Consider the following 105,010-nt stretch of genomic DNA (forward strand, 5'->3'; position numbering starts at 1 on the left):
GTGCTATACACACATTTGTCAAATAAAATGATTGTTAATATCTGATTCCATACATCAGGCTGGCAACACAGGTATGAATACATTTCCTACAGCAAGAAACAGAGGCTAAGATGAGTGACATCACCTGCCTAAGGTCACTAAGCAATGTCTGACCTGGATTTGAATCTAGGTGACACCAACACTAGAGCTTTAAGCCCAGAAACTTCCAACACCGACAACCCCTTCTGTTGCTTCTCTTCATCCTAGAATACCTCGCCAGGTCCCCTCCTCTCTTCAGACTACACACCTCCAGTTCTGACCTCATTCCTGCTGGAAGCCTCAAGGGGTCCAGCTGAGGTAACAGTTCTGGCCCTAGACTCATGGAGGCCACACCCTGTCTGGGGCCTTTGCGCTCTCCTCACCCCTTTGCCTGTGTTCCTGCCTTCCAAGGCTTTCAGCCCTCTCTGCTTGTTGCCTCCCAGGGCCTAGACTTCAATAACGTCACAGTTCTTCCCTCCTCCCACTTTCTCTGCCGGGCATTGAAAGCTTGGTAAAGTTAGTTGTAACAGGCGACATTGCCGGCTTTGTTCAGATGAAGACTCAGAAGTTGAATGGCTTACCTAGGTCACCCAGCCAGAAAAGGAACAGAATTCCAGACCTACCTCTTCCAGAAAACCATCCTAATAGCATGGCCCCAAGTCCGGAAGAGAGGGCTGTTTAGTCTGAGCACCGCATGGGCATGTATAAGACTGTGAGTCCCTTAGGTTGAGCACTGGGTTGGGTTTATTGTGGCCCACCTGTGCCGGACATAATAGGCACTCAATAAATACTTGTTCAATGAATGGTTACATAAGTAAAATGATGAATGATGGAGCATTGATCATGATCATGATGTCTCTTTTCCCCTCTGGAGTTATGAGAGGTTGGGGGGAGTTAGGCAGACCCAGTTGAATCTTTCCTCTGCCACTTCCTGGCTGTGTGACCTTGGCTCAGTTACCTAACCCCTCTGAGCCTCCATTTCCCTCTCTGTAAAATAGGGTTACAGTCTGTGGGGAGGGGTAGAGATGACTTACAATGACTGTACAGAGTAGGTGTTCAGCAAACAGCACCACAGAGAGGTGATTCAGGCCCTGAGTCAGGCTGCAAGGGTTCCCAGTGTGAGATCCAACACCGACTATCTGTGTGGCCCCAGTGGCCTTAGTCATTTTCCTTCTCTGGATCTCATTTTCCAGATCTGTCACTTGGGGATCATAACAGCACGGATCACTCAAGGTGGTGAGGATTAAAGGGGAGTCCACTTGGTAAGTCCCCGAAAACATGGGCTTCTGTGATTTGGGGTGACTTCTCCCACTCTTCTACCCAACCCAAGGCCCTTGCTCCATGCCAGGCACACAATAGGGGCTCAGATTGCTGGAGGAACTGAAAATCATTTCTGTGGCCCTTTGGCTGTGGACCCAGAGAACCAAAGCAGCTCCCAGAACACCCTCCCCACCTGGGCAGGCTCTGGGGTGTTTTTCCATCAGACCTGGTGACTTGGTGGAGAGGGAACCTTGGCCTTGTCACTACCTTTGTGCTGAGTTCAGTGGAGCTGGGATGGCAGCGGCTCCTTCGGGAGAGCCCCTCCCCACAGATGCTAGAAGTGAGGTGGGGAAGGCTGGAGTGGGAATAGAAGCCCCTCCAGAGTTGGCCTTGCACCCCAAGGGGAGCAAGTTACTTGTACAGGCGAGAGGCCTCAAGCTAGCACCACTGCTCCCTGCTGTGTGCCTGTGGACTTGTCCCTCCACCTCTCTGAGCCTCACTTCCTGGACAATGGGCTGTCGATGACATGGGTGGCCCCTAGAATTATTGAGAAGTCAGTGAAGAGTGAAACATACAGTAAGTGCTCCATAAATGTACAGGCACTGCTGTCTCAGCTTTTCCTATAGAACTCCTGACTTCCACAGATGGGGAAACTGAGGCCCAGAGAGGGCCAGTGACTTGTCCAAGGTCACAGAGTCTGTATCTTGCTGGTTCCAGCTGTGGCTTTAACCATTCTCCCTGCTCAGTCCCAAAACAGCCAGCAGGGTTGGGTTTCTGGGTCGACCAGGCAGGGGTCTCCCTAGAGCAGAGGGGTTGGGTGGGAGGGGGTGGTGGAGAGCAATAGGAACAGTCACCTTTACCCAGGGCCTTGTTCTCTCATGAAATCCTACAAACTCTATAAAAGTGCTATTGTCATCCCCATTTTACAAATGAGGAAACAGAGGCTCAGAGAGGTGACTGTCCCTTGCCTGAGCATACAGTGGAGTAGGAGGCTCTTGACCCCAGCCCCAGATCTGTTTGTTGAACGAAGCAAGTGACAGCCACCAGTCCAAGGACACACAGTGAGTTACGTGGTTTCAGGAGTTAGTTGGCCTCCCACACCCAGGAAAGGGAAGTGAGAGGAACACACAAGGTCAGGCGCCTCTGGACTTAGTGTGTTATTAGCAGCTCCCCAAGGGCAGGTGGGAAGGGGCCCTATCACCCATTCCCCTTCCTCCCCCTGAGGGTCCAGTAGCCTCTCAGGGGTGCCCAAAGGGTGTCGGGATGGCTTCTGCAGCCCCAGGGGGCGGGGGAAGCCAGATGGGTAGACTAGGGGCAGCCCTGTCTTCTACCTGCCCCCCCCCCAGGATGCTCCCCTGCCAGCCGGCTCCACCTCCTCACAGACCGCTACACACCGACCCCAGGCACCACACCCCTTCTCCCTGCCTGGCCCTAGTATATAGTCTGGAGGAGAGTGGGCATGGCACACACCTCCTGAGCCCTCCAGCCTCCAGGGCAAGCGTCCTAGCTGCAGGCCGTACGAGCCTACCTGCCTCCAGGGGCACCATCTGTGGTAGGGTGGGGGGCATGGCCAAAGGCCAAGGCAAAGAGCAGGTGCACTTAATACAGGCAGGTTCAACAGGCAGGGTCTGAGACCTGCTCGATAGTCTACACCAGATCCACCAACTGGTCTCAGCATCTCAGTGGCACAGGCATGTCTTATGTATGCATCCGCACTTGAGAGAAGAGAAGCCTGAGGTCAGCATCTCCGAATTTCACAGAGGCTCCATCTAGGCCAGAAGGGCTTGCTCTGGCAGCCAGTCTTGTGAATTTGCAATAGTATGATCCTGACGAGTATTTATTTATTTATTTATTTATTTATTTATTTATTTATTATTTTTAATTTACTTGACAGAGATCACGAGTAGGCAGAGAGGCAGGCAGAGAGAGGGGAAGGAAAGCAGGCTCCCTGCTGAGCAGAGAGCCTGATGTGGGGCTCGATTCCACAACCCTGGGATCATGACCTGAGCCGAAAGCAGAGGCTTTAACCCACTGAGCCACCCAGGTGCCCCGTGACGACCATTTATTATGCTCTTATTGCATACCCTACACTTTGCTAAGCATTTAAATATGATCTCCTTAAACCTCACGGCAGCCATGAGACAGACTAACGCCATTACTCTCCTTTTACTTTTTGTTTTTTTGTTTTGGTTTGGTTTTAAGATTTATTTACTAATGGGCGCCAGGGTGGCTCAGTGGATTAAGCCACTGCCTTCGGCTCAGGTCATGATCTCAGGGTCCTGGGATCGAGTCCCGCATCGGGCTCTCTGCTCGGCAGGGAACCTGCTTCTCTCTCTCTCTCTGCCTGCCTCTCTGTCTACCTGCGATCTCTCTCTGTCAAATAAATAAATAAAATCTTTTAAAAAAAAAGATTTATTTACTAATTTGTGAGAGAGAGATAGAGAGAGCACGGGTGAGGGTGAGCAGCAGAGGGAAAAGGGAGAAGACTCCCCAGGGTCCTGGGATCAGGACTGAGCCGAAGGCAGATGCTTCACCCACTGAGCACTCAGACGTCCGTAATCTCTCCATTTTTTTTTTAAAGTTTTATTTATTTATTTGACAGAGAAAGACACAGTGAGAGAGGGAACACAAGCAGGGGAAATGGGAGAAGGAGAAGCAGGCTTCCTGCGGCAGAGAGCCCAATGCCAGCCCAATCCCAGGACCCTGGGATCATGACCTGAGCCAAAGGCAGATGCCCAACGACTGAGCCACCCAGGCACCCCTAGTCTCTCCTTTTAAAGGTGAGGAACTGGAGGCACAGAGAGGCAGAGTGACTTGCCCAAGGCCACACAACATCTCTTTGGCAGAGAAGGAAATCAAAACGGGGTCTGCTCATTTCCCAAAGCCTGTGCTCATTGCCAAACTGCTCGAACGGTGCTAAAATGACAGCAGAAAGTCTTGTTCTTTTTCTTAGTCACCTCTGGCTCCCCGACCAAGGAGGAGGAAGAGCTGGCATTCAGTTCTCTCACCCCATCAGCCTCTTCTCCTGGAGGGATGTCACTGTTCCAGGCCCTGGGAAAGTTCTCAGTTTACAGCTGCAAGAAGGCAGCCCTAAGCTGGGGACAAGGAAACTGTATTTGCATTCTTTTTATTTTATTTTATTTATTTATTTGACAGACAGAGATCACAAGTAGGCAGAGAGGCAGGCAGAGACAGGAGAGAGGACGAAGCAGGCTCCCTGATGAGCAGAGAGCCCGATGCGGGGCTCGATCCCAGGACCCTAGGATCATGACCTGAGCTGAAGGCAGAGGCTTTAACCCACCGAGCCACCCAGGTGCCCCTGTATTTTCATCCTTTAAAAGTTGTTTGAGTCCTGGGAGCTTCAGGGAAGTAGGGACAGAGGGGGCCATAGATTTCTTCCAGAAATGGTCTCCTTTTCTTTGCACTCCCTGGGTAATTAGTGTTGAGGGTCAAGAAAAATGACCGGTCTTTTCTAACTGAACTGGTTAGAGGGGAGGGGAGGGAAGGGGGACAAACATCTGTTCCTAATTCATGGGACAAGGTAGTATCTCTGTGGCCCTTGCTTGCCCTGGGTGCTCCAGAAGCCTCTCGGTGTCCTGATCGGAGTAGGGGACAGAGAAGCAATCGCTTGCCCCTCGCTGGGCCGTCGGCTACTTGGAACCAAACCCTAGAGGTAGCTGCTCAGCCTCTAGTTGGAAGACCACTGGGTTAAAGGGCTATTTCAGAAACCAAAACGCTCAACTTCTGTTTTCTGGGAGTGTCAAGGAGCAGGCCGGCAGGATGAATTTATTTATTTATTTATTTATTTATTTATTTTTTTTTTTTTTTTAAAGATTTTATTTATTTATTTGACAGAGAGAGATCACAAGTAGACAGAGAGGCAGGCAGAGAGAGAGAGAGGGAAGCAGGCTCCCCGCTGAGCAGAGAGCCCGATGCGGGACTCGATCCCCGGACCCTGAGATCATGACCTGAGCTGAAGGCAGCGGCTTAACCCACTGAGCCACCCAGGCGCCCCCGGCAGGATGAATTTATAAATGAAGAGCCAGCTTCCTTCCCTCAGTGGTCCTACATGCGGGCGTCCTGAGCCTCAATTTGCTACCTAGTCTGCTCCATCACATGCCCACCTGCAGGAATAGCCAGAGCAGAGCGCAAAGCAGGGTGGTGTCTTGACGATGTCTTCCTGGTTCTTTCTCTGGGCATAAACATGCAGATATTCATTATTCCATTGTGTGGTTTCTCATATAGGAGGACACATAGAGGGCCCCTGGGGGGCTCAGTCAGGGAAGTGTCCACCTTTGGCTTGGGTCATGACCCCAGGGTCCTGGGATTGTGTCCCATATCAGGCTCCCTGATCAGCGGGAAGTCTGCTTCTGCCTCTCCTGCCGCTCCCCTGCTCATGTGCGCGCTCGCTCTCTCTCAAATAAATACATAAAATCCTTTAAAAAGAAGAAGAAAAACGACGTGTGCATGGGTTGTTTCCAATTTCCTACTATTGTAAACAATGCTGCAGGGAACACCTTTCTGCCTAACGCCTCTGTGGCACCTGCCATCCTTCCCTTAGACCTGATTCTCAGAAATGGTAGCCTCCCTCCAACGGGGCCCCACACTGCCTCATAGTCCCATCTTCAGGAAGTTGCCTGCCCTGTGGAATCGGGGCTGGCCTGCACAGCATGTGACTCTCAAAGCTAAATCGTAAACAGCATCGCAGTCTCTGCCTTGGGCTCTTGAATCTCACCATCTGGGGAAGTCAGCTGCTGTGCCATGAGGATACTCCAGCAGCCTGAGGAGGTGCACATGTGATGGGAAACTGAGGCACCTCGCATCAGCAGCCACACCAGCTAACCAGCCATGTGGGTGAAGCAACTTGGAAGAGGTGTGGGATCTCAGTGAAGCCTTCCGCAGAGTGCTGTCCTGGTTTCAGCAGACTGTAATCTTTTTTTTTCTTTTAAGATTTATTTATTTGAGAGAGAGAGAGCAGGGGCAGAGGAAGAGAATCTCAAGCAGACTCCCCATTGAGCACAGAACCCAACACAGGACTCAATCTCACGACCCTGAGATCATGACTTGAGCCAAAACCCAGAGTCGGGTGCTTAACCGCCTGAGCCACCCAGGCGCCTCCGCCTCCAACCTTCTAAGAAGCCCTGACCCAGAACCACATAGCTATGCGGCCCCCAAATTCTCAACCTGCAAGAGCTGATAAATGATTTTGTTTTAAGCCAGGACACTATTGGGTGATGGATTTTGCAGCCAGAGGTAACTAAGGGGCAAAGAATTGAAGACCAGAGCACTTTTAAGAATCATGACAAAGAATGCCATTTCTCCTTTCCTCTTCATTCTGCTGGACTGTCAGCTCTGGCTCTGACGTGGAACTGGTCTGATGATCTAGAGTGACCTCCCCATATGAGTTCCCATCAGCTCTGGGAACATGGAGTATATTTGGGAAGCCCTAAACGTGACCAACAGTCATCTCCACGCTGTTCCCTCATGAAGACTGATCTTTGATTAGTGGCTGTGGGCATTTCTAGGGAGAGATGGTCACAGCCCGTTAATGTGCCAGTGAATGCATCAAATAGCCCAAGCCGGCAGCAGAGAAAACCCAGCCTATTATCAGTTACTTGCCCCTTTCTTTCTTTGGATTCTCAGAAACCTTTTAAGGAGGGTCAGCAAAACCATCTGGCTCATGAAAGAATATTTAATCAGAGGCCATGCAGCCAGAATGAGGATTATGGTGAGGAAGTTGGCTTCCATTCCTCAGGCTCACGTGCTCTAAAGCTTTCCCCCGTGACGCACAGATCCAGGGAACCTGCTTAGGTACTTGGAGAAACGTTGAGGGTTCCATTCATTTAATCACTAGTATGTTTGGTTAATATTTATTTAGCATCGCAGACACTCAACAACACTATGTTGAGAACATTCAAAGGCGTGAAAGTCATGGTCTTTGTGCCTGACGTTGTTCACAAAGGCAGCAAATGAAGTAAAAAGTCCATAGATGGTGGTGTTCATACCATGTTCCAGTCCCAGCTATAACCACCTACAAGCTGTGTGACCCTGGACAGGTTTCTATACCTCTCTGAGCCTCTGTTTTCTCTTCTAAAAAGGAGAAGATAATAATAGTATCTGTTCACATGATTTGAGGATTAAAGGAGATAGGCATGTGAAAGGATCATTATGGGCCCTAGAGCTTGGCATGGGTTTAACCACTGTGGAGAGTGTAATTGTTAATAGTAAAAGGTCCCACAGCACCACGGATAAGCCCACATTACAAATAAGTCAGACCCTGGGGCACCTGGGTGGCCCAGCCAGTTAAGCGTCCAGTTTTTTATTTCTGCTCAGGTCGTGATCTCAGGGTCCTGAGATGGAGCCCTGCATTGGGCACCCTGCTCAGCGGGGAATGTCCTTGAGATTCTTTCCCTCTTCCTCTGACCCTCTGCCCCTCTGCTTGCATTCTCTCTCTCTCTCAAATAAATAAATAAACCTAAAAAAAAAAAACCCAAAACCCAAATTTAAATCCCAAATGTGTGCCATGGATCAAATGCCTTCACCCCTCTGAGTTTTGGTTTTTGTTTTCTTTTTTAAGATTTTATCTATTTATTTGAGAGGCAGAGAGTGAGCAAGTGAGGGAGAGAGCACAAGCTGAAGTAGGGGCAGAGGGAGAGGGAGAACCAGGCTCCCCACTGAGCAGGAAGCCGGAAGCGGGGCTTGATCCCAGGATCCTGGGACCATGACCTGAGACAAAGGAAGTCGCCTAACTGACTGAGCCACCCAGGTGCCCCTCAGCCTTGGTTTCTTGATCCATGCAAAAGGTCTAATCGATGCTCCTCACAGGGCTGTTGTGCAGATTAAGGAAAGCAACGCGTGCGTCTAGGTGTTCAACACACAGGAGGCCCACAATACATGGCAGCTATTTCTATTAGCAGGGAAGATGGTCAGAAAAGAAAATCGTTGCAATATAGTATGACAAATGCTATAGAAAAGGCCTTTCGGTGGGTTTTGAGGCATGGGTGTGGATTTCTGAGGAAGCAACTAGGAGTCCATTTGTGTACTAGCACCTTAAAGAACAAGTCCTCCTTTGAATTTGGGGCAGGAACTCTGGCTTCAGGGGTAGGACCCTGTGTGGCGAGCCTGTGCTCCTGGAAGCCCGGAGCAATTGGGTTGTTATTTAGAGTCTGTCAGATCAGGGCACCTGGGTGGCTCAATTGGTCAGGCATCTGCCTTTGGGTAGGGTCATGATCTCGAGGACCCAGGATGGATCCCCATGTTGGGCTCCCTGCTCAGGGGGGAGTCTGCTTCTCCCTCTGCCCCAACCCCCCAGCCTGGCTCATTCTTTCTCTCTCACTCAGAAAAAAAAAAAAAAGGCTGTCAGACCAGGGGAGCCTAGGTGGTACAGTCAGTTAAGCATGTGATTCTTGGTTTCTACTCAGGTCACAATCTCAGGTGAGATCGAGTCCCACTCAGCACCTGCTGAGGTTTTGTTGTTGTTGTTGTTGTTTTTATTTTATTTGTTGGGGTACCTGGGTGGTTCAGTGGGTTAAGCATCTGCCTTCAGCTTGGGTCATGATCTTGGGGTCCTGAGATCAAGCCCCGGGTCAGGCTCTCGGCTCAGTGGGGAGCCTGATTCTCCCACCCCCTCTGTCTGCCACTCTGCCTATTTGTGCTCTCCCTTTCTCTGTCAAATGAATAAAAATTTAGAAAAAGATTTTATTTATTTATTGGGGGGGGGGGGAGAGAGAGCTAGAGAGAGAGAGAGAGAACACGTGAGTGAGCATATGAGTGAGCCCATGAGTGAGCATGGGCAGGGGGAGAGGCCGAGGGAGAAGCAGACTCCCCACCGAGCAGGGAGCCTGACTGGGGCTCAATCCCAGGACCCCGAGATCATGACCTGAGCTGAAGGCAGATGCTTAACCGAATGAGCCACCCAAGTGCCCCTGCTGAGATTCTTTCCCTTCCTCCGTCACTCCCTTCACTAGTGCTCTCTCAAATAAATAATTTTTAAAAAGAAAAAAAAAAGAGTCTGTCAGACCAAGGTCCAAAATTCAGCTCCACCCCTGACTTAGCCAAGTGAAATTAATCAGTGCAGTTAAATCCATTTGCTTCTCAGTGTCTTCATCTGTAAAATGCTGCTAGTGATGGCGGTGGTATGTGCTGAGCGCCGGCCGTGTCAGACCTTGTTTTAAGTACTTTGCATTCACGAATGCACTGAGTCTTCATGACAACTCTGCGAAGAAGGTGCTATTATCATCTCCCCATTTTACAGATGGGCAAGTTGTGGCACAGGGAAGTTAAGTCACTTACCAGTAAGCGGCTAAGACTGATTTTAAACCCAGGTCCTCAGGGTCCTCAGCCAGTGCTCTGAACATTTTAACTCTGCAGCTTTCCATCCGCATGACATGGTCTGGGAGAGGATAAAATCAGATGATACGCACATAAACTGCTAAACGCAGAGTCTACAATATATTTGTGGTGTTCCCTGGGAAGGGAGCTCCTGGCATTTTCCACCATTCTTTGCAAGCCTATCTTTTCCAAGGAAGGTATTTTTCCATCCCTACATATTTTAGAAAGGTCGTACACACCCCCTGCCCTTGCTGGCCGTCAGATATACAGAGCAGGACGCAGAGAGGATGGGTGAACATTTGAGAGCTCCCCAACTCAGTGAATCGTGAGTTCTCAAAGAGCCTGCATCCCCTAGCTTCCTGGGTGGGTCTTCCTGCCATGCTCCAGGCTGGACATATTTCCATGGAGCTTCTGAGCAGTCGATTATATATGTCCACCAAGCTAATGACGCCAAGGGCATGGCCAGGGTCTCCTAGCAGACCACTGAACACAGGCCTTGAATACAGCCTCATCAGCTGTCTTATTACTTATTGTTTCTGCTTTAAGGACTAGAGAAGGCAGAGGGAGCTTCACTGCATGGTGTAGGAAAAAGAGATCAAGCCTTGACATCATGGCCTTGGGCAAGCTTCTCCACACACTCCTTGTATGTAGAGTGGGAGGATAAGGGCTATGTATCAGTTAACTACTGCTGTGTAACAAACCACCCCAAAGTGTTAGCGGCTTAAAGCAACATATATTATTTAGCTTGGTGGTGGGCTTGCTCTTGTGTCTGTGGTCAGTTGGACAGTCAGTCATGGCTGGATGGTCTAGGGTGTCCTCTCTCAAATGTCTGCTGATTGGTGGCTGCTGGCTGGGGGGGACAGGATGTGTCTGGGTCATAAGACTGTTATCATCCAGCAGGCTAGCTGCTTCTTCCTGGGTTTTTTCACAGGGTGGCTGGGATCCAAGTACAGCAAGAGAGGGTAAGCTCCACACACAAATAATTTGCAAGTCATTGCATATGTCATATTTGCTCGTGTCCCATTGGCCAAAGCCAGTCCCATGGTCAAGACCTGAGTCAGAGTGGAGAGCAACTGCAGGGACAGGGATGGGGCTGGATGGAAGAGAATAATTTGTAGCCATTTTTGCAATCTTACCTCAGTGACCCTGCCAGGGATATCAGGAAGAACAAACGAAAAAGGATACAGTTCTCAGTAGTAACTAAGTTAATAGAAATCACTATTGGCTTGGAGTAGCAGCTCAAAACAGATTGAATGAATAATCCTCACTTTCCAAGGGGAGGGAACTGCTGTTCACAGAAGTTGATCATTTAACCAGAGTCACACAGCTAATTCTTTGTTTTTTGTTTTTTGTTTTTTTAAGATTTTATTTATGTATTTGACAGAGAGAGATCACAAGTAGGCAGAGAGGCAGGCAGAGAGAGAGGAAGGGAAGCAGGCCCCCTGCTGAGCAGAGAGCCCAATGTAGGACTCGATCCCAGGACCCTGAGATCATGACCTAAGGCAGCGGCTTAACCCACTGAGCCACCCAGGCGGCCCACACAGCTAATTCTTGAAAACAACTGCACTCAGAACCCAGGGCTGTCTGATTCCAAAGGTCATAGCCGTCCCCGTGGCTGTTTTCCCCAGCACGTGCAATTCAGTTCAAACATTAATAGGAGCTAAGAGAAGCCTCTATCTGGGTTACAAACCCGGTCTCTCCTGTCCGACCATGAAGGTCTGGCCTCATTATTTGAAAGAAGCCAGCTGACTCCTGCTTGCTGTCTGTAGTCCAAAACTGGAGTACAGCTGAGCCTGGCACAAAGCAGAAACCAGGGAGCATTTGCTTAAATCCAAGAGAGTGACGCTTCTTCCCATAAGAAGCGGTGTTTGCATGCAGATACCAAGGGAGAGCTCTCTGGCTCCCACGGGGCAAATAATGCCTTCCTGCGACTGACAGTTCTGGGGGCAGGAATCTCTCTGTTTCAGAGGGCTGTTCCCCCTTTTCAGCTTTCCTTTGGGAGAAATCATTTCCTCACCTCTCAGAAAGGGACTTGGCACTTCCTTGGGGAGAAAACAGACGATCCTCTCTCTTGCTCTTCGGCTTGGGAAAGACAACAGCTGTCAGGGGAGCTGTGATCAAAACCTGTAAAAGAAAAGGGAATATATTCCAAACCACCTGAAATATATTCCAACCACCTGTGCTCCCCCCTCCCACCCCCCTCGAGGGCTCCAAGCCTACTGTGATTTACCCTGGTGTGTTCAGGGATTCTCCACCCTGTAGGATAGCGTCTGTGGGAGAGCATCCCATCCTGCAGGTCCCAAGTGTAGCTCTGACGCTGGAGAGTGTGAACACGTGGGCACGTTCGACTGGTTTCTTTGCTTTTGTTTCTATCTGGAAGTTTCCATAATTAAACAACAACAACAGCAACAAAACCAAAAAAACAGCAGTAACTCAGCAATTTGGAAGCAGAGGCTGCAGAGGGGACAAGGCAGGCGCTGAAGTCAGAAACATGCAAGACAGAGCTGTATAATCTCAGTTCCTTCCCCTTCTAAAGCCTCAGTTTCCCCTTCTGTAAAACAGGCATGATTGTAGGCCCTATCTGCTAGGATTGCCGTGAGGATCTCCCGAGATTTTTCTTGCAAAACCCCAAGCCCAGTAAGACAGTAAAGCTGCCCATGTCTGTGCTAGGGTCTCTCTGCCTTGCTGTTGTTGGCATCTGGGGCCTCATACTTTCTCGTTGTGCGGTGGGATGGAGGCTGTCCTGTACTTTGCTGACACTTGGCATCATTCCTGGCCATCTCATAGTTGTGGCGGCCAAAAATGTGTCCAGATACCGTCTGATGTACCCTGGGGGCAGGGGTGGGGTGTGTAATTGCCCCAGCTGAGAACCAAGGTCTAAGCCTTTATCTTTGTTGCTAATTAACAGCAATCCCCTTACCAAGCGGAGGAACATCGGCCAAGGTAGACTCTGGCGTGTGTTGCTAATACCCCAGTAAATGACACAGGTAATTGCCCCCACAACAGGATTTACATGGGCAAGCGTGTGGGTTTTTTGGGTACCCAGAGTCATATCTGAATTTTGAAAAATCTTCAAGGAGCTTGGGGACCTTGACAGAACACCTTGAATATACAGAATTCTTTCACCCTCTTTGAGAAGGTAACATTTTAAAAATTTCAAACCATTGAATGCCCTTCACAGAGATGTGAGAAAATATGGAACAGGAAATAGAAACAGGAAACTCACTCATAACTTGAATGCTGTTGCTCAGAGAGAATTTCTATTACTGTGGGGGTGTGTCCGTCCATAGAAATGGGACATAAATGCTTTCTGACCTGCTTTTTTCATTTAACAGCACATCTGGGGCAGCCTTCCATACGGCCAAGCAACCAATCATCTTCTACAAAATTCTTTTCTAGTTCCTGCATAATCACCCATGGCTCCCCGTGGGCTGAGGGATAGTCAGGCTTCACAGGGGAAAAGGTTGAGGTCATATTTGCAGCAAACCAGTCCTTTGTTGATGTTATCTGTGCAGGTGGGGGCCAGGGACCACAGACCTCATACAGGAGGAAGGCAAAGGTTGGATTCTGGGAAGTCTTATTTGCCTCTAGTATGAGGAACAGACATTTTTGGCTGCTGTTCATTCTTTCCAGGGCCTGACCTCAGCCTGTCTTTCTGGTCATACCCCCCATTTATTGCATTCTGTCCCATTACTGCACTGGAATGTATTTACCTATCCTCTGGTTTCCATCAAGGGTTGTTTCCTGAGCAAAGAACAATGAATGTCCTGACCCATATATGCTCAATCCTCATTATTGGCGGACTCCATATTTGCAAATTCGACTACTTCTCAAAAATTTCTTTGCAGCCCCAAAAGCACACCTGGAGTGCTGTTGGAGTCATTCATGGGCACGTGCATGTGCAGAGTGGAAGAAATGTTAGTCATCCAGCATGCCTGCCACTGGCTGAGGTCCAGCAAGGCAACAATGTTCGGCCCTCTTATTTCAGCTCTCTTATGTTAGCATGTGTCCTTTCACTGTATACTTAGTATTTGTGTGCATTTTTGGCATGGGTGTGCATTTAGGGCATGATCTGCTATTTAATATGGCCCCCAAGTGAAGGGCTCAAGTGTAGTCTAGGATTCCTATGTGGCAAGGAGGCTGCAGTGTGCCTTAGGGAGAAAATGTTTGCGTTAGATAAGCTTTGTTCAGACATGAGTTACAGGGCTATTGGCTGTGAGTTCAATGTTAGTGAATCAACTATATAAATATATATTAATGAACAATGTATCTATTAAATAAGGTGCCTTCAAACAGAAACACACATAAAACAAGGTTATATATATATATAAAATATACTATTATATATTATATTATATTTTATTATATATTTTAATTAATTTAATAATACATTAATAAATCATTAATTATAAATTGTATCATATTTTTATATATTTAAAATATATAAATATATAACATAATATATAAATATATAACATAGAATATATAATAAATAATTATATATAATATAATAATATGAAAAATTATATTGTTTGATATATTTGATTTTATTAAATTTAATTAAAAATCTATTATTCAGGGGCATCTGGGTGGCTCAGTGGGTTAAAGCCTCTGCCTTTGGCTCAGGTCATGGTCCTGGGGTCCTGGGATCAAGCCCTCCATCGGGCTCTCTGCGCAGCAGGGAGCCTGCTTCCCCCTCTCTCTCTGCCTGCCTCTCTGCCTACTTGTGATCTCTGTCTGTCAAATAAATAAATAAAATCTTTTTTAAAAATCTATTATTCAATATTTAATATAATATATTAGTATATTTACTATATAAAACATAATAAATTTAAAAGGTCAATAAATTGTAATGATACATATTTTATTTTAATTATATAAGTATTATATTATATATAATATTTGTATATAATACAATTATATATAAGTTTTTTTATATATCGTGTTTTTAAAAATTTTATTTATTTATTTGTCAGAGAGAGAGAACACAAGCAGGCAGAGTGGCAGGCAGAGGCAGAGGGTGAAGCTGGCTCCCCGCTGAGAAAGGGGCCCAATGTAGGACTTGATCCCAGGCCCCTGGGATCACAACCTGAGTGGAAGGCAGCCACTTAACTGGCTAAGCCACCCAGGTGTCCCAAAACTAGGTTATATATTGATTGGTTGATGAAATGCCATGACCGTGGCCTGCAGGAACCTAGCCCTGTATGTCCCCTAGGAGCAAGGATTCAATATTCAGTAATGAAGTATTTGTGGTGACTTTATTATAGAGTATGACAATAGTAAATAATGGGAATTGAGTGTATCATTGCATCCAACCATGATTATGGCCTTAGGATAAATTTCTGAGAATGGAGTTACTGAGCTTAAGTAGAATAGCCTACTGAGAGGTCTTTTGAGTTTGTATCAGTTAGCTCTGATTATGCAACAAACCTCAGTTTCCCCTGTAAAATGGAGATAAGAAAAACCATATTAACTTTCATCTGCTTAGGATGAACAGTCCTGGAGCAAGAGCCTGGCAAGTTGGTAACACTGGGCCTGGTGAGAAGTAAGTACATGCTTAATAAGTATCAATTCCTTTAGAGTATTTATTTGTATTCAGTATCTGGGGCAGGTGCTCTCACAAACATAATTTCAGGTTAGCATCACATTTTCTTGCCCAGTGAAAAGATAATGAAACTGAGGCCCCAGGAAGTGATGTGATTCACCTAAGATCCCAGGGTCAGGAGGACCTGTAGCAAGGCCGGTCATTACACCAAGGCTTCTACCATTAGCTCAGTCCATCCTGGGGATCTTGCATGGACTCAGTCCTAGCATAGGCTGGGCCCTGTCCCAAGTGTGCAAACCATTTTCTCATGGATGCTCCCACGTCATGAGGTGGTGTCAGAGGAAGCTGAGTAGGGAGTGGGGATGTTCATCCCTGCTGGGTGGTCATGAGGCCATCCCCCCATTGGCATCGGTGGAGACCCCAGGAGGAGTCTAGATTTCTACCCCGACCTGATGAGATGATGTGCATGTCTCTCTCCACTAGGGTGGCCTCAGAGGAGTCATAATAGAGAGGCAGGAGTTTTGCCACTATCTGATATAAGTCCTCAATGTATGTAGAGAAAATCTTTAAGACAGTCGTATAACAAACAGAGCTGACATAAAGGGAAATACATTTGCTATACTTCACTTGTACTGGTAAAATGACACTGATAGATGGTGAACACATCTATAGATATATAGAGATAGATACATAGATACAGGCTCATCCTATCTATCATGTAATACTTAGAACAACCTCTAAAAAAAAGCCTCACACAGAAATAAACTAAAAAATACTAGGGATAGATCAAAATGGAATTTTTTAAAAAAGTTAAAGTAACCCACAAGAAAGCAGAAAAAAGAAAATAAGACAAATATAAAGTAGAACAATCACAAAACAAAATGTCAGATTAAGCTGTAATGTATCATTGCCTTAAATGTAAATGGCCTAAATACACTAATTAAGAGATGGAGATTGGATAAAAAAATATGAACCAACAATATGCAACCTATAAGAAACTCACTTCAAATATATCAGTATAGGCAGGTTGAAAGTAAAAGGAAGGAAAAAAGATATACTATGGAAACAGTAATCAAAGAAATTCAGGGTGACCATGTTAATATCAGATAAAGTATATTTCAGAGCAAAGAAAACTACCAGGCAGAGAGGGACACTCTATAATGATAAAAGGGCCATCCCCCAAGAAGACCTAACAATCTTAAATGAGTATACATACACCAAACAACAGGACTGCAGGACATGTGAAGCAAAAACTGATAGAATTGAAAGGAGAAATAGACAAATCCATCCTTATAGTTTAAGATTTCAACACGCCTCTCTCAACAATCAAAAGAACAACTTAACAAAAAAATCATCAAGGACATTATCAACTGACAGGCTCTGATTGGCATTTGTAGAACACTCTGTTGAAGCACAACAGGACACACATTCTTTTCATGTACCCACAGAACACATACCAACACAGACTAGATCCTGTACCATTAAAAAGAAACTCAGGAGATGCCAAGTGGAGTGTGTGCATTTTTGATAACTATGTACATCTGTTGACTGTACAGTTTGAAATACTAGTTTTTTTTTCCCATTAGGTTTTATAAAAATGCAAAAACAAAACAAATCTTTGGGGCACTTGGCTGGCTCATTGGGTAAAAGCATGCGACTCTTGATGTCAGGGTCGTGAGTTCAAGCCCCATGTTGGGTGTGAAGCCTACTTAATTAAGATTGAAAAAATTCTAAGAAAAGAAGCTTCAACAAATTTAAAAAGAATTAAATATACTGTACAGTGTGTCCTCTGATCATGATGCAACCAAATTAGAAGTAGTACCAGAAAGATAACAGGATAATTTCCAAACACTACAAAACAAAATAACACACTTATAAATAATTCATGAGTCAAAGAGGAAGGCTTCAGGGCAATTTAAAAATACATTGAACTGAATGAAAATGACGATACAACATCAAAATGTACAGCACACAGCTAAAGCAGTACTGAGAAGGAATCCTATAGTACTAAATGCATATATCACAAATGAAGTACTAAATACATATAGTAGATAAAGTCTCATATCAATAATCTAAGCTCCTACTTCAAAAACCTAGAACAAGAGGAGCAAAATAAACCCAAAGTGAGCAGAAGGAAGGAAATAATAAAGAGCACCAATCAATGAGATGGAAAATAAAAAACAATAAGAAAATCAGTGAAATGAAGAGCAGTTCCTTGGAAGGATCAGTAAAATTGACAAATCTCTAAGACTAACTAAGAAAACAAGAAAAAAAGAAGACATGACTTACCAATATCAGGAATGAAATAGGAGCTATTACTACAGACCCTCTAGGCATCAAAAGATAATAAGAACGCTCTACAAACAACTCTATGCACATAAATTTAGCAATTTAAGTGCAGTGGGCCAATACCTTAAAAAAACACAAACTACCATAAGTTACCCAATATGGAACAGATAATTTGAATAGCAAAAAAACTATTAAGGAAATTGAATTTGTAATTTAACTGCTCCCCCTCAAAAAAAAAAAAAAGTCTAGATCCATATGGTTTCACTGGAAAAGCCTACCCAACATTTAAAGAATTAACAGCAATCTACACAATCTCTTCCAGAAAATAGAAGAGAAGATAAACACACCCCACCTCATTTTATTAAGGCAGTGTTACTCTGCCTTATCAAAACCAGGCAAAGAGTACAAAAAAGGGAAACTATAGATCAATATCCCTCATTAGTTTAAAAACAAACAGGCTTAAAAACACATTAGCAAATAGAATTCAGCGACATGTAAAAAGAATTAAGCACCATGACCAAGTGGAATTTATTACAGGGATACAAGGCCAGGTCAGTATTTAAAAATCAGTCAGTGTAACCTGCCATGGTAATAGGCTAGAACAGAAAAATCATATCATCATATCATTTGATGTAAAGAAAACATTTGGCAATATTCAAACCTATTCATCATAAGAACTCTTTCAAAAAGTAAGAATAAAGGGGGAACTTTATTATTATCGAAAATAAAAATTTATTATTAAAATCCTAAACTAAACTTTCACAACTTGATGAAGACTCTGTACAAAGAAAATCTATAGCTAATATCACAGTTCATGAAGGAAGACTAAAGGCTTCTGCCCTGAAGTCAGGAATAAGGCAAGGATGTTTGCTCTTACTATTTAGTCAACATAGTACTAGAAGTTCTAGCCAGTGCAATAAGGCAAGAAAGGGGAATAAAGGCATAAAGATCAGAGAAGAAAAAATAAAACTATCCCTCTTCATAGATGACATGATGGTCTGCATAGAAAATCCCAAGGAATCTACAAAACACTTCCTGGAACTAATAAGTGAGTTCAACAAAATTGCAGGATACAAGTTAAACATACAAAAAAAAAAAGAGTTGTATTTCAATACCCTACTAAGGAACTCATAGACACTGAAATTTAAAAATACAATGCTATTTATAATCATAAAAAATAACTTAGGTGTAAATCTCACAAAACATGTACAGGGTTTATATACTAAAACCACACAACACAATAAAAGAAATCATATGATATTATGGATTGAAAAATAGTATAGTAAAGCTGCTGTCACTTCTTCCCAAACTGATATATGGGTTTAACAATTCCTATAAAATCTCAGATTTTTTGTGCAGATGTAAACAAGATTATTCTAAAATCTATATGGAAAAGCAGTGAAATTAGAATAACTAAAACATTTCTTAAAAAGAATAAAGCGGGGGGCATCTGAGTGACTCAGTCAGTTAGGCATCTGCCTGTGGCTCAGGTCATGATCCTGGGGTTCTAGGATCAAGTCCCACATTGGGCTCCCTGCTCGGTGGGGAGCCTGCTTCTCCCTTTCCCTCTGCTGCTCCCCCTGCTTGTGGTCTCTCACTCTCTCTGTCAAATAAATAAATAAAGTCTTAAAAAAATTTTTTTATTCAACAAAATTATACTTGGCTGGCTCAGTGAGAAGGGCATGTGACTCTTGATCTCTGGGTGGTGAGTTTGAGCCCTGCATTAGGTATAAGGATTACTAAAAATAACTAAATAAACTTAAAAAAAGAATAATTTGACATGGAACATGGAATTCTTAGATTTAATACCAAAAATATGATCCAAAAAAGGAAAATCAACAAACTGAATAACAAAATTAAAAATATTTTCTCCATAAAAGACTATTTTAAGGGGATGAAAAAAATACTACCTACTGGGAAAAAATTTTGGAAACCACATATTCAAAAGAGGATTAGTATGTAGAACATAAAAAGAACTCTCAAACTTAACAGTCAAAACACAGAAGTCTCAGTAAAAAAAATGGGCAAAAGAGAAGAAGAGAGAAATGGATGGTAACTAAGCATATGAAAAGATTTCAGGGGTGCCTGGGTGGCTCAGTCAGCTAAGCATCCAACTCGGTTTTGGCTCAGGTCATGATCTCAGAGTCGTGAGATCAAACCCCACATCTGGCTCCATGCTCAGCAAGGAGTCTGTTTCTCTCCTTCTACTACTTGCCCCCCCTCCTCTTTGCTTGCTCTTTCTCTTTCTCTCAAAATAAATAAAATAAAATCTCTTGTGTGTGTGTGTGTGTGTGTTTAAGAGATTATTTATTTATTTGACAGAGAGAGACACAGAGAGGGAGGGAACACAAACAGGGGAAGTGGGAGAAGGAGAAGCAGGCTCCCCACTGAGCCGAGAGCCCAATGTGGGGCTCAATCCCAGGACGCTGAGGTCAGGACCCAAGCTGAAGGCAGATGCAGTCACCCAGGGACCCCTCTTTTTTTTTTTTTAATAAATGAAAGATTTCAACATTGTTACCCACCGGAGAAATGCAAATTAAAACCACAATGAGATACCACTATATATCCATAACAATGGCTAAAATAAATAATAATGACAACACCAAATGCTGGTGAAGATGAGAGAAACTGGATCGTGTATGGATTTCTGTTTTGTTTTTTTTTTAAGATTTTATTTATTTACTTGACAGAGATCACAAGTAGGCAGAGAGAAAGAAAGACAGAGAGGGAAGCAGGCTCCCTGCTGAGCAGAGAGCCTGATGTGGGGCTTGATCCCAGGACACTGGGATTATGACCTGAGCCAAAGGCAGAGGCTTTAACCCACTGAGCCATCCAGGCACCCCTGGATTTCTGTTTGATAGGGGTATAAAACTGTTCAGCCACTCTGGGGAATAGTCTGGCAGTTTCTTAAAATACTAAACATACAATTATCATACGACCCAACCATGGTACTATGTGGCAAATATTTTTTCATAGAGAAATAAAAATTTATGTTTACACAAAAACCTGAACAAGTGTCTATAGTGTTTATAGCAGCTTTTTGGGTAAGAATCTGCTCCAAAGTGGAAACAACCCAGGTATCCTTCACGTAACAAACAGTTAAACGGGGAAATAGCCATACCATGGAATACCACTGGGAAGGAATAACGAACAAAGTACTCATATGTGTAACAACCTAGGTACATCCCCAGGAATTTATACTGATTGATAACAACAACAACAGTCCCCAAAGATTGCATACTATATCATTTCATTTGTCATTCTTGAAATGATGGAATTAGAGAAATTGGGAACAGAGGAGTGGTTGCTTGCCAGGAGTTAAGGAGGAGGCGGTTAGGCAGGAAGTGGGTGTGGCCATGAAACGTGGGTGTGGCCATGAAACAGGGCTGTGATTTTGTGATTTTGGTGATGTTCTGTCTCTTGACTGTATCAGTGTAGACGTCCGGGTTATACTGTACTATCATTTTATAAGATGTTACCACTGGGGGGAACTGGGTAAAGGATCTCTTTGTATTATTTCTTATGCTTGCATGTGAATCTACAGTTATTTCAAAATAAAAAAATTAATTAAAAAAAAAGGCAATCCAGGGGCACCTGGGTGGCTCAGTTCGCTGCACGTCTGCCTTTAGCTCTGGTTATGGTCCCGGTGTCCTAGGATCGAGCCCCAAGCTGGGCTCCTAGGATCGAGCCCCAAGCTGGGCTCCTTGCTCAGTGGGGAGCATGCTTTTCTCTCTCCCTCTGCCTACTGCTCCCCTTGCTGTGCTTGCTCTCTCTCTCTCTGTCAAATAAATAAAATCTTTTCTAAAATCTTAAAAAATAAAATAAAATAAAAAAGGCAATCCATCTGTAGACACTCATTTCCAGCTCCTAGTCTGCAGAAAGATACTCAAAGCAGGGACAATGGAGATTTATTTTTTTTAATTTTTTTCTTTTTTAAAGATTTTATTTATTTATTTGAGAGAGAGAGACAGTAAGAGAGAGCATGAGCGAGGAGAAGGTCAGAGGGAGAAGCAGACTCCCCATGGAGCTGGGAACCTGATGTGGGATTCGATCCTGGGACTCCGGGATCATGACCTGAGCCGAAGGCAGTTGTCCAACCAACTGAGCCACCCAGGCATCCCGAGAATGGAGATTTATTGATGTAGCATGAATTTTAATATTCTCTGAGCTTTGCCCTCTTCTGTCTTGCTGAGATTACTCTAGAGGTTTCTAGCCTCTCATGTATTTAATATTATTATTTGTTAATGCTTCCACTGGGCTAATTCACTCAGCTTCCAGGTTGCCTGGGCAACCCAAGACTAATGTCCCCATTTGGTACAAAGAGAAACCAGAAACATGAAGTGCTGAGGAGCTCCAAATGCAGGCTTCCTAATCCTTTATTCTGCATACATGAGCGGGCGCACCTGTGGTGTGTAGCATTCGGAATCACTCTTATTTTTGCTGATCATTCAATTCCCCTTCATCTAGCACATGTCTTAGGTCATTTCAATAACTACTGCAAAAGACTCTAAAACCCAGCATCTCACCTTGGACTGGAGTCCCTTCATTTAAGGGCCAGCTCAGGCAGAGCCAAGATTACCTTCAGACTCACAGTGACTTTGCTGTGAATTCAAGAACAGTGAGATGCTGGGTTTTCTCCGGGCAAAGGGTTGCACAATCTTCCTGCTCTTTCTGGGAGTAGCAGCTCTCAGCTGACCACATCCAGGGCAGGTGTGGGCTGGGGTGGTGAGATGGCCTTGTTTCTTGTGTAAGAATCACCACTCCCAACCCAGGGATAAAACTAGGAATTGAAACAGGCACCCGGAAGGCAAAGGCCTCGGGAACTTTCTTTCTCAGTGTAGTCCAGTCCTCTCTGGTACTGTCATCTGGGGGAAATTGGTGTCATGGAAAATTTTTCTTCTGATTTCATCATTGAGAAAACTGGGCTAAGTGAATCAACAAGTTTTAAACAGCTGCGTGTGACAGGCACTGTGCAGGACGCTTTGCTGTGCCTTAATTCACTGAATCTAGATCTTTGATCTTTAAAACCCCACCCCGAAGTAAGCATTTGGATGAACCCCACCATATAGAAAAAGAGAGTAAGGCCAGAGAGGGGAAAATGACTTGCCCAAGGTCACAAGGTGGGTACGTAGAGGAGCTTGAAGCTAAGGCCAAGGCCACCAGGATCCAAAGTCACTGTTTTTTCTATTCTTTCTTGCTGCCATAGAGGCAGTTTAATGGACTAAACCACAGAGGGTCCAGAGTTCTGCCATTAGAGGGATACGGCTTTTATCTTTAGCTCTGCCTGGCTCAAGTTGTGTGACCTTGAGCAATTAATTTCTTATTTTCTTCATCTTTATAGATGGGAATTAAGAATCATTTCTGCAGGGACACCTTGGTGGCTCAGTCGGTTAGGCATCTGCCTTTGCCTCAGGTCCTGATTTGGGGGTCCCAGGGATCGAGCCCCGAATCGTCTACATGCTTAGTGGGGAGTCTGCTCAAATTAATAAATGAGTTCTTAAGAAAAAAGAATTGTTTTTGTAGCCATTGGATTGTTGGAGGAACTTCAGGAGATTTTGTGTTCAAAGCACTCATATAGTGCCTGACAAATGTAAGTGATGTTCAATGTAAGCAATGATCTGTTCCCAAAGAGTAAGTTAGTTTGGTTCCCGCTTCCTTCGCAAAGCACTTGCATCAACCTTCATTTCCCCCCAAACCACTCAGAGCTCTGCTGCTAACAATGCCCTTGTTTCACTAAAAATAGGAATCGTGATAACAGCCAATGGTTTCTGTGCATGGCCAAATGCCTGGGTGCTTCCCCAACTTCATCTCATTTAAATGACGTGAGCAGCTATGTCTTGCTGTGGAAGGGGTGCTCCTGTGAGTGGCTGCTTGAAGGCAAAAGGAAACTCGCCCCCCCCCCAACTTGGCCGAGGTGGGGCAGTGGTAGCATCATTTGCTGAGGGCTCATTACAAGTTAGTCAGCCTCCTAAGTGCATTACTTAGCTAATGGAATCCTTCCAGAAGTGGCCGCCACAATCCCTATGTTACTGATGAAGAAACTGAGGCCTAGAGAGGATCAGTAAGTTGCTGTTATACTTCTTTTGGTTTAGGTGGACCATAATTTACCTAACACATATTTCTGAGGCTAATGCTTAGGATGAAAAATGCGAAGATGCTTGCTTTGGGAAGCAGCCATCCCTCGGCAGGCCTGCTTTGTTCATTCAGTTCCAAATTTCGGTAGTTCCGAATCTGGTTATTTCTGAAAGGGGCTCTGGCGAATAACAGGACAAGTTTTCTCTAAAGATCAGGAAATTCTGGACTGAAGAGGTGAGGGGAACTGACCCAGGACACAGTCTGATAGCAGCAAAGTTTGGGACTTGAATCAGCTGCACTTTGGCCTGGGCGGCCCAGTTACTGAGCAAACGGGTTAGGGACTTTGGCCGGCAAAAGAAGGGAAGAACCTGTTCCTCACCTGCGAAATAGGGTCAAGACGGGACCTCCTTGGGGAGTGGTGTGGCCCAGCCCAGGGACAGCCACCCTGTGCTAGGAATGCGACAATAGAAAGTGAAGGGACGGGTGGAACGCTAGCATTCCCCAGAGGTGGTGGTGGGAGGGTGTGATGGGAACGGGGGCGGAACTTTGGCTCGCAAAGGCGGGAGTTGGAGAATTCGGGGCGGGGCTTGGAGAGTCAAGGCTTAGATAGGCAGTGGGCGGGGCTTGTGATGCCGAGAATGGGGTTGGGTCCGTGGGTGGGGCTTCTAGCAGCGGGGCGGGGTTTTGTGGCGCCCTTGGGCCAGTTCGGACGCAGTGGGAGGGGAGGCAGGATTAGAGAGCCAGGAGGCCTACTAAGGGTTTGGATGGGGCAGTGGGCGGGCTTAGGGGAACTGATGTTCCGGTTTTGAGGGGGTCTGGAAGAATCTTTGAGGATCCGGGGGATGTGGCCCTACAGAGCCAAGGCGGGCCAGTGGGCGGAGCTCCCGGTGCTGAGGAGCAGAGGGCGTGGCTAGGGAGCGCCCATGGGCGTGGCCCTCTGGCTTGTTGACTAGTAGGCGGTGCGTGTGCTTGGGTACCGCCTTCCTCCGCAGCCCACCGGCATCCCTCGGCGCGACCACAGGGGGCGCTAACGAGAGTGGGGCGTGGAACCAGGGGTGGGAAGTGGGCTTTCCCTCCCGGAAGTGGGCGTGACGGGCCGAGCCCTAGGGCCTTTTGGTTGGGCGCGGCGCGGGGCGGGGGCGGGGTCTGCGTGCGGCGGCGGTGGCGGCGGCGGCTGCCCGCGCCCCTCCCCCGCGCGGCGCTCAGTGCCAGGCGGGAGACGGCAGCGGTTAGAGGCTTCGCCGGGCTTTGCAGCGGGGACTTCGGCGGCGGCGGCGCCTCAGGCATCTCGGCCCTGGTGAGCAGCGCGCGCCTTGCGGGGCCGCTCGGGAGCGAGCTGGCGGGCCGACCGGTCCTCTCCGCATGTGCCGGCGCCGGCTGACAGGACCCGGCAGGGCGTGGAGCAGGGCCCAGTGGAGGGGAGTGGGCTCTAGTGGGCGCGCGGGGCGCAGACCCTTGGGCCGCCTCCCCCTCCACGGCCGGTGTGCCGCGGGTTGGAGCAGGGGCTGCTGCCGGAGGTTCGGGACGGAACCGCTTGGCCTTGGGAGGGTGAACCGGGATCCCTGTGAGGAGGAGGCTGCCCAGGGGCGGCTTTCGGAGGTCCAGACGCCTCCCGCCGGGGTGAACAACCCCGGGTCGGGTGGGGAGGAGCTGTCTGAGGAAGGGTTTTAGGGATTGGGGACCCGCCTGGCTGGGTGGGGTCTGGGGTGGGGAGGGGCTGTTCGGGGTTAGGGCGCCGAGTCGGGGGGCGCCGGGCCTGGGGGCGGGGTTTGAGTCACCCCAGGGAGCGAGTGGGTGGGGGGCCAGGGGACTGGCTCACGTGGGGCCGGGGCGAGGGCGGCGGTCTAGCCTGAGGGTGGCTGGCTGTGGGTGCGAGGCCGGCTCCGGGTCCTAAAGATCTAGCTCTGGGGTCGGGAAGGGCAGGGCTCGGCTAGAACTGGAGTAATGTGGTCAGGGGCGGCTTGGGAGAGCGAGGAGCCGAGCGGTGGGGAGTGGCGGGCTGGGAGGGCCAGGGCTGGCGTCGGGGCGGGGGGCGGTTGTTGGGAGAGGAAGAGCGGAGCCGGAAAGCTGCAGGGTCGGGGGACTGGAGCGTCGGAGTGAACCGGGTCATTCAGAGATGTGCTCCCCTAATAGCGGAGCAGCTGGAGAGGGACGCAGTCAAAAGGAGCGAGGTGCAGGTGGGGCTCCGTTGCGCCTAAATGACTGGGGATGAGGTCAGATGTAGAGGGTGGAAATGCAGGAACCCAGCTCTCCCGCCCGTCCACACCGGCGCGCACACACCAGCTCTCGGTCTCTCAAATGATTTGAATGTGTTGGGGGAAGTGGCAGGCTGCTGGGGAGAGCCGAGAAGAAAGGGGCTTCCTCTTGGAGGGAGGCGCTGGCCCTGCCGTCCTTTTTTGGGAGTGTTCAAAGGGTTTTGATCGCTGGAAAAGGAAACGTAGGCTTTACTGCATCGTGGTTTAGAATCACATCCTATATTTGGCCTTAATGTAGGCTGCCCTTGTTTTGTGGCGTCTGAAGTACTTGCTCTACATGTTGCTAACGTGGAATTCTGGGTGAGAAGCAAATTGCAAGTTGTTCATCTCCCCCAGGATAGGAAGATACAAAGGCCTTTCTTTCCTATAAGACATTTAAACAGAATTGGATGTAGTGAGTGTTTTTAAACTGGTACTGAATGGCCAATATCTTTACTTTTGGTAATAGTTATTACAAAATATTAGTCCCTTTTATCGCAACCATTCTGCCTGGGATTACATTCTAAAACAGTACTTGTAGGGCTCTTAGTCACTCTATATAATAATGCATTTCATTGTCCTTATCTGGCAGAATTCTCTCCAAACACCAGGGCCTGGTAGAATAGACAAAAACATGATTAAGTATAAGCAGTTGCTTTGTACCGTCTGTTCATTTGTGAAGGCAAGTAGATATCTGTTTATATATCTTCACTTTCTGCATTCCCTGTAAAACTGAAGAAATGGGAAAAATCTGTTTTGGCCTTGATTTTGTATATTTCAGAAAACTAACTTAAGGGAAGTCATTTTTTATATTTTATTTTTATTTTTTTGAGTGGAAATACACTTCAGAGACAGTGTTTGGTTGTGAAGTCTAGTTAGTAACCCTTGGGTCTGAGAGGTTGCATAACTACTTGGGGGGAAGTAAAATAAAACTGGGAATTCTGTTCAATGTTAGGCCTCCATGACATGCACTGTTTTGTGGTAGGTGATAGTCATGTGTACTGAGGATTGAACAAAGATTGGTATAAAGGTCGGGTACACACCTTTTTGACAAATGCAGAATGTGCTTTGTCCATATTTATTTTTGATTATTTGTGGAAGGTACATTGAAGCCTGTTGAATTTTAATAGACACATAGCAGTGAGCTATCACACTGCACACAGTATTGAATTTTTCATGTTCACTTATTACTTTGCTTGCAGATTGTGCTAATTACCATTTATGTCTATTACTTTACATAGTTCAGGATTAGGTTCAGGGTGGCACATAGTACTTTTTAAAAACTCTTGGATTTTTTGATTTACATTTTATGTTTAATGCACCTGTCACTTTTGGGACCTACTCCAACCATGAGGAAGAGAGTCACTCCAGTGTGTGAAATGGAATGTTCAAAAGGATGAATTATCAGCTCTCAGTTAGGTAACTGGAATGGCAAATTATTTAATACTTTGATTTGTCACAAACTGGTGCTTTAGAAACTTTTTTTTTTTTTTTTTAAGATTGTATTTATTTGTCAGAGAGAAAAAAGAGGGAGAGAGCGCACATGCAGGGGAAGCAGCAGGCAGAGGGTAAAGCAGGCTCCCCACGAAGCAGGAAACCAGACTTGGGGCTCAATCCCTGGATCCCCGGATCATGATCTGAGCCAAACACAGACTTTCAACTGATTAAGCCACTGAGGCGCCCCTAGAAACAGATATTATTAACTGGGCTGTTTTGCCTTTGACTTTCTCAGAGGTGGAACAGTAATAAATTTGGATGCCTCTTTCCTATGCAGGATACAAATCCATGTTTGTTTTCCATTTGGTGACTTCCCTGTGTTACTCTGTTTCTGAGTTATAAAAACTCTTTTTCGTACTTCTCTGTCTTTTTCAACTTAAGATGTCTTTTCTGTATTAAAACATGGAAATCCTCATGAATATTTCAGTATGACCTAGTACCTAGAATCTTAAGTAATAGAATCTCTCTGGGTTTTCTTTGCCCTAGTTTGGATCCTTTAAAATGAGTGAACAAAGTTCTTTATAATTCCTTTTTGAGAGCTTATTTGTATTTCAGTAATACATAATGGAATCTTTTTTTGTTTTGTAAGTTCTTTTTGAGCTATAATTCACATACCATACAGTTCACCTGTCTAAAGTGGTTTTTATTATAGTCACAGAATTGTGCAGTCATCATCGTAGTGTTAGAGCATGTTCATTAGTCCAAAAAGAAACCCATACCTATTAGTGGTCCTCCAGCCCTGCTGTTCTCTCTCCTCCCTCCCCTGCCCTAGGCGGCCACTAATCTATTTTCTGTCCCTGGATTTGCGTATTTTGGACATTTCATATAAATGGGATAATTCAGTATGGGGTCTTTTGTGTCTCTTATTAAGTATAAGGGTTTTCAAGGTTTATTTATGTTGTAGCATGTATCAGTACTATATATATATATATATATACATATATATGTATATATATATATATATTTTGAAGATTTTATTTATTTATTTGACAGAGAGAGAGATCACAAGTAGGCAGAGAGGCATGCAGAGAGAGAGAGGGAAGCAGGTTCCCCGCTGAGCAGAGAGCCTGATGCGGGACTCGATCCCCGGACCCTGAGATCATGACCCGAGCTGAAGGCAGCGGCCCAAACCACTGACCCACCCAGGTGCCCCAGTACTATATATATATATTTTTAACGGTTGAATAATACTCCACTGTGTGGATATGCCATATTTTGTTTATCCATTCATTGGTTGTTGGTTGTTTGGGTCTTTACCCCTTTTGGCTGTTATGCATAATGCTGCTATGAACATTCCTGTACAAGTTTCTATGTGGACTTGTTTTCATTTCTCTTGGGACTTGCTGGGTCATATTGGTTACTCTGTGTTTAACTGTTAGAGGAACTGCCAGACTGTTTTCCAAAGCAACTGCATCATTTTACAATTCCGCCAGCATTGTATAAAGGTTTCGGTTTCTCCTCATCCTTGTCAACAATGTTACTCTCTTACTTTTTGATTCTAGCCATCCTAGTGGGTGTGAAGCAGTATATCATTGTGATTTTGATTTGCATTTCCCTGATGGCTAATGATGTCCTGCATCTTCTGAAGTAATTAGCAGACAATTGAATATTTTCTCTGGAGGAATCTTTATTTAGATGCTTTTCTTATTTTTAAATTGGATTATCCTCTTATTACGAGTTATTTATATATTCCAGTTACATAATATCTTATCAGATGTATGATTTGCAGAATTTCTCTCTGATTCTGTGAGGTGCTGTTTTGCTTTCTTGAGGGTGCCCTTTGAAGCACAGAAGTTTTTAATTTTGGTAAAGTCCCAATTTATGCGCAATGGAGGCAGTTGATAATGGAGTTAGAAGTTACTTAAACCTTGGGCCCCTGGGTGGCTCATTTGGTTAAGTATTTGCCTTTGACTCAGGTCCTGATCTCAGGGTCCTGGGATTGAGCCCCTCATCAGGCTCAGTGGGGAACCTGCTTCTCTACCCCCACCCCCATCTCTCCCTCTGTGCTCTCTTGCTGTCTCTCAAATAAATCTGTTTTCTTTTCTTTTCTTTTTTTTTTTTTTTTTAAGTTACTTGACCTTAAGTCACATCCCCATCAGTATTTTGGTTCTATAAATTAAAAACCAAATGTGAAAGTGTTAGGAAACGATTTAAATTAGTTCTGTATCATAAAGGGTTCATCAGGAACATGTCATTCCCCTCTTTAAATCCTCTGGTGGCCTTCCACCTCCTGTCTGTGGTTAAACTTCAAGGCTTCTTCCTGTGGCTGTGGATCAGGGTGTCTCTGATTTCGGCCTGCCTCCCCTCTTGCTATTCTCCTTCCTATGTTTTCATCTCTGTTGGCCGCTTCCTGAAACTTCTCAGGCTTCAGACCATCTTGTGATGAACTTAACCACTCCGCCCAATCTTCTGAATCCCAGTTGTCCTTTGGGATCCTTCATGAAACTTTCCTCAACCCTGTGGGCAGACATTGTCCCTGTCTTCACACATCAGACATTCATCACTACTGTCTGCTGCAGGGAACTGGACCTGAACTTGAGTTTACTGTCTGAAAGCACCTTCCATAGAAGCCAGAATATGAGAGAGAGGTACCTGACAAGTTATACCAAGATTCCCTTGCTCACAGCGTGATCTCAGGTGCTTTTGGATTATTTGCTGAATGAAGGATTATTGAAGTTAATTGGAAATATCTTGAGGTCAGTGGGTTTCTCTTTTGATTATTACATCTCTGTTGCCTGTGTAAAGTAACAAAGTACAGGGGTATTCCCCCCTGTCTTTCTGGCACCCAAATCCACCTCTTGCCAAAAAATTGCTCAGATGTAAAACCAAGCATTTGAAACATTTTCCCGAGGGCAGAACCTTCTCATCCAGGGTCTTTCCCCCTAATGAAAAGTGATGACTGGTGCATAGCCTTCTTAGTAGGACAGATGGCCGAGGAACATTTTTAGTTTAGAATAACTTAGCCACACCAAAGGCAGCAGGCCAGCCCTGATGGTACTGAGTCAGTCAGTACTGAAACCACCCCTGTGTACACCTGATGATGGGTATAAACTAGGTTTTCAGGGCACAAGCCTTCTTGCCTTTCATTCTTTTGTTCATGCTCTCTTGCTTCTCTCAGAGAAGAGAAAAAAAATGTTTTGTGCTCCTATGTTCACTCTTAATAGTATCATTGAAAATACTCCACTTAGTATCTCTCTTTTTTAAAAGATGTATTTATTTTAGAGAGAGAGAGCGAGCGAGAGTGTGTGTGTGTGTGCGCGCTGGGGTAGGAGGGAGAGGGAGAGAGAGAACCTCAAGCAGACAACATGCTGAGTGTGGATCCTGATGTGGGGCTCCATCTCACGACTTCAAGATCATGACCTGAGCTGAAATCAAGAATTGGATGCTCAACTGACTGAGCTACTGAGGCTCCCTGGCTAGTATCTTGAGAATTAGGAGAAACCAACTGGCCATTTGGGAACATTTCTGCTGCTGCTGCTTTTTTTTTTTTTTTTTTTAAAGATTATTTATTTATTTACTGGACAGACAGAGATCACAAGCAGGCAGAGAGAGAGTGGGAGGGGGAAGCAGACTCACTGCCGCGCAGAGAGCCTGATGCGGGGCTCGATCCCAGGACCCCGAGATCACAACCTGAGCAGAAGACAGAGGCTTTAACCCACTCAGCCAACCAGGCGCCCCTGGCTCCACTTCTTAATAGCTGTGACTGCCCAGTTATCCCACCTCCCTGAGCCTGCTTTCTCTTCTGTGGTGAGGGATGCTAATGGTTCCTTGCTGGACTAGCAAGTAGACCATGAATAAATTTGTATTCCCTCTGTCATCACTCTTAATGTCTGTTAATGAATGGAACTGGGGAGAGTAAGTCTAATACATTTTACTTCTGAAATTAAGCCATTAATGTATGGATTCCCACTCCCCCTCGGAATTTTAGACTTTGAATCAAACTTGAATTACTGAAGAGGGGAAGACTGACTAATTTTAGGTTAGGAAGGTAATTTTATTTTATTTTATTATTATTTTTTTAAAATTGTACACTTTATTTTTTTTTTTTTAAAGATTTTATTTATTTATTTGAGAGAGAGACAGTGAGAGAGAGCATGAGCGAGGAGAAGGTCAGAGAGAGAAGCAGACTTACGTGGAGCTGGGAGCCCGATGTGGGACTCTATCCCGGGACTCCAGGATCATGACCTGAGCCGAAGGCAGTCGTCCAACCAACTGAGCCACCCAGGCGTCCCAGGAAGGTAATTTTAAAGATGAGGCAAGGTTTTGTTTTCTTTTTGCCTCTGTCTGTATTAGAAATGTCTATTTAGACAAGGTTTTCTTATTCAGGCCTCCTTTGTATTCAGTCATTTTAAGGAAAAATGTTTAGTTCCTGGGAAAGATTGATATCTTTTTAGGGTTTGGAAGGAGATTGCGCTTCAGTGCCTAAGACTCTTATCTGGTTATAATGTTAATGGCAGTGTTGTGATAAACTAACATTCTGTTTGGGAAAGAGCCTCAGTAGCTACGTGGGATGTTAAATTGGGCCTGTCACATGAATTTCACATTAGTAACAAAATAGACCCTCCTGTTTGCCACAATAAAGAGAAATTACGTCCAATTAATGCAAAGGTCAGAGTGAGAGAAAGTAGAATACAGACGCGTATATTTTGTATGACTGAAAGGCAATAATTTCACAATACATATCCTCCCCCTTTGGTCATGAAATTGCCTATATTAATTTTTTAAAAATTATGAACATGGATCATACAAAGCACCAGTATCTTACTACCTTTTTTTTTAATTTTTAAAAAGATTTTATTTATTTGACACAAAGAGGTCACAAGTAGGCAGAGAGAGAGGGGGTAAGCAGGCTCCCTGCTGAGCAGAGAGCCCAATGCAGGGCTCAATTCCAGGACCCTGAGATCATGACCTGAGCTGAAGGCAGAGGCTTAACCCATTGAGCCACCCAGATGCCCCTCTTCCTGCCTTTCTAAGAATATATCATTTTAAGGTGTTTGGGAGATTATTTCTCAAGTCCAGAGGTCCCCATGCTTTTTTTCCCTTTTTTTTTTTTTTTTTTTTTTAAGATTTCATTTGTGGGATGTCTGGATGGCTCAGGTGGTTAAATGTCTTTCTTCAGCTCAGGTCATGATCCCAGGGTCCTGGGATAGAGTCCTGCATCGGGCTCCCTAATCAGTGGGGAGCCTGCTTCTCCCCTTGCCTCTGCTGTTCCCTTTGCCTCTGCTGTTCCCCCTGCTTGTGCTCTCTCTCTTTCTAACAAATAAAATCTTTGAAAAAGAAAAAGATTGTAGTTATTTGTCAGTGAGTGAGCAGAAGCGGGGGAAGCAGCAGGCAGAGGGAGAGGGAGAAGCAGGCTCACCACTAAGCCTCATGTGATGTGGGGCTTGATCCCAGGGTCCTGGGGTTGTGACCTGAGCCAAAGTCAGCCACTTAACTGACTGAGCCACCCAGGTGCCCCCAGAGGTCCTCATCCTTGGCTATCCATGAGGATCATCTGTAGACCTTTATAAATACATCTGCCTGGGCTTGTGCTCCCTGGTGATTCTGAATCACAGCCAGAGTGGAAAGTACCTTGTTGGTCAATTCCTCCTCCTAAGGTGGAAGGTACTATTGTCATAGGAGCGTGAGAGACTTGCCCAATATCAGGAACTTAACTGTTCCATCCCTCTTCCCCCAGCTGCCTTCCACCTCCTTCCATGTGTCTTGTGAAATTCATTTTTAGAGTTGGTTGTGTCGAATTATAGTGTCTTGTCATTTCTTTTTTTTTTAAACAGTGTGAACCTGATGTACTTTCTCTTCTTAGTCCTTGACCGAATGCACCAGTTCCCTCTTAACCTTACACCACGGTCTTTTGCCAGACCTACTCAACAGAGTTTGCCTCTTCAGTTTATCATCGCTATCAGTAGTTTGTACCAATGTTTGTGTCTTTTCTCACATCTTTAGCATGTGCATGTATTTTATTTACCCTATCAGATTTGTCCAGATATTCAGGTCTTTTAAGATGCATTTTTGGGGAACTTAAGTGGAATCTCTTGGATAAGCCTTTGGTAGATTTGATTTCTTAGTTTTAATGTAAAAAAAAAAATCCGTTTTTATTTCCTCAGTCTTATAATGTGACCGTTAGTAAACAGTGGTTGTAGGTATTTATCTCAAAAGTTTCAAAGACCAATTAATATTGCAAAAGTGGCTTTGCATTGCGTCTTGCCAGAATAATCTGTACCATTAGGCCATATGCATATGGAGACACTAATTTTGATAAGAGCAACACGCGGGTACTGGAACTACACAGATTGTAACAGGCATGGTGAAAATGAAAACCCTTTAGGATCAGCAGAAGTTGATCACAGCTTCACAGTGTGGTTTTTCTGGCTCCATGGAGCCAAAACAGCCTGGGAATCTGGGCACAGGGCTGTTTGGTGCAAGGGCCTTTTTTGCCCCATTGTGGAGTCAGATGTGTGTCCCTATATTCTGAGAACTGCTGAGGTCTTCATGCTGCATGAACAGAGATGTAATTTTTCAGTTTTGTGAAAGGCTGTAAACACATGTGGGAAAGGAAGTGTGGGGAGAGTGCTCCCTTTGGAGGGGGTGTTTTCCACTCTTGATATTGTAGGGGTTCTTGTCAGAGTTCACAAGCACCTACCTACTCCTCAGGACAAATGTTTAATCACCCTTGTTTGCTTACTTCACATGAAAGATAATTAAATTCCTTTTTGCAATGGTCAAGCATTCTTTTCTAGTTAAAGATTGTAATTCCTTTCATTCTTAGGAACTTAAAGAATTGAGCCTGACTTACAAATGCAAAAACTCAAATGCTGCGTGAGTGCGACCGAGAAACACATGTAAACTTGAGCTGTCCTCTCCCTTAAGCAGAAGAATTTATTGGAAGACCCATCACTTTACAAGCTAGACGGTGAATTAGTTTTGTGGTTAGTAGTGTCTTTAGCTAAACATTGTCATCCTGGTTTTTCTTGGCAAGCAAAAGAGGGGCCCCGGCCAGCGAGGGCTGGCCATAGCTCCTGGGGGTGGTATTCAGTAAGATGCATGTTGTCTGTTATAGAAATAGAGTAACCTTGGACTTGCTCTCTTATCCAAGCTGTTGGTTGCTTTATACTGCTACTTAGAAGTTTTTGATTCTTTAGTACCCTGAGAGTTTCATTTTGTTCTTACACCACATAGAGATACCTTGAATGCTCTGGGCTGAAATTGTCACGTGGAACAAATAATGGGCATCACCTGCAAAGGATGATTGTGAACCATGTGGTTTTCTAAGGCTGAATGGTTGAGAGCACAGATGCAGTTTCTGTTTTGCAGGCACTGTGTACATTCAGTCCTCAACCCAGAACTGGATTGTGTTCCAAAGTTGATCTCAGTTATTTGGAACTCAGATGGCATTTATGGTATAGATTTAGAATTATAAGTGGTGGGCAAGTTCCCAGCCTAGACTGAAGAAATGTGTTTAATTCACAGCCACAGGTTTTTCACCTTTTCATGGTGATAGTGGAGTCCTGTAAAACAGAGGGGAGGAACCGTGTTCTATACCGACCAGCCTGTGCTGGCATCTGGTAGCCTCCTGCCCTGGCAGCCCTCCACAGGCTTCATCCTCCTTTCTTCATTTGAAGCTTCTGCTCCCCTGTTAAGCTGTAAAGCATATGGTTCGAATTCGTTTCTACTCATGTGTTCCTGGATTGCCACAGTCACTTCTAGGCTACCACTGTTTATCAGTGTTAGGATGACTGTGGGCTTTAATTAGATTATTTTCCTCACATCTCTTTACCCTTTCAGAGGTACAGTATTAATATTTTTATTGTTGTTAATTTCTTTCTTTTTTTTTTTTTAAGAGGAAATGCAGAGTGGGGAGAGGGAGAGAGATTATGCAGGTTCCACACTGAGTGCAGAGCCAGACTCGGGCTTGATCTCACAACCCTGAGATCATGACCTTAGCTGAAATCAAGAGTCAGATACTTAACCAGCTGAACCATCCAGGTGCCCCAATATTAATACTTTTAAAAAGGAATATTCCTGTTATAGACCATCTCTCTAAAATTTTGGCCTTCAGTCAGTGCAACAAGGTTTCAGGGGAAAAGTTGAGTTAAGGTGTGTGGATCAGGGAGAGCCTATATAGAGAGGCTAGCTCTCATACCTGGAATCAGGAAGAAGCCCTGCCTGCTTTTGAAAGGTTCTTCCTGTTACCTCTAAAACAGTTCGTCTGCTTTTTTTTTTTTCCTGAAATATTCATGATCCTTTTTTTCCATCCCTTTCCTTTTGGAAACCACTCTGGAAAGGGTGTTAAGTTTTAGCAGTGACTTGGTTTCTGTGATCTTTGACAAGTGGATCAGGGCAGGGTATTGGCTGTAAATTGGGTCGGCCTGTACTGGCCAGAGCTAGGCACCGATCTCTGTATTTCTGTTCCCTTATAAACTCTTAACCAAAAAGCCTCTTCAAACAATAAGAAATAATTCACCTCTCTTTTCGTTGTTGCCTTTTTGAGGGGTTTGGATTGTCTGGTTTCCAAGAACTCATTCAAACATTTTTATGTATTAAGTATTTTACTTACTTTTAAAATGTGTAATAGTTTAAAAAATATGTTACAGACTTCCTCTAGCCCTCAAATGTATAATTCCTTTTATTTTTTTAAAGTAATATCTATGCCTAATGTGGGGTTCAAACTTACAACCTTGAGATCAAGAGTCATGTCTCTACCGGCAGAGCCAGCCAGGTGCCCCTCAAGTATATATTTTTCAATACTGAATTCCATGTGGGACTGAGCTCCATGGGGGTTGCAAGGTAGGTGTTGGAGAGTCAGCATCTATGGGACATGGAGTTGAGGCCCTAAGGGTGTATAAAATAGCACTTGGCTGATTTGGAACAGGTGTAATAGTGAGGAGGAATAGTGTAAGATGGATAGAGGAAATGGCCCAGATTATGGAAGTCATGATAATAGACTATATATTCTATATATGTAAAATATAAATATAGCTTTGATGTGGAGTTACAAAGGTAGATGAAAATGTAATTTGTGGATGTCACTAGTGTTAAGGATTCCTCTGAATTATATTTTGCGTTAAATGATTAGAAATTTAAAAATAAATACCTGTATGGAATTATTTTTCAGTTTGTGAAAGTGAGACCTAATACCACTATCTTTCACATTCCTTGAAGGCAGAGAGTACTCTACATTTTCTGTGTCTCCTTTCCCAGCATGCTGCCTGGCACACAGTAGGTGTCCAATAAATGTTAGTTGAATAATTGAATTTCAGTTTTAATGTGATATGCTTGTGATAGAGATGGTCAGTCTTCCCATTTTACTAGACGATGAATGTATTAAAGGGGGCATTTTCTGTGGTGTGGAAGGATTACTAATTGTACACATTTACTTATTAAATTATTTAATGGTAATCCAACCCCATAATTTACATTATAGATATGTAACCAAAGTGTGTGTGTGTATGTACATGTTTGTTTATTGGAACATGTTTTATTTATAAAGCACATTTTGGAGCTCTAATCACAGCATGAATTCTGATGAAAAACAGGGTGACATTACATATTGGTGCTCCATTGCAAATTTACCGACTTCTTGAATAAATTGAAAATACTGGTAGTTTGGGGTTTTTAGGTCTTTTGTTTTTTGGTTTAGTTAGCAGCTTTTATTTTAGAAGCAATTGAAGTAACATCCCTGTGGAAGCATGCTTTCATCTGGTGAGTTTTTCTTAAAATAGCTATGAAAAGAACAGTAATTTGTATAAAGATGAGGATTTGAAGTTAAGGTAGACATGGAGAAAATTGAGCTCTCTTTCCTTTCTCCTCTCGAGTTTCTTATTCTTTAATGCATTGACTGGCTGTTCAGTGTCCCCAGTGGGTCCTGAGGGCCCTCCAGGCCAGCCCGAGGGGAATCACAGAGAGCTATCAGCCCTTTTTAGAGGCTCCTGGGCTCCAAGGTTTTAATGTGTTTGCATTCATCTGACTTGAGAAATTGACAAAAACTGGGTAGGGCAAACTATGTAGTATTCCAACTGTTGAATCATTTGGGGGTTCATTTGTGCGTTTTTTTTTTTTTAAAGATTTTTATTTATTTGACAGAGCGAGAGAGAGCGCATAAGCAGGGGGAGCATCAGAGGGAGAGGGAGAAGCAGGCTTACTGCTGAGCAGGGAACCTGATGTGGGACTCCATCCTAGGACCCTGGGATCATGACCTGAGTCGAAGGCAGATTCTTCACTGACTGAACCACCCAGGTGCCCTCATTTGTGCATTATTAAAGTTTGAAAAACCATAGGCCTTCATTTATATTGTATTAGTGATAGGTGATCACAAAGAAAGAATTGTTTTGTAGTTGTAATAAGTGATCCTAAAAATTGTAGGGGCACCTGGGTGGCTCAGTTAGTAGAGCATATGACACACACTCTCTCTCTCTCTTTTTTTTTTAAGTAGAGCGAGAGAGGGCATTGCCCGCACAGGGAGGTGGGGAGGGAGAGAGAGAATCTTAAGCAGCTCCACGCCCAGCATGGAGCCGGCTGTGGTGGCTCAGTCTCACAACCCCCTGAGATCACGACCTGAACAGAAAGAGAGTCAGATGCTTAACTGATTGAGCCACCCAGGCGTCCAGAGCAGTTGACTCTTGTTCTCATGGTCATGAGTTCAAGCAGCATGTTGGGCATTGAGCCTACCTTAAAAAGAATCGTTTTGCAATTTCGTGCATTTGTGTGTATGTGTATGCGTGTATTTCTGGCAATTTTTAGAGATTACTACTAATTTTAAATTAGGTTTTTTTTTTTTTTTTTTTTTTTGCTTGTCTGTTATAAATACAGTCTTTTAAAAGAGTATTAGGGATGGGAAGCCCCCTTATCTTTATGCTAGTCTTCTACTCAAAATGCTTTAAAGAGGATTCTCTTTTGAGGCATATAGCAATTCTTTTTTAGTTCTGTTATGCAGTCCGATTAATTTAACATAAAGAATTGGCTGATTTTCTTTTCAAATCTTCATTCAGTTTGGAAGGAAAGTAGAATTGGGGGTTGTGTTACAGTTTTGCCAACTAAGGCTACTAGAAACTGCTTATAATAGAATATTCACTCCCAAAATACTTAGCCCAACTGTTTTCTCCTCAGAGAGGGCTTTATTTGTTTGTCTCACTTCGAGGTATTTTCATTTTATTGGTAAAATGAAATGTATGATTTTTCTTTTAAGAACTGAGGTCTTTGGAAGGTAGTGGGTGGTGGGAAAGTATTTATTTGCTAGTAACTGCATTTTCCTCAGTGAAGTTACATTCTTCCCATTTCTTATACTTTGTTGTAGAGACTGATACTCTGTGGGGGTTTTTGTCCTCTACTCCTTTTGATAAGAGGTGTGCAGATAACAAAATAATTTGTATTTTTACAAAAAGGATCAGACAAAATGATTTGCCCAAGGTGGTAAGATTTTAAGAGTTATACTTTCCTATTTCTATAGGGTATCTGAAAATTCTGGAGACCTAGATTTATATTTAAACAGTATTAATTCATTTTGAAATCACAAGCTCAGTATGTTTACCTTCAAGCTCTGGATATGTCTGTGGGCAGAGTACCTTAATTTTAAGCCATGACTCGTTATTAATCTGAAAAGGAATGATACATAATTTGAATTTTTTCCCTATTTTTTTCTTTTTTCAAACACCCTACTCATAGGGAGAAGCCTTTTTTATTTGGGGGGGGGGTCAGAGAGAGAGAGAACACAAGCGGGGAAGAGGCAGGCAGAGGCAGAAGCAGACTCCCCGCTGAGCAGGAAGCCTGATGTGAGACTCAATCCTGGGACCCTGGGATCATGACCTGAGCCAAAGGCAGAAGCTTAACTGACTTGAGCCACCTAGGCATCCTGAGAGAAGGCTCTTTGAAGTTACTACTAAGACGTGGTTCTTTGCCCTGGCTATCGACTCCCTCTGTGTGTGCTTCTCCATCCCAGCATTTGTCATAGCAGCACATTAATGTTAGTGTGAATGTTTGGTTATAATGCATGTCTTTGAGCAGATTGTAAGCTGCGTGAGAGCTAGAGCCGGGTCTCCTTGCTCAGCATTGTGTCTGCCATGTCTAGCATGATCCCAAGCACATGACCAAAGGTCAATAAATATTTGAATAAATGATTGATGACGAGTAAAGACCTATTCAGCATTCACAGTTGTGTGTTTGTGTTGTTTGTATAACCCTGTGAGTGCTAGTAACTAATTGAGTTCTCAGTGAATTTTGTGTCTTTTATTGGAGGATTGTGGGCTGGCTCCCAATGAAAGAAGCATTTCGTATTGATTTGTAGGCTTCAGATTACAGTAGGCGCCCTAGAATAATATGCTAGTCGTCTGTTTTGTAGATGAAGAAACCAACAACCATAGGACAAAAATGATTTAATGGTTAAGTGACTTCCTACTCTATCTGGCTGTTCCCTTAAAGCATTGTCAAAAGTATATGTTTTGTCACTGCCCAGGGTATAGGGTATTAAAAAGGGAAGACAGATTTTTCCGTGAAAGGTGATTACTTTGTTTTTTTGACATTGCTCGTTTTGTCTGTGCCTACGCTTACGAAAATCTTCATAAAAATGTCTTTTAAAAAAACTCCCAAAGACCTGGGAATCCAGTAATTTTGTTTCCTGGTACAAGTATAGTGATAAAGAATTACTAAAATTTTATCCCAAGAGTAACTCCATCTGACTAAGTGCGAGAAACAGACTTAGCAAGTTTGAACAGTCATACAGTGTGCTTTTCACCAGTTGTTGATAAGAGAAGTAGGTCATCGGTACAGAAAGAGTATTTTGAAACACATTCATCATTAATTTTTAAGTGAGATTGCTGGGTCAGTCATGTCTGTAAAAGTTCTGCAGTTGATAGGAGAACTCTTGGGACTAATTTGGCTCTTTGATGAGAAGAGGTTCAGCTTCTGAGACTAGTCTCCTGTGGTACGCTTGAGGGAGATGGTATAGGCTCTGATTCCGATCTGCAGTGTTCTCTGGGCAGCGTTCTCTGCATGCCTCTCTGTCTCTGTGAGGGAGGTTTCTTATGCAATTCTTTTTTCAAAGCTCCAGGGATAGGGAGAGGTGGTTGTGTTTATGGAGATGCTGGTGATAAGCAGCAAATTGAGAAAATATGAGGGATAGTAAACATGTCATCCTTGCACATGACCGTAGGAAAAAAATCTGCTCTTATTTTGGTAGTGCAGTAACAAAAATATACTTCTGTTGTTGAAGAGCTGGAGATGACCCCTAATACCTTAAAATCTCATGTTTTAGCACCTGTAAAATTTCTGTAATGTCATTATTTATTATATTTTAAGTGAGTTAGAGGTCCTATTAGGGCATCATTTAGTTGATAAAGGGTCTCTCTTTAATTCAAGTGCGAGAGTTAATTTGAAGATTTTTATTTATTTTTATTTTTATTTTTTATTTTTAAAGATTTTATTTATTTAGATTTTTATTTTTTGTATTTAGGATCTTTATATGTTGCTATTTTGCTGTTCATATGCTGATTTTATTTTTAAAGTTTTGGCTTTATTGAGGTATAGTTGACATGAGATTGTGAGATGTTTGAAGTGTACCTTGTGGTGATTTGATTTATGTTCTGTAGCTCATTCCACTTCTTGTCAGACCTCATTTTTAGCAGTCATTTTCATAGCTTCCCATTCTACTCCAGATCATCAGTCAGTGAGTGTTTATGTCACCATCAGGGGTCCTTCGCTTCTTTCTCTAACAGCTTCATAAAATGACTACAGAATTGCAAAAGGTAAAAGTAGGAGTTCTTAGAAAGCTTTAGGAAGTATAAACCTGTTCACTATACCTTGCCTTTTAGAAATTGCCCTTGATATATAGATTTCTAGCTTTTTATGCGTGTCCTTTTGTGCATTTTTCTTAGACAAAAAAGTGCATAGTCCTCTGGCATTAAGCCTAAGGGTTTTCAGTTGGAAGTAAAGATTTGCTTCTTTTGGCCTATTTAAAGCTGTTTGTCTCTCAGTCTTTGAATGTTTACAGCCAGTTTCTATATTTTTATAAAATGTGAGCAAAATGCGATTTCATATTTAAAAATCGCACAAGCAGGCCAAGTGGAACTGTGAACTGTTGAGGCAGTGCCGCCACAGAAGAGCCCTGAGTGGCATATTGGCTGACGTGGGAAAGCCAAATTGTATGTGTGATGGGGAGTTTATCATTGAAAAAGTATGAAACTTCAGGGGGCAGAAAGTTGAACTGCTTTGTATTTTGTGGTTCAGGGTCATTGTGTCTCTCTAGAAGTCTTTTATCTTTGGGCAAGTCGCATAATGTATCTGTGCCGAAAATGAAGGGCCTGGAATTGATGAGCTTTGGAACATTTTCCACTCCAGGCTTCTGTGAGGACTGAGCCTGGATGCTTCTTGGTGGATCTTGTGTTTTCTTATTGTTCTTTCCTGGAAAGGTTTAAAAACTAAAATGATAATGGGTTACTGAATTGAAACAAAGTACATTTGTAATTGATGCCTCCTTCTTGGTATTTTGCCTATTATCTGTATGAATAATGGTAATGGGAGGAAACTACTTGGAAGGCAGGAATGAGGGTGAATTTCCCCCTTTGTTCTTGATGTCATAATAAATTTGAACCAACATCAAGGCTGTTGCTTACTTGGAGTCCGTTGTCTTAAGTGGTCAGCTGTTTTTCTAGGGGGGGGGAAACGGTGGTTTTTTTTTTTCCCCAGCACCTCAGTGTCGTCAGTGGAGTCCACATCTCTTTCAGCCATAGCTGCCGTGTATGAGTTCTGTTGTGTATCTGACTTTCTTTTGTGCTTTGTAGGAAATGTTGCATGTGGTCTTTTTCCTTCTTTTTTAAAACAACTTCTGTTCAAGTAGGTAAATTTTGGCATATTTTTTTCTTGGAATGTGTCATTTATGAATCTGTTAAGAATTGGCTGCAGTTAAAATGATTTGTTAGATGCATTCAGGTGTCACTGGTAGATTTTATTTAAGAAAATTCAAAACACCTTGGTCATCTCATATCCACAATTGGTGAATGTTGAATTTTTGTATTTAATCGGAGCATCTCCCATATTTGCTTTGCGTCTCTGCTCTTTTGTGAATGTCTGTTCTACATAGGCTTACATATTCCATTTCCAGCTCCCTAAAAGCAATTTTAACTATTTGTATTGCCATTTAAATAGCTGTTTTTAGGACATTTGTTTCCTCATCTGCGATCTTACTTGTCATTTTCTTTTAAATAATGCATTCGATCTCTCCCACATTGAAAAGTGCCTGCCATTAAAGCAACAACTTAGAGGGAACATGTTCTTTCCCTTTTGGGACATTCTGGAGTCTTCTGTGGTTGCTGCTGGCAAAGGAACACTCTGTGAGCACTGGGGTAATTGATGCTCTGGAAGAGTCTCAGCAAATGTGCGGGGCAGGATTTTGCTACTAGTAGGGGTTTTCCTGTATGTGTTCCTAGCAGGATGTGTTTCCTTTCATATGAACCATAGAAATACATCTGCTGGAATCTTTAAACAGATAACTTCTCAATAAACAGGAAAATGTCAAAATTGTGATCATTTTTTATGAGATGGATGGAAGTAGACAGAATAGAGAAAATATAGTAATATTTACTCAGGTGTTTTGAGTGTATTTCATTTGGTACCATTACAGTATAAACACCCTGTCTTGTCTACATTTTTTCATCTAACACCCAACACATTTTATTTTTATTTATTTATTTATTATTTATTTGACAGACAGAAATCACAAGTAGGCAAGAGAGGCAGGCAGAGAGAGAGACAGGGAAGCAGGCTCGCCGCTGAGCAGAGATCCTGATGTGGGGCTCGACCCCAGGACCCTGGGATCACGACCTGAGCTGAAGGCAGAGACTTTAACCCACTGAGCCACCCAGGTGCCCCACCCAACACATTTCTTATATGGCCTATGAAAAAATTTTCTAGGTATAACTTGGCAGTACCTTAATTGAGACTTTACACTCCCCTAGAGGTTAAGGATTAATCACTGACTGTAAGATGGCAAGTTTTATTCTGAGTATGACTTTTTGCAAACTTTCCTCTGACACTTAAAAAGTAAGTTTGGGACACCTGCTGGCTCAATACATACAGCATGCAACTCTTGATCATAAGAGTTGTGAGTTCAAGCCCCATGTTGGGTATGGAGATTCCTTTTAAAAATAAAATCTTTAAAAGATAAAATAAGTCCCTAAGCCACAGAGATAGACTTCATTTTTTTTTTAAAGATTTTATTTATTTATTTATTTGACAGACAGAGATCACAAGTAGGCAGAGAAGCAGGCAGAGAGAGAGGAAGGGAAGCAGGCCCCCTGCTGAGCAGAGAGCCCGATGTGGGACTCGATCCCAGGACCCTGAGATCATGACCTGAGCTGAAAGCAGCGGCTTAACCCACTGAGCCACCCAGGCGCCCTAGACTTCATTTTTAACAGCTTGTTCTTGGTTAAGATGATCACCCAACATGTAAAGAAAAATTTTTTTTGTTTTCTTAGATGAGCTGTTAAATATTGTGAATATCTGTAGTTAGCTTTTAGATTTTTTTTTTTGAAGCAAAAACAGTATATTATCAACTCATCAGAAATCTTTGTGGCACCCTGTCAGCTGAGATTTTGATAGGGATTGCATTAAATCTATTGATCAGTTGGGGGAGTGTTACTTTTTTTTTTTTCCTTTTAGTAGGCTCCATGCCTACTGTGGGGGCTTGAACTCATAATCCTTCGCTCTATCAACTGAGCCAGCCAGGCTTCCCGGGAGTATTGTTATGTTAATGTTAAGTATTCTGACCCATCAATACTGGATTGGATGTCTTTCCATTTAATTGTGGTCTTCCTAATTTATTTCAGCAGTGTCTTGGAGTTTTTCACGTACTTCCTAAGTATTTTATTCTTTTATTCTTTCTGATACTGTTGTGAATGGAATTGTTTCCTTAATTTCATTTTCAGATTGCTAAGAGTGTATAAAAATACAATTGATTCTTATGTATTGATCTCTTATCCTGCAACCTTGCTGAACTTACTCAAATAGTTTTTTAGTAGATTTAGTATTTTCTGTATGTAAGATCATGTCATCTTTGTTCAGAGATAGTTTCATTTCTTCCTTTTCAATCTGAATGCCTTTATTTCTTTTTCTTTTCTTATTACCCTGGCTAGAACCTTTAGCACATCACTGCATAGAAATGGCAAAAGTAGACATCCTTGTCTGGTTTTCCATTTTGGAGAGAAGGCATCTTTCATCATTGAATATTGTGTTACCTCTGGGTTTTGTCTTGTTTTTGTTTGTTTGTTTGTTTGTTTTAATAAGTTTGAGGAAATTTCTTTATATTCCTACTTTGTTAAGTGTTTTTATCAGGAAAGTGTTGGATTTTGTCCAATGCTTTTTCTGTGTGAGATGATTGTACAGTGTTTGTTTTTATTTGATTGATATGTTACATTATTTGATTTTCAGATGTTGACCCTACCTTGCATTTCTAGGGCAAGTCCCACTTGGTCATGGTATATAATCCTTTTTATAGGTTGCTAGATTAGGTCTGCTGTATTTTGCTGTATTCTGCAGTATTTTGCTGAGGGTTTTGCATCTGTGTTTATGAGACTTTTTTTTTTTTTTTAAGGATTTTATTCATTTATTTGACAGAGAGCGATCACAAGTAGGCATAGAGACAGGCAGACAGAGAGGGGGAAGCAGGCTCCTTGTCGAGCAGAGAGCCTGATGCGGGTCTCTGTCCCAGGATCCTGGGATCATGATCTGAGCTGAAGGCAGAGGCTTGCCCTGTATTTACGGGACCTTGATGTAGTTTTCTTGTGATATCTTTCATTGATTTTGGTATTAGAGTAATACTGCCCTCACAAAATTAGTTTTGGAGGTGTTCTGTTCTTTGGAGGAATATGTGAAGAATTGGTGTTAATTCTGTAAATATTTGATAGGCTTCAGTGATGAAACCATCTGGACCTAGGCTTTGTCAGGTGGTGCTTTTATTTTTTAAAAGATTTTATTTATTTATTTGACAGAGAGAGAGATCACAAGTAGACAGAAAGGCAGGCAGAGAGAGAGAGGGAAGCAGGCTCCCTGCTGAGCAGAGAGCCTGATGCGGGACTTGAACCCAGGACCCTGAGATCATGACCCGAGCTGAAGGCAGCATCTTAACCCACTGAGCCACCCAGGCGCCCCAGATGATGCTTTTAATTATTATAGGTATCAATCCCTTTATTTTATAGAAGAGGAAACTGAAGCTCAGAAAGATTAAATAATTTGCTAATAAGTGGCAAAACTAGGATCTTAATCTGAATGACTTTATGTCAAGTTCTAGGATAGTAACAATAGCTGACATTGACTGCGTAGTTATGTGTTTCTAACCATACAAGGTGCTCTGACATATTAATCTCCTCCTACAATCCTCATACCAAGTGCTCATTTAATAATAACTTCAGCTTCATATGTGTTGCACCCATTTTCAGATTGAGAATCTGACACTGACTTGCCCTGTTGAACCTTGGCCAGGAAGTAAATGATGGACCTGTGCCTCTCACTCAAAGGGCTGTCTGACTCTGGAGCCTGCCCTCTGATTGCTTTTCTCTGTAGTACTCAGCAAAAGCAGCTGTGCCATGTGTGGACAGCTGACCCCAGGTCAGGTTCAACCTTGATTGTAAATGGGCTCATACTGTCCCTCAAGTTCCACTTGGACAGATGTGGCTTCCATCAGCATAGAGCTCTGGAAGTACTGCCTTTTCTCACTGACTCTGCTGTGTAGCTAACACTCTTCTCCATGGTTGGAGCAAAAGAACCTGTGTATCATTCTGACTCCTGTGGTTAGGATGAAAGTAAGTTGTCACCATGCGTAATACAGAAATGATTTCTAAAGGTATTTTAGTACAGATGTCAGCCAGCAGATTTGCATAATGTCTTTCACTGAGGACATTCAAAGCACTTTATATATTTATATTCATATTGTTGGTGAGATTAGATGGTGTCTAGCCTATTTGAGTAAAGAGGGAACGTTGCTTCTCTTTTTTAAGTTAAAGGCCCTCCTCAGATGTCCTTGTGCGGTTGGAGGGGCTGATTGAGTGGTGGAGCTCACAGAGGGAGATGAGGTCTCATCTGTACAGTGGGATGGGTAGTACCCAGACTTGTCAGCTGGTGTTCCAGGAGCCTAAGAACAAAGGCCGGGAACCTGCTGTACAGACCCAGGTTGTAGGTGGTGCTTGCTCATACCTGTGCTCACCTGTGCTTGCTGATGTTTTACCCAGGGCCTGCAGCCTGGCTTCTGCTGAGGCTGGCATGGGGCAGTCCCCTTACTGTGCAGCACTGGAGGAGGGTATCTGAGTGTCTAGCTGCTCTTAATTTAGGCTTTCACTCAATTTTCTCTGCAGCCTGTTTTCCACATCCCTGTCTTCAGAGATAACACAGCTATTCCTCTGAGTGCTCTGGGATTTCACTGTGAGCTTGGGCAGGCATCCTTTTGTGAGCCTCTCCTTCTGAGGCCCTCAGCTGAATGGAGAACATTCACACTTCAGTCATTATATGTGCATGATCTCTTTCTCTCTTCCCAGATTTTCTTGTCACATTTACTCTTCAGCCAGGCACCCCCACATTTGCTCTTTCGTAGGCTTCTTTCCAGTGTTCTTTGTCCTATCCTTGGTGTTACCTACTTTCCTTCCTTTACTGGCATTTTATTAGGATTTCAGGAAGGGGTGGAGATAAGTATATTTCTTTTGTAAATTACCTCTTCATGTCCTTTGTATAACTTTCTACTGGGATTTTTATGTTTTGAATCTGTAAAAACTTCATACATGAACAATAATAACTCTTTGAAATATGGTGCAATCCTTCCTTTCTTCTCTGTTAACTTACTGTTGAAACATTTGCTGGAAGGTACCAGTGGGGAGTTTAGCTTTTGCTAACTTGTGCAGATGGCTATATAGGGAAATGGATCCAGAGACCATCTGGCTGTACATTGACTTCTGTATGGATGTGATTTTCTTTTGGTTCTCACCAGCTCACGGAAGCTGTCTTACCTATTCATACTTGAGAAATACTCACGCTATTCCACAAATGACAGACTCTGGCCAAGTGGAAGCAAATCCTTTGCCATCTCCTCTACCAAATGCTCTAAATGTATGGTCCTGGTAATCAGCTGGAAAGTTCTGGCAACAGCTGGGCTGAGGAACACGGGTGCTCAGTTGCCTGCCAAGGGTTTGTTGCCTCAGCCCAGCCACATGCCCTAGACTTGGAAAGAGGCCACTTTTGCACATGCCTTGGAAGGGTAGAAGGAGGCTCTGGCAAGTATAAATGATCTTTCTCTGCATTTAGCAGTGGGCCCAGAGCCATGAGGAAGAGAATCAGAGGGAAGGAATTAGCAGCAGCCCACCATGTGTCCCATTTGGCATGAGTAGACAGGTGTTAACCTTCCTATGCATGGTGATCGGGGTGCTGGTTTTCAGCTGAGTTGTCAGGTTTGACAGTGTTCCATTTCCTCTCATGTTTTCTCCTTCTGTCCTAGCCAATATGAACAGAATGCCCTGCATATTAGCAAACAGGAAAATTATATTGGCTGCAGCCTAGGGAACCTGGATCAGGTGAGGCCTTGTGATCCTAATGCACGAAGCTTTCAGTGCACATGTCTCTGGGATACCTAGTGGAATGTGGAGTCTGAAGTGATCTATGAGGAAGCCCAGGAACACCAGCTTGGCATCACTTCCCCTTTTCCAAGTCCCCTGGTTACTTGGGAAGTGGCTGTGGTGAATGATCAGTTCTGACATGAAAACCTGTCCATTTCCCCTCCCTGAGTTTTTCCTTTCCTTTGTCTGACTACTACTGCTACCATCATTCTGGAACTTTCTCAGGCTTGTTTACTGCCACAGTTCAGCCAGCACCTTGCTTATAGCTTCTTCCCATCTAATATGTCCTGTGCTACTGTTAGACCTTTTGTCATTCTGAATAGCACTTTTATCACATTGCTTTCTGTTTAAACCTTTGCTGTTCTTTCCTAGGCTCTGGCTTTTGACCTGTCTGGCGCCTTGGTAAAACTCCTGTTAGCACTTAGGACCAGAAGTCCTGTTTTAAGGTGCTCTGATACTCTTCCTATGTTGGAAGGCTTTTGAAGACAAGGATGGTTGCTTATGTTTCTTGAATTTGCCACTACACATAACTGGTCTTAGGGCACAGTCCTCAGTGAGAGAGCTGATGTCTGGGAAAAATGCTTAAAACTGAAAAATCACCTTGGCACACTGAGGAAAAAGCCACAGTATCATAACTTTTGGGGGATTTGCATTAACTTCAGATTCACCAGATGACTTCTCTTTGGAGTTTCCTTAGCAATGAAAGGAAAAGGTTGGAGTGAATTATCTTCCAATTCCTACCCAACTCTGAAAGGCTAATTTTCCCTCATTCTTTGCCTTGATCTTTCTCCTGAAATTAAAACTGATGAGCTGTTTCTGGATCTTGAGTTAGGAATTTTTCATTTCTTTGTAATTCTTTCCCTGACGCATTTTGTTTTCTCTGAGTATGTGCTACTCAAGGAAATTTGGGTTTGCTATTTGGCTACTTTTTAGGAGAGCAGACAAAAATGCCATATTCTGATTTTTTTTTTTTCTCTCTGTTTGGATTTTAATGTACTTTTTGCTCTTCCACAGACACAATGAGGCGAGTGGTACGACAGAGCAAGTTTCGGCATGTATTTGGACAAGCGGTAAAAAACGACCAGTGTTATGATGACATCCGGGTTTCTCGAGTGACCTGGGATAGTTCCTTTTGCGCTGTCAATCCCAGATTTGTTGCCATTATCATAGAAGCGAGTGGGGGAGGAGCGTTCCTTGTGCTCCCTTTGCACAAGGTAAGTAATCTGATTTTCTACTCTCTGAGGCACCCTCTGGTAATCTTGATTTATTTCATAATAGAGTGACGTGGAGGATTGATAGTTCACTAAGAATTGTGTGACTGTGGAGACCATTAGACTCTGATATAATTGAGGCTTATTCCACACACTTCACTAACTACATCAGTTTTTTTCTTAACAGAATCATCAAACAAAATGATAAACTCTATTTTGGGTATGCCTTCTCTGGATGAAGAGATTATTTTAACAATGCTGTGAGCATGGGCAGGCACAGGCATTTTATGATTTGATTAGTAATCATGCATTTTTTACAGAAGTTTTTTCAAAAAGTGCAATTTTTAAAAGAAGGAGAAATTTTTTTTTTTTTAAGATTTTATTTATTTATTTGACACAGAGAGAGATCACAAGTAGGCAGAGCGACAGGCGGGGGAGAGGGGGAAGCAGGCTTTCTGCTGAGCAGGGAACCTGATGTAGGGCTCGATCCCAGGATCCTGGGACCATGACCCGAGCCAAAGGCAGCTGCTCAACCGGCTGAGCCACCCATTTGCACCTAAAAGAAGCAGAAATTAAAAAAAAAAAGATTTTAGGGACGCCTGGGTGGCTCAGTTGGTTAAGCAGCTGCCTTCGGCTCAGGTCATGATCCCAGTGCCCTGGGATCGAGTCCCACATCAGGCTCCTTGCTCCGCAGGGAGCCTGCTTCTCCCTCTGACTGCCTGCCACTGTCTGCCTGTGCTCGCTCGCTCTCTCTCTCTCTCTCTGACAAATAAATAAAATCTTTAAAAAAAAAAAAAGATTTTATTTGAGAGAGAGCAGGTGTGCAAGCAGGGGGAAGAGCAGAGGAAGGGGGAGAGAGAGAAAATCTCAAGCAGACTCCACACCCAGTGCAGACCCTGCTGCAGGAATTGATCTCACAACCCTGAGATCATAATCCGAGTCGAAAAATCAAGATTCTGATGCTCAACTCACTGAGCCACCCACCTGCCCCTGAGCAGAAAATTTTAAGTTAATCTTCTTCTTCTTCTCATCCTTTCTTTTCCTCCTTTCTTTTCCTTCTCCTCCTCCTCCTGTGAGGTCATGAGGATGGAGACTTTTTGGTGTTTTGAATGATAAATGGGATGAGACCTTAAGAAAATGTTACAAGCAATGGGGGTTTTAAGTCTGGACAAGACTGAGTTTCAGCATAGAATCTAAGCAGTGCAAGTAAGTGGTAGAAATAAAGGATCTTTACTGAAAGTTGTTATGTGTGACCTTCAGCCTTACTGGGCTTCCCAGTCTCCTGACCTTAATCCCTTCAGGGAGCCCTCTCCAATATGGGGGGAAAGATAGGAGATTTGTGAATTTTTGATTGTTCTTGAATATTGTAGAGGGCTCTCTGTACTTGCTTTAACAGGAAATCCCAGGACTGCAGATAAGTGGGGCGTTGGGAGGATGGGCATGGAGAGAGCAAGCGAGCCTGCAAAGAGTTATTTTCTGGTTGGGTTCTAGGAGGAAAATAAGCTTGGTGACTCCTGAGTTCTAATGATAAGGGCTCAGGACTGGTGAGGATGCAGGTGTTGGGTCACATTACAGCTGTTTCTACTCTGCTGAGAACCTTGGGTCTCCATGAGTCTGAGCCATGTATATTAGGGGTAGTCATCATGATGGCCTGGGTGATTTGGAAAGTGGTTACAGTAAAGTGAATTTCTGTCAAAGTATTGTTTCCCATTCTATTTTGATGTTTTTTCCTAGGGAAAATTCTCACTAGGAAAACTTCTAATTCCTCTATACTTTACTTTCTCTCAGATCCTCATGACTGACTTATTTTAACATCTGATTTTTACTTTAGTGGCCAGAATGATGTGATATTATACAATAGGACCGTCTCACTACAGAAATAGTAGATGATGCCTTTAGGGAACAGATTTGATTAGTGTTTCCACATGTACCTTCTTACTGACAGAGTTGTTGATTACATTTTATTTTATTTTTTTATTTTTAAGATTTTATTTATTTACTTGACAGACAGATCACAAGAAGGTAGAGAGGCAGGCGGAGAGAGAGGAGGAAGCAGGCTCCCTGCCAAGTGGAGAGCCCGATGTGGGACTCGATCCCATGACCCGGAGATCATGACCTGAGCCAAAGGCAGAGGCTTAACCCACTGAGCCACCAGGTGCCCTGTTGATTACATTTTAAAGGAGACTCTTTTCATTCAGTTGAAATTTTAATTTTCTACTCAGCTTTATTTTGTGGAGAAAATTAATGTTTAGTGGCAAATAATGTATTACAGTATTACCACTGCTTACCTGATGTAGAGCGGGAGTTTGAATTCAACGTCAGCTGTGTGTGGTTGGTCTGTGGTGCCCATCTGAGAGGCTACCTTAGCTGAGATCAGGCAGCGGAGCACCATGATGTATTTTGGAGTTTGAGTTTTTATTCTCCCTTTTTATAGAGTGAGAGATCTATTTAAGAATGACTAATTTATTTGCTTATTTAGCTTCCAAGAAATGGGACAAGCCAATTAAGCCCAAACTTTTAAACGGTTAATCTTCCTCTCAGTTCACATAGTCTTGAAGTTCCACATCCACATAAGGCTGTGTGGCCATATCTTTGCTTTTACAAACCACGGGAAGCTTTGAGTTTCATTTATGTAATTTAAGGGAGACCTATATGCAGTTCCTAAGTGAACTGGTTTTTATGATTTTTCACTTGCATTAGTATTTTGTTCTTTTACCAGTTGTATAGGAATTAAGGTAGAGTAAGTTGCTTTAAAAATTGCCATGTTTGGAAGAAGTGTTAGTTTTTGGAGGAGCCTTAAGAGTCATTTTCCCAGACTTTAATACGGTCTGTGTGGCTTTGCTCCTTAAATACTAATTTGTTTTGGTGGAGGTGACATTGGCATAAACTAAGCCCAGCCATCGGAAATAAGGCCAGTACTTGGTATTAATGACTTTTATAATTGATGGGTTCACAGGTACTATGTGGGATTTTGTGTATTACAGTGTCTGTATTTTAGCCCTGAGGGTCAGTGTGGCATAGAGGAAGAACACTGGCTTGGCTCAGTCACAGACTTGTAATAGGACATGGATTTGTCACTCTTTCCTTGCTACAACTTCAGTCTTGGGACAACTTTGAAATAGTTTTATAATGAGGTGCTGCTTTTGTTTAAATCTAAAAACAACCAAATTCTTACATATAGTGTGAAGCGATACTTGAAATTAAGATCGCATGAAATGATGCTCTTGGGAGCCCAATACATTTGGGCTCCAGTATGTGTTGTCAGTGGTCTGGGATTCCTCTAAACATGAATTGTAGGAGATGGGTATGGTTTTTAATAACTACCTCAGAGACTTTTGTTAATGCCCCCCCCAGCCCCTTTTTTTTGTGGTTATAAGCAGGCAGGTAAGTTTTGGTGGTGCTTTTTGGGCTCTCTGTTCATATTAATACCGAATATGCATGTACTGATCTTAAGACTTATTATGACTCTTCCACAAAGGTTCCTATTTAAAAACATAGCCTTCCATGAATTTCTCTTCAAAGCTGGTTAGTGTCGGCAGCAAATAGGGCTTCTTATTGCTACTTCCTGAGGTTTGTGGTTAGTTTCTGGGAAAATTGTGATCTCTGCGGACTTAAGTGTGAAGAGTAGTAGGGATAAATACATTAAAACACATACATAGCAAGAGGCAAGCTTAGGAATGGATGTGTGTTTATTTTAAGTGTATGGTTTATGAGGTTTTTGTTAAGGTTTTATTAGGGAAAGTGGGATTGTAGGAGATCCCTGCTAGAGGACTACAGAAGGTACTCAGCCCTGAGGTGGGGTGGTGTAGATTAGCACACGTGGTGCAGGATCTCTTTCGCAATGCTCTCATCAAGCTATGGCATGCCATGCTGTCATGACTTTCAAGGTGTGGCTTTATACATTTTCTTATTATTTGGTCTTTCAGAGGATGAATAATAGCAGTCTTGCAGAACAGAAGTTTGCTTTGTGGTTTTGGCTGTAAGGGTTTTTCGCCCCACGATTACGCAAGCTGCCTTGTATCAAGAGCATACAGGTTTCAGCTCCCTGTGCGCTGTACCGTGTGGGCACGAACAAGCCTCTCCTGTGTGGAGTAGCCGACTGGTGATGTGGGATAAGGCGTTCCCATCCCTGTCGTGAACCCTGGTGGCTCATACACACCAGTGTTTGTGGGAAGGTGCATGTGTGTGCGCGTGTGCACATACACACTAAAGCTTCAAATTACAGGGAACGTGTAAATCCTAACTTAAAACAAGGGTGGGGGGAATTAATTAGAATTCTGTGCTCTTGATCTCTTAACAGTCCTTAGGTGGAGGGTACAAATCGGAGGGCTCCCATCTTCCCTAATTGCTTTCTCCCTTCCTCCCTTGACGATTCTTACTTTGGGCTGTTGGAACTATGGCTGACTTCATCCTCTCAGTAACTGCCTTTGAGGTAGCTCTGCGCTGGGCTCGGGAGGGCTGGTTGTGGCCAGTCCTCTTTCGCCCTTTTGGTTAACTATCCCCTCTCCTTCTAGCTTCTCTGGTATGGCTGTGCAGTACCTTCTTGCACGTAGTTACTTTTCTCCCATTTGTTTTTGGAACCGAGTATAGGAATATTTGTGACATGGCTTTATTTATGTCTGTGAGCTATCTTTCCAACTCATCTGGTAGTCTTTCTCAGCTAGGGTTTTGTGAAAGAATTCAGTCCCACGGAAAATCATTTCAATAAATATTTTCTTAATTCTCTTCAAGGATGGGGCATGCTATGCCTTCTAGATGCGTGGGAGAGAAATTAATTCAGTACATATATATTTGCTGCCTTAGAGCATTAGGACTTGCCAAGGGCTGCTTTAGAGTGTTATTCTGTCATATTTATTGAAGAAATCTTGATTCCTTTCAGTCAGAATTCTAAGTACCTCTTCTGACTGTTCAGTATCCAACTCAGATGTTATTTCTGATTCACTGAATCAGTGAAAATCATCCTTTGGCTTCCCTTGGCTGCTTATCCATGCTGCTGGTACCACGTCCTGCATCATTCCATTGTACTGTAATATTTTTGTAGCCACTTAACAGATAAGGGGAGAATGATTACAGTTACATTCTCTTGATCTTTTGACATTCACTTGCATGGAAGATGCAAACCAGATGACTGTGTGCTAGACCTTCAGGATGGCCTCCAGAGATTCTCACCTCCTTCTGTTCATGCTGTAGTATGGTTTCCTCCTGCATTAAACAGGGCTGAACTCTGTAACCACTGGGATATGGTGGAATTAATGGCGTGTGACTTCTGAGACTAGGAACTGGAAGCATGCTGGCTTCCACTTTGTCTCTCTGGGATGCAGCCTGCTTTGAGGAGACCTGAGCAGTTCTGTGGAGAGGTCCACGGGACCTTCCACTGATCGTCTGCGTTGCTTGACCAACCCTATGAGTGAGCTGTCTTGAAAGTTGGATCCTATGGCCCCGGCTGACACATCACTCATGAGAACCCTGAGCTAGAACCACCCAGATAAGATACTTCTGAACTCCTGACCCCCAAACTATGAGACAATAAATGTTTACTATCTTAAGCAGCTAAGTTTTAGGGTAAATTATTAAGCAGCGATTTGATAACTAATTCATGTATTCTCAGAATATAGCGCTTAACTCATCATGTAAGATCACACAATGCACGAATAAATGAGTTACTTACAGTCACCTTAAAGGCCTTCTGGGAGTTTTAGGCACTCTTTTTTTTTTTTTTTAAAGATTTTATTTATTTATTTGACAGAGAACACAAGTAAGCAGAGAGGCAGGCAGAGAGAGAGAGAGAGAGAGAAGCAGGCTCTGCACTGAGCAGAGAGCCCGATGCGAGGCTCGATCCCAGGGTCCTGGCATCATGTCCTGGCATCAGAGGCCTTAACCCGCTGAGCCACCCAGGCGCCCCAGAGTGCATTTTTTTAAATGCACTCTTTGCATGTATCTTAAACTTTCTATACAGAAAATAAATATATGCAGATACATTTTTAAATAAATCTTAAATGAATAATTGAGAGGTTCTATACAGTAGCAAGAGGTTCTGTACAGTAGCAGTCTTGTCTTATGGCAAGATTTGGTTATCCTGTGTTCTATGATACTATCCTATAACCTAAAAAGATTGTGTTAATAAGGTCATAGTCACTGTCCTATGTATAACTTCAAATTATGTTGTTTTTGGGAAAAAGTCTGGAATGTTAATACTGATGGTGAGACTGACAGTGGTATTTATTTTCTACTTTAATCATTACCTGTTCTTTCTTCAAAATGTTTTGCAATGAATTTATTACATGTAAAGGTTATTTTTTAAAAATTGTCAGTAATATTATCAGAGCATGTGTAAAGAGCTAATTGTTCTTTAAGCCTTAATGAATTCTAAAACAGTACTTCAAAAAAATCATATTCGTTCGTTCACATACTCATTCCTTAGATATTTGAGTACCTCCTTTGTGCCAAGACCTGTGTTGGGCTCTTGGTCTTAAAAAGCTTTGGTAACAGTTGACTTTGATCTCTTTGATGGGGAGCTTTGTGTGTACATGAAGTTCTCTGGCACGGTGATGAGAGATGAGTTCCAACTGAGGCTCTTAAGTCAAGGAAGACATCACAGAAAAAGTTCTGCTGGAATTCAGGCTTCTGCACGTAGGAACTGGGGATGAAACAGAAGAGCTCGGCTGATTTGCTAAACTGATGAATTTGAAGAGGTGCTCCGTTCCCAGCAGGACAGAGAATCAAGTGGGAGCCACATACCCTCTTCAGATTCCAAGATTTCTGGGTGTAGAGATGGGGGCGTTCAGTGAAACTGGTGAAATGGAATGTTCGACTGGAGGGATTAAGAGGAGGTGAAGGATCGCTTTTTGGTCGAAAAACCATTTCTTTTGTCCTTTTTGTTCCATCACTTCCAGTGTAAATAGTGCAAAATTAGTGTTTTCCTTCATCATTAAATGGAGAAGAACCAGAAAATAAGCAGCACTCTCCATTTTAGGATATTGTCGTAACTGGATCCACATAGCATCTTTCTTATGTCTTCTTTAGGAAAAGGCAACATCGACTTCATGTCATCTTCATAAGAATATGACTCCAGAATGACCTCAGAATGTGCTTGGAGGGTCCCCTTCCTAAATGGTCTTAGTTGTTGCATGAGTAGGGTTGCTGTCACACCTGTGTTCTGCAGGTGTGAGGATTAAAGCTCAGACTGAGTGCGGGCTCAGAGCTCCAGGGTCTTTGTGGATTAGAACCTGGGCCTCTTGGTCTGTATTTGATTTGTACATGTGTATTTTTGAATAACATTTTCCCCCCCACTGAGTGTGAAAGGTTTTTTTTGGGTGGGGGATGTATAGAAACTGGTCTAATTGATACTTAATCTTTTGCATTCCTTCTTTTTCTGCCATTAGAATGCTTAATAACAAAAACACTAGCTTGTCAGGGCTTTGGTTCTGTCAGCTCTGAGAATTATCTTAAGGTCTGGAAAGTACTGGACTTGTTCCCTGCCTCGAGGAGACAGCCACAGTGAGGAAATCGCTGCACTTCACATTATGGAGCGCTTCCTTTAAGCGCCAGGCACCGTGCTGATAAGTGCCTTCTTTCATGCACTAGTTCAAAAGGAATGGCAGTCTCCCGATGGCGCTTTTCTCTGTGACCCCCCCCCCCATCACTGCCGGCACCTGCTGGATTTGCATTGGCTGCATCTCCCCCTTACTGCACACTCCTGACACGCGGTTTTCATTCCCACAAAAAGCAGTGCTCCAGTTTGGACAAGGGTAGCAATGCCAGTAGCCCTTTGTACAGATGTGGGCATTTGGCACATGGTCGCTTTGGTGTGACGGGCAGGGAATTTTATTCAGTGCCAGCGTCTTGATGTGTCATGGGATGCCCATTCACTGCCTCCTGAAATAGACGCTGTCTGATGCGCGGAGCACCTTACACTGTCAATTGTATGGGTGGTGAAAGGCTGCAAGGCGGGGGTTGGGGGGGTGGGGGATGCAGGGGGACGGCACCAGGTGCAGAACAATGACTTCCAAATTATGTCACGAGCTGCCAGCCACACGAGCGCTGCACGGCCTCATTACCACATGAAGTGCCACAGAAGGGCCCTTTCATTTTCTCCCAGTGACTGTTTTCCACAGTCTTGCTATGGGGGCTTTTAGGGGGTATACCCTGCTCACCCCCAGTTAACAATGGAGCACAAAGTCCTGGCAGAAGGAACCTCACAATGTACCCTGGGGCTATTTTTGATTACAGTGAGTGGTTGTGACTCAGAGTGTGCCCTCGCCTATGACGGCTTCCACCCTCCCCTCCCAGTCCTCCTCCCCTGGAGATGAGCAGGCAGCCTGTCCTTTGTACGTTTCCTTGGCTGGCTTTTGCTGCTGCTGCTGCAGTTCACTGATATGTCCACAGCAGCCGGCTTGTAGGCCTGACAGGGTTTTTACCATATATGGCCATCAGAGCTCTGGGGCTGTCAGCTGGCCAGGATAATTTCCTTCCTTTGCTTTGATTGGCTGCTTGGTGGCTCAGAGAATGGTGGGATCTGGGAGCATTTGGTGAAGGGAAGCCACTGAGTCAAGTGCAAAGAACGTTTAACTCTTTGCTGGTTTTCTGGAGCTCGAGTCTGTGCTGAGCACACAGGCAAGTGCTGCTACCAAAAGCCCTCACTGTATAAACATTATAACCCAGGTCTGGCAAAGCAGTAAAGAAAAGGTTTCCAACACACATTACTCTGAAATAGACCCAGGGTTTAATGGACAAATATCTACAGTCCTGATTTGTCCAGAAGGCTCCTTTATAGCCATATGTAGCAAATTTTCTGCTGCCGAGTTGAATATCTGTACTTGGTGGGGTGGGACCTGAGTGGAGTCCAGGGGAAGCTGAGCTGGGAGGGTGAGTGGTGGAGCACGTGTTGGCTTTCTTAGAGGACCAGTGACTTGGGTTTCTTATCTAGCTAAGCTTTTAAGTTGTGAGTAAATGATACAGTCTACAGAACTGGGTCTCTACTCCCATCTTCTTGCTTGTTCATAACTACTACATGAAGGGAACTGCAAGGCATTTACCTTTAAAAAAAAGTTATAGTATTTTTCTGGTTTTCATCTCTACTTCCAGGAGGGTGGATTTTTATTCTGAAGCTTTTGTGCGTAACCCACTGCAGGGTTTGGACTGAAAGGGGGTAGCTCTGGAGTTCTTTGTCATTCACAGAGGGTTCTAAGGGAGAAATCCCCAGTGTCATTCGCTGAATACAGGGGGTTAGGCAACTGATTACTCTCCTTTCTGATGTGAAATTGAACAATTTGTTTTAATTTCCTATATTTGCACTTAGGTCAGTAGTTATTTTGCTTTTCAGCTTTTGCTTGTGAACTGAATTTTATGTTGACTGGGTTCTACCTCATCCTGGATTCCTAGTTTGTGTTTATTTTCAGACCAGAAGTATATGGAATTTTGTGTCTATTGATGAGGTTTTCACTTTACAAATTGTTAGGAAATACAGTGTCTCTCTGCACTATGGCATATTTAGGCATGGTTGAGCAAGGAAACGTTAACTTCCAGTGTTTTGCTTTCTGATTGTGAAATCCATAGTTTTACAGTAACTTCTTTCATATTCTTAAGACTTTTAAAATGGTCTATGTGGTATTAGACCCAGGTTTTAAAGAGGACCTATGATGCCAAATAATTTGCTTGACTTTTTTTTAATGCCCATAAAGCCTGTTCTTTGCTCACAGGCAAATGAGCTCTCTACAGAGCCACACTGCCTCTCTCTGGCAGCTCTAGGATCTCACTTCCTTGACAGGACTGGGTAACCCAAACTGTGTGCTTGATTCCAGGGCTCCTCTGCTTACCCTTAAGGTTGGTGTTTTTGGTTCCCTTAAAGTAAAACCACCCCAGGCTGTATTAGTCCTGGATCTGGAGCAGCCCCTCTCAGTGGCCAGCTTGTCAGCAAGACATATATTGTGTATCTCAGTCTTGCCGGTCTGCTGTAGAAGTCCGTGTCATGTTCCCTGTGCCACTCTGCCCTGTCCCACGATCACAGACTCTGTAGCTTCTTCATGTGGAGCAGTAGGGCCCGAAGAGATTTCAACAGAACATTTATCCACATAAATAATACTGAAACAAGAAAAAGGAAGTTGAAAAAAACTTCAGTAGACATCCTTTGAGCTCTGCACAGTGTGAATAGAGCTCTTATGCCTGGGCTGAAAACTTTTCCTTTGCTTCCAAGCACATGTTTGACTTACCATTCTCCTTGTCGAGATTCAGAAATTCTCAAGGTATTACTCTGAGGCCAGTAAGAAGTCATTATCAGTGCCTTACAAAAGATCTTTTAAAGTATGAACAGAATGATAAAGTTATTGAACTCTGGGCATATAAAGTTATTTTGACCAGCATTTTTTCTCCCTAAAATATATAAAGTAGGGACGAAAAGTTTGGAAAATCTTTGTCTCTTGTTCCTTGAGTCAGGATAGGGAAGGACTTTTTAGACATTTATATCCAAAGGTAGTGCAGTCAGGCTGGATAATAAGCACAGATTTCGAAGAGGCTGGATGAGATGACTGCGGATCAGAGGTTGGAAAGGCGCTGGAAAGCTGCTGTGCAGAACTGGTTGAGGGGGACAGTGTGAACTGCTGTCAGAAGCCCACACCCTGGAGTAGTGTGGGTCTGCATGACTGAACTCTGGGATGTCAGCTAGAAAGACCTTGTATGAGGGATAAGTGGAGCATCTTAAAGGAGAATACTTGATTTGACTAGTAGAATTAACATGTCACTTTTCAGCACTGTGGAAGTTTATTAACTTTTTGGAAACCTAGGTTATTGTGAGAAACAGTAAGCCTGCTGGTCAGCATCCTTTGTGGCTTTAACGAAAGCGTGCATTTGAAGGACCCGCTAGATGCTCCCTAGCCCCAGTTAAGCAAGCGAACATGAGGGTCGAAAATGTTTATTACCGGCGCCTGGGTGGCTCAGTGGGTTGGGCTGCTGCCTTCGGCTCGGGTCATGATCCCAGGGTCCTGGGATCGAGGCCCGCATCGGGCTCTCTGCTCAGCGGCCTGCTTCCTACTCTCTCTCTGCCTGCCTCTCTGCCTGCTTGTGATCTCTCTCTGTCAAATAAATAAATAAAATCTTAAAAAAAAATGTTTATTACTTTGGGGGTTGTTGTTACGTTAAGAAACAGTCATTTTGAATGATCTTTTATAGAATGCAGAAGTCATGTGGGCAAGCTTCCCAGTGCTGAATTTTGAGAGTTTGGGAGGTTGAAAATGTTTGCAGGTTCCTCTGGTATACTATCAGCTCCTTTAAAAACACATTGCAGAGGGATACTTGGGTGGTTTAGTGGGTTAAAGCCTCTGCCTTCTGCTCAGGTCATAATCCCAGGGTCCTGGGATTGAGCCCTGCATTGGGAGGGGGGGTGGTGTCTCTGCTCAGCAGGGAGCCTGCTTCCTCCTCTCTCTCTGCCTGTCTTTCTGTCTACTTTTGATCTCTGTCTGTCAAATAAAGAAATAAAATCTTAAAAAAAAATCACAGAGTAGAGTTCCTTTATAGTAAGAGATGTGTGAGAAGACTTCTGTACACTTATGTTCATGTGTCTTTAGAGTTTCTTGATTGCACAGTACTGCCGTTGGCATGTAGGATGAATGCACTTTGTGTACTTCCTAAGTATGGATTCCTTTTTGACATGAGGTGTGAGAAACTAGTAAGATACACTGTGATATGTAAGTGGCAGAAGTTACAGTTTACCATTGAAATTGATGGGAAGTGTCTTTAACAACTAGAAATGTCATGTCATAAGAGTTACAGTGAATTTGGTATGCCTCAGGAGGAATGTGTTTTCAAGGTTATTTAAAATCACAATCATTCCTTCTTAGAGCAGTTAGATAATGTATTTACTGGTGCTTAAATTTTGCTTTTTACTTTCCCTTCTGCAAAAATGCCTATTGGAGGAAAGTGTTGCCTAACTCTGGATATAGTTGAAGCATCAGTTTCCAGGAGCTCTTTTGAGTTTTGTGGCTGTTTTGAAATTTTTGAGAACTTTCCCCAAACGCAGAGTAAATGATAGTGGTAGTGTCTAGGTGGTTTTCTGCCACTATGAGGGTTGCTGGCTGGAACATGTCAAAGCCATCAGCCTCAGCTCGGGCCAGCCACATGGAAATTGTGCTGTCACACCTCTCCCCTCTGCCAGCTGTACACACACTTTGGAGGCTGAATTTTCCCTGGGGCTCATGTTGCTGGGCCCTGGGTAGGCTGTTGGATCTTTTAGATAATGACAGTCCGTAAGCCAGTGCCCTGACCTATTTCACTAATATGTCACAAGTTTATGAACTAGGCACAGGGCCAGCGCCGTTGGTAATCTTGGTCATTTTGCTACTTGAGTTGACTTGCTGGCCATTCCCACCACTTGGAGTTTTAGCTAGAGAGGTATAATAAGAGCTCTTTTGTGACAAGTGGCAGGGACTAGTAAGTAATTGATAAATTTTTAAACATTATTTAAAGCAGGGAGTCTAAATGGTGGTGGATTGTTCTCAGCTAAACTTGCAATTCCATGCTAGAAAATGAGTGATATTCTAGATGATGCAGCTGATGTGTGACACATCCTTAAGAAGACAGTGACCTGATTAGTTAGTAAATGAAATTAATCTATATGTAAGTCTTGGAAAACAGGTAGTACTTAAAGGACCATTTAATTGGGAAAAAAAAGGGGGGGACAGGCATTAAATTCTTGTAACTCTTTTTTTCTAACCTCAGCATTCACTTACTTGTGCTGCTTAGAGGTGCAGGTGAGCTGTGTTGTCCCCATGACTGGCAGTGGGTGTCCCTTCTGAGTGGTCCTTCACAAGCCAGCAATTAGACATGGATGCCTCGGTCTATTCACTGCATGATGAATGAGGATGTGTCATGTGTATGAATGAGAAATGCATTTTCATTAGATCCTCGTGCACAGTGTTTCTCAGAAATGATTCATCCATATCTTTACCATATAAGGCCATTATTGTATGGTTTCCTCCAGTTTCCATGCACTCGCGCTCTCAGCAGTTTATAATTGCCCAGCTCTGCCCTTTTAATAATGTACTCATTGGATAAAATATGTTGTGCTTTTCTTTTGATTGATTTTGTTATGGGTAAGAAGCTATTCAGTGGTGTAACCCTTGAAGTTGAGATAGCTGACCCTGAGTTGTGTGTGGTGAGCCTCCTGTCTGTGAAACAGTCAGTGCACATTTAAAATGCCAGTTTTCGCATTGCTTCCCTTTTTCGTTTTTTACCACTATCAGACATTTCGTCGATTCCCTTTTTGTTCTGCTGCAACGTGATGCTACCTTCCCTGTTTTATTTGTTGTAAGGATTTGTGATGATGTTACAACCAGAGGAAACAGCTGTTGGCAGGATACCATTTTTTATTAACTCTGTTTCTGATGACCAGCTGCCTGTAATTTTTTAACATGACTTTCATGCCTTTTTCACAACCCGTAGCCTAATGGGAATTTTTTCCCTATGAAAATCTTATATGGCTGGCTGGTCAGTGATGTTCAGATCTCCCCTTCTTCACTCCATCTCTTTATTTAGAAAATGGGGATAATAAAGTTGCTCTATCATAAAGCAGCTTTGTGAGAATGAAGATCTAATGAAGATCTAGCATGAAATAGAAGCATTCTGAAAGTGTTAGCTATTTTTTTTTTAATTCAATTTGTTTGCTTGTTTATTTGAGAGAGAGAGAGTTCTCTCTCTCACATGCATATGAGCAGCAGGGCTTGGGGGCATGGAGCAGAGGGAAAGGGACAAGCAGACTCCACACTGAGCACAAAGCCGGACTCAGGGCTTGATCTTATGAAACTGAGATTATGACCTGAGCAGAAAAAACCAAGAGTCGGACTGTTAACCAGCTGTGCTACCCAGGCACCCCGAGTATTAGCTATTCTTACAAGTGCTTGTTTTTGATAGGAAGGAGGGCAGTTGACTGCAGTTGCTCTTTAAATGACATTCAAGTTCCTGTGAAAACGCTAGTGAACTTGTGGGCACTAGGCCGAGAATGGCAGCTAGGCTTACTATTATTCTTAAATGTCTGACTTCACTGAGCAATACTGCCACTATCTTTACACAAGGATTATATAATTTTCACCTTAAAAAGAAAGTCATTTCATAAGCTTCTCAGTAGAATTAAGAATAACTTGTGTTAGTACTTCCAGATTGCCCTCAAAATTAGTGTATCTGAATAAAAGCTCTTTTTAACCCAGATTGGAAAAAATTATTTTGTGTCCTTGGAAGTTCAAAGTTTAGTGACTATACTTTGCCATCAAAGATGCCAGACTTGGTTTGCTAGGGAGAGTGTTAGGGTGCAAGGACTCAGATAAAACAGTGCAGAGAGACAAACATCTTTACCTTGGGAGTGAAGATTTTTTAATGTAAAGTTAATAACAGTACACTCTTGGGGGCCGGATAACAATACATTGGTGTGTTTCTCAACTCTATTGCATTTTAATTATTTTTTTAAAAAATAGGAAACAAAGTAATAGGACATTCACATACTTACCAGCAAGATTAAACAGATGTTAATATTTTGCCCTGTTTGTTTCATACCTCTTGTTTTTGAAAAACGATAAAGTATAACAGATGTAGCTAAATTTCCATTCTTCTTTCCTCCTCTTCTCCTTCACCAGAGTTAACCATTTCCTCAAACTTGGGATGTGTACTTTCATTACATGTGTATTTATCTGTCTATAGGTTATTATTTTATATGTGTTAAACTTTTATGTAAGTCATATTTATTTCCATACCAAGAAAGCAAATTGCATTCTGCTTTTTTCACTATTCCCAGCAATGCTGCAGTTAATATCCTTTCTGGTAAAACTTGGGAACCTTTTTTACCCACAGACCACCTAGTCCCACGTGGTAATGCTCAGGGGTGGGCATCTTCACCTCCACCTGTTGCTGGATTGCTCTCAAAAGGCAGCAGGAGAATCTCCTGTGAGTTCCATTTTCCTGACATCCCTTGGCAACCGTGTATTTAGATGTCTAAATTGTTGCCAGTTTTAATAGGTCTACAGTGTTACCTGATCATTTTAATCTGTGGTTCCCTGATTACCAGGGAGAGCAGTATTTTTTCTTACATCTATAAGCTGTTTAGGTTTCCTTCCCTGGGAATTCTTTGCTCTTACCATTTGCTGTTACTCTGTTAGGTTATTTGTTAACTTTGTCCAGTCAGGATGTTGCATATATATATATATATTTTCTCTTTCTGCAGCTTGTCTTTCCATTCTGCTTATGTTTTTTGAGAACAACCCACACTGCAGAATTTGGTTAGGTGGTGGTCGTTGTGGTTGTTGAGTTTGCATCAACAAATGTATTTGTCATTTGGCTTCCATTTATTCTTACACCGTCTTTTGTGTCAGGGTGGACATTCCTCATGTAAGGAGTTCAGTGGTGTTCCTCTTGTCTGTTCTCTGAAAGTTTTGTCTGAGGTCTCTTCCTTGAGTGTTTGGTAAAGTCCCCCAGTAAAACCGTCTGGGCCTAGTAGCTTTTGTTGTTCATGATTGGTGGGGAGGTGGGTAATATGTGGACTTCTGTTCCTGGTTCTTTCATCGTTTGGGGTCTATTCTGGTTTTTTATTTATTGAAAAACTTTTGATTTTTTTTTTCTAGGAGATTGCCTATCCGTCTGATGTTTTCAAATTTATTTATTTTTTTTTTTTTTAAGATTTTATTTATTTATCAGAGAGGTGGGGGGAGAGCGAGCACAGGCAGACAGAATGGCAGGCAGAGGCAGAGGGAGAAGCAGGCTCCCCGCTGAGCAAGGAGCCCGATGTGGGACTCGATCCCAGGACGCTGGGATCATGACCTGAGCCGAAGGCAGCTGCTCAACCAACTGAGCCACCCAGGCGTCCCATGTTTTCAAATTTATTATCAGATATTACTCCTAGTATTTTCATGTCATGTCAACTTAGACCATATTTGTAAGTTACATGCTTTTTAAAATTACTGGTATTAGTGCTTTCTCTCTTTTTCTACTCTGTCCTGTTGTATCAGTTTGGCTTATTATTTATTTCTTGTTAATTTCTTCTCATAATTTTACATTCTTTGAGTGTGCTCTTTGTATGTTCTAACTTCTCTTTAATTTTCAGACTTTGTATATATGCATTTAAGGCCACTGATTTTCCATTAAGGAGATCTGTTTTAGCTCTTTCCCACAAATTGTCCAGTGTTTATTGATCAGTTTTAACTTTTTTCTATTGGCCATTATAATTTTCTGTGTGAAGAATTTAATAAATTTAGAATTTTTTCAGATGCCTTGGGGATTTGGTGTTTATATATTTTTCTATTAATTTTTACTTAAATTGCATTGTACTCTAAAAGTGGGCTACAGGATATTGATTCCTTGGTATTTCGTGAGATTTGCTTTGTGGTATCCTAATGGGTCATTTTGTTTTATTTTTAAAAAAATATTTTATTTATTTGACAGAGATCACAAGTAGGCAGAGAGGCAGGCAGAGAGAGAGGAGGAAGCAGGCTCCCCACGAAGCAGAGAGCCGGATGCGGGGCTCGATCCCAGGACCCTGGGATCATGACCTGAGCTGAAGGCAGAGGCTTTAACCCACTGAGCCACCCAGGCACCCCCTAATAGGTCATTTTAAAAAGGCAATGTTTAATGTGTGCATGGAAAAAAAATGTTTATTTTAAACTGTTGGCTCTAAGGTTGGATAAGTCCATTAGATCAAGCTTGTTACTTGCTAGAGTCATCTATATTCATGCTAATTTTTGTCTGTTTGCCTGAGATTAAGTCTTCGTTAACATCTTCTAACATTATGGCTTTGTCATTTTCTCTTCCTAGTCCTCTCAGCTTTTGCTGTAATTAGTTTGAATCTATGTAGTTAGATAAGTTAAAGTTCATAGTGTCTGTGGCATCCCAGTGAATTGTTTAAATGTTATGTAGTGATAGTAATCTTTAATAATGCATTGCACCTTAAAGTTTGTTCTAGCATGGCTGGATGGCACATATTTTTATACCCTTACCCTCCTTTAGTGACCTTCTTAGTTTTTAATTCGGCAGTTTATGATTTTTTAAACATGCCTTATAACTGATTTTAATCTAATCTGAGACACACCGTCTTTTAGCTGGTGGATTTAATATAATGTTCATATTATTTTGTATGCTGTATGTCATAATATTATAAAACGGACACTTGTGATTTCCATTACGACCTTATGAGCAGTAGAATGCTAAGGGGTGGCAGGTAGTAGCGTCAGGGCTGGGCTTCTGTGAGGATGCAGGGAGGGAGAGAGGGAAAGCCACGTGGCTAAGGTGTTCTTTGGCAGTTCCTTCTTTAAGGAGCGACATGATCAGGGATATGATAGAGTGGATTCCAGCAGTTGTTCCTTTTGGGGTAAAGCATATGGAGCTTTTCAGGTGCTGGGAAAGTACCAAGTCTGTTACTTTGTCTCCAGTTAATTCTCACAAGCTTTTACAGAAGGAGTTGTAACTGTCTCATTTTGCAGATGAGGAAATGAGGTTGGAAGATGAAGTTATTTGGCTGGGGCCTCAGCGGGCAAAGGATGGAGCCAGGACGCCAGCCCAGGCCGTCTGGTTCCCAGCCACTCAGGCTTTGCTGCCTGTCAGTGACCCAGAGGACCCCTCCTTATAACAAACACCCCCATTCTATATAATGTGTTGGTTGGCATTTTCTTCTAGGATTCCTTTTTTGGTGATGCAGTTCTGGAGATCCAAACGGGGTTGAATCCAATTTGCAAGGGGATGCGAGCATGTGAAAAACCCAGACTTTTAGGTCTGTGGATGGGGCCATCTCCACACCTCAGTTTAGAATTATTCATTCTCAGTAGAAAACCTTCCCACAGACTGTGACCCCCACAGGCTTGGTTGAATGCCCCTCTCTGTGTCCTGCCACCCATGCCTGTGCTCCTGGAGCACGTCCCCTGCTGCGCTGGCACTGGTGGTTTGATCGAACTCCACGTTTAGCCAGGATGGAGCTGCCCTGTTCACTTTTGTATCTCCAGTACTCAGCACAGCGTCTGGCCCCTAGAAGTTCATAAGGGACACATATTTGTAGTTCTTAATGGTGGAGTAAATTAATATATTATGTTCATATGTATTATATATATAGAACTAATAAGAAGTGGCAGTAGTTTTTTATTGAGTATTTACTATATTCTAGGTACTATACAGGCTTACCTCATTTACTGCACTTACATACTGTGATTCTGGTTTTGTTTGTTTGTTTGTTTTTTAAACAAACTGAAGGTCTGTGACAATCCTGTGTGGAGCAAGTCTGTTGATGCCATTTTCCCAGCACCACTTGCTCACTTTGTGTCTGTCTTTCTCACATCTTGGTTATTATTGGAATACTTCAAACTTTTTCATAACTGTTATGTTTGTTATGGTTTGATGATAGTTGACATTCTTTAGCAAGAAAATACTTCTTAATTAAGGTCTACACATTGTCTTTTTTTAGACCTATTGCTATCACATGCTTCATAGATTACAGTATGGTGTAAATAAAATTTTATGTGCACTGGGAAATCAAAAATTTCATTTGACTCACTTGAATTGCAGTGATATGGACCAGAACCTGGCAATATCTCTGAGGTGCACCTGAAATTAAATTTTTTGCATACCTTACACAGATAATTGTAATACTAAGTTATGGTTTGCCAAAAAACTTTATTTCATCTAGTCCCTACAGTAATCATGGGAGATAGGTATTCTTGTTACTCATATCACAGGTGATGGATGAAGCTGAGAGAGATTGTATGACTTGCTTAAGGTCGTCTGCTGTTGAAGTAATTGAGCCTGGAGTTGAACCCGTATCTGTCCGACTGGATACTATGTTCTTTGCATTTAGCATACTGCTTCTCTGGAGATTCCACAGTTGAGCCAAAGTGGAGAAATCATAGAATTTCTTGATCTTGAAAAATTTCGGAGAAGCCTTACCTCACTGTTATGATGACTTGCAGTAAGAGGAGAACAACAACAACAAAAAATAGGTTCAGTCTTGCTTGGCAGTGATTACTTTTTGTATGACTGCTTTTAGAGCATAATAGGACCTCTGCATGGACTGGCATTAACCTGTTTCAAAAAGGAAATAGCTTTTATGTATCTGTTGTTAACAATAGCATTTGTCTTCGTTAACACAAAATCAGCTCGATAAGCCAGATTGACTTACTAGATTCAAATGTATAATAACATGAGCATATTGTGATGGCTGCTTTACCAACATTGAAAATTGTATTCTTTTTTTTTTTTTAAGATTTTATTTATTTATTTGACAGAGGGAGATCACAAGTAGGCAGAGAGGCAGGCAGAGAGAGAGAGGAGGAAGCAGGCTCCCCACTGAGCAGAGAGCCCGATGCGGGACTCGATCCCAGGACCCTGAGATCATGACCTGAGCCGAAGGCAGCGGCTTAACCCACTGAGCCACCCAGGCGCCCTGAAAATTGTATTCTTAATGTGATGTGGACTAGATAATGGGTGGGATCCAAGCTGGTGTTAATTAGATCTGGCTGTCTCTTCCGTTGATTGAAGACAGTGAAGAGACTGAGACATTATAGTATGTCCGTTAGCCCCTGAGCAATAGCTAGAGCTTTTCTTTTTATTACCCTAACTTAGTGTGCTCACAGTATGCCATTCATTTCCAGAACTGGTAATTTATTATATTCAAGGGTATTAGTTAATTTTATTAAAAGTTATATTTAACATTTTAAATAATACCAAGGGTTTTTTTTAATAGTAAAAACACATCTGTAATTTACAAATTGTATTTTGGTGAAAAGATTTTGTATTTTCATTTGCTCTATTAATGTAATTGATTAAATAAAACTTCTGTGGTTCTAGAAATTTGGATTTTTTTTTTAAAGATTTTATTTATTTATTTGACAGAGAGAGATCACAGTAGACAGAGAGGCAGGCAGAGAGAGAGGAGGAAGCACGCTCCCCACCGAGCAGAGAGCCCGATGTGGGGCTTGATCCCAAGACCATGGGATCATGACCTGAGCTAAAGGCAGAGGCTTTAACCCACTGAGCCACCGAGGCACCCCTAGAAATTTGGATTCTTATAATTTGGTGGAGTATCCTTGGCCGTCACTATTTCTAGAAATGCAGGTTGACAGTTCCTACTAGTTGACACTGACTGATGTGAATGTCATCATATATAGACATTGGAGAGTTTGGGGTGGCGGTAACAAAAGAAAAATGGGTTTGAGAGAACACACAAACTCTTTGGTGTTGGTGTTTAATTAGGAGATTTGTTTCTCTCTCTTTTCAGACTGGTCGAATCGACAAATCCTACCCTACAGTATGTGGCCACACAGGACCGGTGCTCGACATAGACTGGTGCCCACATAACGATCAGGTCATTGCCAGTGGCTCAGAAGATTGCACAGTGATGGTAAGCTCCCAGGGTGTGGCAGGCACACAGGCCAGTGAGACCCACCCACCACTTCCAAAGAGAGTATGTGTGCAGAGAAAGTCATAGCAGTTCTGATTGTCCACTGGATTATACCCTGAGTGACATGAAAGCATATCTGTAGATAAGCCTCTTGTAAGCCCTTATATCAGAGACATTGTACTGTATTGTTTTTCTTCTTTTGTATGGATGTGCGTGTGTACATGCTTACTGATGTTTGTCACACCTTTTCTGTGGCGTTCTGTGAATGCCATTGATCCACGAGCCTGCTCCCTCCCCAAAAAGGAAAGAAAAAACTGCTAACATGAATGGCCTATTACAGTGGAAAGTTACACATAAAAAATGCCGAAGATTATACATTAAAAAAGGAATATGTAACAGATAACTGGGGAATAGTAAAGTTTTGCAATAAGTTAAGTGTTTCTTTCCAAGCTAACGTCAGAAGGTGTGTTCTATCGAGTTGGACCCTCTTAAGAAAGTCCTTTTTCTGCAGATAAACAAACAACATGAAAGACATTTGAGTTCTTTACATTCCCTCATTTAGATTACAAAAGTAGATTATTTGTGAGACTGGGTTTTGGGATACTTTTTAACTAAAGCTGCTTATTCTTGATTATGTTCTTCTTAGCCTTAAAGCGTAATTATAGGTTTGGATCCATTCATAATCCTAGCCCAAAGTATGTTTACCATAAGTCCCTCTGGGGAGTAATGCACTAAGGGCAGAAATCAGTGAAGGTGCTCCCTCTGTCAGATGCAGTGGTCTCCTGCATGTCGGGTGCAGAAGTTGGAGACCCACACTACTGTTATTTCCCTCTTCATTTTCTGTCGCCTGAGCCAGACTTAGAAACATTGTTTGGAAAGTTTTATTAATTAAAATTATTGTACATAAACACAAATTAATTCCTGAACTGTGTCATTTAAACATTTACCCATTTTTCCTCATGGATTTTTGGCCGAGGATAACTCCTCCTGTGATCTCATAATTTTGGCAGCCAAGTCATATTATAATGAAATATGCTGCTGTTAAAAGGAATTGTTCTGCTTGGTGTGCCTTGCTAAATTGACCATTTTCATGACTGCAGACACATTTTACTAAGGAAAAGGAACATTATTGAGACCACTGATGCCAAAATCTTAAACTGAGACTTCTCTTAAGAAGCGGGTTTGATTCATCTTTTTTAAAAAAAAGAAAACACCCTTTTTTTGTTCTAAAACATGTAAGCAGGGAAGGAAGTTCAGTGAAATGAATACCCTCTCACCCCCACCCAGCTCCTTCTCAGACTCTTCCATGTGCTGCATCCCTGTCATAACCCCTCCCTCCCTCCCTAAAGTAACCACTGCTCCCACTCTTAAATACTTCTTGCTGTTCTTCATGGTTTTAATCACCTCAGCAAGCATTTCTAGACAGTGTAGCTTAGTTTTGCTGGCTTAAAGAACTTGATTTGTCTTCTAAATCTTTTGTATATCTTGTAGGTTCCTCCTCCATTATTTTCTTGTCCTTAACAATGAATCTAATGAAGAAGCCTGACCTTAGGCCTGCACCTTTCGCTATCTAGTTTTTGGTGATTGCACACTAATGGTGCAGTTCATCATGCTCCTCTGTCCTCTGAATTCCCTGCAAATTGGCAGCTGGATCCTGAAGTGTGATGAGGTTCAGGTTCGGTCCTTTCAGCAAGACTGTGTAGCTGGTGTTATGTTCTTCCATCAAGAGGCCGATGATCCCAAGATGTCTGGTCTTTGTTCTTTTTTGATTTGTGCAGCTATCTATGCTCACCACTCAGATGCCACAAATCGTTAGGGGGTCACAAAATGGTAATGTTAAATTCTATTATTTTGTTTCAGTTTTTAGCTGGTAAAATTGTAAGGTGATGCCCCATCTTATATACTATTTGATTGCCCAGTAGTACTGTTCAAATAGGAAAGTAGGATAGATGTTTGATTCTTTCCTTTTATTTACCCAGTTTTCAAGATAATGAATTGGTTCTCTGTCTTTTCAGAAGATGACCTGTTAGGTTCTCCCCACCCCCACCCTCTACCCCTGCTTCCATTTCATTTTGAGCTCATGGATTTGAACATATTTAGTGGTTTTTTTTTTTTTTTTAAGATTTTATTTATTTATTTGTCAGAGAGAGAGTGAGCGAGAGCGAGCACAGGCAGACAGAGTGGCAGGCAGAGTCAGAGGGAGAAGCAGGCTCCCTGCGGAGCAAGGAGCCCGATGTGGGACTCGATCCCAGGACGCTGGGATCATGACCTGAGCCGAAGGCAGCTGCTTAACCAACTGAGCCACCCAGGCATCCCCATATTTAGTGGGTTTTAATTCATTACGATTCTTTTTTTTTTTTTTAAGATTTTATTTATTTATTTGACAGAGAGAGATCACAAGCAGGCAGAGGCAGGCAGAGAGAGAGGAGGAAGCAGGCACCCTGCCGAGCAGAGAGCCCGATGCGGGACTCGATCTCAGGACCTGAGACCATGACCTGAACCGAAGGCAGCGGCTTAACCCACTGAGCCACCCAGGCGCCCCAATTCATTACGATTCTTACCTCAAAGCTCAGGTCATCCAGTCTTTGTTAGTGGGAACTTCAAGTTTCCCTGAGGTCTTTTGACAAATCCTATTTGTTTTCGGTAGCTTCCTTGCTGTTTGGTATGTGAAGGTATTCGGGCTCATCTTGGACATCTCTTCACCCACACTTAATATCAGCCATTTCTCCCAGAAGCTCTGGCTTCTTTTAATGGAGAAATGGAATTTCTAGATCAGTCTGGATGCTGGGAATGCTCATTGTTACCATGTGATCATTTGTTTTTAAAGATTTTATTTATTTGAGAGAGTGAGCAAGCCAGAGTGAGAGAAAGCACGAGTAGGGGGAGGGGGCAGAAGGAAAGGGAAAAGCACACTCCCTACCAACCAGGGAGCCCAGTGCAGGGACTCTGAAATCATGACCTGAGCCAAAACCCACGCTTAACCAACTGAACCACCCAGGTGCCCCGTTGGTGATCTTTTTTTTTTTTTTTCTTCTTAAGACTTCGCAGTAAATGGGGCGGGTTGGGGGGAATACACATACACACACACACACACACACACACACACACACACACAGTTTCAAGGATAAAATACGTTGTGACTTCATCTTAATATTCCCTGTTCAATTCAAATTCTGGACTATCTAGTTTTGTTTTGTTTTAAAGATTTTATTTATTTGAGAGAGAGATCACAAGTAGGCAGAGAGGCAGGCAGAGAGAGGGGGAAAGCAGGCTCCCTGCTGAGCAGAGAGCCCAACGAGGGGCTTAATCCCAGGACCCTGAGATCATGACCTGAGCTGAAGACAGGCACTTAAACCCACTCACCCACCCAGGCACTCCATGGACTATCTAGTTTTAACCTAACCTCTTGAATATTGGATCTTTATCTCTTCTTCCACACTGAGAATCTGGGTTCTCAAAAACTCAGAGGGTGAATTAGAGAGCCCTGATCTGTCTTGTATGCTTTATCGTATTATAGATATGATGGACTCAGCAAAAATACTGTTACAACCACCAGTTAATGATTACTAAAAATAGTTTCATAAAGCCACAACTTTTTACTTATGTCCACCTCTCTCTAGTCATTTAGATCATCTGAAGCATCTTCCCTGGTGGATTCTAGACCCCAGGATGCTAGAACCCAACCAGAGAGTACTTCTTTCTGGGACAGGCCCCACACTGAGGAGACTGCAAAGAATGGAATCAAATTGAAAAAGCTCATGGAAACAGTACTTTTTAAGTCCTTCTATGTAGATAGTAGCTCCTCAGGGACCTTCATTTTTTTTTTAATTAATTAATTAATAAAAGATTTTATTTATTTATTTGACAGAGATCATAAGTAGTCAGAGAGGCAGGCAGAGAGAGAGAGGAGGAAGCAGGCTCCCTGCTGAGCAGAGAGCCTGATGTGGGGATCGATCCCAGGACCCTGAGATCATAACCTGAGCCGAAAGCAGAGGCTTTAACCCACTGAGCCACCCAGGCACCCCTCCTCAGGGACCTTTAGTTTTGGAGGTGAGTTTTTCTGAATATAAAATCCTCAGCTCATAGTTTTTCTTCATATCTTTAGATTATTCCATTTTCTTTTGGCATAAAGTATTCCTGTAAAAAAAAAATTTCAGATAATATAGTTCTCTCTCTTTTATAAACCATATATTCTTTTTGCCTAGATGTTCATAAGATTTTTTTTTTTTCTTAGAATACAGTAATCTTGCTAGAATATTGTTATTCTGACTTGGAATTCCTAAGTTGATGGTATGTTCTTTCAGTATAGGGTTTCAGGACTTTTTTCTCCTTCCCAGAATGTTTTCTCAATTATAGTCCTTCATATTTGCTCTATTTTTTTTGCCTTGGTTTTCTTCTTTAGGGGCTCCTCCTGTTAATCCATATGCTTTGTCTTCTTTATTATCTTCAGTATTGGTCAGTTTCTCTCCCAACTTTTTTTTGTGTTCATTTATTTTATTTTTTTAATTAAAAATTTAAAAAAATTTTAAAAAAAGATTTTACTTATTACCTGTTTGAGAGAGAGACAGAGCGTGCGCATAGAGGGAGAGTGACAGAGAGAAGCAGACACCCCGCTGAGCGGGGAGGCCGATGCAGGGCTCCATCCCAGGACCCTGAGATCATGACCTGAGCCAAAGGCAGACTCTCAACCAACTGAGCCACCAGGCACCCCCCCCAAAAAAAAAATTAATTGAAATATAGTTGACATACTGTGTTTGTTATATTAGCTTCAGAACTTTAATCTTTTTTCTGGTTTTACCTTTTATTTCTTTGGGGGCATTATTAAGTTTTTGATAATGTGTTCTTTCTTGGTTAGTCTTCACTTCTAAAGTGATTTTTCTTTTGTATCTAATTTCAAAAAACTTTTGCCTCCTTTTGAGTTTTTCAAGTTCTGACTTTATTTTGTTTTGAAATAGAGATTGTTTTTCACTAGTTGAGGACACCTTCTTAGCATTCTTCAGTTGTCTATAGGACAATATTCTATGCCTTGTTCTCTTTGTTTCTTGTAGTAATTTGGGGGACCATGGCTTTTTTTCCTGATTTTTTACATGCGTTCAGTGGTTAGGTGGCTCAGTTCATATAGCCAACCTAACTTTACAGAGCTCCCCCTTGTGTCTCTTTTAGGCAGTGTTCAGCAGTATGGTGACTTGCTTTCTGAGATTTCTTGGCCTGCTTTTATTTGGTCTTCCTCATTCCTTTGTCCTTCTTATTTCTGTCCTTCTCAGATTTGATTCCATTCCTTGGAATTTCTCCTCATTGTGGACCCTGTCTCATAAAGGAGCCCTTTCAGTGGTTCATTTCTAGAGTATGGGGTCTAGACTGAGGTCTGGACTGCTCCGCCCCTTCAGACCTTTCTATTTCAGGTTCCTGTCCTCGCCTGCTTTTGGGTAAGGTAAAACCCTTCCCAGTGGCCCCTGCTTCTCTCACGTTGGCCTGTTACTCTTAGGTTTGTGAAGCACCCCATTGCTGCCCCATGATGTTTCCACAGAGACCCGTAATACACAGGTCATACGGCTATTGGTAGTTTTCTTCCTTCCACTGCGTTTGGGGGTTATCACCTAGTTCTAGGTTTTTGTTTTGTTAATCTGTTTGCTCTGTGTTCTTATTGAGAGACTTGAGAAGATCCCAAAACTGTGCTTGTTGCTGATGCCACCATCCTTCTGGAATCTTCTAATGTTCCCTTTTGTTGGTATTGCCAGAGTGAACATTTTGTAAATTGAACAATGCTTTGAGATAAATCCTCCTAGTTTGTTTTTTTTAAGCCCTTAAGTATGGCACTGATATTTTAATTATTTAATATCCCCCAAATCATTTGTTACTATTATTGGGGCAATTACAAGAAGCTTTTATAACTTAACAGTTGAAGTGAAATTTTAAAGAAATAGCTGCTTTTCTCCTACTATACCTTCTCAATACCTCATTTTCCTCTTTGCCCTCTTGAAAGTACACTGTATGATAATCTGTTTCAAACACAACACTTTCAGTTTTATTTTTAGTTTATTATTATATATTGTTTTATTATATATAATTTTATTATGACAATGATTATTTTTTTTTTTTTTTTTTTTAAAGATTTTATTTATTAATTTGACAGAGAGAAATCACAAGTAGACGGAGAGGTAGCCAGAGAGAGAGAGAGAGGGAAGCAGGCTCCCTGCCGAGCAGAGAGCCCGATGCGGGACTCGATCCCAGGACCCTGAGATCATGACCTGAGCTGAAGGCAGCGGCTTAACCCACTGAGCCACCCAGGCGCCCCATGACAATGATTATTTTTAAAGTAATCTCCACCTCTACTGTGGGGCTTAAACTCATGACACCCACTTTACTGATTGGAGTCAGCCAGGCATCCCAATACCTTTTTTTAAAAAGGAGAAATGCTTTCAGTATTTTCCCAAGCCTAGGCTACTACTAGCCTGGGTAGTAATCCAGGAGCTACAAATAGTAGGTAGCATAACGAGGCCTCATTCTAGTAGGAGAAGAATCCCAAGATGGGGGATTTGGAGCGCATGCAGGCCGCTTACATACCCTCAACCTCCTCTGCCTTACAGGTAAAGTAATAGTAACAATAACAACAGGAAGGAAACTATACATATAAAACGTTTAGTATTTTTTCAGTATACCTGTAGTGGGTTCATAGAAGTAAGAATATCTTTAGCAAATACTCAGTTTAAAAAATACAATAGAACCACTTTGCCAAATGAACTGTAAAAGAATTAAGGTTTTTTTGTTTTGTTTTGTTTGTTAAGAAAGAACATGTACGCAGGCAGGGGTGGACTGAGAGTTGTGGAGCGAGGAGGGGCAGAGGAAGAGAATCTTAAGTAGTCTCCATGCCCAGCACATGTTCTGTTGCAAGGGCTCCATCACACAACTCTGAGATGATAATGCTAGCCGAAATCAATTTGGACGCTCAACCCTGTGCCACCCAGGCGCCCCTACATTTATTTTGAAAGCTTTTTGTATTTATAGTTTTAATTCCATTAAGTCCTAAGCATTTAAGCATTGATTTGTTAATTTGGCAAGCATTGATTAAGTGACAGCAATGTCCTTTTGATTGTAGGTTTATGCTGATGGTATATTCCTTCATCTTTTAAAGATGACTTTTTTTTAATTTGAAAAAAAAATTAGTTGTATTTCTTGTTATAAGAACAGCAGATAGCACTATATAGTAGACTAAGATTTTCTAAGTAAAACAATTTTTTTTAGCATATGATGTACTATTTGCCTCAGGGATACAGGTCTATAATTCATCAGTCTTACACAATTCACAGCACTCACCATAGCACATACCCTCCCCAGTCACCCCATCCCTCCCACTCTCTCTACTCCAGCAACCTGCAGTTTGTTTCCTGAGATTTAAGAGTCTCTTATAGAGTCTCTTATGGTTTGTCTGCCTCTCTGGTTTTGTCTTGTTTCATTTTTTCCTCTCTTCCCCTGTGATCCTTTGCCTGCTTCTCAAATTCCTCAGATCAGTGAGATTGAATGATGATAGTCTTTCTCTGATTGACTTAATTCGCTTAGCATAATACCCTCTAGTTCTATCCATATCATTGCAAATGGCAAGGTTTCATTTTTGATGGCTGCATAATACCCCATTGTGTGTGTGTGTGTGTGTGTGTGTGTGTGTGTTTCACATCTTATCATTAATACAGATGACTTCTTGGATGCCTGGGTGGCTCAGTGGGTCAAGCCTCTCTGCCTTTGGCTCTAGGTCATGATCTCAGGATCCTGGTATCGAGCCCCCATGGGGCTCTCTGCTCAGCAAGGAGCCTGCTTCCTCCTCTCTCTCTGCCTGCCTGTGATCGCTCTCTCTCTCTCTCTGTCAAATAAATAAACAAAATCTTTAAAAATATATATAGATGACTTCTTTAAGTGGTCTAAAAGTAAATTATATTGGTTTAGTTTACCTTTAATTTATTACCTTTTGAAGCAGTGTCTTGCACTGGCAGAAAGCAATTATATAAATCCTCCTCCCAGAATTTATAATCTGCTTCTAGGTTTTCCAGACTTCTTATATTGTGAGTTCTGTTCTCCAACAATACCTTTTCATAGAGAGTTTTGTTTTTTTTTAAAAAGATTTTATTTATTTATTTGACAGACAGAGATCACAAGTAGGCAGAGAGGCAGGCAGAGAGAGAGGAAGGGAAGCAGGCTCCCCGCTGAGCAGAGAGCCCGATGCGGGGCTTGATCCCAGGACCCTGGGATCATGACCTGAGCTGAAGGCAGAGGCTTAACCCACTGAGCTACCCAGGCGCCCCTCTCATAGAGAGTTTTAAGGATTGTGACTACTAAGTATTTGACTTGGAAAAAGTTTAGCTCCAGGAAAACATTACTGTTTTAAATAATAGGAAGAGTAGCCAAGTTAAGTTTAGTGATTGATACTGACTCACCATTGTTCCTTATCTGCAGGGAGTAATCAAACACAAATCTAAGAAATGGCTGATTCAAACTGTGAGCTGCAGTCATCGTTTCTTCCAGAATCTGGGAGAGGGAAAGATCTTGGAAACAGCGTGTTTATGTTACCCATTTCCGGCTAGTAGTTCAAAGGGACACTTTTCCCTTCTCCCAAATCAGTCTTACACTAGAAGTCAACAGAAGTAAACTCCCCATTTTGCACATCGTTTCTTCTATGACAGATTTTCCTAATTAGTTTTTGCCTCTAAATACAAATGGAAGTGGTATTGTCATTGGTGAGAAGAGTGAATCCCTTGGTCATTCTTAGGCTTCATGTTCTTTCCACTTTGTGCAGATTGCAGCAGGCCCTTTACCAGCAGGTATTTTAACCTGAGGACATTCGAAATGAGCTCTCAGTTCTGGATTTTCCCAAAACTTGTATTGTTCTCACCAGCCTGGTTCTTGGAGGCAGTTTCTGTGGGGAAGCCTGCGGCTCTGCAGCTCTCGCGGGCTCAGTAAGCCCCTTCCTGTCTCTTGAGGAGGCTCCATTTGCCCTTTGGAACTGGTTTCCTTAGCATTTAAAAAGTGTAGGGCCTTTGGTGGGTAGTAGCCCTTTTTATGGCTATAACTTTAGTACTAACTTTAGTACCTGGGGGTGATTAAAGTGGAGAAGCAGTGTCTGGAAAAGCTTCGTGTGTGCTTTAGATTTGCCCTGTGTTTGAGACCCAAAACTATCAATGAATTGTGCTTCAAAATTACTGTTCGAGAGAAACCCAAGTTCCTTAATTTTCATCACTTTTTTCTCTTTTCTTTTCTTTCTCCCTCTTTCTTTCTTTCTTCTTTTCTTTTCGATTTTATTTTTAAGTCATCTCTACACCCATTGTGGGGCTTGAACTCACAGCCCTGACTGAGATCAAGAGTCACAGGCTCTACTGACTGAACCAGCCAGGCGCCCCATTCAGCACTTTTTTCTTACTTGGAACTATTCTACAGAACTGTCCTTTTTTACATTTTCAGAATTTCACATGTTGAAAAGGATTCCGGTGATACATTAGTTCATGAACATGTGCTTCAAGTTATTTTTTTTCCAGAACCATGATGGGTTTTTACTGATTGATTTGCTTTTTTCATCTGGAAGCCCTTGGGAGTGATGACGTGTTTTGTTTTGTTTTGAAACACAACATTGCCATAGCAATGTCTAGTCCAAATAGGAAATTTGAGGAATACACAGTATTATTTAAAAATCAAAACAAAGCAAAAATTCAACTGGAGGAGAGAGAGAGCTGCTTATCCCTGGTGTGCTGAGATGCTCAGTCTGGGTACAGCAGAGGATGGTTGGTGCCTCTTTTCCTCTCCTCACTGACAGGTTTTTGAAAAAGCTCTTTGGTTTTAGAATAGTGGCTTGAGCAGCTAAACATGAAACAGAGTAAAGCTAATAGACCTGTGTTGAAATCAGAGCTTTTCTCCTTTGTGCTGATCGGCCTAGGCATGTATTAGAGCTTTCACTCATTTATTTACATAATTGGATGTAAATTAAATAGTTGGGTACAGTGCTGAGTCAGTTTGAAGACAAGGCTTATGAAAGAAATTCTGGTGTTTACACCTAAAAATATATGCATGGTTCTAGTAAACAGCAAGAAAAATAATTGTGAACATAGTAAGCATTTTTTTGGGGGGGGGCAAGCCAGTGTTTTATAAGCCTTTATGTGCATGATTACATTTAATCATTATAACAGCAAAGTGAGGCCAAGAGTATGTCCCATTTTACAGCTTATGGAACACCACCCCAGACAGCAACTGGTTTGTCAGAGGTTACCCTGTTTTCAGTATCTTTTCAGTATCTCACATCAGGGGAGTGCTTCAGGTAGCAGAATGTTTTAGCTCTTTTCTTATATCCTTTAACACCTGTATGGAGAGCTGCTGCTGGCCCCATACCAAATAAGGAAGCTGCAGCTCCCAGAAGTGAGGTCTGTTCTTAATGTTAACATAGCCATTTGGGGGGCGCCTGGGTGGCTCAGTGGGTTAAGCCGCTGCCTTCGGCTCGGGTCGTGATCTCAGAGTCCTGGAATCGAGTCCCGCGTCGGGCTCTCTGCTCAGCAGAGAGCCTGCTTTCCTCTCTCTCTCTGCCTGCCTCTCCATCTACTTGTGATTTCTCTCTGTCAAATAAAAAAAAAAAAATAGCCATTTGGTGTCCTAGCTCTGTTGGGAGGCCATGTCTTCTGGCGTCCAGGTCGGCATCCTTTCTGCCACACCAGGCTACATTCCAGCTTATGCACAAGAAGACTAAACCTGTACCAAGTGGGGGTTCTGCTTTGTTGTCCCTGCGCTTCAGGAGCCAAGACTTCTTCAGCCCAAATAAGAAGGCTGTTGCCTGGAAGCCTCAGACAACCCTCCGAAGGGCAGAGAGCCACATAACGACAGGCCTGTGAGTAGGGCCAGTGCGCACCAGCCAAGCAGTGTGCATGCTTTATGTGGAAGAGTTTACGGGTCTTCAGCCCTTTTCCACAGTCCACAGTGCAGAACACCACCACCTTTATTTACCAGTGAAGTCAAGAGTTCCGTCATCTTTTCATTTAGTTTCACAGACTTTTCTAGTCACTGACACCTCCCACTGTAAATCCTCAGGTCTGTGTTACTCCTTCCTTCTTTCCTCTTCTTCCTGTCACCTAACTCCTGTTCCTTGTTAGAGGCCATCCCTCTAACAAGACTGGAGAGCAAGAAGGTCACTTCATGACACTTGGCATTTTTGTGCAGTCCTTGTCTTACACCTGTGTAGCTTTGGTTACATACTCTGTGGTTTCCTGGCACATAATACAGGCAGTAGCAATAGTTAACACTTAGGAAGAGCCTGCCTTATGACAGGCATTATTCTAAATACTTTAGATTCTTACTGCCACATTGCTTCTCAAAACAACATGTATTGAAAGCAGATTCCTTATTTCCCATTCTATAGATGAAGAAATCGTAAAGCTCAGAAAATTTAGGTCAATGTCTTCAAGGTTATGTAGCTGATACGGGGCTGAATCAGGAACTGGGCAGTCTGTTCTAGTTCTGGAGTCCCATGTTCTTAACCACTATACTGTTCTGTCTCTGACTGTATGCCAGGCACCGTTCTAGGGCTTACAAACTCATGTAACTCCCACAGCAGGCCTAGAAAGTGTAAGTATTCGTTTCTTCTGTGCAGTGACATTGAGTTGTTTGTCCAAGATCATCGCTGTAAGTGTCCCAGGCAGGATTTGAACCCAGGGTCTGTTTGGCTCTGGAGCCCATGGCACAACCTTCTACATCATACCACTGGCCTTTGATTTTTGGTCTCTTAGAAATCTCTGCTTTTTGTTAGTAAGCCCCTCAACTGCAGAGCCTGTGTGTAGTCACCCCTTCCCCTCTTGCCTGGTAATAGGCCTGCCTGATAGAGGCTACTGAAGAGATGCGCTGTGTGAATGAGTGACTGAGGTGGTAAAATGGGTTAGAAACCATTGAATCTGCAAGGTGAGATTAAAAAAGGAACAGAATTTCCTCATTTAAAAAATTACATTATGATTGTTTTTGCTCCATCATTAAAATTTCCTTGCAATCCAAGGAAAACATGGATGAGGAAGGAGATAGGAAAAGGTAAAGTCCCATTATGGGCTCTGCTTCTGCCCTCATATTTAAGATTGGCAATGCTGACTATTAACAAAGACTTCCCTCACTTCACGCTTCATTAGGGATTTAGAAAGCACAGTATTTCATTCTGGTCAGAGTCAAATACAGGGTGCAGAGGTTTCTGGTCCTTGTAAGAGCAGCCAGCAGCCCATGGTTGTGGTGCCATCTGGAGATGGCAGGTGGTGCTACCACTCCTCCAGTTCTAAGCCCCGGTCAGAATTCGGTTTGGAAAATGCATTTCCTGTTGAGTCACTAAAATCCCATTTCATAATAGTTTCTCTGTGACTTTAGGCTTTGATCAAATCAGTTTTCTGTTCTTTCTGTTAAAACAAACAAACAAACAAAAACCCAAGACCTGTTCTATATTCAGATAGTTAAGTTCAATTTGGAGTTGTTTGACTAATCATAAACCCTTCACTAAAAGTAAAGGGTGTGTATCAGGATGAAAGTAAACCTCCCGATGCTGGGGGTGGTAAGCAGATGCTCACACCCCTAGGGAAGAGAGACAGGGGTCAGTCTGTCTGTTGGAGAGAGGCAAGGTAGGTTTTCTTTTGCCCTCTGTCCTTGTTCACAAATGCATTGTTTAAAATTTGCTGAATGATGAGGGTTCAGGGGAAATCAGGTGATGTCTAGACTTGGGCCCTTAGAAGGCACATTTGTTTTGCCATAAGGGATTATAGTTAGCCTGGGCAGAATTAGCTGTAAGAATGAAAGATCACTTAATTTGTGACTTTTTCCCATTCTTGAGGATGGCAGACTTTTTCTTCTAATTTTTTGCAGGACAGCAGAACTGAGCTGAACCTTAAACACTCACCTAATCCAGATCTCTGCCTTCCCTAAGCAGTTGAAAACAGACAGTTGTTTGTCTCCTTAAAAATCCCCAACAAAGGAAAATTCTGTTTCTCACTTGTTCCACTGTTGAGCATGATTGTTCACTGGCAAGTTCTAAATTTTTCACAAACTAGTTCCTTAAAATCTTTGGTGGTAAATTTACTTATTTTTTTTTTTAAGATTTTATTTATTTATTTGACAGAGATCACAAGTAGGCAGAGAGGCAGACAAAGAGAGAAGAGGAAGCAGGCTCCCGGCTGAGCAGAGAGAGAGAGTCTGATGTGGGGCTCGATCCCAGGACTTTGGGATCATGACCTGAGCCGAAGGCAGAGGCTTTAACTGACTGAGCCACCCAGGCGCCCCTAAATTTACTTATTTTAATATATTACTTAAAACATTTGAATTGTTTTAAATATATTTTATACTATAATATATTTTAATATTATTATAATATTTTATATAATACATAATATATTTTTATATATAATATAATTTATTTTAATATATAATATATTTTAGATATATTAATGTGTTTTAATCTCCATATAAAAGAAGATAGTTATTTTAAACTTTAGCCTTTTCACAAACTTAAATATTACTTAATGCCTTTTCTACAGGATTCTTAGTGCTACTCACTTAGTGGTGTCTCGTTTCTTTCTTCTTAGAGGGTGTCTCTTAACACTGTCAAAGTCTTTTGTCCCTTCCGTCTAATGCTTTTCCCATCCCAATCCCCCTCTGCTACCCAGGCATGTTCCCAGTTAAGATACAATGAATCTTGTGTGTGTCTTCACCAGTCAAGAGGATTTTTAAAACTGCTTCATTGAACTATAATTCACATACAGGTCACCCACTTAAAGTGTACAATTTAAGGTCTTAATTTATTCACAGATACATAAAACCATCAGAGGAGACAATTTTAGCACATTTCATCACCTCAAAAAGACACTGTAACCCTTAGCTATCCCTACCTCTGAGTCACTAGCACTAAGCAACCACTAATCTACTTTCTATTTCTGTGTATTTTTCTGTTCTGGACATTTCATATACACAGAATCTTGTAATATGTGGTCTTTTGGAATTAGCTTTTTTTTATTTAGCATTATATTTTCAAGCTTCATCCATGTTTTAGCATGAATCAGTATTTAGTTTCTTCTCATGGACAAGTAGTATTCCCCCTGTATAGCTATATCACATTTTGTTCATCCGTTTCTCAGTTGCTGGACCTTTGGGTTGTTTCTGCATTTTGGCATTCATGAATAATGCTGCTGTGAACATTTATGTACAGATTTTTGTGTGGATATGTATTTTCATTTCTCTTGCATTACCTTGGGAGTGATATTGCTGGGCCACATAGTAACTCTGTGTTTTAACATTTGAGAACTGCCAGACTTTTCCAAAGCAGCCACACCATTTTACATTCCTACCAGTGGTGTAGGGGGTTCTGATTGCCCCTCATCTTCACCAGCACTCACTGTCTGTCTTTTGATTATAGCCTCCCCTTGGGTATGAACTGATGTTTTATTGTGGTTTAGCTTTGCGTTTCCCTAATGACTAATAATGACAAGCATGTTTTCATGTGCCTTTAAACTATCTGTATATCCTTCTTGAAGAAATATTCTATTTAAATCCCTTGCCCATTTAAAAAATTGGGTTATTTTCCTTTCATTATTGATTCGTTAAGAGTTTTTTAATACATTCTTTTTCACTGTTTTGTATTCTTTGAAAGGCAGAGTTTTTAATTTTGATGAGGCCCGTTTATTTTTTTCTTTGTAAGATTTTTCTGTGTTAGATATTACAGAGTTATTAGGTATATTTGTATTTTCCAAATGTAAAATCACAGAAAACATGGTGTTTTAAAAATGACACCGTCCCTTAGGAGCCCTGGTGGGTGGAGTTTGCTCTCCCCTCAGAACCCTGGCCTCACTGGGAGCTGTCATCCCAGTGCTGCTTCTCATGGGTGCTTCACTTGTTTCCTATTCTTCTTTCATTGATGTTGTTGTTGTTTTTCCTTCCGTGCTTCTAACTGGAGAGTTTTGAATTTAACAGGGAATTTAAAATAAAATCTCGGGGCACCTGGGTGGCTCAGTGGGTTAAGCCGCTGCCTTCGGCTCAGGTCATGATCTCAGGATCCTGGGATCGAGTCCCGCATCGGGCTCTCTGCTCAGCAGGGAGCCTGCTTCCTCCTCTCTCTCTGCCTGCCTCTCTGCCTACTTGTGATCTCTCTCTGTCAAATAATAAATAAAATCTTTTAAAAAAAAAAATAAAATAAAATCTCAACTATTAAGTACAAGTGGAGAAGCAACATTTTGTAGGCCTGACGGGTGTTCTGATCTTTAATATTCTACTCCATTTTTTAAAAACCTGCATAGTCAGTGTACAGTATTCTTTGGATCTTTCATCCAAAAACCAGTGTGTGTTCTGTTTATACAGAGCAGGTCAGCAAACTGGATGGTCACAGGAAAGGTGACAATGAAAGATCATCCCTCACAATCCCTCTTGCTTTCTTTCCCAACAGGTGTGGCAGATCCCAGAAAATGGACTTACCCTTTCCCTGACCGAACCTGTGGTGATTTTAGAAGGCCACTCGAAGAGAGTCGGCATTGTGGCCTGGCATCCGACTGCCCGCAATGTCCTTCTTAGCGCAGGTAGGAGAGAACAGTAACCAGTGTTTTGATGTGTGCTGTGCACATCTGAGGCAGCGCACTGGGAATCGATGATGAGGGGCTGAGATGTGGTGGCTCTCCAGCCCCGCTGCCCACATACACACAGCTATGTGTGGAAAGCTACTTGGGTAGTCTGACTCAAGACTTCTTCCCCAGAGAAATGAAAAGATACATTCTTACCTAACATTCCAGCAGATTCATGGCTCCTGTTGGGGCCTTTCCTGGACCACAGTTTTAGTTTACTCCTTTTATAGCAGGAGGATCCCTGGTAGGAACCTGGGGTACCAGCTCTGAATATTATTGCCAACTTCAGGCAGATCTTGTTAGGCAAATCTCCTCCTTCTGTTAAAAAGGAGAAAATAAAATCATTTGTAATCCAGCTACCACCCAGAATATCATCATTGATATTTCTTTCCAGAAGATACTTTCATGCACATAGATGTGCACATAGATGATTTTACCTACAAAGATGGGTTCAGAAACTTTACATGTGACCTGCTTTCTGTGCTTAGTCGTGTCCTGGTCCTGTTTGTGTGTCATTAAATGTTATTCCTGTGATTTTTTTTTTTTTTTTAAGATTTTGTTTATTTATTTGAGAGTGAGAGAGCTCGAGAGCAGGATGAGGGTCAGAGGGAGAAACAGACTTCCCACTGAGCAGGGACCTTGATGCAGGGCTCAATCCCAGGAATCTGTGATTGTGACCTGAGCTGAAGGCAGGTGCTTAACTGACTGAGCTACCCAGACGCCCATTCCTGTGTTATTTTTAACACTGCCATTAATAGTCCCTTGTCTGGATACCTTCATTTATTTAATTAGGCCCCTATTTCGGGACATTGACATTTTCTGGGGTTTTTTTTTTACACTGTTGATCAGCGTTGCAGTGAACCCTTGAATCAGGATTTAGTGTTCCTCTTGGTTTGCCACTTGAGTAGTTTCCAAGTGTTATCCTATAGAAATCTTGTCCTCTGTCTGCAGTTTGAGATTTTATCTTTTATAGAAGCAATACAAAAGTCACAAGTGAGCCTCATGGGATGGTGGAAATGTTGTGTATCTTGATTGTGATGGTGGCTGCATGAATATATACATTTGTCAGAATTTAGCAAATGTATACCTTTATTTTATTTTTTTTAGATTTTATTTATTTATTTGACAGTGAGATCACAAGTAGGCAGAGAGGCAGGCAGAGAGAGAGGAGGGAGCAGGCTCCCTGCTGAGCAGAGAGCCCAATGGGGGCTCCATCCCAGGACCCTGAGATCATGACATGAGCTTAAGGCAGAGGCTCAACCCACTGAGACACCCAGGCGCCCCCCAAATGTTACTTTTAAAATGTCAGAATTTGTCAGAATCTAGCAAATATGTACTTTTAAAATGGGTGCATTGGATTGTATGTAAATGATATCATAATAAAATTGATTTATAAAAAAAAAGGAGTACTAATGTTAGTAGAATTTTTTTTTTAAGATTTTATTTACTTATTTGACAAATAGAGATCACAAGTAGGCAGAGAGGCAGGCAAAGCAAGAGAGATGAGGAAGCAGGCTCCCTGCTGAGCAGAGAGCCTGATGTGGGGCTCAATCCCAGGACCCTGGGACCACGACCAGAGCGGAAGGCAGAGGTTTTAACCCACTGAGCCACCCAGGCGCCCCAAATGTTAGTAAAATTTTAAAAATCTTTCCCCTCACCAGTAAAAAGGAAAGGGATAGTTGAGTTTTTAACTAGGAATAGAGGGTGTTTATGATATAATAAGGAAAGTTAAAAAACACCAGGTACCTATTGAAACCAAGGGCTACTGTTCAAAAAAGATGCTATCTAAAACTCTCTTTTTAGTTAAAATCACAAGTGACTCTACCTGGGAACCCTCCTGATGTTCTACTCAGTCTGATAAGGAGATAAAATAGTTCCAGAGGTGGAATTCCATCGTGGAAATTTTTCTGCAGCCCCTTGTCATCAAAGTCGAACATCAGCTGACTGATCCCCATTCTGCCTTTCACAGGCAAAGGAGAACGGTTGATGGCAGTGTTTTGCATATTTTACGACTACATGATCCATTCATGGTGGCTGAAGTTACACATTTGCCTCTGGTGCACAAGGCAAAGGAAGGGTCAAATCTCACCCCAGGGTTCAGCTGCAGCTTTACTGTTGCACAGGCTTCCCCCCTCCCCCCAGTCTCCTGTTTCTAGCCCACAGACAATTTAGGTGTCTGGTTATCAGTGGCTACTTTTTTTTTTTTTTTTTTTGAAGTGCTTACAAAATTGGCTTATTGGCAAGAATTTATCTTCAGGATATCCATCCCTTATTTTGCTTCCTCCTTGTCCTGGAAGGAACAAATGGCACCTGCTTTTTAAGGAGTCTTGGGTGAGTCACCTAGGTGGCTAAATCAGTTGAGCATGGTCCAAGGGTCTTGGCATTGAGTCCCTCATCGGGCTCCCCACTCGGCAGGGAGCCTGCTTGAGATTCTCTCTTCCCACCTACCCTTCCTCACCCCTTCTGTAAAATAAATCAATCTTTATAAATGAATGAATGAATGAATAAAATAAAGGGGCCTTGGCGCCTGATGCCTGAAGGAAAGTGGAGTCGGTGAGCAGAGAGGTGTGGCTGCATCAGCACTGTGGCCTCTTCAGGGATCAGCTTCTGAATCCACACACCTGCTTGATGACATTTTGGACATTGATCTTGACCTCTTTCTCTCCCCTTTTAAAGATAAAGACCTGTTGTGAGCACATGCATTTCCCTTCCGCTTACTTGATTTGCCATGCTTTGATATAAGACCATGTTTATAGTATTACTGATCTGAATAACCCGCTTGTCTCACATTTTTGTTGCATGTTCTACACAGGTATTTAAACTCTTTATTTTTAGTTCTGCTGGAGAAGAAGTAAGCTGTATTCATTCTGATGTTGGTTATACTAGAAAAGGGAAGCTTAAGATCACATGGGGTCCACTGGCCCCAGCTAACTCTCAAAACACATGGGATTTTATTTTAGAGTTCTCTTGCCATTGCTTTTTGTTTGTTTCAGATGAACCCAAACTTAGCAAACCATGTTTTCCCTTTAACACATTTCTTTTATATAGATGTCTTATTTCTTTGTCGCTTGAGTTTCTAACTCACAGCAAGTAAATAGAGCCACTTAAAATCAGTGTCTGTCTTTCTGTGCGTACGTCCCCCTCACTGTATTTGTAGCTTTCAAGTGTTGGTGTACAGGTGTTTCTAGTCTCTGAGGGGTGTGGCTTTGCTTGCTTTCAGGCTGTGATAATGCCATCATCATCTGGAATGTGGGGACAGGGGAAGCCCTTATAAACTTGGATGATATGCATTCAGATATGATTTACAACGTGAGCTGGAACCGGAATGGCAGTCTGATCTGCACAGCTTCCAAAGACAAGAAAGTGAGAGTAATCGATCCTAGGAAACAAGAGATCATTGCTGTAAGTATGCTTGGGATAAAACCCCCCATCTTGGTACCACTTCAGTGAGTGTGAACTTATTAAGGCAGGCTATAGAAGCCTTGCCCCTGGTCAGCGGAGCCTTGTGTGCAGACACTGGACCGTGAATCCACAGAGCCTTATATAGGCTTCTGCCTCCCAGCCACCCTTCAGAGCTGGACATTCTAGCATTTATACAAGTCTTATCTCTCACTTGGTGACCATTTTTCAAAAAGAAACAAATTTTTTATCAGTTCACTAGAGGCCTTGAAAATTCACAAGTCTGGATCAGCTAACCTAAACAGTTAACTGCATTCCTGGCTTAGTGCTCAGTACAGATCCCCGCCTCTTCCTGCAGCCATCGTCAGAGTACCTCACAGAGATGCCGCAGGTTCTCTTTAGCTCAATATTTCAGTTTCTGCTACTCAGTAGGCCTCAGCAGACAGAAGGTGGTGGGCATTTGGGACTTGAGCTGGGGTTGAAACAGCAGGTGCTGGATCTCAGAATGTCTTGCATCAGCCCCAGTCTCTGGTCCTGCATTTGCCTCACTCTGGAAGGTGCTGGTTCTTTGGCAGTTTTACCTCTTAAGAGTTAGCTGGCTGTTGTGACTAGTGCTTACTGAGCACTGGGGACTTGCCCGGCTTTGCGCCAAGTGCTTTCTCCATCAGAACCTTCCAGGGCTCACTACTAGTGCACTCTCAATGAACAAATGAAATTAAGGAAGGGGGTTAACTGAACTAGACTTCCTTCTGTCCAATGAATTTGGTGGAAACCATAGGGTATATCCAACTTCCAGGTTATCCTCTTGAGAAACGGACATCTGGCAGTCCTTTCATGTTTTTTATTTTTGCAGGGCATGGGCTTGGGTTGGCAGTAGGGCATGGTGAAGGAGTGAGGCTTTTGAGTCAACTCCTGGCATTTTTGCTTACTCACTAGCTAAGGGACCTTGGCCAAATTACATAGTCTCTTTGTTTTCTCATCTTGGGAGGAAGCTTACACACACACACGTGCATGCCTGGTAATCTGAATGGCATGGGGAGCATGGGTTGGATTTAGTGTATGAGCCCCCACTCTCCCACCCCACTCCACCTCACCTCACCTTTCTTGCAGTTTGAATATAATATGCATATTATTCTTGGTCCCCCAGGAGAAAGAGAAAGCACATGAAGGAGCAAGACCCATGAGAGCCATCTTTCTGGCTGACGGGAATGTCTTTACCACTGGTTTCAGCCGCATGAGTGAGCGGCAGCTGGCTCTCTGGAATCCGGTATGCCCCTTCCCAGCCTTTCCACTGGTTTACACTTGAGCTTTCTCTCTTTTCTGAGCAGGTCTTTGGGTGGGTAAATGGATTACAGGATTCTTAGTGTAGTTACCTGAACTTCTGCTGATCTTAATTGGGTGGACATTCTCATCCTCACCGGAGACTTAGTGCTTTACATGTATTACAAAATGCGTTCTTGATCCTCTCAAGCAGTCTGTGTTGACTGCATTTTTTAAAAAAGAATGCACAAAAAAGCCAGTGTTTGGGACTTGGGAAACAAGTTCCAAACTTTATTTTATAAAGAATTTGATCAAATGTTTAAATCAAAATAGTCATACTTAAGAAAATGTTGAGAATAGCATAAGTGAAAAAATAACAAAACTGAATACACAGTATGATCTCAGTCTCTGTGTGTGTGTGTGTGTGTGTGTGTGTGTGTTGGAAGGAAGGAAGTAGACAAAAACGGTCATTGTTTTTGCTACCCACTGGACTGTGGGATTATGGAATATGGGGTGATTTTTATGGTCTTTCTGTAACTTTTAACAAAGAATGTGTATTTGCAATAAGAAACATTTCTTTTAAAAAAGAAAATAGGGTGCCTGCCTGACTCAGAGTGTGTGACTCTTGATCTCAGGGTCATGAGTGCAAGCCCTACATTGGGCATGGAGCCTACTCCAAAGAAATACATTTTTTTTAAAAAGTAAAAAGAAAAAGAAAATAGCTACAAAGGACAAGGGCCGTCTGTCTCATCTTTGTCATGGAATCACACCAGTGTGTACATTGATGTTGTCAGATTGACAGTTTTCAGTGGGTTGGAAAATTGATATTTATGTGTTTGAGTTGGCATTTACATGTATGAATATTATATGTGCATTGTTAAAGCTTCATTACTCTAGGAAATTGCTCACGTAATTAGGGATAAAAGAATGATTCCCCTTGTAAAGTATATGTATACAAATACATATATTTGTATCTTTTTCCCAGAAAAATATGCAAGAACCAATTGCTCTTCATGAAATGGACACTAGCAATGGGGTATTGCTGCCCTTCTATGACCCTGACACCAGTATCATTTACTTATGTGGAAAGGTAAACAGTCATTTTAATGTTTGATAGTAAATTTAATCTTGTAGGAGGAAAAGTATCCTTCAGAGATGTAGTAGATGCACAGTGCCTTATATCATTTTAATATTTTAATTTCTCTGATTTCTGTGTGTGTCTTAAGCTAAAATAAGGACCAGTGATTTTGGTGTGTTTTCAGTCTTGAGACTGGACCCTTTGAACTTGTCATTTGTGTGGTGATAACATACTGTGTTCAGGACTTCTGACTGCAGCAGGGATGGGGCTCTGGTGCTGGGGCAGATGCTAACAGGGATAGCTTTTTTGCTCAGGCACTCTAATGAGAAAAAGAGGACACGCTGATTGTCCTTTCACCTCTGGTGCCGTGGGATCCGGGATTTTAGATTGCTCTGTAATGGTGTGACGAATGAGTAATGAGGTCACTGCATCTAATGCAGAAATCCGCCAAGGAGCCCTCCATTGGCATGTAGGTCCTTACGCCACATGCCGCGGACTTGTAGGGAGAATAGTGCTTTGTAGGCAGGAGCTTTTGAAGGCCTCAGAGATGCTCCAGGATGTTTTTCTTTTTCCTGGAGCTCAGCATTAGGGCCCTGAGCTTGAAAAATATGTGGTCTGCCTACTTTCAGAAGGTGACACTTGTTACAGGAAGACCCCACACTGAAATCAGAAAGCCTACCTTACTGCCTTACAGTCTTCCTAACTACGGTGTTGCCAGATTGATGATGATGATGATTTCTTTTTAGTGGGCAGTAACCTGAAAGTTCCTTCTTCTTTCGTAGGTTCCGTTTTCCTTAGAATTTCTGTAGTTGAAATAAATGAATTAATGCAACTGGAGCTGTTGATGTATTTGCCTCAAACCTGTTAGATGGCCCCTTGCTAGGTAAAGCCAGAGATGTCTCCCTTCTCATAGTTGACTGAGCATGCTCTACATAGTCATAGATCAGTTGCTTAGAAACTGGGGTCTTGTCTGTTTCCTGGAAAGTCATTTTACTTCAGATGTTCACAGCTGCCATAGAGTACATCAAAACAAGTAACAGGAGTGGTTACCCAGATATTATTAACATGAGGTGGAAGGTTGTTTTGAGTATGCAGGAAACAGTCTGTGTTTAGCTTTTTCACCATTGCTTTAGATATTTACATCGTTGAAACAAGTAGAAACCATGCAAAATGAGAGCCTTGAAGGCAAGGGCATAAAACTGCCTGGTTATTTCTATCACAGGCACACGCATACATACCAAGCATGCTGCTTCTGGCAGGCAGCCTTGCCTTCATTGTTCAGGTTGGTGTAATTGTGTGACAGTTAGTTATACTTGGAGAGACTAGCATATACTTCAGATCTTCAGAAACATCTGACCTTTCTAAGCAAATGTGTCACAGAATTTGACACACGGTTACGAGAGAGCACTGCCTTCCGAAGTTAAAGGATACTCATGTTTTAGTGAGTATCTTAATTATGAACTAAGAATTACTATGAGTTAAGAATAATGAATTAAGAATGATTTAAGAGCTGTTTATTCTTAATGTTTCTGAATTATAAAAATCTTACTTTTTATAGTTATCTGATTGGCCGATGTCAGTGCCCTCAGGTCTGTGAACGACACCATTTTGTTGCCAATGAGAATCCATCACTGCCTTCTCCACAGTCCAGACTTCTGTTTGTTCTCTGAAGTTGAACTGCAGTTGCAGTTGCTTGGCCAGAGGTGTTAACATTTTTGCCCTGACTCTGACTTAGTGTCTAGGCTCAGTGGAGTCAAATTCGAGGCTTCAACAGGAGGCGGAGGAGACCGTTTGAAGGACGTTCTAGCATCTGATAAGTGAGGGCGTGCTTTGCCAGGAAGAGCAACCATCATACCCTCTTCCTCTGAAGAGAAAGCAAATGGCCCCTGAGGCAGAGTCCCGGTTAATGCGGGGCTTAGGGGGAGAGAGACCCCACTTCAACCAGATGCTTTAAGTAACATTCAGCATGAACTTGTCTCTGATTTCTTATAGGGTGACAGCAGTATCCGCTATTTTGAGATCACAGATGAATCCCCGTACGTCCACTACCTCAACACATTCAGCAGCAAGGAGCCTCAGAGAGGGATGGGCTACATGCCCAAGAGGGGACTCGATGTTAACAAATGTGAGATTGCCAGGTAAAGAGTCGGTCTGGTCAAGTCTTCAGATTGTCTGTGCTGCCTGCTTCACAAGAGCAGTACCTCCGCCTGTCGTGCCTGGAGCCAGTCTGTGTGCCCTTTGTGGTCACGTGGACTTGGTATCTCGTTTCCTGCCCACACTTAGGAACACAGAGTTTTATTTACTTTTTAAGAAGATTTTATTTATTCATTTGAGAGAGAGAGAGAGAGAGAGAGACAGGAGAGGGCACAAGCAGGGGGAGTAGCAGAGGGAGGAGGAGAAGCAGACCTCCAGCTAAGCTGGGAGCCTGATGCGGGGCTTGATCCCAGGACCGGGAGTTCATGACCTGAGCTGAAGGCAGACTACTCAGGTGCCCGGGAACATGGACTTCTACAACAGTGAAGAACCTTTCAAAATCATTTACTTGAATTGTGCCCCTCCCCAGTCTTCAGACTGCATAACCTGTGGTGCATCGATTAGCTGAGGCGCACTGCGGACTTACGCAAATACTGTAGCCTTCATCTCTTGTCTTCAGGCTGAGGCTGTGGCCAGTGTCCCTGGGAGGCAAGCAGGGAGAGCCTGCCCCTGGGATGGAAAGAAGGGATGGTTTTTCTGCCCTGTTGGGGGACAAACAAGTTCCAAACTGAATTGTGGACCTCGTGGATCCTGTTAGAGAAGCCAAAGACCGATAGCTGGGTGTTGGGTTAACTTGATTCAGGAAGTTCAGCTGTGTTACAGAATTCCCGCCTCTCTACCCCTGTGGTTTTTTCAAAATTTTATATTGTATAACGCTAGTGGTCTTCCTAGGGGATAGGCCTTTTTCTCCTCCTAGTCAACAAAAGATAGTCCCTGAGACTCATGAATGAATGACTGTCCATTTTAAACAACAGAATGACTAGCACTGCACTATCAGGCCTGTGGTCATACCGCACATTTGTAGAAAACTATATTTCTTTTTTTTTTTTTTTTTTTTTAGAATTTATTTTAGAGAGAGAGAGCACATACAGTGGGAGGGGCAAAGAGAGAGAGACAGAGGGAAAGACAGAGATCTCAAGCAGACTCCCCACTGAGTGCAGAGCCTGACGTGGGGCTTAATCTCATGATCCTGAGATCATGACCTGAGCCAAAGTCGAGAGTCAGGCACTTAACCAACCAAGCCACCCAGGTGCCCCACAATACTGCATGTCTAAGGACATCTGCCTAACCATGCTGTCCTAGTCACATAAGTAATACATCTTTGAAAAATAAAAATAATTTTTAGATGTCCCTTTTTATATTAATTAGTCTAAGTATTTTGTTTGTTTGTTTTTTAAATACATTTAACTCTCTATACCTGGAGTTAGTGAAGGAAAGCTGTCACAGATAATTCAAAATTATGGTATAAACCAATCTCATCAAAATATGGTTCAAAATAGATTGAATCCAAACTTAAGATTGACTCCAGTATTTGGGAAGGCCTTTATTTTACTGTCATCTAACAGTTTAAAAGTCTATAAGCACAATCATTCAGGACACCTCCTACGTAGGAAGTGTTTCTTGAGTATTCGTTAGATGCTGGGTGCTGTGCTGAACATGCTGCCGTTCTCAGTCCTTGAGCTGCCTGGCAGTCCCAGGGCAGTCTTTTTTTTTTACTGCCAAGCTGACTGTAGAGCTTCCCACTCTTCCCACATTTAATTTCAATTTTTTCTTGAGCTTTAGACATGATGTGGTTAACTTGGATGACAAAATTTTAATCTTAAGATTGTTTTCCTTTTTAAAAATCCTCTTTATGTTGACAGATGTTCAGTCACCTCTAGTTGGCAGAAGACCTGGCCTCCAAGTCATAGATCGTTGCTGTCTAATATTGGGTGTTTGCTCTCTCCTGACTGCTGACTTGGTGACTTCTCCAGAAGTGACTCATTGTCAGTGGTGGAGGTTCCACCTTGGCAGGTCAGCCCCCAGATGACTGGGGTTGGACCATCCCCAGAAGCACAGACAGAATTCTCCTGGGTTTTGTTTCTAGTCCACTATTTCCTAGCACAGTTTCTCTTGACTTCTGTCATTTCATCTGGAAAATAGGAACACAAAATGTACCTGTTCCCCTGATAGATCTGCTAAGGTGATTGGCAAAGCATTTCGTATCCCATACAGCAATGTAGAAGATTAGTTTTTGGTCAGGAAGCCTGTTATCTGGCCTCCTGTTTCACTTAATACAACTTTGCCTTTATTTCCCCCTTGAAGATTCTTCAAACTTCATGAGAGGAAGTGTGAGCCTATTATCATGACTGTTCCCAGGAAGGTAAGTGCCCAGTTTCCTAGGCAATTCATGTTTAAAAAGATTTTTAAAATTCCAGGGCTGTCTTCCTAAGGATTTTCCCAAAATGTCTCTGTAGTCTGACCTTTTCCAAGATGACCTGTATCCTGACACAGCGGGGCCTGAAGCAGCACTGGAGGCAGAGGAGTGGTTTGAGGGGAAAAATGCGGATCCCGTCCTCATCTCCTTAAAGCATGGATACATTCCTGGCAAAAACCGGGATCTCAAGGTGGTCAAGAAGAACATTCTGGATAGCAAGCCCACTGCAAATAAGAAGTGTGACCTGATCAGTGTCGCCAAGAAAACCCCAGACACGGCTAGTGTGGTAAGGACTGCAGGAGCTGGAGAGTGAGCTTGGCTGGCTCAGGGCTTTTATTTATTTTTTTAAAGGTTTTTTTTTTTTTTTTTTTTTTTAAGATTTATTTATTTATTTATTTGACAGAGGGAGAGAGAGAGTGAAATCACAAGTAGGCAGAAAGGCAGGCAGAGAGAGAGGAGGAAGCAGGCTCCCTGCTGAGCAGAGAACCCGATGTGGGGGGGCTCCATCCCAGGACCCTGGGATCATGACCTGAGCGGAAGGCAGACACTTAACTGACTGAGCCACTAGGTGTCCCTGCTTGGGTATTTTCTTAACTGTTTCTCCCCCATGTTTACATTGATGTCTTATTGGGGTAGAAATGAAACACAAGAGTGTGGGGCTGCAGGTGCTGGGAAGAGAAGGCCCCAGGAAGGGGAAAACGTGGTGAGAGGGTTCAGGGGTACTCGGTGTTACGGAGAGAAGCATCTGGTGGTGAGTAAGACTTAGCAGCAAAGATGATCTTGGGCCTCTTGGCAAGAACCATTTCAGTGGAGTGGTGGGAACCCAGAGCTTGATGTAGGAGACCCGCATGGCCCCTGGGGGGTGCTGCTGCTGTTGGGGGAGAACAGGGTCTAGCTAGGGAGGACAGGGTGTGCGTGGGGAGTTGGTGAGAGTAGAGCAGGATCCCAGGGAGCCCTAGGAAGGGCAGTGAGTTGTCAGTAAGAAGGTGTGTGGAATGAAGAGCCAAGGTGCCTGGAGGAGCTGCTGCTTTGGCCGTGACTGAGGAAACCACGTGAGGTGCTATGGCTTGCAGGGTTTCCAAATGAATCACCTCCACCTGGGACAGACTGAGTCCTCTTCAGAAGAGTTCTAGCAAGCAGGGCAGGGGGTTTAGCTCCTGAGAAGGACCCTTCCTGGGAGATGGTAGGAGCTCTGTAGCTTCACCTCTGACCCAGGTCACATAGATTTTACTCCTTATGGTGGCTCAGTCATTAAGCATCTGCCTTCAGCTTGGGTTGTGATCCCAGGGTCCTGGGATCTGGCCTTTTTTCGGGCTCCCTGCTCAGTGGGAAGCCTGCTTCTCCCTCTCCCACTCCCTCTGCTTGTGTTCTCTCTCTTGCAGTGTTTCTCTCTGTCAAATAGATAAATAAAATCTTCAAAAATAAAGAAAGAAAGAAAGAAAGAAAGAATTTACTCATGACATTGCATGGGGTGGTTCGGCTGTGGGGCAGCCCTGGAAGGATTAGTCCTGTCCCACAGTTTATGTCCTGAGTCTCAGTGCAGGTAAGTGCCCAGGCACAGGGAATGGGTGCAGCGCTCTGGGAACCTGGTTCTGCTGTGGGCGGCAGGTGGACTGACTAGCTGACAGGTGGCCTTCTCTTGGAAGGCCCAGTTTGGTGCCTGTGGCTTGCCACTTCCAAAGTAGAAAATGAGATTGTATGCCTTATAAATTCTCAACTGTGGTAAGGTTTGTTTACTGTGTTTTAGTAACCTCTTGTCTCTCCACCCCACCGTCTTTTCTGGTTTCCTTAGCAAAACGAAGCCAAGTTGGATGAGATTTTAAAAGAGATCAAATCTATAAAAGACACAATCTGCAATCAAGATGAGCGCATTTCCAAGTTAGAACAGCAGATGGCGAAGATCGCAGCCTGAAGGTCCACCCCCAACCCCCAAAATGGGAGCAGGAACTTGTGCTTGGTAGCTGGTTGTTGGCGTGGTCCCAGGGAGGGCAAAAGGGAGGCACTGCCATTCGGAGGACATTCCGTGTCACATTTATCAACCAGCGATAGGCCACATTCCAGTAAGAACGCAATTCGTCTCCCAAATTTGCAGAAACAAAATGTGATTTAAAAGCTGAGCTTTTTATCAGAAAGCTTTTTTGATGTTTTAAGTGTTATGTGACTTGTCGAACTTTTAAAAGACAAAAGTGCTACTTTTAAAATCCCAGATACTCTGAATTTTAGAAAACCAACCAATTCTGATTCAGTGTCGTGCCCAAGTACCTTTTTTTTTATAAACAGGGACCAATGCCACATTGCTTTTTGTATTTCTTTTTTTTTAATGTTGCCAAAACCAAAAGTAGCTTTTTTTTCCCCCTTGTATTTTGCTACTTTGCAGTATTTGTGTGTGGTTTTTTTTTCCTTAATTTGAAAGGGACAGCACTGTGTATGTTTATAAACTAAATGAAGATATTATTTTGTATACACATTCATCTGAGAACAATCAGAGCAGTAGCCACATGGTGCTGGCTCGTTTGCAGCACAAACCTGGTCATCCTCATGACTACAGAAGGAAGACTTGAAAAATCACGTGGGTTCGCATCACCACCCTCTCCTTTAATGGAGTCTCTGATCAAAAAAGCTCCTATTGTATTGCTTCCTTTCTTTCCTTTCTCTTTTCTAGAAATTGGGTGGTTGTACCAGAATGGAATTTCACTTCTTGGTTATCCTGTGCTTCAGATGATTATAATCTAACCTAAACTAGCATGTGTTTCTCCAGTTTTGTTACACACATAGAATCTATTGCATTAATCACTTTAAACATCATGTTTCAGGTTTCAGTCAATACTTGACAAGGGTGCTGGGGACAAGAAGCCACAGAAGCCACTGTGGAGTGCTCCCTCTTGCCCATTTCAGCAGCTTGCCTAGCTCTTGAGTACAGTAGGGGACTAAGACCTAGGGAAACTGAAGGGGAGTGCGTACCCCCCCACCCCGTGATCCTCTGCTCTCCCGCACATCCCATGCTGTCCCTGTGCTGTACAGGAGGCAGCAGCAGCTCTCCCTGCACCACCGGAGCCCCTGCCCTTCCCGCGGTCTCATGGATGCAGCCACCTCTCTCAGGGCTCCCCCAGCCAGTCCTTCTGTCCTCCTGCTTTTCAGCCCTCCCCACATTCAGCTAAGAGGAGGCTGGAGGGCGCTATGGAATATTGAGAGTGAGGAGAATGGTCTAGCATGATGCAAGACCAGGGGGTCAAGGCTCTGCTGTAGCGGTAATGTGTACAGACCTGTCCTTTCGCACGCTCTCAACACAAACCAACCTGCCATGCCCCTCCAGCTCACACAGAGGCTCCCCAGATGCAGCGACTGAGTTCTGATGACCTGTTCCATTCCTAAGTTATCCTGAACTTCTCTCCCATTTCCATGTTCTCATTTTGCATGCTTGAGGAACAAGATCTAAGGAATCTCTGGGAAGGGCTGAGTGAGTGTGGTTGAACACGAAACATACAGTGCCAGTGGGCCTCCCCAGGGGCGCGCTCGTTCCTGTTCCTCCTGGTGTGGCATGAGACTGGCAAGGGAGCATCTGTAACGGAGCCAGGATGGAGGTGGAGTGTGGCGACATTGGGTTGGAATGCACAGCCGAGCTGGGGCTAATGTCCCTGTAGGACAAGTACCGTGTTTTTACCCAGTATTGGGATTGCTGTCTCCACAACTTCTGAATGTTTGGGTGTGTGTGTGTGTGTGTGTGTGTGTGTGTGTGTGTATGTAAAATATTGGAGTGGATAATGAGATGTAAGGAAAGCAGTAATCACAGTGACTTATACTCAAACCTGTACATGCTTCTTTATCAACGTAATCTTGAGGACCTTCATTTTTAAGATTGAGAAATGTTTTAAGGTTCTGATACCAAATTAAGTAAAGGAAACTGTTGGTGGTGGTGGAACACCATAGCAAATGTGGTTCAAAGAGAAGACAGAGGGCAAGGAGAAATTACCCTGATCTTAGTGTGTAGCTTGTGACTTATTTAATGAATGGATGCCCAGCCAGGCTTGGAGTCGACGCCTGAAGCTTTGTGGATTATTCTTCCTGTTGTGTCTTTTCCTTTTCTTCCCCCTTCTTTTTAAAGCCGTGCTATCCCAGAGGAAAACCAGTGAATTACTCCTAGATCGGCTCTTATAGAGCAGCCATAGTATTCTGTCAAAACACTTGCTTCCATTTTCAAAGATAAAAGTCATTGATTACAAAATGGTGTCCGTGTTTATTTCACATCCCAGCTGTCTCTGAGGCAGCTCACAGCCTCTGTGACTCAGTGGAACCAGCTGGGCAACTGTTCTTCTCTAAGGGTGAGTACAGAGGAGGTGGGGTCACCGCTGCACTCCCACACAGGGGGAGGTTGAGTGGGGTATAGCAGAGTGAGGGCTCTGTGCCGGGTTCTAGCAGGCCTCCAGCTTTTACCAGGGGTGGGATCTGGGGAAGATGATCTCATCTTGAGGCATCCCTTTCCCTGCTTTGAAGGAAGGATACAAATGCCACGTCACTTGGAAGAGAGATAACTGCACCTGGCCGCACAGAGAGCCCTCGCCACTGCGCTTGGCTCACAGTGTGACTGCGACCAGCTGAGTCCCCAACCGTGCCTTTGAAAGCATTGCTTTCTTTAGTACAAGTACGGCCCTCGGCTTAGCTGTGATTTTTATTTCAGCAGAGGGTTTCAGGGTCATTTGAACTTCATGGCCTTTTTAGCTTCCCTTTTTACAGCAAAATAGCATCTCATGACATTTCAGTGATGGTAGCAAGGAATCACCCACCCTTTGGTTTTTCCAAAGGTCTGTGAACATGAATGAATGGCACAAAGCTCCCCTCCCCAAGTGTGTTCTCCTGAAGTTGCTGTCCTCTGTGAGGAGGACGGCAGCCGGCTTCATGGTCAGCCCGTGCGTGGCTGCAGGAAGTTGAGCTGGCAGATGCTGTCTGTGCCCCTCCAGGATGCCCACGGCCAGGGGCCAGACACGTGTGCGCGGTGTAGACGACCATCTTCCTCTCACTTCAGCTGCCTTACTTCTATGCCAGAAGACCTAAAGGTCACCATATCAGCCCCAGACGGCCAGCCAGGCCCCACTGAGGGAGGACTTCTGTTTTTCTAAAGGCTACTTCCCTTGCTGTTCTTGGTGTCCTGTGTCCAGAAAAACTTCTTGTTGGCTCTTAAGAATCTGTTAACTTTAAGTGGCCCTTCTCTTTCTGCTAGCACGTTAGAATATCATGAAGCCATCAGTGGGCTTGAACGTGAGTCATGGCCAAGGACACACCCTTCCCTCCTTCAGACAGGCAGTACTGGACAGTGCCCTTTGTTAAAGCCCTTATCTTTGAGGCTGGAGGGGGTGTATGCTTATTGGCACAACTTTCCAGAGGGCAGTGTAACAAGGGACATCTGAAGTCTTCAAGGTCCTTACCTTTTGGCCCAGGGTTTTCACCTCTGGGAATTTTGCCCAAGGAAACTATAGGAGAAGAATTGGCAGAGGAAAAATTAGTTTAGCAGGTTTGATTAATTAACCAGCCCAGGACTGATCGCTTTTGACGAGCCCTCTTAAGGGTCTGTACATATACAATGTATATTTATGTGTTGAAAAAACACAAGTCTTGCTGTATGGAGGTACCAACTGTGGGTAAATTTTATTAGATTTTACTGAATTTCGTATTTCCCATAAATGTCCTAGTCCCAGAGAGGAGTTGTTAAAATTAATGTATGAATGATGAGTTAGTGATACATTGAAAAAAGCACCCTAAATCCATGGGGGAAGGAAGTGGTGCCGTGACATGAAGCAGCTCTGGGGGCTGGGACTCCGTAGAGCCGCCCGGCGACGCCTGTGTGTATTCCTGATACGGTCAGTGGTTAAATGGAAGGAAACTTTATTTTCAAGTTTAGAAGAAAAATAAGTCCTTTTCTCTCTAGATTTTAGTCTGGGGGAAACGTTTTAAATCACAAAGGAAAAACCAGATTGACTCTGTAAAAATCAAATCATACGAGATTTTTGAAATGTTAAAAAAAGTAAGGTCATGGAAGCTGGGAAATAGATTTTTCAACCAACATGACATGCAGCAATATACTTTAATATTCTTCATCTCAGCCCCAGCTGCCTGCTCTATCTGAAGGGGAGGTGTGCTCACCTCCCCAGTGGGCTGTTGGGCCCCTGGCGGCTGGCCTGCCTGGCCCCCAGGAGTTCAATCTACCAGCCTGTCAGCAAGAGGTTTGAGGAGACTGCTAGGTGACACTAGTCAGAATGAGCTTTGTCCCCTGAAGGCAGGTTTCTGGAAGAGGTGGAGAAGTGGGGAGGGAGAATTTGCTCCAGATCCAAAAGTAGTCAAGGGTAGGGTGGCTGCCGAGTGTGTTCGGTTGGCTGAGATGTGGAAAAAGGGGAGTTTAGAGAAGCTGCTGGAATCGGCAGCTCAGTGTAGCTTTATTGTATTTAATGCAGCTAGGTAAGAAAACCCGATTTTAAGGGCCCAAGTTAGTAAGTGGGGGGTTGGGGGGTGGAGGTGTGTGCGGCTGAGGAGTATGGCTCAGGTAACCAGAGAGCCCTGCCTGTTCCCGCTGCCCCCGGAGCCTGGGGTCAGGGGCCAAGTGAATCACTGGAGTGTGCTCACTCAGGAGGGCAGAAAGCACGATCTGTGAGTCAAACCATGGGGCGCTTGGCTCTCTTGAGTGAAGAGGCTTTCTCACACTGGTCTCAGACTGGATATTTTTGGAAAGGACAACAGCGGTGGGTTTGCAGCAGCGCTGGAGAGAGGATTCAGGCAAAGGTCTAATAGGAGATGAAAGCTTTGGGTAGAACAAGACCAGCAGTCATCGGTGTTGCAGAGGGAAATCGAAGGAGCTCATTGGATGCCGGGTGGTGTGTGCGTTGCAACGCAAGTGAAGTCTCTTCGCTGCAGTCCAGGTGATGCAAATAGACTAGTTTCAAGCGGTCACACCCTGGGCGCCTGGGGGCCCCGAGGGGCTGCAGGAGCTGAGGGGCTGGGTTGCCGGATGGAGCCTCACCTCCGCTGGGTGCCCCTCTGGGCCCAAGCAGCAGGCCTTGCCCTCATCATAGCCCTGCTGTCATTACTTCTCTCCACCCCCACCATACACACGAGTCAGGATTCAGCGGGTAAATAACTTCATTTTCCGGTGAGGGTGTGAAAGTGCTGGAGAAAATGGTCTTCGAGCAAATGACCCAAGTGGTCCAGCTGTGTTCAGTGTGTGACTGAAGCTGTGTGCCCTGATGGTCAAGAAATCAGCCGCCAATATTTTAGAAACAAAATCCAAGTTTGTGGGTTGCACCGAGAGGTCAGAGAACTGGGAAGTTGCCCCATAAGCAACAGGAAATTGTTGCAGGTTCATTTCCGTGCCAAGATGATACTTGGGTTGTCAGAGGTAGAAAAGGCACCTCATGGTTAACAAACTGCGAGACTGCATACGGCCCCCCTCAACTACAGTTCTCTGAAACAGGAAAAGGAACGTGGCAGTTTCTACTCAGGGCTGTGGATGAATATGCCACAAAAGATGGAAAGGCGGCGAATTCCATATAGCTGTCTGGGCACCTGCCAGAAACTTCCCCTTGTAGAGAGAACAGACCATTGTCTGAACAGCCTTGTAGCTGGTTCCTCTACCCCCCACCCACCTTCCCTTTTTTTGCTTCCAGAGTAATGGTTTCTAGAACAATCTGTCAAGATCTCTGAGGGGGACACAAGTGGTTCCCCTTATCTCCAGGATGACGTCCATGCTTTTCAGCCTCCTCCATGAGAGCCCACTTGACTTGCTCCCTGCCTCCCACCCCACCTGATTCCCATCTCCTTTCTCCTATGCCACCATGGACTGTCAGCTACTTGTGTGGCTTGGAGCTTCATGATACGCACATACGCCAGATGCTTCTCACACTGCTGCTGTCAACCCACTAGTCCTTGTCCCTGTCATCTGTAATGTGTACTAGCTTCTGTGCTAGGGTTCGCCAGAGAGACAGAACCAATAGGATATGTACATACAAAGAGATTCATGATAAGGAACTGGCTCTTGGTTAGGGAGACTGATAAGTCCCAAGGTCTCCTGTCAGCAAGATGGTGACCCAGGAGACGCGATGTTTCCATTTGAGTCCAAAGGCAGTGGAAAAAAACCAGTACTTAAGTGTATGCAGGCAAGGAGTTCACTTAACTACCCATTTTTGTTCTTTTCTGGCCTTCACCTGATTGGGTGGGGCCCACCCACACTGAAGGGCAATTTGCTTTCCTCAGTCTAGGGATTCAAATGTTAGTATCTGGAAACACCCTAACAGACGAGCCCAGGATATTTGCCCAAATGCTCTAGATACCCTAGGGCCCAATAAAATTGACATAAAATGTACTATCACCATAAAATGTGCTATCACATCTTCCGAACCAAGCTCCCTGCTCCCTGCTTTAATCTCTTCTCAACACAAAGACCAGAGTGACCATTTAAGGTGTTAAGGCAGATGTGGCAAACTGAGGCCCACAGGCCAAAGCTGCCCTGCTGGAAGTTTCTGTGGAGCCCACAAGTTAAGGATGGTTTTTTATGTACTTAAATGGTTGGGGGCGGGGAACTTTAAAAAATAGTGACAAGTAAAAATACGTGAAATTCAAGTTTTAGTGAGCACGAAGAAAGTATTGGAACAAAGCCATTCCTGTTTGTTCAAGCAACATCGATGGCTGCTTTCCTTTTACACCTTCAGAGGTGAGTTGCAACAGAGACTCTATGTATGACCACAAACCCTAAAATATTTACAATTTGACCCATTAAGAAAAAGATTGCTGACCCCCATATTTGGAGTCAAAACCCCCTATGGTTCCTCCTCCCACTCAGAATAAAAGCTGACCTCACATATGACTGGCCCAGCTGCCTCCCTGACCTCCTTTCCTGATGTCCCCTTGTTTTCAGGAGGCCTCTTACCTTTGATACTCCCATGCACGGCTCTCTCCAGACCACCCAATCTTCCTCTATCCCAGCATCTTCGAGGCGCACCACTTCGCTCTCCGCTCCTCCCGTCTTCCCCATAACACTTTATTTCCGCCAGATCGATCAAATTCAGTTGAGATTTTGACTGTCTCCCCGAACTGATTGTAGACTCCACAAAGACAGGAACTCATTTCATGCACTTTTATCACCAGAATCTGGCAGATTGCTTTTAAAAATATTTGCTAGAGTGAAACTTCTTGCAATACACATTGCTAAAGGCAAGGGAAAAAAAGCAAAAATGAACATTAGGACTTCATCAAGATATAAAGCTTCTGCACAGCAAACAGTTAACAAAACCGAAAGGCAACCTAGGGAATGAGGGAAGATATTTGCAAATGACATAACAGATAAAGAGCTGGGGTCCAAGACCTATAAAGAACTTAAAAAACTGAACACCCCAAAAACAATCCAGTCAAGAAATGGTCAGAAGACATGAGCAGACATCTCTCCAAAGAAGACATACAAATGGCCAACAGTCACATGAAAAAAATGCTTCACATTACTTGGCATCAGGGAAATACAAATCGAAACCACAATGAGATACCACAACACACCAGTCAGAACAGCTAAAATTAACAAGACAGGGAACAACGAATGTTAACAAGGATGCAGAGAAACGGGAGCACACTTACACTGTTGGTGGGAATGCAAGCCGGTGTAGCCACTCTGGAAAACAGTATGGAGTTTCCCCACGAAGTTAAAAATAGAGCTACCGTATCCAATTGCACTCCTAGGTATTTACCCCAGAGATACAGATGTAGTGATCAGAAGGGGCACCTGCACCCCAGTGTTCATCACAGCAATGTCCACGATAGCCAAACTGGAAGGAGCTGAGATGTCCTTCAACAGATGAATGGATAAGGTTGT

The 105,010-nt window shown here is 43.1% G+C and overlaps 1 protein-coding gene across 1 annotated transcript; it reads left to right on the forward strand.

The window, feature by feature from the left end:
- The first annotated feature begins 24,690 nt into the window (after nt 1-24,690).
- On the forward strand, nt 24,691-99,391 carry CORO1C (coronin 1C). The gene is made up of 11 exons (XM_004779086.3): nt 24,691-24,815; nt 48,843-49,042; nt 69,267-69,389; nt 84,811-84,940; nt 88,203-88,384; nt 89,529-89,648; nt 90,627-90,731; nt 92,712-92,857; nt 95,058-95,115; nt 95,210-95,455; nt 96,962-99,391. Exons 2-11 carry the CDS (start codon nt 48,848-48,850, stop codon nt 97,079-97,081), a joined length of 1,425 nt encoding a protein of 474 aa, XP_004779143.1. The 5' UTR covers nt 24,691-24,815; nt 48,843-48,847; the 3' UTR covers nt 97,082-99,391.
- Nucleotides 99,392-105,010: the final 5,619 nt, after the last annotated feature.

Source organism: Mustela putorius, unplaced genomic scaffold (genome assembly GCF_011764305.1).
Source record: "Mustela putorius furo isolate JIRA1106 unplaced genomic scaffold, ASM1176430v1.1 tig00000193_pilon_pilon_pilon, whole genome shotgun sequence".
NCBI classification, from domain to species: Eukaryota; Metazoa; Chordata; class Mammalia; order Carnivora; family Mustelidae; genus Mustela; species Mustela putorius.

Excerpts from the sequence above, each read along its gene's own strand:
- CORO1C (XM_004779086.3), top strand. The coding sequence starts at position 48,848 with ATGAGGCGAGTGGTACGACAGAGCAAGTTTCGGCATGTATTTGGACAA. Across the intron at positions 84,941-88,202 it reads CAATGTCCTTCTTAGCGCAG|GCTGTGATAATGCCATCATC; the intron begins GTAGGAGAGAAC and ends GCTTGCTTTCAG. Across the intron at positions 95,456-96,961 it reads CCCCAGACACGGCTAGTGTG|CAAAACGAAGCCAAGTTGGA; the intron begins GTAAGGACTGCA and ends TGGTTTCCTTAG.